Genomic DNA, 144179 nt, shown 5'->3' on the forward strand with positions numbered 1-144179 from the left:
TAACAGTGGGATAGAAGCTATCCTTGAGCCTGGTGGTACGTGCTTTCAGGCTTTTGTATCTTCTGCACGATAGGAGAAGGGTGGATGGGGTCTTTGATTATGCTGGCAGCTTTACTGAGGCAGCGAGAAGTATAGTCCATGGAGGTAAGGCTGGTTTCTGTGACGTGCTGAGTTGTGTTCACAACTCCCTGCAGTTTCTTGCAGTCATGGGGAGAGCAGTTGCCATACCAAGCTGTGATACATCCAGATAGGATGCTTTCTATGGTGCATTGATTAAAAATTGGTGAGTGTCAAAGGGGACATGCCAAATTTCTTTAGCATTCTGAGGAAGTAGAGGTGCTGGTGAGCTTTCTTGGCTGTGGCGTCTACGTGGTTGGACCAGGACAGGCTATTGGTGATGTTCACTCCTAGGAACTTGAAGCTCTCAACCTCAGCACTGTTTGTAGATAGGAGCATGTGCACTGCCCCTCTTCCTGAAGTCAATGACCAGCTCTTTTGTTTTGCTTGCACATGTACATAATTTTCACCTAAAGTTAGCTTCTATTGTTTTGTCCGTCTCCTTTTTATAATCTCTACCCCACCTTTCTTTCCCAGTTCTTACCTTAAAAATATGTGAAGAGTCTCAGAATTTAAATTTGAAAGGACAGGGCATTCTGATTGTTTGATCAGTACCTAGATTAAATACTCAAACCAAGGAAAGTGTAAAGAAAGGTTTGGTTTTGTTCATCTAGAAAATAAAGCAACTTGATTCATTTTGGATAATGGTAAATGGAAGAAAGTTTGGTCATCTCCTTCCCCACCTTATCCTTCTTATGCTTCATCAGAAAAATTCTGTTCAATCATTGATGACATAGAATATAACAGCACAGTACAGGCCCTTCGGCCCACAATGTTGTGCTGACATTTTATCCTGCTCTAAGATCTATCTAACCCTTTCCTCCCACATAGACCCTCCCCCAATTCTCTATCATCATGTGTCTATCTAAGGGTCTCTTAAATGTCCCGAATGTATCTGCCCGCACAACCACATATATGTGCAAATATATCTGATATATACTTTACCAGTACTCTATTGACATCGTAAGAAATAGGGGCTGATTATAGAGTGTTATTAAGCACCAATAGTAATGCAAGAATTCTTACAGCGTACTCTATAAGACACACAAGGCAAAACACTTAAAACAGACATGGGCATGTTCTTCTTGATTAGCTGACTGAAATATCTGCAGTCTTTAGAGGCTCATGCTTTGTTGAAATGGGACAAGTTTGAGCGGCGCCTGATATTAGAAGGGAGAAAGTCAAGTTGAATTGAGATGGGGTGGAGGGATTGGTGCTGTGGAGTGGGGTCGGGTTACTTCCTCTTTATTGAAGTGTGTGAGGCATTGATAGTGGCAGAGAGGGGCGGGGCGAGGCGTCACCGTCACTTTATAATGTGGTTTGCAACACAAGGCAGCTACTCGGAATAAGAGTCAGGCAGGGGACATAACGTTAGGAGCATTTTCGGAGGGGTTAGGAGACATTTCTGATATGGCGGCCGCAGAGCAGTGGCTTCTTATGTACCTGTCTTTGTTTTCCCTCAAGGAGTGGACTTTAGCTTTTAATTTGGATACGGAAAATGTCATTAAGAAAACCGGAGAACACTCCAGCCTGTTTGGTTTTTCCCTTGCTATGCACCAGCAGCTAGTACCATCAGATGAAATAATGTAAGTATCCGTACATTTGATTTTGTTTTATTGAGGAGGACGGTACTTTCAGGCTCCAGAGAGAAATGCAAGTGGAAAGTATGCGCGTTGTGGTGTAAGCCAGGGCACTCTCGCACACCTTACATAAAGTTATTCCATTCGAACAGGTCTATCGGATTTTAAGCTTGTGCGCAAGGTTTAACCAAGTGCAGCGAGAAGTTTCCGTCAGCAGCCGCAGTACCTGTTCACGGCCGGCGCTCGGTGCACAGAGGTCATGCCCGCCACTCCAAAGCGTCAGCCCGTTAAACCCGTAGAGTCGCTGCCCCGTTAGCGTCAGGCGCCTGGGTGCCAGCAGAGCGCTATATTGTTCTGTAATTCACATTGATTTATGTTGGGCTTTTAGTATTGACTGCGAAGCTTTTTAATATTTAAAATCTTATTAGAAATGGGAAGACTTTGCTGATTTCTTTGATCGAAGAATGCAACAGATTGCCACGCCTCGTTTGAAGAAAGCAAAGTGGTTTAAGGGTGAAGCGATCATTGGTATGCAGGGCAGCGCGGACTGTTGCCCCCAACACCGCTGAGTCCCTCGGGGGCCGGCCACAGAATCTTCCAAAGTTGCACTGGAGCTGAGATGACCCCAAACAATTGTCTTCAGTGAAAGGGTCAGAAACTTTATCCTTAAAGCCTTATTACCATTCAACTGCTGTCCTTTAATTGAAGAAGCGTCAAAGGTTGCTCTCTGAGCAAAGTGTTCCACTAAAACCTTTAATGTTGCCACCAGCCGGATTTCTGCTGTAAACTTTTTTTTTGTTTCTTAAATAGTTTGCACGCCTGGCCCGCTGCGCTGCAGCGACAGTTTGATGATAGCAGCTTTCGTGAACGTGCATCAGCACAAAACATGCCAACGTTGTTGTAAATGTGATGATTTGAATGGGTTGTGGGGAGGGGGGGGGGTGGGTGGCTGGTGGCTGCGGTGGTGATCGGCGGGTGTGGGGAGGGGGCAGGGAGGAGCTGCATGCCCCGCCTTGCGCGACGCCCGGCGGCGGGATCTGGTTGCTATGGTTCGCCACTCTCCGCTGCGCCGTGACGTCAGCCCCCAGCAATTCCGGAGCTGCCTTCAATCCCGGCCTGGCCCGGCGCGGTGCGGAGGCGGACCCGGCGGGGGGGGGTGGCGCAAACAGCTTCTGAAAGTAAAAGCTGCTGAATGCATTCCTTCTTTCCTTTGGAATTAATGACACCCGTGTCGAGGAAGGACGTCTGATTTGAGAATCCCATCAGCACGTTAAACCTGATGTATTCTGTTTATACCCTTGTATCCGCAATAAAAGTTTTCTGGATTATTTGAAAATTGTTCCACATTTGTCACAAGCAGATTATATTTTGGAAGCTCAGTTTGGATTCTGCCAGAGTCACTTGGCCCCTGATCTCATTTACAGCCTTAGTCCAAACATAGACAAAAGAGCTAAACTCCAGAGGTGAAGTGACAGTAACTGCCCTTGACATCAAAGCAGCATTTGATCGAGTATGTCTTCAAAGAGCCCTTGCTAAACTGGAGTCAGTGGGAATGGGGGGTAGGGGAAAGAATCCAGTGGTGGTTGGGATCATATCTAGCACAAAGGAAGATGGTTGTGGTGGTTGGAAGTCAATCATCTCAGCTGCAGAACATCTCTGCAGGAGTTCATTGGGGTCGTGTCCTAGGCCCAAACATCTTCAGCTGCTCCATCAATGACTTTCCTTCCTTCCGTCCTGAGGTCAGATGTAGGGGTGTTTGCTGATAATTGCACAATGTTCAGCATCATTTGTAATTCCTCCGATAAGGAAGCAGCCCACATCCAGATGCAGCGAGACTATCCAAATCTGGGCTGATGAGTGGCAAGTAGCATTCACACCACAAGTACCAGGCAATGACAAAATCTAATGAGAAATTCCAGCTATCACCCCCTGATGTTCAATGGCATTTCCATCACTGAACCCCACTACTACTATCAATTTCCTGGGGTGGAGGGGGGAGGTGTTACCATTAGCCAGAAGCTGAACTGGAGTAGCCAATATACACATTGTGGCTACACAAGCATGGTGGAGACCTAGGACTCCTGTGGCGAGTAACCTCCCTCCTAACTGCCCAAAGCCTGTCCAAAGCTCAAGTCAGGAGTGTGATGGAATACTCTCTGCTTACCTGGATGAGTACAGTTTCAACAACACTCAAGAAGCTCTACACTATACAGGACATGGCAGCCCACTTGTTAGGCACCCCATTCACAACTATATACTCACTCCACCACCAATGCACAATAGTAGCAGTTTGTACCATCTATGGGATGCACTGTAGCAAAACACCAAGACTCCTTAGACGAGACCATCCAAACCCATGACCTCTGCCAGTTAGAAGGACAAGGGCAGCAAAAGCACGGGAACATCACTACCTGGAAATTGCCTTCCAAACCACACACTGTCCTGACTTAGAAATATATTGTCATTCCTTCACTTTTGCTGGGTCAAAATCCTGAAACTCACTAAAAGCATTGTTGGGGAAAGCAGTATTTGAAGAAGATAGCTCACCAACATCTTATCAAGGGCAAGTAGGGAAGGGCATTTAAATGCTGGCTCAGCCTGTGAAGTCTGCATCCCTTAAATGAATATACAAAATAAAGGTGTAATGCAGATTCGTTGGGTCTGACATGTTTGTGATATAACGAGTTAATTTATTTTCATAAGTTGCAACAATGCAGTGCTGTTTTAATTTGAGAATATAACCCAAGGTGCTGTGTAAATAAAGACAGATGGCAAGAAGTAGTTGAAGAGTTAGACCAGGTTACTGCAGAAAGATCTTGGTGAAAGGCTTTTGTAAGTGCAAGTGAGTAACAAGGGGATTCAAATGCCCAAAGTTCCTGGAAACTAACACAGATTGAATAAGTTGTAGGCCAAAGAATGAAGGATGTAAGTCCAAGGATTTGATATTTCAGAAGTACTTAAATGGGATGAGTATTTTTCAGTTCAGTGTGTTATGAGAACTGGAGCTTGATGGAGGGATGGTGAGAACAGGTGTGATTGGTTACAGGGACTTGGCATAAGCTTCCAAATAGTTAATGTTTATACTGGGTATAATTTAGGAGGCTGCAAGGAGAGTTACAGAGGCGGTGGAAGTGAAGCACAGAAAGCTACTCTTTCAATAGTGAGATTAAGCCATCTTGGTCAATTTCAGTTATGCAGCCATTAACATTCTTGGGTTCTGTCAAAGTGAGCAAAGACTATTTTAATTTGCTTGTAGGAACTGGAATTGGTTTATTATAGTTACTTGTACTGAGGTACAGTGAACAATTTGTCTTGCATGCGGTTCATATAGATCAATTCATTGTACAGTGCATTGAGGCAGTACAAGGTAAAATAATACAATGCAGAGTAAAGTGTCACAGCTACAGAGAAAGTGCAGGTAGATAATAAAGTACAAGGTCATAACGAGGTAGATTGTGAAGTCAAGAGTCCATTTTAATGTACTAGGGAACCATTCAATAGTCTTATAACAGCAGGATAGAAGCTGACCTTGAGCCTGGTGGTATGTGCTTTCAGGCTTTTGTGTCTTCTGCCTGATGGGAGAAGGGAGAACAGGGTGAAGAGGGGAGAATAGAGAATGTCCTGAGTGGGTGGGGTCTTTGATTACTTAGGATGTAACATTCCTAGGGAAGGTAATGAAGGAGACTAGCTAATAGGTACGATTCTGTGAGCATGACTGTCAGATTGTTAGTTGACTAGTCTAAAGTACAGCTCTTCCACATTGGGCTCAAGTTCCAAGATATTTGTGGGGAAGAATACACTTAGTACTTGGGATGTATGTTTCTGGGAACTCCTGACAAATTCTTTGATACAGAGAATTTTTTAACAAGTGAGTACTCAAGAGAAGTAATAGACTGCTGTTGGCCTTAAAATCGATTGAAGTGGTGTTACTTTGAAAGGGAGAAGTTTAATTTGTTTTTATTTAAACCATAGAGGTATATTTTTCCCTCTTTGGTCCAGTTAAGAATGTGAAGCTTTGAACCAGAAATAGGGTGAAAATTGACTTTCATATGCTCCTGTAAAAGTTGTGCATTCCAACATCATTTTATGAGTAATAGAAAGTATGGTTAATTTTAGGATTTTTATTGGTAGTTGATTTTGGATGACATCTAATTCCCAGCCTTTCAGAACCTTGGGTCTCTTACTGAGCCACCCTGTATTCTGCCAGTCTTCTGGGATCTATTAAAACAAATTGAAAGGTCAATATTGCTTGTTCTTTTACATTGATGACCGAGTTATAATGCCAGACTGAAGTTTAATTATGTCATTCTCTTACCTTTTTCAATACTTGTGCTCCTTTTATGTTCATCTGTGGAGAGATCCTGAACTTTAGACAAGACCATCCAAACCCATGACCTCTACCAGTTAGAAGGAGAAGGGCAGCAAAAGCACGGGAACATCACTACCTGGAAATACTGAACTTAATCTTGACATTTATATGAAGTGCACTGGCCCAAAGGCGCAGCTAATTTTGCATCTGCAAAATTGCAGTGTTGAAGTTTGGCGTTCACCTTCAAGATAAAGCCTGGTGTGATGAGGTTGATATCCAATTGTAGAAAGAGAAACCTATCTGTAACATTATGAAACACCAATCACAGCCTTGTGCCATCCTAGAATGCTTTACAGTAAAAGAACTACTTTTAAGACATAGTCACTGATGTAGGAATCATAGAAGCTAATTTCTTGTGGCAAGCTTCTCGCAACAGCAATGTGAAAATGCCCGAGGGACCAGGGCACTTTTAGAGGCAAGAATGCTTCTGCATAACCCACAGTGGAAGAGCCCTGTCGAGCATCAATAGCAAATATGCCCTGAGAATATTTGTAAAATGGTATCTTATTGTTTGCAAGGACAGAAACGGACTAGTTTTGAATTGCTCAGTTAAAACCTGCTTGTGAAGTCCTTGTCAATATCTTTCCTTCAAAGTACCTCATAAGTCCTTGTCAATATCTTTCCTTCAAAGTACCTCATAGATCTCTGTTGTTAGATCATGTGCCATCAATCATTGATGAAAGGCCTATTTGCCAGTGTAGTTAAGGCAGTGAGGATATATTTAAACAGATGCAGCTTTATAAAGGAACCAATCAGTTTATACGTTTTCATTACCCATAACGTTGCTGGTTAACTATTATTGTTCAAATAAATCTGAAATAGTTTGAACTAGTACAATTCAGTAAAACCTATTTTAATTAATGCAATTCTTCATGGCTGGGCAATAGCACATAATCATGTTGTTTTATTTTAAAGTAAACCGTGTGCTCGTCTGTGCTAGTGCATGCATGCACGTGTGTTTATGGCAGGGGATGGAAGTCAGTCATTGCTGCTATGTTAACAGTTGTACAATTTGTCTCTATTTGACAGGCAGAGTTATAATTGACCTTTTAGTTTGTCCAGTGGAAGTATGTTCCCTCTAGTTTTAGCAGGAGATAAATTAACTTGAATTCAAAATTGTGACACCTATTCAACAAAAACTGCGGAAAAGTGAGTGTCTGTAGATCTGAGAAGATCAGAAGGGAGGTAATTTGTCCTGTTGAATTGTTTTGGGTGTCACTGAAATTTATTCAGCTGTGTGTATCCCTGCTGGGTTTGTTAGCCTGTTTGCGCTCAGTATATGGGCTCCATGAAAGACTGCCATTTGAGTTAGATTCTAGAAGAGGGTTGTTCTTGCTGCTGTACTCAGCAAGAGCTGATGCCTTTGGGAACGGAAGAATGAAAACTCCTGTAATTTTAGTTCCAGCACCTAGATTTGAATCTTTGGTTGATGGATTAAATTCCTCTCCTGTGTGGCAAGTTACATATTCCTAAACTAGTTCCTGGCACCTACACACCTTCATCAAAAAAAGACAAATGGTGAAAATATTTGAAATGGTAACAGAAATATCACGTTGCTAGAATTGCAAGACTGTTTTGAGGCAGAGGATGAGGCCTGGATGCATTGCTGTGTCTCTATAAGGAAAGCTTTAGTCTTCATTTGATAACTGAAGAGTGAATGAAACATTGAAGAATGTTCTATTCTCAACAATGGCACTGGCTACATAAATTGCAAAATTTCTCTCCTGTTGTTGTGTGAGTTGAATTTAGAATTTGATGTGATAAAGACCTTCAGCAGAGTTTCTTAATACTTCAACATGTTTAAATAAACATTCAGTTAATATGGAGAAGGGAAAGAGTTGTTAGCCGAGACATAAGCAAAAGAGTACTTTTTGTTTCTTGATGGCAGGATTAAGTTAAGCTGTTTAATTGGAACAGCTACAAAATTGAATAAATACTGAGGTCGGGCAATTGAATGATTATTTCTTCGATATGGACACAAAATATTCTGTAGACTGGGCTGGAAAATAACTGTCATGAGACATAAAGTATATATATTACTTATAACAGTTATATAGCTACTACCTTTGCTATAATGTGTTTCCTATCAATTCGCTTTGATAGAAAACAAATTATAGCAAAGGTAGTAGCACTTTTATTGCAATATTATAAATAATGTATAGATTTGTTTTTTCGAGTGCAGCCCATTATTTATTAATTTTGAATGCTCATGCTAGGCAAGTAATAATAGAAGTTTCTGAACCATGAGTGAAGTAGGTCCTATTATTTGCACAAACAAAATAAAAACCCTCCCCTCTAGTGCAACAATTTGTATGTGTTTAACACCTTTTAATGCAGTAAAACACTGGTGTTTCACAAGAGTGCTACCAAACATCATGTGGCTTACTGTCAAATTAGGGAAAGTGCATTTAAATGTTTTAAAGGTGGAGAGAAAGATGAAGTAATCAAGGGAGCGAATTCCAGAGTTTAAGGCCATGGCATTTGAAGGCATACCTGCCAATGACGAAGCAGTTTAAAATCTGGGATGATCAAGAAACAAGAACTGTAGGAATGCAGAAATCTTAGCGGCTGGGAGAGATTAGAGTGACAGAGAAGGGTAATGCCTTGAATGAATTTGAAAACAAGGATGAGAATTATAAAATGGAATTGATGTTTAACAGGGAGCTATTTACACCAGACAACATGTGGGTGATAGCTGAATGAAATTTTGTCTGTGTTAGAACTTGGGCATCAGGGTTTTAAACCTCTAGTTCACAGTAGAGCATGAGACACCAGCCAGGAGTGTTTATGACTGGTAACTCTGAAGGTAACAAAAGATTGCATGTGGGATAATTATCCAGCCACATTCTTCAGTTTAATATAGATCTGCTCAAAGGTTTGGGTCTTGTGCAGATGAAGTTGTGATGTTAATTATCACCTTAGTCTCTTTATGTCTGTAATCCTAAAGGTTTTTCTACGTATTTTATGATTGTTTTCTTCTTTTCTGATTCCCTAAGGTTTAACTATTACATTAATTATGCAAAGAGATTAGTTGGCTAATCAATTAGCTTTCATAACTAGCCAATTCTACAAATGCTGGTTACGAAAGCCTAATTGTGGACATTGAATGAATTGTTATTCTTGAAAATGCTGAGACTGCACTTTTGAACTATCTTGCATAGTGATCTTCACTATTTTTCAACCAGTGGCCACTTTGACAAAAATCCTTCAATGTAAGAGTCACATTTACTACTAAGTTGACACATTGCTTGGATGTAATCTTACAGAGTGACTTGTTTAACTGAAACGGTTTGCTTGTACAATAAAACAATATCTTTTATTTAAAATGGCAGCAATGCAAGTAAGCTTTTCAAGAATGATGTTACTGTCATTTTGCAATTGACTTATTTACATGTACTTATTGGTGCACACACGCACCCTCCCCTTAACCCTTACACCCACAGAGCTCCATGCTCTTAAACCTCCACTTGAAGTTTCCCCACAGAAAGCTTTATGAGCTCCTCTTGTCCTCCTGCAGGGCTCAGCTATCTTTGGACACATCTGTTGATGTTCATGGCTATGTTCTGGGAAAATAAAATGAAAGTAGAATGCTAGAGTGGGAAGTACAGATGTTCCTACAGATGTGTAGGAGGAAAAGATTAGCAAAGGTTAATATAGACCATTTACCAATTGTGACAGCGGAAATTATATTGGGGAATAAGGATATGTCTGAAAAACCGAAACAGACATTTTGTTTGTCCTCACAGATGAACAAACAGTACCTCCTAGAAATGGTACAGTACAGTAGAATGAGTGAGGGCTTGAAATAAATTAGCATTAGTAACAAAATAATATTGAAGAAATTAATAGGTCTGAAAACCAATTAAACCTCAGGACTTCATGACCTGCATCATGCGATTTTGAAAGAGATTGTGGATGCACTCATTGTCATTTTCCAAAATTCCGCAGACTCTAGATCAGTTCCTGAAGATCAGAAGCTAGCAAACCACACTGCTTAAGAAAGGATGGATAGAGAAAGTGGGTAACTGCAAACCAGTTAACCCAACATCATTAGTGGAGGAAATCCTGGAACATTTTATTAAGGAAGTGGTAAGGAGTACCTAGAAAATATTCAACATGAATTTATCAAAGGGAAAGCATGTTTTACCACTCTGTTAGTCTTACAAGGATTAGAATAGAGAAGTGAGGACCAGTGGATATGGATTATTTAGATTTTCAAATAAGATGTAAAACAATTAGAACACATGGGATTTGAAGATTAGTTAGTGGACAATAAACAGAGAATAGGAATGAATGGGTTGTTTTTGGATTTGAAGACTATGCCTAGTGTTTTGCTGCAGGGATCAGTGATGGGGCCCCGGATGTTCACAATAGCAGAGATTCAGATGAGGAAACGATGTGTAATATATCCAAGCTTGCCGATGATACAAAACTGTGCTGCAGTGAGGAGGCTGAAGAGAGACTTCAAGGGGCTATGGATGGGCTTAGTGAATAGGTGAGGAAATAGCAAATGGAACATAATGGAGAAAAAGATGAGGTTGTTCCAGTTTGGTAGAATGAAAGGTGGAATATGTCTTAAATGGTGAGAGATTGAAACATGATGGTTTTTCGTGGGTCTTGGGTATCCTTGTACATGAGTAACTAGGAGTTAATGTGCAGTTACAGCAAGCAATTAGGAAGACAAATGGTATATTGGCCTTTGTTGCAAGTCGATTGGAGGGCAAAGTAAAGACCTCTTACTGGAAGTATGCAGGGCCCTGGTGAGACCACACCTGCAATGTTATTCCAGGTCGCGTCTTCATCCTAAGGAAGGATGTACTTGCAATAATAGTGCAAGTAAGGTTCACAGATTGATTCTTAGGACGGCAACTTGTCATACAAGGAGAGATTAAGCAGTCTGGGCGCACACTAGGCAGAATGAAGTGATCAAAATTCTAACAGGGCTTGACATGATAGATGAAAAGTTGTCGCTTTTCAGCTGAGGTGCCTTGAACCAATAGTTACAGCCTCAGGAAAAAAAGGGTTGGCCATTCAAGGCAGAAGAAATTTCTTCACCCCGAGGGTAGTGAATCTTTTGAAATTCTCTAACGGAAAGGGTTGTGGAGGCTCAGTTGCTGACTATATTTCAAGACTGAGGTTGATAGACGTTTGGATATTAAAGAAATTTGGGGTGGCATGGTGATGCTGCATCACTGCTCCAATGATCCAGGTTCAGTCCTGACCTTGGTGCATGGATTTCCTCCCACATCCCAAAGACGTGGGTTGTTAGTTTAATTGGCCACTGTAAATTGCCCCATTTGTGTAGGTGTGTGGTAGAATCTGGGCAGGGGTGGGCTGATGAAAATGGTGGGAGAATAAAATGGGATTGGTGTTAATGGATATTTTTGATGAAACTGTTCAGAAAATGTATAATGTGTACCATTTTCTGTTTGTATTTCATTGGATTTAGCATTTGAATGTTGCAAGTTTGAATACGATATTTAGGTTACCTGAGATCACTGGCAAAAGCATAATTCATCATCTGCTTCATAACAGCCTTTTATTTCATAAGATTTTGTAAATACTCCATCTTGGCATTAGTGATGTGCCTACTCGATTTGGCTCATTCTAGCTGAATATAGCAGTGAATTAATGATAATGTAACGAGAATTAATTAATTAATTAATTATGCAGCATTTAAAACATCATTATTTAGTTGCCAAAGAATCTGCTCAGCAAAATATATGGGATGATCTATAAACTGTATATTGAAAATAGTACTAGTATGATTTTTAGGTGTTATGTGTAGCCTTTGTTTTGTTAGAAAAATAACATGCATTCAATTAGTGAAACATTGAAAAAGCAGTTGGTGATCACAATGCAGCATTAATGCATTTTAGATATTAATGTAGTCAAGTTCATTAGTTGCATGTCAATAGGTAAATTCTTCCTGTTGAGCAAAGAGGACACACAAAGCAAAGAATTTTACTTACGATTATGCAACAAATCATCCTTGTTTTAATGATCTGGAAAATAACTTAGATGGATGCAGCCAATGTGCATCTGAGGGTTATGCTATTGCACTTTAGTTTTTTCAATAATGGTAAAGATACTTTTTTTCCCCACATGAATCTTGTAAACTTTTCTGGGTCTCCATTTAATGACAATCAAGACTTGAGGCTTCATTGTCAAGCAATAAATCAACTAGGAATGCAGGACACAAAGATTATGGGATTTTGTTTGAGCCCTTTTGCCCCAGTAACTGTAGCAAATATTAAGGTACTTGAGCCTGCCTCAGTCAAGGGAAGGCGTGATGATTAAATAAACAGCAAGTTATGCTCCTTGGTAGAAAAAAGTGCAAGCACCTAGAGATAAACTTTATGTGTAGCAGAGCCAATTGCTGGCTGTACTGTGATCAGTTTCAAGCTGCTCTTGTGTAATTTGGGCAGGGAAAGCAAATGCGTGAATTAACTAAATTAATTAGATCATATTTAAGGCAATAAGTTGTGCCTTGTTCTGATTTTTATGACTGAAGACAAAAATCTTGTCCTTCATTTATTAAAAGCTGATGAAAATATTATTACATTCTTTCCTTTCTCTCCTCAAATACAGCACTACTGTGAAAACAGCCAATTACTTTCCATATTAGTTATAGTCAACGTTAACTTGCATGGTTTTAACTTTTTTTTTCATTCCTTCAGTTATATAAACTTTCATCTGCTGTATTAATTAATGGACTCAGTTCTTTAAATTTTCTGATTTTTTTTTTTGTTGCTATAAACTAAATTTCTCTTCCCCACCCCAACTGCAAGAAGTTAAGATCATAGGAAGGGTTTGGAAGTGGATCGTGGGAAACAGCAGATTATGAGAGAGATGTTGGAGAGCACTTTCGAATGAGAGGAGTCTGAGAAGCAAGAGACTCTGGATAAGGAGGGTGGTCAGAGAGAGGATAAATGTATGGAGGTTAGAAGAGATTTGAGGTGGAGGAAGTCGAGCTAGTGTTTGGACTGTGGTATGAAGGTATCAGCAGTGAGGGAAAATGGATATGCTGGAGGAGATGACAAAGGAAGAAAAGGTGGAGGGACCCAGAGGAATGTGGACTTGTGATCTTTCGCCAAAGCTGAAGCAATGCTTCAAACTCCAGCTTACACCTTCGGTTTTTGTTGAAACACACCCCATTCATGTGCCTCCTGGTAGAATGTTGCTTGATGTGAAATGGTCATTAAAAGGTATTTGGTGTCACAATGCCAGCCCAGCAGCCTCGACCTACGCGCGCGTGCACACTTGTGTGTGTGCGCGCAGGGAAGTGCTGGTAGTAATTTTAGTTCAGAATTTGTCTTCAATGAAATAGTTGCCACCAAATATATGTTTTGCCACCCATAGTTCATGTCAGAAGATAATTTTTAAGAGCTCTGTCACTTCATCCACTTTTGGGCAGCAAGTGCAAATGGCTTTGTGATTGTATTCAGTTTGAAGTGGTCATTTGTAATTTGGTAAAGTCAGATGCTGACTATGCATAAGGTTTGATCAAAATAATTGCGTTGTTTTTGGCAAGCATGTCTTTTTGCCCGCTGTTTTGCTTTGTCTTCCTTTTAACTTTTTCCTCCCATTCACTGTTCTGATGTGTATGTGTGCACTAGCATAGAACTTGTTAGGTAATTGCAATGATACTTCACAATACAGCCCAATGGGTGTGAATGTGCAGGCTGCTGCAGGCCATGTGAAATTGCACATACAACCCTTGTTGTGGTAAAATGAGGTTGCACGCTGTGGTAAGTAAGTTGAAAACCACTGGCATTGCCTCTCTTCTCAACCAATTCAAATATGCATTTCAAGTACGAATTGCTGGTTGTCAATCATCAGAACTGCTGACTGTTTTACCTCTTCCCTAAGCATGCTTTGTCTAGCCCATATTGGCACCAATTTAGGACACATTCAGTGACAATATCTGGCATGTGTAGTTCACTATCTGAGGTCACAAAATATTAAGAGGAATAGATAGAGTGGACAGCCAGCGCCTCTTTCCCAGGGCACCAATGCTCAATACAAGAGGGCATGGCTTTAAGATAATGGGTGGGAAGTTCAAGGGAGACGTCAGAGGGAGGTTTTTTACCCAGAGAGTGGTTGGTGCATGGAATGCGCTGCTGGGGGTGGTGGTGGAGGCTGATACGTTGGGCAAGTTCAAGAGATTGTTAGATAAGCATATGGAGGAATTTAAGATAGAGGGATATATGGGAGGAAGGGGTTAGATAGTCTTAGGAGTGGCTTGAAGGTCGGCACAACGTGGTGGGCCAAAGGGCCTGTATTGTGCTGTATGTTCTATGGTCATTTGGTAAATCTTGCAAGAGACAACTGCTTGGAATTTTACATGACAGAGCACTGATCTCATGTGTTGGTGTATGCAGTAGGCAGGGAATTCACTCTGTTGTGTTGCCAAGAAGTGCAGCAAGAAAAAAAAGTTTAGGAATTTCTTACGGCCCAGTCTATACTTGTAAAGACATAGAAAACCACTGGATCCATGCAGGCTCCTGGGGAGGAATCCTATTAGTCTTATTTCCCTAGGAGCATACAACTGATACTCTCTCACAAGTCCACCAACTCCCCCTTGATTCTCTTAGCCATTAACCTACATTAAGTGGTGATATTAAGTAGGCAATTAACCTACCAGTATGTGTTTGGGATGTTGGATGGAAGTTTCTATCACAGGAAGAACTTGCAAATTCTACACAGACAGCTACCAAGGTTAGGAGCAAACACAGGTCTCTGGAGCTGTGAGGCAGCAGCACCAATTGCCTGTGCCACAGTGCCACCCATTCTGTGGAACTACTGGATGGTATGCAATTTCTGTCTGTCCCCTGACTGACCTAAGGTCATCTATTTTGGTTGGGGGCATTTAAAACAAAAATGAAGGGGGGAGGACCCTTAACATTTACCTTTCTGGTGGGGCACTCATCTAGGATTTATTTTGTTGTACCATCAACTTTTTGCTCTTAAGTCCACGCATAGTGCTTCATCCTGTTCCTAATTCAGTGGCTGACAACTTTGTTAATGGAGATTCTTGAAAAGAATCATAGAATTTCAGAAAGAAAGTGCAGGAAGGCCATGAGAGGTGACAATCAAGAAATAAAAGCAGTATGTTGGAACCACTCAGCAGGTCAGGTATCATTGGAAGAGGGGAGAAAACAGTTTAAAGTATTGGAGAAGTCTATAGAGACACCCTCATGGGCTCTGAAATCTCCGATATCAGAAGATAAACCTGGACAGCTCAACTCTGTCTTTGCTGAAGCCGTGGGATTGCACTGCATAGAGTCCTAGGAAGATTGTATTTTGGTAATCACACAAGTGTTTTGAAATAGGTGTTTTATGTAAAGTTAGAGTCTTAAGCCTCTATTTTTGAACAAATTAGAAGGTGATTGACACCACTTTTTGGTCTGCAGCAGTATTAGTTTTTGAATGTCATGTGGCCTTTTAATTTGTTTAGAATAAAGAGATTGTATACTGACAACAAACAATGAGGGTTGGCTAGGGCATGTATAGATGACTGTGATTGCTTTATGTTGGTTGAAGGGGTCAAAGCAGATGAGTTTTCCCATTTAGATGCTGGATGGTGGCATTCTTGATGGCTCAATGAACCTTGCAGATTTGAGGGCATTTCATGCAACAAAATACTCTGCTCCTTCATTACTATCTGCATCATCTTTGCTATTTGAGCTCAATCTCACTGCTTCACACCAGAATACCACCATTCTTGAGGGCCTTGACAGTGCATATTGACTAATGCCTCAGAGTGGGCAAGGTCCGTAAACATATTTTCAGCAACCTGTTGGCTGGCTTGTATGCAGCAGGTCGAATGACTCATGGCAACTGCAGGGGTATCTTGTTCACATTTGGAGAAAATTCGTCCTGCGGCTGCAGACCATTTGAACACAATGAAATTGAATCAATTAATGAGAACTCCTGGGTATTCTGGTGGCTACATGAATGCAGCATATTACACTCTGCACTTGTAGCTTGAGTCTCGAGCCTGAGCACCAGCTCATTGCTGTCATCTATTTGAGTGGCCAGCTGTGAGAACCTACACATGTTGCCAGAGAAGTCCTGGAAGGATTTTGAAGTGCAAAAATTGAAGATAATGGTAAGATGTGCCTGTTAGATTTAGGAGGTAGTAAAGATCTACCACCATATGCTATGATAGAACCTTATCAAACACCATACTAACCATATACAAGAAACTGAGCCTCTACCCATGCATCCAATATACACCATGGGACCTCCTGCAACTGCACCCTTATTATGAGCCCCTCTTTGCATGGAGCCTGCTTTTGGTACTGAGCCTCCCATTGTGGTCCATCACACTTCCTTAGGTTCCACTGTTGCTGTAGGAAAATGACCATTATGAACTCGTGAAGATCTTGTAACTGCGATAAGAAAATGTGAGGTTCAAGAACTTCCAAACTCAAGAGCAGAGTTCACAAAATTATCACAAGTTCTCTCAAACTTTCTACCAAGTTTCTGAAGGAAAGAACATCATAATTCCTATGAAAGTACTGCACAATCACTCAAAGTAGCATCTGTGTTATACTAAATTGTCGACTCCTAAGCTTTGTTTGGTTTCACTGACATATATCGGAATGCTCAGGAAATGTGCATTACATTCACAAACTGCTCTTAAACTTGTTCTTGATTACTAATTTGAACATATTTAAATTAACAGCCAGTCTACCAGATGGGATTTTATAATCAAAGCCCAGCATGCCTGTTTTAAATACGGAAATTGGCTGGTTTGGATTAGCCTTCTGCAACAAAAAAAGTGCTAGAAACACTCAGCAGATCCAGCAGCATGTGTGAAAGGAGAAAGATTTTTGGTCAAAGATCTTTTGTTAGAGTTCTTTTGACCCCGTTTACACAGATGCTGCCTGTTGAATGTTTCCAGCATTTTCTGTTTGTTTCAGATTTCCAGCATCTGCAGTTTCTTTGTTTCATTTGGTTTGTGAATTTGACCCCACACCTGCTACAAAATCCACCAGCTCACTCATAGCAGCTAAAATTTTCCTCAAATATCCTGTACAAAAAGAGGCTGTACGTATCCTCAAGATAGACTTTTTTGGAATGATTAAAAGTTGTCCTTTAAAGAGACTTAAGTCTTGAAAAGAAATGCTTTGTTTCCTTGCTGATTTTCTACTGACGAAGTGATATTTCCAAAGGTGAAGTTTTCACAGGCTCCTGCAAACTTGCCACTTGTGCATCTCCATTTTGTGAGTGTAGTGACCGTAGAAGAGAAATTCAGTCATCTCTGGGGAAGGGAAGTACTGTAGAGGACCTTAACCTGTTCTTATCTAACACACATAACACGCAGTTCGGGGACTGTGGGCTTGCAACTTTAATGTTGGTAAATGGAAAGAAATTTTGCAGTGTTAATGATGTTCTGATTTTATATTTATATATCAAGCATATACCTAAAAGATTTAATCTTTGAACTAATGATTCAAGCTGAGGTACAGTTTTAACGCTGGGTCAGCTTCGAGTACCTCATGTAAGTGGCCACCTTTTAGTATATGAATCTCATGAGTGGATTGAGATGAATTGTCCAATGAAGCTTTAAGAGTCACAGGAGTTGCACAATATAAAGGCCAAAAGGCATTGATGATCTTATGAAAAGACCTTGGCTAGAGTATGAGTGTCAGTTGTCTGCTGTATTGAGATCTATAGAGGGCATAACCCAGATTCACTTGGATACGGTCTGGAAATTCAACTATTAAGAAAAACGGGAAAATTTTAAACAGGGTGGATCAGGAAGTCTGAGTGGTTGGGAGGGTGGAGTGAGGTTTGCATGTGGTCAGTGATGGAATCCTTCAGAGAGGGATTAGGCTGAAGTCTGGGGTTGCTGGGAGGACTAAGGACATTTGCGTACTGGAACACGATTGGAGCAATCATTAGAAGAGTCACTTAAGGGACCACTTACTGGAAGGAGGATGCATTGCTTCCCTTAATCTTTAACCCTTTAATACTGATGCAGACTTCAAGCCTTTGGTTAAAGTTCAATTCAGTGGGTGAGGCAGATGCTGTTTGTAGGTCACATATCTGCAGGACGGTGTGTAAGTACGATCAAATTTGTGCTTCACACATCTGTTGGCATCATTGGATGTGTCCAGTGGCTCGATACGTGTGTCAGGCACATGTAGAACCTGAAATAAGAAGTTGTGATGCAGCCAGTATGAGATAGGGTTTTGATAAAATTCCATCTTGTAGAGCAATAAAATGCTCCACCATGCAATGAAACTTCTAGGTCTATGATCCCACGGCCTGGATTATTGGTTAGTAAAGCAGATAATGTGATTTAGAATGGTTAACTTGTGTGCAGAGGAGAGGTCAAATGAAGTGGTTGGACCAAAAGGGTCTTGAGTATATATTGTAGTTTCTTTGTATTTCTGTATATTGAATGTATTCTTTCACAGAGATTGTCGGCTATTGCTCAAGACTGGATATTGCAGGCAATTTTCCCTTCCTTCCCTAACCTAGACACTGAGGCTAACTGTGAAACATCTGCTACTGCATATTAGCTAAAAAGCAATCGAACCAAGGATACTTTTTGGTTACTTAAAAAATTACAAGAACTGCTTGCATTAGTAGTTTCTTAAATTCTGTTAATTCTGCCAAATGCATTTGTCATTGACTTTTGTACAACTGCTAAATATGTAGCCACAAAGTGATGATGCCTTTAATAGTAATATAGTGTGCTGTGGGTTCTGCAAGTGCTCAGAGTGGTTACAGATAAATGTAGTATCCGGAAACTGGAGGTCAGTTATGAGAAAACCACAATACTGACTGAGATTGTTAAAAGGGCCATCTGCGAATGAGCTGATAAGTTTAAAGCTATAAATGCAATGCCTAAATAAAATGCCACAGCAAACCCAATTGTGATAAGCATTACTGGCTTAAAATAAGTTGGATGATTTTTGAGCCTAAATGTGGCTTGGTTTTAATAATGGAATGTAAGTTCTTTCTTTGTCCTAGGAAATAGTGCAAAAGCATGAAATTTTGCACATAGACATTATTGATGGCATTCATTGACCTGAAGAATTTCACAGTCATTATTGAAAAGAGCCACTTGTTGTCTGTGATGGACATAGAGGTCTGAATTAATACAAGGATTTTATTATTGTTGGTTGAAAGTGGAAGTTAACATGGTAATCCATAAATCAGCAAAAAATTTGCAAGTTGCTGTCACTTTTAAAGAGTCACTGCATTGCCTGTGGGAGTGAAAGTAACAAGAACCCCCAAGTTTTTGACCTCCAGAACGATCAATACTATTAATTTATGATGCCATGTTTGCTAAAGATAGTTCATTCATAATATTCCTTCAGACATCTGGAACCAGCTGAAAGGGGCTCTGGGCTTTGCATGTTTCTCAATGATTGCAATAGTCCTAGCCATTAGAGCCTCTGCTGCTGAGGCAGCAGCCAATGTCCTGAAGGTAAAGCAAAAATACTGCAGATGCTGGAAATCTGAAGTAAAATAGAAAATGCTAGAAACATTCAACAGGTCAGGCAGCATCCGTGGAAAGAGAAAGAGTTAATGTTTCAGGTCCGAGATTCTTTGTCAGAGCTTGTTTTTAAACAGATGGATGACTGGCAGAAATGGTCAGTTCTGACACAGACAAAAAGGATCAAGTTACTTAAAGTTGGACAAATCAATATTGAGTCCTGAAGGCTGCAATGTGCCTATTTGAGGTCTTTGTCAAGCTTGCACTAGGCCTCATTGTTTAAGTGCAGGAGGCCACAGACAGGCCTTTGCTCCTTTAATGTTCAGTTGTTGTGTGATCACTAATAGGATAAGGTCCTGTAATCTCTGCTGCTTTTCAGACAGCTGTCATAATGACTTCACGAGTCTGTTCTCTGGACACTTCCAGCACACAACTCGAGTTCCCTTTCACACAGTATAGCAATCAGTGGCTGTATGTCCACAATCATTATCCCCACGATACTTGTTCACTTGGATGTTTCCAGTTACAGAGGGGTTGGCCTACTGGTAAAGGTTAAGTAGATTGGTGTTCAACAGATTTGGGGTTAAGAATGACAGGTAGTCATATTGAAATACATTTAAGATTCTTTAGGGGGCTAGGTAGAAGAAATTCTGAGAGGATGTTTCCTCTGCTGGGAGAATCCAGAACCAGAGTGCATGTCCTTTATTGATGTATCTCTTTTGTATTGCCCTTGATGTGACTGGGATCCTTCCCATCATCCAGCAAGAAGCCTTCATTCTGTGCATAATGCACCTCCCCAGTGCACAGGAAATTGATGAAAACAATCAGTACATGATTACAATTTGAGATAACCATTGCAAAAAAAGTCCCAGAATTAGCCAAGCAGCAAAAGCTATATTGCGGGATTGCAAACACATGCTCAGTTATTAATTTTGAGAATCCATGGTTTTGATTGCCTCATTTCAGCCAGCAGGTATGAATTAAAGCCACCAATTTAAGACTAAGATGACAAAGATATTTTCCTCTCAGAAAGTTGACTTTGGAACTTCAGAGCTGTGGTGGAGAGACCTTGTATATTTAAGGCTGTGATAGATTTCTAATCACTATGGGGATTGAGGGATATGGTTGAAGATTGTCAGATCAGCCATTCTGTTGAATGGCAGAGCAGACTTGAGGGACTGAGTGGTCTTTTCCAGTTCCCACTTATGGTTTTAAGGATGTATCTACTGCCTCTACTAATGCTAAAATCAGTCAATTCCCATACTCTCACTGCACTCCAACAGATGTTACAGGGAGCTTCCATAAGAGATAGAGAGTCATTCAGGATAGAATCAGGCCCTTTGGCTCACAGAATCCACACTGACCATCAAGCATCTATTTTACAATAATTCTATTTTATTCTTCCCATATTCCCAACAGCTTTCCTCCAGATTCTACCATTCACTCACACTAGTGTAATTTACAGTAGCCAATTAACCGACCAACCTGCATGTCTTTGGAATGTGGGTGGAAACTGGAGCATCAAAGGAAACCCACACAGTGACAGGGAGAAAGTACAAACTTCTTACAGGCAGCACCAGAGGTGAGAATTGAACCCAGGTCACTGGTGCTGTGAGGCAGCAGCTCTACTAGCTGCCTGTGATTGCCTGAAATGACTCTGTGGCATGATTGTAGTTCTTCCTTTCCTACTTGCTGACAATGACATGTGGGCAGTGAAGTTTCACATCTTCATCTGACATTACAATGGTAGATTATGCGTTGACTGTATATGCTTGGAGATGCTGGCGGAGAGGGAGACATGGGTTAATTTATGGGCACATTTTCTTTAAGTGCTTCTGCCTCTCATTTGTTTTATAATAGCATTTGAGGGGATGCCCATAGAGACTGCCACACTTCTGAGAAATCATCCTCATTGGGTTTGGCCATAATGATCAAAATCTCCTTTTGGCCCCTCATGTTCACAACAAATATGAGGCTCTGTAGTCAGAATGATTATTTAAAAAAAATACTCGTAGTTGAATTGACTCAAAACTATAGCTTTCAGCCATAAAAAATTTTCACTCGCAGTTGTCTCGGCTGATCTTAGTTTTGAACAAGTAAAGCTGGAAATTTAGGCTTGCTCATTGACACTCGTCGTATGTTATTTGTTGTAGTTGGGGCCTGGGCACTTGACGGCCAGACCATGGGAAGAGCAGAGTAGCCCTTTGAGCAACTCTAAAGTTCTTTGGTAGTGTTGCACTTTGGATTGGAAATCAGCAAAGACTACCTCTACCCAGTTTGCTTCTTGGTTTTATGCATAATAAATTTTTAATTGTTTGGATGTTTACAGCCATTATTTGTATTCACTTGATTCTTCGTTGTGTGGCATCATTTGTGAGGGTACTCATTTGTTTTATGCGAAAAGGTGATAAGTATTTTTGAAAACTTTCAAAAGAACATGCGAGAATCTTGGAAATGGACGAGCCATCTTTGATCAATGTAATTTTTTTTTAGTGTGCATGTGGTCATTTCTTTAATTCTAAAACTTACTTGGGACACTTTTGAACCTACACTATGAGGGAGGGAAAAATGCATTTGAAACAGAAGCTTCAGATGGAGACAGTGAGCTTTTATTTGTTCCACTATTGTAGTGCAGTTCTGCAACCCTTGCATTTTAGCTGCTGAAAGGATCTTTGTACTTTATTTTTCAGAAGTTTTCAAGCTTCTCATAAATCTTTTGTCCTTTGTTCAAGTTCACGGCTGTTGATATCAGATACGTCATACACAGACATCTAATAATGGCCTGTAGCTACTGCTGTTTGACACCATGCTTCATGAAATGAAAGCTGGTATCTGTTCTTATAACAAAAAGAGGGAAGAAAGGCAACTATGGAGTAAGCAGTTCTTTGGCTTTGAGAATGCACGCAGCTCCACTAAAGTAGGAAATTGATTGAAGTTGCGATACTCAACACGTACCTTTCGAATAAATTAGTTTTAAAAAAGGATGAAGATAGGAAAGTTTTGTTTCCACTTTCAACTTTGTTTTCTTCTGACTGTAGTGTTTAATTTTTAAAAAATATAATGCCTTGAAATTTACAGTTATTAATAAAAAATATGAAATACAGGATCCAGTTGCTCGTGTTTGCACTGAGTGCTTAGCAACATTTTTGTGGTTTTGTTTCCATTGAATGTTTTTCTGAGGTTTGGCCTGGATGCTGACATTCACCACAAAAATTTATTTTTTGGAAAGCTATTCAATCCTCTTGCAGGATATTCCAATTTTACATAATTTACAGGTTAAGGTTTTCCAACAAGTTTACTTTTCAAACATCTTATACACTAAATGGTGAGTGGGTTCTTTGCAAAGAACTTGATTGGTGTTGAGACATATGTAGAAACCAGCTTGCACTTAACGTGTGCTGAGAACAAGAAGGTATCTGGATTTATCCTGCAACGTATTGCCATTCTCATGTGCTTGGTGGTGCAGCAGTTAGTGCTGCTACCTCATAGCTCCAATGAGTCAGGTTTAACCCTGACCCTGGGTGTTATCTATGCAGAGTTGGCATATTCTGTCCATGACAGTGTGATTTTCCTCTGGGTGCTCCAGACCTGGTAGGTTAACTAGTTTTAAATGATATCTTTACTAGTCACATGTACATCGAAACACACAGTGAAATGCATCTTTTGCGTAGAGTGTTCTGGGGGCAGCCCACAAGTGTTGCCACGCTTCCGGTGCCAACATAGCATGCCCACAACTTCCTAACCTGTACGTCTTTGGAATGTGGGAGGAAACCAGAGCACCTGGAGGAAACCCATGCAGACATGGGGAGAACGTATAAACTCCTTATAGACAGTGGCCAGATTTGAACCCGGGTCGCTGGCACTATAAAGCATTACGCTAACCGCTACACGACCGTGCCTGCCATTCTCCCTTACCGTAGGTCAATGACAAATAGAATCAAAAGGAGAGTTGATGGGCATATGTGAAGGAGAATAAGTTGCAAAGAAGGAGAGGGGGAATAGGATGAATGGGATTGCTCTCCTGGGGGCTAGTATGGGCAGAATAGCCTCCTGTGCCCTGATATGTATAAGACAGGTAGTGGTCTAGGACACTTATGTGTTTAGGCCAGCTTCTGAATTAGCATCTGTCGGAATCAGTGCCATTGTGCAAATATTCTAGGCCCTGACCCCTGCAGCAAAGATTTCTACCTTAGTCTGCCCTACATGTAAAAGTTTGCTTTGACTGTGCTGTGGTATTGTCTCACATCTAATGTTTTAAAATAAAATTCTGAACAGGTTACTGGTTGGTGCTCCGAAAGCAAAAGGATTTCCAGAGCAAAAAGCTAAAGTAACAGGAGGATTATACAAATGCCCTGTTACAGATCGAGAAAAAGACTGTGAGCGTGCCATTTTTGACAATGATGGTGAGTGCTGTATTACTAAAGGTTAGGGTAGCTAACAAATAAAAGTTTTACTGAAAATGTTTAACAAGAAAATATTGCTGAACTTACTGCTAATGTTTTTTTTAAACTATTAGGAGAGCTGTAAATGCATTTCATAATTTACCCTCTAATTGCAGCAGACATAGTATGTAAATTTATGTTAAAGGCTCCCAAGTTTTGGAAATTTTTAATGATTTGCAAATGATTCAGGCCCATGCTTCAGTGATGGATAAAATTATGGTTGCCAGCAGCTCTGAATTTGCAATCAGATTTTTCATTGGCCATTTGCATGACTTACAGGACTCTTTAAAATAGAACAGTACAACAGACGAACAGGTGCTTTGGCCCATGATATCTGTGGCAGTTGTGGGACAATCATGGACAACCATGATGCCAATTAAACTGCATATCTGCCTGCACGTGGTCCATATCCCTAAATTCCCTGCCTGTTCTTCAGCCTGTCTTAATGTTTCTTAGACATTGATATTGTATCTGCTTCCACCACCTTCCCTGGCAGTGAGTTCAAGGCACCTACCACTCTCTGTGTAAAAGCAAAAATTGCCATTTAAATCTCCTTTAGACATTCTCCCTCTCACATTAAACCTATGACCTCTAGTATTTGAAATTTCCATCCTGGGAAAAAGAGTCTGACTACCTACCCTCTCATAATTTGCAGATGACATTAAAAAGTAGATGGTATAGTGGACAGTGAAGAATGTTATCAAAAATTACAGAGGGACCATTATCAACTGAGTAAGTGGGCCAAGGAATGGTAAATGGAGTTTAATTCAGATAAGTGCAAGGTGTTGTATTCTGGAAAGTCAAATCAAGGTAGGACTTTCACAGTGAATGGCAGGGTTTTGGGGAGTGTTGTAGAACAGAGGGACCTTGGAATTCAAGTACATGGTTCCCCGAAAGTGGAATCACAGGTAGACAGGGTGGTGAAGAAAGCTCTTGGCACGTTGGCCTTCGTAAGTCAGGGCATTGAGTATAAAAGTTGGGAGGTCATGCTGCTGTTGTACAGGACGCAGGTGAGGCAGCACTTGGAGTATTGTTTCCAGTTTTGGTCGCCCTGCTAGAGGAAAAATGTTATTAGACTGGAAAGAATGTGGAAAAGGTTTACAAGGATTTTGCCAGGACTTGAGGGACTGAGTTATGGGGAGAGGTTGGACAGGCTAGGACTTTATTCCTTGGAGTGTAGGAGACTGAGAGGTGATCTTAGAGGTGTATAAAATCAGGAGGAACGTAGATAGGGTGAACGCACTCAGTCTTTTCCCAGGGTTGCAGAATCAAGAACTAGAGGCCGTAGGTTTAAGATGAGTGGGGAAAGATTTAATAGGAACTTGAAGGGCAACTTTTTTACACAAAAGATGGTGTGTATATGGAATGAGCTGCCAGAGGAAGTGGTTGAGGCAGGTACAATAACAACTTTTAAAAGACAGTTGGACAGATACATGGATAGGAAAGATTTAGAAAAACTCCATATGTGGCCTGAGTTTTATACAACATGACTTCCCAACTTTTATACTCAACATCCTGACTGATGAAAGCAAGAATGCTGTCACTTTCAGGGAGCTATGGATGTACTGCAAGATCCCTGTGTACATTAATCTTCCTAAGAGTTCTGCCATTTGCTGTATACTTTCCTCTTACATTTGACCTCCCTTACTAATCATCTACCTACATTTTCAGCCAGATCATTTGTGTATATATTTTTATCCATAGAGAGGTCGCAGCACTGATCCTTGCGGTTCTAACACTGGTCTCAGATCTCCAGCCAAAATAACACCCTTCTGTCTTCTATGGCCAAGCCAATTATGAATCCAATCTACCAAGTCTCCGTGGATCCCATGTGCCTTAATGTGCTTCAGTTTTGGGGGAATTTAACTTTCTCCATTGATCTGTGATTGATTAGCAAAAGCCGACATGGATTTGTTAAAGGCAAATTGTGACTAACACAAATTTTTGTTGGTGAGGTAACAGAGATGGTCGAGCAAAATGTGGTTGACTACGAAAAGGAAATCTTGTCAGCAGAACGGAAAGCCGTGGAATAAAGGGAACTATAGCAGCATTGCTAGAAAATTGGTTAAGCAACAGGAAATGGGGTAGTAGTGAAAGTTATTTCTCGGGGAGAGTAGAGAGCCAGGGCAAGGGGGTGAAGTATGTATAGTGGGATTCACTAGGGGTTAGTGCTAGGGTCACTGCTTTTACTAATATATCAGTGATTTGGATGTGTGTTTGGGGTACAATTTCCAGTCTTGCTGTTGGCTCAAAAGCTGCAAGAACTTTAAGAAGGACAATAATAAACTTGAAGGGATGGAAAATAGATGAAATTTAGTGCTAAGAGATGTGAAATACTGCATTTGGTAGGAGAAATAAGAGGCAAAATTCTTGAAGAGGTACCAAAACATAGAGATCTGCAGATATCTACAGATAGTTTGTTGAAAGTAGCAGAGCTGGTTGGTTATCGAATGAATTGGCAGCATGAAGTGGCATGTTCCTTGCATTCCTCTGAATAGACATGGGTTAGTTGTTTGCAATCACTGCACCCATTTCTGTTTTGTGGAAGATGGCCCTCAAGAGCTTCAATCAGCACAACGTTATCAAGAGACAAGAGACTGCAAATGCTAGAAAGGCCTCTGTTGCTTTTCCATCCTTCCCTCCCCCACCTGCTCCATTTGCCAATCACCCATCCTCACCTGCATCCACCTATCGCTTGCCAGCTCTTGCCCCACTCTTCTCCCTCACATCTTTATATCATCTGTCTCCCCTCAACACTTTCAGTCCAGATAAAGGGCCTTGACCTGAAATGTCGACTGTCCATTTCCCACCACTCATGTTGCCTGACCTGCTGAGTTCCTTCAGCAGTTTGTTTTTTTTAGCTGAATTAAAGGTTCATCTATCAAACTAAATGAAGAGGAAAAAGTCTTCCTCTTATTTCACATGATCCCTTTTGAATTTGGTATTTATGAATGCTTCCATTGTGGCATTCCTTTCAAATCTGATGTGATTATGTGTTAGTATTTTGGTTTTCGATAATTTATTATTGTTATCCGGCTTTGTCCTGAAACAAAAAGCAAGCATTTTTGGCTTACCTTGATAGTCTCTTAGTGAGAGTACAATGCTTAAACAATATAGTACATGTTGTCCCTTTTAAATACTTTTCTGCAGCAACCAAAGGCTGCTGAAGCATTCTATTTCATTAATCGTGCAATAGCCTGCAACTAAAATGCTATTTTTTTTTAATTGGAGAAAAGCAGTCAGCACACCATGAAAAGTTTATTAACGAAGTAAAATAGGAATGATGAAGAATTGAGTGGAAGCAGTACTTTACAAATTGTATTTTGGTAGGCATAGATGCACTCAGTCTTTTTCCTTGGGTTGGGGAATTAAGAACTAAAGGACATAGGTTTAGGGTGAGAGGGGAGAGATTCAGTAGGAATCTGACGGACAGCTTTTTCACCCAGAGGGTGGCCAGAATGAGCTGCTAGGGGAAGTGGTTGAGACAGGTACATTAACAACATTTAAGAGGCGCTTGGACAGGTACATGGATAGGAAAGGTTCAGAGGGATATGGGCCACACGTGGGCAAATGGGACTAGCTTAGATGGGAATCTTGGTTGGCATGGACCAGTTGGGCCAAAAGGCCGATTTTCGTGCTGTATGACTGTGGAGATTAATATATTTTGCATAATAAGCAGATGAAGAATATGAATTTAATTGCCATTTATGATAACAATGGAAGTTCCTGTAGGATGTGCGTGTTTTGGGCAGCAGAGGTTAACTTGCATGAATACTTTAAAGAAAGGTATTCAAGCAATTTAGTAACAGATTTTGGAAGTAATGTTAGCAGTATGGTACAGTAGAGAATTATGGGAAGATTTGGGAGATCGACTTATAACTGAAATTGTGGTAAAAGAGAACTGATGTCAGTTCTTTGGGAATATGGGAGAACAGGAAGATGGCTGATGATCTGAAAAGCGGTTTAATGGGGGAGAGAAGGGTGACGGAGCACAGAAATGAAGAAATTAAAGCAGAGAAAGAAGTAATATAATGAGGGAGGTAAACACAATCTAGGAGGGATATTGTGCCAAAGGAGAGTGTACCAAATAGATTCAAAAGGCATGAGGAAATCTAAATATGACAAAAGACTAAGTAAATTGAGATTATTTTTGTTGGAGAAATTATGGGTTAAAGTTCTGAAGTTGTTCTGTCCATCTGTTGTTCTGAACAAATGGGACAGATCAAAAAGGACGATATCCAGTGGTTGAGAGCTCTAGGATGAAAGGATTTGTAAACATAAGGTTAGAGATTTAGGATGAATGATTCTTCTTGTCTTTTTCTGACATCCCCAGCATCACAGATACCAGATCTCAGCCACTTGGATTCATTCCACATGATAATATGCCTAGTGAATTTTGCTATTTCTTATTGTCATGTGGAATGACTCCAAATTACGGACCTCAACAATATTCTGGCTGCAGTGCTGGAGGCCTGTGTTCCAGAACCAGTTGGGCTTCAAACCAAACTGTTTCCCTCCAGCCACAGTGCTAGCAGCTACCAAACAATGTGGAAATAAGTGTAGGTAATTTTTGTCCACAAAGTGCAGGACATATCTGTTATTAATTTGTTGGATTAAATCAGTCAGCACCAGAAAGGTGATTGACTGTGCTTTCAAATGGCATTTATTCAATTGCATTCACGCTGAGTTTTGTTTCTGCCAAGATCACTTGGCTCTGGAGATTACAATCTTGGTCCAAATGTGGTCCAAAGATCTTAATTCCAGAAATGAGGCGAGAGTGATTGCCCCTGACATTAAAGCAGCACTTGACTGACTGTGGCTTAAAGGATCCAGAGTAGAATTGAAGTGAATGATTGGAGTCACACCAAGCATATAAAAAGATGATTATAGGGTTGAAAGATGTCACTTCTCAGCAGCAGGACATCATTTTCTCAGGGCAGCTTCCTGGGGCCAAATACAGTCTTGTTCTCCTTATTTAAGAAAGGATATACCTGCCTTGAAGGTAGAGTGAGGGGGTTGGTTGATGAGGAAAGATTAACAGAATAGGTCTATGCCAACTTAGAAGAGTGAGATGTTAAAGTGTTTTAAGATTTTGAGGCAGCTTGACAGGGTAGATTCTATGAGGATGCTTCCCTTGTGTGAAGTCCATAATAAGGAGACATGACATCTGGGTAAAGGGTCAGTCATTTAAAGCTGAAGTGAAGGGTAAGAATCATATGAATTCTCTAATGCAGGTGCTGAGTCATTACGTATATTAAATGCTGAGATACTTGGATTACAGGGGAATTGAAGGCTCTGGAGATTAAGCAGAAAGTGGCCAAAGATCAGATCGGGCATCACAGCTGATCAATAAAGCAATAGGGTTATAATGGGTGAAGATGAGATTGGTCATCACAGCTGATCATTAGAACTACACAGCTATAGTAATGGGTGATATAACTTTCTCAATATTGAATGGGATAGCTTTAGTGCAAGGGGCTTACTCAAGGCGGAACTTGTTAAGTGTGTCCAAGAAAGTTTTTGGGGCGATATGTAGAAAGTGTTACTGGAGATGGGCAGTACCTACACTTATTTTAGGAAATTAAACCAAGTAGGTGGTGGAAGTATTGATGGAGGAACACTTAGGGAACAGTGACCATAATTCTGTAAATTTCAAGGTAGTCATGGAAAGGGCTAAGGTTGGGTTTCAAGTTAAGATCTTGAATTGGGGGAGAGAGGAGTAAGAGAGGACCTGGCAAAAATAGATTGGGAGCAGATGTTTGTAGACAAAACAATAGCTGACAAGTGGGAGTCTTTTATAAGAGAGTTAAGAAGAGTTCAGGGCCAGTATGTTCTGGTAATGGTGAAAAGCAAAGATGGTAAGATCAGGGAATCTTGGATAATAAAGAATATTGAAGGTTTGATCAGGGGGAAAAAAAGAAAACACACGGCAGGTATAGGCAACTGGAATCAAGGAAGTCTCTTGAAGAATATTGCGTGTATAGGAGAGAACAAAAAGGGCTATGAAATATCGTTGGCAAGTAACATCAATGAGAATCCCAATACATTCTATAAGTACATCAAGACCAAGAGGGTAACCAGGAAACGAGTGGGTCCCCTTAGGGACCAAATGGGTAATCTATGTGTGGAGCCAGGTAATGAGTGTGAGATCCCAAATGAATACTTCTTGTCTGTATTAACCAAGGAGAAGGATGTGGAAGATGGTGAGTTCAGGGAGGGGTACATGGATAATCTGCAGCAGGTCAGTATTAAGAAAGAGGAGGTGTTAGATGTTATGGCATGCACAGGGTTGATAAATCCCCAGGGCCAGATGAAAGCTATCCCAGTTTGATAAGACAAGGAAGGAAAGAGATAGCTGGGGCCCCTGATGGAGATTTTTGCATCTTTCTTAGCTACAGGTGAGGTGCCAGAAGACTGGAGGATAGCTAATGTTCCTTTACTTAAGAAGGGGTAGCTAGAATAAGCCAGGTAACTGCAGTGGGTGCCTTACATTGGTTGTAGGGAAATTATTGGAGAAAATTCTCAGGGACAAGATTTATGTACATTTGGAAAAGCAGGGGCTAATCAGGTACAGTTAGCATAGCTTTGTGTGGGGGAAATCCTCCCTCACTAATTTGATGGAGTTTTTTTTTTGAAGGGGTAACTGAGAAGATTGAAGAAGGCAAGGGCATAGATGTTGTCTGCATGGATTTTAGCAAAGCATGTGACAAGGTGCTGCATGGCAGGCTGGTCCAGAAGGTTGAGACACATGAGATCCAGGGCAAGCTGGCTAATTGGATCCAAAATTGGCTCAGTGATAGGAGGCAGAGAGTAGTGATGGAAGGATGCTTTTCTGATTGGAGGTCTGTGACCAGTGATCTACCGCAGGGTTTGGTGCTTGTGATATATATTAGTGACTTGGATGTGAACAAAGGAATATGATTAGTAAGCTTGCAGATGACACAAAAGTTGGTTGTGGATAGCAAGGAAGGTTGTCTAAAGCTACAGCAGGATATAGATCAGATGGAAAATTGGGCAGAGTGTTGGCTGATGGAATTTAATCCTGGTGATACATTTTGGGAAGTCATATTAGGGTAGGACATAGGGCTCTGAGTAATGCTGATGTACAGAAAGTACTTGGTGTTCAAGTCCATTGTTCCCTGAAGTGTGCAACACAGGTGTATAGGTGAAGAAGGCATATGACATGCATACCTTAATATGATGGGGCATGGAATATAAAAGTTGGGATATTATATTGCAACTTCATAAAACACTGGTTTTATAGTGGCTTTCTGATCAATCTTTTGATCAGAAAAACCTTTAACATAAATTACTTGAGGGATTCTGGCTGACTCCATGATGTAATACTGTTCCCTCCCAGTTATTGGAAAGGTATCAGTGTTTACAATATACTAGTTGCTAATTTGATGCAGATCCCTGCTGCCAAAATAGAAAAACCTTTTAGGACAAATTTCCTCTCCTGTAAATTGGCCATTAGTTTTCCAGAAGGATGGCAGATTCAGAAAATTAGGAAATGAGTACATGGTCCTTTCTGAATGCCTAATGTAGCACTGGAGAAATTTTTATTCATAATCAGCTGTCTTTAACTGTTGTGTACAATGGAACGGAGATAAAGGAAAGCCTGTGGCTCTTCAGTTGTAATACTTAAGTACTGTACTCTAGCTAAGGATCTGCTGGAGAAGTTGGGAGATGTGCTTGAGGTCAGATGCATTAAGTCCTGGCCTATGTTGGACTTTTGGTTGGCCATCTATTACAAATATAGCCATCAGCATAGGTGGGAGCTCTCCACCTTGGGAAGATCTTAAATACTAGGCATTGTTCTGTGCAACCTGATAACATTGGGGCAATACGCTGAGACAGAGCAGAGAAATTCCCCAGCAGTTGCCAGTTGTGTGGACCATATAGGCATTGTTAATGAATCCCCGGAAGGGAAGGGAAAAGAAATCATGAAAGCAGCTCGCATGAGGTAAGTGGGGGGCATGGAAAGCAGGTTGTGGGAGGACCTTTGTTTTGCAAATACTGAGTGTAAGACCCATTGACAAATAGAGTTTGGCCTCAGAATTTGCGCTTATGCAAGTTTCATCAGCGCTTTTCAGCTCAGTGGCTGAAGTCAGGGTGCCCATGGTCTTGGAATGGAGGTGTCATAGGTTGAACTGGCTCTGATTTGTCCTGCTCCACTCCAATAGGTCACTGTTGGAGATGAGATGCGGCATTGTGGTGAGAAAGGTTGAAGGGTGATGATGCAGCCTTGCTTGACAACAGTATGCACTGAGATTAGCATGTAGGTTAACACCCCAGCTTGCATATCCTTGTGCTGCTGGTGCCAGATGAAGATGAATTTCTGTCAATAGCCATGTTTGATAAGGATACTCCATAATCCTTCTCTGACTAAGTCAAAGGCTTTTGTGAGGTTAAAAAAAAGTACACTGGTTGATGTTGCTCTCTGCATTACCAATGGAGTTGTTACATGGTGAAGATTCTGTCCACCATGCTTGCAGGAGGACAGAATTCTCCCTACAATTTAGGAAGCAGCTTTTTGGCCCCAGTGATGAGGAGGAACCTGGTGATGACTTTACCTGTAGAAACTGGATGGAGATTGCTCTGTAGTTACCACCATTAGACATCACTCCTTTCTTGAAGATGATCACAACTACACAGGCATGTCCTCATCTTCCAAGCCATGCAAGATGAGGTGGTGAATTTGTGACTGAAGGTCCTGTCCATGAAGATTTAGAACTTCAGGGCTACCGACTGCTCCCATGGTCCAACTGTTCTTCATTTGATATGCTACCTTTTTGACTTCCTGTCAGTCAGGGTAGTGGCATGCAGCAGATGGTTGGTTGGGACCAGAAGCAGGAGTAAGGCTGGGTATATGGCAGTGTGTTGTTACTTGCACATATACCTAAGGCTACCACCATTGGCTACCCCACATCCCTGGCCCAGCGCCTGGTTTGGGGCTAGACTGCAGGCTGAGTGGCAGCTGGAAAGTGGGGTGGGGTTGGAAAAGAGAGCAGGGGAACTTGAGGGAATGGAAAGGGGAGAGTATCCTGATATGAAGTAAACTATGAGCCACAATGTTCTACAATTTGTTCATACTTTCAAAGATCTATATTAATATTTCTTAGGCACATTGTCAAATACTGAATGGTTATCATATTGATGGACTTTGATTAGATATATTTGGTAGATAATAAATAACCATGTTATTTTGTTAGATTAACTTATTCCCCTGATGTAGAAACAAAATGTACAGGAATGTTACCTTGAAACTACCTTGCTGAATTTTGATTCCCTTCAAGCCTTGCTGTGGTAAACAAAATAAGTCATCAAAGATCAATGTTTGCTTTGCAGCTTAGTCCAAAATTAGTTGTGATTACTGATTTCACTGGCCAAAAGTAAGGCTTCCATCTAGTCAAAATTTTCCAGTGCCTTGTGCCAGCACTCTTGAATCAAGCAAATGCTTGGTTTTGAAATGAGGGTTAAGGATATGTCCTCAGGCCTATAGAGTAGCTTAGAGTGGGAGCATAAAGATATGATACATATAGGAACAGACTTTGTCAATAGGATACAAGAAGAAGGTCTTCTAAAGGAAGCAGCTAGGGTCCAAATTAAAAAATGGGACTACAAAGTTAATAATCTCTGAATTACCACCTGAGTCACATGCAGATTGACAGTCAGTAAACTAAGAGAGCTGAAAGATTGGTGTGGAAAAAAGTGGGCTCCAATTCATGGAGCACCAGCATAATTACTGGGGAAAGAAGCAGTTCCATTGGGAGTGGTTTAATTGAGCAAAATGAATAACGAGGATTGTAGATAGGGTTTGAAGTAACTAGTGATTGGGGTTTGGGGGTGGGATCGAGTTGGTGGCAAAGTGGAAGAAGGATTTCAGTGGAAATTTAGAGAATTTAAGGTGAAAGATCAAGGCAATAATATAGGATAGCAGAATGGGTAATGATAACAAGAGTCTGTCAGGAAGGAACAGAACAGATAAATATATGAGCATACTTCCAATGAAGAGTCATAGTTAGGAAAAATAGCACAAAGACAAAATGTGAATGTTCTTTATTTGAATGTATGCAGCATTTATAACAAGTAGATGAATTGATAGCACAAAGAAATAATGTCTATTTGATATAACAAATGTTGATAATTAAGTATACCAGGATACTTACATTTAGAATAAATAGGCAAATGGATAAGGGGGAGAGGAAGCCCTGGTGACAAATGATAAGATAAAGCCAGTACAGAGAGGATTTTAGCTTGCAGCCAATAGTTGGTATTAGTTTGAATGGAGTTAGCGAGGAGACTAAAATGTTGAGATGGAAGTTTGTCAGTAGGCTCCCAAACTGTGGTGGCAATGTGCAGCACAGAATAAATCTGGAAATTAGAGGCCATACAACGGAGGTACTACAATCATCATGGGGAGTTTAATCTACATATAAACCGGGCAAACCGAATTAGCAGTAATGCCGAAGAGGACAAATCATGGAGTATGTTACAGATGGTTGTCTAGGCCAGCATGTGTTTTAAGATACTTCAAGGTTATTACAATCACAGTGCAAAATTGACAACCAAACTACTATGGCTGCATTAAAAGTCAGTTCAGACAAAAGTTCACTTACAGAAGGTTTAGTAATTTTAAAGGTTGGAAGTACTTGGGACCATTGTGTGGATCCCATTGGGAAGCAGAACTCCTAGGGACCATACTTCCCTGATCTGTGTGTCCTACAGTTACTGCTCTTTCCACTGCAGACTGGTGCCAATGCCAGAAACTTGTGGTGTGTTCTTTTGCCTGCCCCTTTCCCACTATCCAGAGTCTAAGAACCGTAGAATTTTACTGGGCTGCCAAATGGTACATTCAAAAGGGTTAAGGAAAAATATTTAATTTTATTTGTTATTTTTACCATCTTTACAGTTGACGTATCGCAGGAAAGCAAAGATAATCAATGGATGGGTGTATCTGTGGAAAGCCAGGGTATAGGAGGAAAGGTTATGGTAAGTTTGAACACTTGACAAATGTTATTCGCCTTCTACCTTCCTCAGAATCTGGGGCCCCAGCCATTCCTTTCAGCGACTTACCTGTACTTCTTTCAAAGTAGCTCACCATATTCACTGCCGACAAGATAGCTCATCTACACTGGGGAGACTAAACACAATGAGGTGACTACTTTTTGGAACATCTCCAACTTCCACATGTGTGGACAACAAGCTTCTAATTACTTTTAATTATCCATTCAACCCCCACTTTGACCTTGCTGTCTTTGACCATCCAACTGTTCCAGCAACACTCAAATGGGCTTGAAGAATAGCAGCTTTTGATCAGACACACTATTTCCTTCTGTGTTCAACAATTTCAGATCCTAACCGTTACTCCATTCTTTTTCCAGCCAGCAGCTGTTGGTAATAATTGTTATTGCCATTTACACTTCCATTAGACCTGTCTTTTGTTTCTTGTCCCATTAAAACCCCAATTTATCTCATTTTCTATGAAATACCTATGAAAGGTTTCCTTCTGGTATTGCAACTACAATAAAGCTATATGGGAATCATTTGTTTACTTGTTTATAGCCAATGTTTTTAAATTGGGTGCTGTCCTCCAGCAGCGGAAATGGGTAGGACATGCACAGGTAATAATAAAAACAGATAGGTAGTTTTTATTCATTGTTGTTAATTAGAGTGGAGAAAGTGGGGGGGATGGTTTAGTAGAAAAAACACAATCTCTTTGAAGTGGGGCACAGCAAAAAAGAATTCAGAACTTCTGGCTTACAGGATATGGATTTTCCTGGCCAAGTCCATCCCTAATTGCACTTGTGAAGAAGTCAGTGAAATGCTGCGTGGAACCATTTGCTGAAGAAGCTCCCAATGTGGTGTTTGAGAGAGAGTTCCAATATTTAGACCAAGCAATAATGAAGGAACAATGATACATTTCTAAGTGCAGCATCTGGTGACATCCACATATGCCTCCTGCCTTCAGATAGCAGGTCATGGGTTTGGCAGATACTGCTGCAGAAGCGAGACAAGTTGCTGCAGTGGATTTTGTAAATAGTGTACACATTAACTAGAGTGCACTGGTGGCAGAGGGAATGAGTGTTTCGGGTGGTGGATGGAACATCAGTCAAGCGAACTGCTTCATTCTGGATGGTGCCAAAATTGTGTGTTGATGGAGCTCCACTTATTCGAGAAAATTGAATGAATACAATTGCGCTCCTGTGTTGTACCTTGAAGATGGTGGAAATGATTTGAAGTGTCATAATGCAAGTCTTTTATGATGGCCTACCCAGCCTCTGACTTGCTGTCGTAGTCACAGTATTTATAGGGCTGGTCCAATTAAGTTTCTAATTAATATTAACCTACAGGGCATTGATGATGGGGAGCTTAGCCTTTGTAAAGCCATTGAAGAACAAGGAGCAGTGGTTGGACTGTTGCTGGAGATGGTCATTGGCTGGCAATTGTAGGGTATGAATGTTATTTGCTACATATTAGCACATGCCTGAATGCTGTCTGGGTCTAGCTGCATGCAGGCATGGACCACTTCGTATTCTGAGGAGCATCAAACGGAATTGAACATTGCATAATCGTCAGCAAACCTCTTCATTTCTGAGTCCAAGATGGAAAGACGTTCATTGATGAAGCAGGTGAAGATGGTTGCAATGATTACCACTGTAGAATAGGTTCCTGTTTAATGGTGGGCTGATTTTACCAAGGGACACCAATGATAGACTCTAGGAAAACTTGAACTGACCTGAAAATCCCTAATACTACCTTGGACTATTTTTGTTTATCCCTCTCTCAACTTACACTATGTTTATTTTGTTGTGTAAGTTATGTATAATTTATGTTAATTTAAGTTTATGTTAACTTATGTTTGTAACGCACTGTGCTGCTGCTGCAAAAAGCTAATTTTCACAACATTTATACCCAGTGTATGTATGCCTGTGACAATAAACTTGAACATAATAATGAATTATTATTCTTATTCCTAACCCTTCATTTTAAAATGTAAGATATTTCATCATTTCAGGTTTGCGCACATCGATATGAGCAAAGGCGACTTGTGAATAAGCCGGAGGAGTCTCGTGATGTGACTGGACAGTGCTACATTTTGAGCCAGGATCTAGTATTCCGAGAAGATGAAACTGATATAAATGTGAAACTTTGTGCTGGGCGACCCCAAGGTCATGAAAAGTTTGGTATCTGTCAGCAAGGTGTTGCTAGTGCTTTCACCAAGGGCGCTAATTATTCTGTGTATGGAGCTCCAGGTGCCTACAATTGGAAAGGTAACTTGTACTTTAGAACAAAACATTGTAATAATATTTAGTTTTCATGTAGTATGTAATGATATCCGTAAAAAAAAGCGTAATCAAGTCTGCAGAATAATGTTTCACCTTTTTAAAATTGTAAAGTGCATGAAGAATCGGCTGTTAGCAGTGGTGTACATTATTGTACGTAAAGTTACATGCATTAGTTTAATCTGCTCAATCTCTTTTGAATCAGAATCAGGTTTATTATCACTGACATGTTGTGAGATTTGTTGTTTTGCAGCAGCAGTACAGTGCAAGACATAAAAATTACTATAAGTTACAAAAATAAATAAATAGTGCAAAAGAGGAACAATGAGGTACTGTTCATGGACCATTCAGAAATCTGATGGTGTAGAGGAGGAAGCTGTTCCTGAAACGTTGAGTGTGGGCCTTCCAGTTCCTGTGCCTCCTCCCCGATGGTGGTAATGTGAAGAGGACATGTCCCAGATGGTGATGGTTCTTAATGATGGATGCCGCCTTCTTGAAGGTGTTCTTGCTGGCGGGGAGGGCTGTGCCCTTGACGGAGCTGGCTGAGTCTACAACCCTCTGCAGCCTCTTTCAATTCTCTGCATTGAAACTTCCACACCAGGCAACTAGTCAGAATGCTCTCCACTGTGCATCTGTAGAAATTTGCAAGAGTCGTTGGAAGAGAATTTGCAAGAGAGTTCTTAGCCATACACATTAAACTTTCTCAGGGTAATTTTCAGATTCATCAGACCAAATTTTTCTGTCATAAGAACATGCTGATTCTGTCCAATCACATTACGATCTTTCAAATGCTGTTTTCAGATCCCACATAGTAGATTCTAGCATTTTCCCTTCCATTCTTCTATTTTATTCCCTCTTGGAATTTGAATAGCTGTTCAAGTTACTCAAATTATAAACATATGTTTTGAAATGTAATTTTAAATGTAAGCACAACTTCTCATTTTATGCTCCAAGTACCCTGGGGCATGCCTACTGTGATGCAACTTGCATCTGTTCTTTTGATGGAATTGCCTATGCAGATAATTAACTATTTGTTCCCTCAGGAATTGTGCATGTAGAATCCAGAGATATTGAGGAAATTAATTTTGACGATGGACCCTATGAAGTTGGTGATGAAAATATCAGGGATGAAAAAATGGTACCTGTTCCTGCTAACAGCTATTTAGGTATGCATAATGATATTTAAAAGTAAGGAAATAGATATTTTAAAAATAATTTTTTTTTAGTGGAATTGAGAAGGGCAAAAGTTGTGGCAAATTGATAGCTCATTCAGAGATCTAGCAAAATAACATTGGTTGAATGGCTTCTTTCTGTGCTATTGGATGTTATGCAGCTCTAGTTCATTATTATGTTCAAGTTTATTGTCACAGGCATACGTACACTGGGTATAAATGCCATGAAATTTAGCTTTTTGCAGCAGCAGCACAGTGCGTTACAAACATAAGTTAACATAAACTTAATATAAATTATACATAACAAACAACAAAATAAACATAACGACATTAGTGTAAGCTGAGAGAGGGAAAAAGGAATATAGTCCGAGGAAGTGTTAGGGTTTTTCAGGTCGGTTCTAGTGTTCCTAAAGTCTAACATTGATGTTCCTTGGTAACCACATCATCTGTGTTTCTGAAAATTGCTAATTTTCGAAACTAATTTTGTCTTGGTGCTCTCTGAATGGGTGGAGCAAGTGTGTTGACAGGTTGCAGTTATTAATTATGGGCTCATGGTAGAATCATAGAATAGTGGAGCATTGAAGAAGGCTATTGGACTTATCAAGTCTGTGTCAGCACTTCTGAAGAGCAATCCAATGGAAATGGCCATGTCTGCCTGGTGTGCATACATCTCTGGATGCCATATCTGGCAAGGTGTGACTGGTATGGGCTGCCCTCAGGCTGGCATTTTCTCAGTATCAAGGATGAAGAATAAACTGAGTAGCTGTATGGTCACTCTAGCAAAAAAGCCGTCTCTCCTCTCGCCATGCTTCCAGATGCTGGGTATTTCTGCCTGTTGACTAATGATGTAAATGAGAGCAAATGTACACATTGACACTTATCCTAAGGAAAAAAACATACAACTATAGGACCACTAATACCACAAAATATTCTTATCATTTGGAAAGAAGTGTTATAACTACATATTTTTCCAAGTCCCCTTCATGCAGTTTTATTGGTGGTCTGCCTTGTTTTTTTTAAGGCACAAGGAAGAAATATCCGCTGAAAGAGTGTTTGTTAGAAGTGAAAGACTGGTGGTACTTTTTGTGATGTAACTTCATCCATTCTAATCAAACAATGCAACATTATAAATATGGAAAAGGTTAATTCATGCAATTTGATTAAAGAGAGTAACTCTGTATTCCCCAAACAGGGCTTTTGTCTGTGTGGCCATACTCTGAGTTTGCTGGGGGACCTGCTGAAGTGCAGGGGCATGGAATCCCCAGATCCCGGAGTGAAGATGAATCCCCATCCCTATTCATGGGGGAGGACCTATTTCCGTAACTGGGGAGAGATGTAGGGATACTTCGGCTGCGTCTTTCATATCACACGTTCCAGAAAGGTTCAATGTTGTTCAGTCTAAGGTGTCCCCAGTGAGCATGGACCTAAAGAAATAAAAATGCCAAAAACAGGCTTTGTTCCCTAAAGAGCCTTTGTCCCTGCAGACTAAGATCATTAATCTCCTGATTTGATTGCTTTGTCAATGACAGATTTAAGGCCTTTTTAAAGGTCTAAATGGGACTTATGCCAGGTTTTTAGCTGGCATGTATTCCACTGAGGCTTACCAAAGACATAATGAGCAGAATTTTCCCAGGGAAGGTTTGGAACTGACCCAGTCATACTCCTACGACACTGGGACAAATAAAAAAAAATGCACCACAGTGACGTTCCTCCTCCTCCTCCTCTGCTCCACCTCCTCCATCGTCCCCACCAACAAGCTCCCGTGGAAAAGAGCACTCTGAGTAGAGTTATGATCCAGGGGCAGAATTTCCTTCCATCTTCACTAGCCTTGAGGAATGTTGAAATCAATGTTAGAATCCCTGCATTTAGTCACTATACTTTTGATTATTATTTTATAACGATCCAGGGGCAGAATTTCCTTCCATCTTCGCTAGCCTTGAGGAATGTTGAAATCAATGTTAGAACCCCTGCATTTAGTCACTATACTTTTGATTATTATTTTATAACTTATGTCATGCAAGTAATGTGAGTAAATAACTTCACCTACTCTTACAAAGTATAATTCCTTGCTGTGAGGAATTCCACAGATGCATGTCACCTTCTATGCCCACTTAGACATCGATTCACATGATGGTGTCATCAGACCTTGTGACTGCAGCGCCTTGTCGCCAAATGCAAACAACTCAGTAGGAGCCTTGGTTTATCACTCAAGTTCAACTGATGTGCTTGTAGGCCTCTTAATGTGTACCCAAACCACAACTGGAATCGTATATCAATTTAATCGATTGTACATATTAATGCAATGACATAATTTTTGTGATGCCTTTCCCTGTTAGGTTGTCCACAAATATTTTATTGATTAGAATATGTGCTTTGATTCTGCTGTTCTATGTTAGGCTTCTCTTTGGACTCGGGCAAGGGAATAACATCTCAAGACACATTGACCATTGTATCGGGTGCACCAAGAGCTAACCACACTGGAGCTGTTCTTTTCCTAAAGATGGAGAAATCAACACGAAACTTAATGACTGAATACATCCTGAATGGAGAAGGACTAGCATCATCGTTTGGATATGATATTGCTGTGGTGGATCTTAATAGAGACAGGTTAGTCCATGGAGCTGAAGCAGGACACAAGTGATAACTTAATCATTCTGCAGGACGTGTGCTGACTGGGTTAGATGTTGCAGTACTGTTTTATTTTGTGGATTAAAAAAGCATTTTGGTTATCCTAATGTGATTTGTGGAAGTTGCATAAAGAGCAGATGTGGTTTTCCCTGTTGGAACTTTGCAAGCTTTCACAGCTGTCAGTGTTTAGCCCAGCAGGTGTTAGTTTTGCAGTCAGATCTTAAAAGGACAACCCATAATATGTGGCACAGTGGCACAGCTAGTAGAGCTGCTGCCTCACAGCTCCAGTAATGTGAGTTCAATCCTGACCTCCAGTGTTGTCTATGTAGAATTTGCATGTTCTCCTTTGCGTGAGATTCTTCTGGATGCCCCAGTTTCCTCCCACTTCCCAAAAAACTGTGGGTTGGTGGGTTAATTGGTCACTGTAAATTGCCCCCGGTGTGTAGGTGAGTGATGGTGTCTGAGAGGTATTGATGGGAATGTGGGGAAAACAAAATGGATTAGGGTAGGATGACTGTAGTAAGAATTGGGTTGGTATTTCTGGCCATGGCTTCACCACACAGCAAAGTGATGTTGAACCACTTTTTCAAAGAGTAGAAACTCCTCTGTCCATCAGTGCCATTGGCAGTCTTTTCACTACTGCCAGAAAGTACTGGAGCAGAGCAACAGAGAAATCTGTTTCCCATCATCTCCACCAAGTTGAATTTGTAGCTATTATGTAGGGAACGGAATGCTGTTATGTTCGTTGGTGTGGACTTGGTGGCAGAAGGTTCTGTTTCTGTGCTGTATCTCTATGACTATAATATAATTAACACCCTGTCAGCTACAAAAGAATATTGCTACCAAATGAATGGATGCTGCAATAATGGAATGGAGGAGGGAGAATGCTCCCAAAGGAACGGTCTGGTGCAGAACAGCGTCTGTAGAAGGCATGCTGTTTATGCTTTCTACAAACACTGTTCTGGGGACCAAGGATACCCTTGAGAGCTACAACCATGCACGCCTGGCAGAAAGCTTCTGTGAGGATACGAGTGCTGTCCATGAATACCTGCACTTTCGGGGAGCTTGCATTGTGGGCAAATGCCTGTGGCCACAGTGCCTGTCCCCAGTGGATTTAAGGAAACATAGATGGAGTATTTGCTCCTTGAGAATAGGGCTTGGGTGACCTCCCGAAAGAAGCAGTGAGCAGAAAACAGATGTGGCAGAAGTCAGCAGCTGGGAATGAAGCTGAGAGTAACCATGACTGCGATTTTGATCTCCGTGGGCAAAGCGGTCCCATGCGTGAGGCTGTACTTGAGATTGCAGGAGGTCACAGATCTGAGTGAGGACGAAGAGTGCAGTTGAGGATGCATGGTTTGAAGGAAAACCGTTAATGTTCTGTGAGTAAATAAGAGCTGCTGTTTTTTTTAGACCAGTGAGGTTGAAAATCTCATTGCAGACAAATTTTGTGCGGTGCAGTGGTGTAGATGTGATTTGGGGAATTTTATGACAGAATAAAGGTGATAGGCAAAGACATATCAGCAAATTCCTGACAGTTACATAGGCAAGCAGAAATGTAGATGCAATTGCTCTATTCTGGGTTAAGCCAATTTTCAACAGCAGAACAATCTTATTTGTTTTAGAGTACTATGGTTTAGAAATTTGTTCACTATCTTTTAAAGGTTAGTTCTGCACAATTAATGTCTCCTCCCCTCAAAAATAATAAAAAATCCTTAACCTTTAATACTCAGATTTCTGATAGATCAAATATGATCTTGCGACAATCCGAGGGAAGTTTTGCCACCAGCAGTGGATGGAGTTTCTGGCTATGGCTTCACCACAGAGCAAAACTGTGTTGAACTATTTCAGAGAAGAATAGAAACTCCTCTCTCCAGCAATACCGTAGAAAAGCAGCAGAGAAATCTGTTTCCCATTCTCCCACTATGTTGAAATGATCGTTATGTAGGGAATCAGGAATGCCAAGAACCCTGCAGTAAATTTTAAACATCTTTTTCAGGGATAGGAATCCCACTTAGTTCCATTGCTAATGCAATTTCTGACATGCTAACAGAACAAACTCCTGCCCTTTTTGTTAAATTTGAATTGATCCCAATGACATTGAAATGACTTTTGAACTAAATGTTCAATACAACCTGTTAGTTCCAAAAATTGAAATTATATTTCAAAATAAGGATTTAAGTCCCAAGTATTCTGTAAAGAAAGGGTGATTGTCAAATTTGGTTTGATAATGGTTCTTTGAAATACCTTTAAGATATTTTACAGTGTTGCAAGTGCTATAAAGAAGCAATTTGTTGTCATTGACAGCAATTTATTCAGCTGTGGTTGTTACGACAACAAAGCTAACTTGTGTCCTCATCTGATGATCTCTTGCAAAAGTTGATTTAACAGGATAGTGACCCAAAGTACAGATCTTGGCTGATTTTTGTTTTCCTTTTTCTGGTTTTATTCATAAGAGAGACCGAAATAATTCATACTGATTTCATTGGCTCATATTCATCTGATCAAGATAAAAAGAACAAAGAAATAGTATGAGTATAGGTTGTTAGCTAAAAGGAAATACAGAAGTCTTCTGAAAAGTAATTTCAATTAGTTTAATTTTGGAAGACTGATGGAGCCAATTAGGCACCAAAATGCTGGAGCCAGAAAGAATGAGTTGAGATACTAAATAAGGATCCAAGCTTGTCAAAATGTTATACAAAGTGATTAACTATCCTGTTAGTCTCTTATTTTAAAGAAAAGAATAAAACTGGCCCACTTTTCCTCAGTACTAACTTTCTCCAGCCTTGGCGCCATGTTTATAAATCTCCTCAAGTGCCATCTCTAATGTTATCAGATTCTTCCTGTAATCTGATGACCAGAACCATACACCACATACTCATTACAGGGTATAAAGTCTTATGCAGTTCTCATGTAATCTCCCAGCTCTTATACTCTGAACTTCAACTATTAAAGTTAAGTATCCTGTCTACCTTCTTAAACACTAAATGTGGAAAAATTAATTGTTACAATAAACTAATTGCAGTCAGTGCAATTTATAGATTTTATTTGCTAAACAGACTGTAGTATTGGCACTCATTGCCTTTAAAAACAAAATGCACACTGACAAACAAATTCTAATGAGGGGAATACCGTACAGGGTAAGGAACTAATACAATCACAAGCCTTTTAATATTCAAAACCCTAATCATGGCGCCATCTATTGACACATCAACTAGTGCAGATAAATGTTCATTCTTTAGAATAAATGTTGCTACAGACAGAAAGAAAAAAATACCATTTATATAACACTATTTAGGACATCCCAAAATACTCTTCAGTTAATAAAGTACTGATGAAAGTGTAACCACTTTGGTAATGTAGGAAATGAGACAGCTTATGATGCATTTTGAGATGGACTATTTCAACTCCATCACGGGCAGATGGGACCAGCTTGCTGGGCAACACAGTTGGTATAGACGAGTTGGGCTGAAGAGCCTATTTCCATGTTCTATGGCAATTGTTATTTATAATGTGATATTAGTTGATTACGGATACCTAGCAGAGTCTTTAGGAAATTGCCTGTCATTATTGTTTAGCTATCTGGTAGATGTTTTTATTTAATTGGAAAATTGAATGGTTCACCTGTCCTTTGCAGAATGACAAACAGTGGGGTGGGGCCATGAAAACTTTTAAAAAGGAATTGAATACTGGTTTGATAGAATGAAGAAAGAGCTCAGCATTAAGTTGGATGGCTCATAATGAAGCAACTAGTAAGCCAGATAGTCTGTTTTACAGTATAATTATATAAACATTTCTATCATAAAATAAGCTGTGTTAGTAATTAAGTTCAACTCAGGAATGCAAGGCTAAAATCAAGTCTTTGTAACCTAGTTGATGACATTAAATACTGAATTAAATGTTCTTCCCCCCTGGAGGGGTCATATAATTGCCTCCCAACATATTTTGTTTAAGATCCAACCAATGGAAAGCAAACAAATGCAACAATAGTAGAGAATGTGTAACAGTAGGTCTGTGCAACTGAAAGAGTCAAAGTGCTATAAATGTGTGCATTGTTATTATGGTGGAAGGTATGCTGGAGAAATTGTTAAGAAATGACTTCATTTTGTTTCAGCACTTCAATAAGAATTTTATTTTGCAGGTGGCTGGATCTTGTGGTTGGTGCACCACAGTTCTTTGATAGAGAAGCAGAAATTGGTGGTGCTGCATATGTTTATATCAATGAAAAGGGGGACTGGAATAAGGCAAATCTTATTCGATTAAATGGTACCAAGGACTCCATGTTCGGATTGGCTGTTGAAAATATAGGTGACATTAACCAGGATGGATATCCAGGTAAGATTGCAACTGCAACCCTTAAGTAATAGCTTGTATTTAATTAAATGGCATTTTTGTGTTTTTTACATGAATGTAAACAAATATAGTTACCCCAAAAATGGCTTACATTTGAATGTACTTTTACATCTAACAGTGTTACTTTCTTTAACACAATTTTATATTCACATTTTAATAGAAATTTCCTATGCAAATGTTTTTAATGCATTCAAAATGCAAGCATTTATTTAATTATTGCACGTTGGGAAACAGTATTCAGACACTTTGCCATCAGAAAGATGTTTCTTTAATTAAAACTGCCTTTTTTTCCCACTCAATGACCAAAGTTATGTCTAAGGTTTCAAAAAATATTAATTCAAAAATGCAGTAATATGGGAATTAGTTGGTGTTTTTTAAAAAATATATCCTTTATTAAAACATTTTTGTGACAGTCTCAGCCTCTCCTGAAAGCCTGGCCTTTGATTTGATAGTTTTGTCTTGAATCTGACCTTGTAGTGTACACAGTTCCTAAGATTGTTTAAGGACCCTTTTATTGATTGATGGATTTCGGAGAATGAAAAGGAAATATTTTGATTGTTCCTTTGAAATCATTTTAGGAAAAGCTCGAGAATAGTTGCATGTACAAGTTACAATCAGACTCTAATTATTCTCTGAATACAGTATATGCTTCAGGAAATATATTTGGCTGAGGGATGGATTTTGGTCTTCACTGTCTGAGTGGTATTGAAGTTGTGTGGGGAGCCTAACTGGTTCTCATTGTATTGTATTTTCCAAATGCAAATGAACTGTCAAAGTACTGTGCATTTGTTGAAGATGGCTATCTACCTTAGCACTACTTTAATGCTTTCAAAACAATACTGCTCCAATATAAATAAATCTCACAATCATATCCAGTCCTGCCTAAAAGCAAGAGCTGATGTTCATGGGTTAAATTCCTGCCACATACATCCACTAGAAAAATGTGATCCTGGTCTGTAGTCCACTGGACCTGCCACCACTCTTGGTCCATAGGATGTCAAGGAGAGTTGCATTCGACCTGCTTCATCAGGGAACCAAAAACTATCTAGATATCCTTTAAATCTTTGGAAACTAAATTGCATGCACAGATGCCAAGGATTTCCTTCAGTACATTCCTCAGCTAGGACTAAGGACCCACTCAGCCAGGGAGCCCTTTTCCTCTGTTTGGAGAGAAGATAGATTCCATCCATATAGAGAAACCTGAAAATAGACAGTAAATACATGAAACTATTTTTTGTAGGGGTAAGTGGACACTCTCAGTTGGTGCATGAAAATTGAGGCCAGGTAGTTTGTCTCCATCATTGTTGTGTTGTCTCAACTTTTGTTTAATCCATCATAACTTTTAATTAGATAGATTAAAACCTGCTATTTAATTTTCATATAACATTGAAAAGTCACGGATTTCAGTAAAAATAGAACCTGACATTAAATCAATATAAATCTATCTCATGATATTATCCACTACATGGTATAGACATCTTTTATCTTTGTAAAGTGGTATATTCTTTAATTCTCTGTGATTAGTAGATGCTAATAGTTCTGTCGATCCACCTTCAGATATTGCTGTTGGAGCGCCATATGATAACAAAGGCAAAGTTTTCATATACCATGGATCTGGTTCTGGAATAAATACAAAACCAGCACAGGTGAGAATTTTTACCTAATGTTTACAATTGTAAAGGTTTATGGTTTAAAAATTAATTACCATTATTGCTCAGAAATACAATTATCTCAATTGTACAACAAAATTATCATGCTGGTAGTTTTATTCTGTCGAATTTTTAACTTGATTTTTGACAGACTGCTTCCTGGTCACAGATCACCTCATTCCAAATGATATTGGGGGTCATAAATTAGTCTAGAATGTTAATCTTGATGTTACTGGCCTTAAGGCCACCTCTGCTTTAAAGTTCTTGCCATACCAACATAAATAGTTGTATTAGGTTTCAAACGGTACCCTTATTCTGCATGGTAAGAAGTGATAGTTGTAATTTGAAGGTAGTAGTAGTAAATCGGCAGCATAGTCAAAGTTAACTCCAGTATTGGGCAGAACATGAGTATGGATATATTATTTTGTATTGTATGTTACTTTGTATTTTTACTGTTCATCGGACTTGTTTATTTAAAACATGAGCCTCCATCTGGTAAGAATGTGTTTTGTTTACTTTCAAAGTTAAAGGAATCATATGGTTATATGTTGTGCATTTTAGTGGAGAATGTGAAGAGGAAGCATTTTGTTATAATCCTTGCATCTACCTATTGCTTGCCTAGATAGAGGCTAGCAAAGGCTACATAGGGAAGCAAGATTTATTTCCAGGAATAAGTAGCCTCATTGACTTGAAATAAAAGCCTAGAAATATGACAGGATATATGATGTTACTGCTGAATTACATTCTCATTAGAGTTTGAAAAATTTCTCAAAAATTACTATTTTAGTTTGCTCGCAATTCTGAGCTTAAAAACTGCCTGGCGAAGGCACATGAGGAACATAGAAACATAGAAAAACTACAGCACAATTCAGGCCCTTCGGCCCACAAAGCTGTGCCGAACACGTCCCTACTCTAGAAATTACTAGGCTTACCCATATCCCTTTATTTTATTCAGCTCCATGTACCTATCTAACAGTCTCTTGAAAGACCCTATTGTATCCGCCTCCACCACCGTTTCTGGCAGCCCATTCCACGCGCTCACCACTCTCTGAGCAAAAAAACTTACCCCGACATCTCCTCTATATCTACTCCCCAGCACCTTAAACCTAGGTCCTCTTGTGGCCACCATTTCAGCCCTGGGGAAAAGTCTCTGACTATCTACCCGATCAATTCCTCTCATCATCTTATACACCTCTATCAGGTCCCCCCTCATCCTCTGTCTCTCCAAGGAGAAAAGGCCGTGTTCCCTCAGCCTGCTTTCATAAGGCATGCTCCGCATTCCAGGCAGCATTCTTGTAAATCTCCTCTGTACCCTCTATATGGCTTCCACATCCTTCCTGTAGTGAGGTGACCAGAACTGAGCACAATACTCCAAGTGGGGTCTGACCAGGGACCTGTATAGCTGCAACAATACCTCTCGGCTCCTAAATTCAATTCCCCGATTGATGAAGGACATTACACCATATGCCTTCTTGACCACAGAGTCAACCTGCGCAGCCGCTTTGAGCGTCCTATGGACTCGGACCCCAAGATCCCTCTGATCCTCCACACTGCCAAGAGTCCTACCATTAATACAATATTCTGCCAACATATTTGACCTACCAAAATGAACCGCTTCACACTTATCTGGGTTGAACTGCATCTGCCACTTCTCAGCCCAACTTTGCATCCTATCTATGTCCCTCTGTAACCTCTGACAGCCCTCCAAACTATCCACAACACTCCCAACCTTCGTGTCATCCGCAAACTTACTAACCCACTCTTCCACTTCCTCATCCAGGTCATTTATAAAAATCACAAAGAGTAAGGGTCCCAGTACAGACCCCTGAGGTACACCACTGGTCACTGACCTCCACGGAATACGACCCTTCAACAACCACTCTTTGCCTTCTGTGGGCCAGCCAGTTCTGGATCCACACTGCAATGTCCCCTTGGATCCCATGTCTCCTCACCTTCTCCATAAGCCTTGCATAGGGTACTTTATCAAACGCCTTGCTGAAATCCATATACACTACATCTACTGTTCTCCCTTCATCGATGTGCTTAGTCACATCCTCAAAAAATTCAGTCAGGCTGGTAAGGCAGGACCTGCCCTTGACAAAGCCATGCTGGCTATTCCTAATCATATTATACCTCTCCAAATGTTCATAAATCCTGCCTCTCAGGATCTTCTCCATCAGCTTACCAACCACTGAGGTAAGACTTACCGGTCTATAATTCCCTGGACTACCCCTACTCCTCTTCTTGAATAAGGGAACAACATCCGCAACCCTCCAATCTTCCGGAACCTCTCCTGTCTCCATCGACAACGCAGAGATCATCGTCAGAGGCTCGGCAATCTCCTCCCTCGCCTCCCACGGCAACCTTGGGTACATCTCATCCGGTCCCGGCGACTTATCTAACTTGATGCTTTCCAAAAGTTTCAGCACCACCTCTTTTCTAATATCTACATGCTCAAGCTTTTCAGGCCACTGCATGTCCCCACTACAATCCCCTAGATTCTTTTCTGTAGTGAATACTGACGTAAAGTATTCATTAAGTACCTCCGCTATTTCTTCCGGATCCATACACACTTTCCCACTGCTGCACTTGATAGGCCCTATCCTTTCGCATCTCATCTTCTTACTTTTCACATACTTGTAGAACGCCTTGGGGTTTTCCTTAATCCTGCCCGCCAAGGCCTTCTCATGTCCCCTTCTGGCTCTCCTAATCTTTTTCTTAAGTTCCTTCCTTTTAGCCTTGTACTCTTCCAGATCTCTAACATTACCTAGCTCTCTATACCTTTTGTATGCTTTTCTTTTCCTTTTGACTAGATTTATTATAGCCTTCGTACACCACGGTTTCTGCATCCTCTCGTGACTCCCCTGTCTCATCGGAACATGTGTATGCAGAACTCCACACAAATACCCCCTGAACATATGCCACATTTCTTCCGTACTTTTCCCAGAGAACATCTGTTCCCAATTTAATCTTCCAATTTCCTGCCTGAGAGCCTCATAATTCCCTTTACTCCAAGTAAATGCCTTTCTAGTCTGTCTGTTCCTATCTCTCTTCAGTGCTAACGTAAAGGAGATAGAATTATGATCACTATCACCAAAATGTTCACCCACTGAGAGATCTGACACCTGACCAGGTTTATTTCCCAATATCAAATCAAGCACAGCCTCTTCTCTTGTAGGTCTATCTACATACTGTGTCAAGAACCCTTCCTGAACACACCTAACAAACTCCATCCCATCTAAACCCCTCACTGTCTGGAGATGCCAGTCGATGTTTGGGAAATTAAAATCCCCCACCACAACAACTCTGTTATTATCACACCTTTCTAGGATCTGCTTCCCTATCTGCTCCTCAATAACCCTGTCACTATTGGGCAGCCTATAAAAAACACCCAGTAAAGTTATCGACCCCTTCCTGTTCCTAACCTCCACCCACAGAGACTCCGTAGACAATCCCTCCACAACGTCCACCTTTTCCGCAGCCGTGACACTATCTCTGATCAACAGTGCCACTTTCCCACCTCTTTTGCCTACCTCCCTGTTCTTCCTGAAACATCTAAAACCCGGCACTTGAATCAACCATTCCAGCCCCGGAGCCATCCAAGTCTCCGTAATGGCCACCACATCATAGCTCCAAGTATCAATCCAAGCTCTAAGCTCATCCGCCTTGTTCACAATACTCCTTGCATTAAAATAGACACATCTCAAGCCTGTCTGAACACTTCCCTTCTCTATCATCTGCCTATGGTACTTACTCCTAGCTTCCTCTATTTGAGAGCCAAACAGTTCTTCCCCAGTTTCTCCAGTACAGATCCCTGCTCCCAACCCCCCCCCCCCCCCCCCCCCAACAATTCTGGTTTAAAGTTTCCCCAGTAGCCTTAGCAAACCTCCCCGCCAGTATGTTGGTCCCCCCTGGGATTCAAGTGCAACCTGTCCTCTTTGAACAGGTCATACCTGCCCCAAAAGAGGCCCCAGTGATCCAGAAAACTGAATCCCTGCTCCTTACTCCAATCCCTCAACCACGCATTTAACCTCCTCCTCATTCTGTTCCTATACCCACTGTTGCTTAGCACAGGCAGTAATCCGGAAATTACTACCTTTGAGGTCCTGCTTCCCAACTTCCTTCCTAATTCTCTATAGTCTCTTTTCAGGACCTCATTCCTTTCCCTACCTATGTCATTGGTACCAATATGTACCACGACCTCTGGCTGTTCTCCCTCCCCCTTCAGGATATCTTGGACGCGATCTGAAACATCCCGGACCCTGGCACCTGGGAAGCAACATTGGTTGCTTTTTTCATACATGTGATGACTCTGTAGCCAAAAAAGCAAAATGCTTGTATGAGAAATCCTTTTTAGTGTCATCTTTATTTCTGTGTTTGCACAGCACAGAAATGGGCCCTTTGGCTCACCACATCCATTGCCAACTATTAAGCCACCATCTATACTAATCCTATTTCCAGCACTTGGTCCGTAGCCTTCTATGCCTTGGTGATTCAAATGCTCATCTAGATACCCCTTAAATGTTGTGAGAATACCTGCCTCCAGCACAACTCTCATGCAGTGCCTTCCAGATTCCAGTAACTTGGGTGAGAAAGTTCTTCCTCAGATCTCCTCTAAACTTCTTATCCCTTATTATAAACCTATGCCCTCTAGATTTAGTTATATTTGCCATAGGGAAATATTTCTTGCCATCCACCTTACCCATGCCTCTCATAATTTTGCATACCTCTATCAGGCCTCCTCCCTCAGCCTCTTCCACACCAAGAAAAACAAACGCAACCAATCCAATCTCTCCTCAGAACTGAAGTCCTCCAACCCAGGCAACATCTTGGTGAATCTCCTCTGCAGCCTCCCAAGGCAATCTCGTCCTTCCCGTAGTGTGGCACCCAGAACTGCACACAGTACTTCAGCTGTAGCCTAATCATAGTATCTCTGCTCTTATATTCTATGCCCTGCCTAATGAAGGGAACCATCATCGATGTCATCTTCACTACCTTACCTACCTGTGCTTCAGGGATCCTTGGATTTGTATACTGAGGTCACACTTTTCTTCAGTATTCCCAAGTGCCCCACCATTTATTGTGTACGTTGTACTCTGTAGTCCTCCCAAAGTGCATCGCCTCACACTTATCAGGATTAAATTCCATATGCCATTGCTTTGTCCATTTTAGCAACGGATCAATATCATCCCGTTGCCTACAACTATCCTCCTCACTCCTTATAACATCACCAGGTTTTGAGTCAAGTTATTCATTAAAGAAAGTCTTGCTTTTAAATGGTACCTTTCATGGCCATGGGACATGCCAAAGTGCTTTACGATGAGGTATATTTTGAAGTATAGCCAATGTTGGAATTTAGGTAACTAGAGATCTAGCTCATGGTATTTTTGGAGTTGCCAACTATCGCTGTTCTAGATGTATGCTTCAGTCTTTTAACTGATAAACTAATAGTAAAATGTAATTATTGTAAATAAACCAGATCCTTGAGGCGAAAGATTCTTCTGTCAATCACTTTGGCTACTCTCTTGCGGGCAACATGGATCTAGATGGGAACGGCTATCCTGACGTGGCTGTTGGATCACTTAGTGATGCAGTCTTTATGTACAGGTGAGATATTCCCTTCAACAATATTGATAAGCGTATAGCCCATGGATGCCACAACATATTCAATTTAAAGTACTTGCTTTTGAAAAAGAAAAGCAGAATGTTTCAGAACCACTCAGAAGATCGGGCAACATCTGTGGAAAGAGAAACAGAGTTAATATTTCAGTCAAAGCCCTTTGTCAGAACTGAGAGAAAAAACAACTTAGTTTTGAGATGCAAAAAGTGTAGGGAGGAATGGATGGGATAAAGGGAATATTGCTGATAGGGTGAGGCCAGAGTTGCCATGGGGATAAGTTGTGATGAGATCTGGTTGATAGGTTAATAAGGGCAGTCAAAGTGAGAGAACACAAAGGAGTGTAAAAGCAGTGAAGGAAGGGCAGTTAGAGAGGGAGGGTAAATAAACAAAGAATTTTAAAAGCTGAGAAATGCAGAGCTGTAGGAAATGCCCAGCACATCAGGTCAGGCCATACAGCAGGAAAGAGAAAAATGAACCAATATTATGGATGGATGACCTACAACAGAAATGACCAGTTCTGATATAGGCAGAGAAAGCGAGTTACTTGTTGAATTTGAAACAGAGTCTGGAATATTGCAAGATGAGGTGCTGTTCCTCAAACTTGCAGTGGGCCTTGTTATAACACAGACAGACGGGTCAGAGTGAGATGTAGAATTAAAGTGGCAGGCAAATGGAAGCTTGGGATTGCCCCTGTGGACTGAATGTAAAATGGCCACTCAACATGGCTTTGTAGAAGGGTGCTCCCTAAATGGCTTCCAGTAAGGGGTGGACTCAAGGTCATCGTCTCATTATTAAGAGATGTTGGTGTGAATTTGGTCATCAGTTTCAGCTGGTACACAGGACTGTTGTAATTACTCGTGTTCAATGTTTGCTGAGGAGGAAAACATGGTGCTTTGTATTTTGTAAGTCCACAAACCCTTGCACAAAGTGCATGCATGAAAATCACTCGCTAATTGCACTGGATATACTTGTGTAGTTCCTTGCTCAGTGCCATTTTGTCACGTTTTCATGGACTAATGAGTTTTAAGCCAACTTGTTCTTACTGAGCTATTTTGTTGTTCTTCCTAAGGGCCCGGCCTGTTATAAAAATTGAGAAAAGTGTTACTACTGAACCCAAGGATATTGATATTAATAAAAATAATTGCCCTAATCGCCAAGGAATTTGGTAAGTAGTTAAAAGCAATAGTGAGCATCTACGTTAATGTAAGGTTTCTAGCTTTGTTGATCAGTTGTCTAATGTACTGCTGTGGTGTAGAATCTAACTGAGCAGCAGTTTGTTTGGGTGGGGGATGGGGGTGGATGTTGGTGGGCGAGGGAGGGTCCGTAGAACATGGTACACAGAACATAGTGAGTAGAACAATACAGCACAGGAACAAACTTGTTGGCGCATGACATCTATGCCGACGATGATGCCAAATTAAATGAATCCCATCTGCCTGCACATGATCCATATCCCTTCATTCCCTGCATATTCATGCGCCTATCTAAGAGCCTCTTAAATGCCACTATCATTTCTGCTTCCACCACCACCACCCCTGGCAGTGCATTTCAGGCATCTACCCATTCTCTGTGTAAACACAAAAAAAACTTTCCCCCTCTCACCTTAAAAGCTATGCCCTCTAATGTTCTACATTTCTGCCCAGAAAAAAATACTCTGACTATCTGTCCATTACAGCAGAGTTCACAGAAAGCTTTTTAAGCTGATGGTGATCCCTGGGAGATGCTGGATGTATGAACTGAGAACATAAAACAGTATAGCACAGGGACAGTTCCTTTGGCCCATGATGTTGTACCAAGCTAATTAAACTAGTAATTAAACCCCGTGTCTGTATGGGTTTCCTCCGGGTGCTCCGGTTTCCTCCCACATTCCAAAGACATACAAGTTAGGAAGTTGTGGGCATGCTATGTTGGCGCTGGAAGCGTGGTGACACTTGCGGGCTGCCCCCAGAACCCTCTACGCAAAAGATGCATTTCACAGTGTGTTTCTATGTACATGTGACTAATAAAGATATCTTAAATGCATAACTAAACTAGTCCCTTCTGTCTACACAAGTCTATATCCCTCCATTCCCTGCATATTCATGTGCCTATCTCAGAATATCTTAAACGTTTCTATAGTATTTGTCTCCACCACCACCACCCCTGGCAGTGCATTCCAGGCACCCACCACTCTCTGTGTAAAATAAACTTGTCCTGCACATCTCCTTTGACTTACCCCCTCTCACCTTAAATGCATGCCCTCTAGTATTAGACATTTCAACCCTGGCGAAAAGATACTCTATGCCTCTCATAATCTTATAAGCTTCCATCAGGACTCCCCTCACCCTCTGCCACTCCAGACAAAACAACCCAAGTTTGTCTAACCTCTCCTCATGTCCTCATGCACGTGCCCTCTAAATCCAGGCAGCATCTTGCTAAACCTCTTCTGCACCCTCTCCCAAGCCTCCACATCCTTCCAATAATGGGGCAACCAGAATTGAATGCAATACTCCAGATGTGGCCTAACCAAAGTTTGATAAAGATGCAACATATCTTCCTGACCCTTGAATTCAATGCGTCAACTAATAAGGGCAAGTATGCCATATGCCTTCTTTATCACCCTATCAACTTGTGCAGCCACTTGGACTTGGACCCCGAGATCCCACTACACATCAATGCTGTTAAGGGTCCTGCCATTAACTGTGTACTGTCCCTTTACATTTGATCTCCCAAAGTGCAACACCTCACACTTGGCCGGATTAAACTCCATCTGCCATTTCTCCACCCATATCTGCAACTGATTTATATCCCATTATATCCTTTGACAATCTTCTATACTATCCACAATGCCACCAATTTTTGTATTATCTGAACTTACTAACCCACCCGTCCATGTTTTCATCCAAGTCATTTATATATATCACAAACAGCAGGGGTCCCAGCACGGATCACAGACTGCCAGCCAGAATGTCCCATTGACCACTGTCCTCTATCTTCTATGGGCAAGCCAAATCCGAATCCAAACGTCCAAGTCACTGTGGATCCCAAGCATCCCAATCTTCTGAATGAGCCTACCATGTGGGACCTTGTCAAATGCCTTACTAAAATCCATGTAGACAACATCCACAGCTCTACCCTCATCAATCACCTTCGTCATCTCCTCAAAAAGCTCAAATCAAGTTGGCAAGACATAACTTGCCCCACACAAAGCTATGCTGACTGTCCCTAATTAAGCCATGGTTCTCCAAATGCTCATAAATCTATCCCTAAGAATCCTCTCCAGTAGCTTCCCTACCACTGATGAGAGACTGACTGATCTATGGTTTCCAGGATTATCCCTATTTCTCTTCTTAAACGGAGCAACATCAGCTCTTCGCCAATCGTCTGGGACCTCGACTGTAGCTGGAGAGGACATGAAGATCTTGGTCAAGACCCCAGCATTCTCATCTCTTGCCTTTCTCACTAACCTGGGATATATCACATCAGGCCCTTGGAACTTATCCACCTTTATGTTCTTTAAGAACCCAACACTACCCTTTTCTTAATCTCAAAATGCCCTAGCATATTAGCACACTCCACACTGATCTCCGTATCCTCCACATCCTTGTCCTTGGTAAATACTGACGCAAGTACACATTTAGGACCTTGCCTATGTCCTCTGCCGCTAAGCACATGTTCCTTCCTTTATCCTTGAGTGGTCCTATCCTCTCTCTAGTTATCCTCTTGCTCTTAATGTAGGTGTTTAGTTCTCCCTAGTTCCTACCTAATACTCCTGTAATTTGCCTGCTCCAATTTAATACTCTCCTGCAAGGTCCATACATATCTTTATTTATAGCTATCTTAAAACTTAAGGAATAGTTTCCTGTTTCCTAAATGTTCTCCCACTGAAAAGTCGGTCACCTAGCCAAACTCATTTCCCAGTACCAGGTCCAGTACGGCCCTTCTTCTAGTTGGACTATCTACATACTGATTTACGAAACCCTCTTGGATGCATCTAACAAATTCTGCCTCGTCTAAATCTCTTGCACTAAGGAGGTCCCAGTCTGTATTGGGGAAGTTAAAGTCATCCATGACAACAACCTCGTTGTTTTTCCACCTTTCCTTACTGCCTGCATATCTGTTTCTCAATGGCGTTTATCAATTAAATGTCAATTATCAATTGAAGGTGGCAGAAGTGGCCGGGGCGGTTCTGTAGTATAATCCCATCAGAGTGATTGCGCCTTTCTTATTTTTGAGTTCTACCCATATAGACTCAGTGGGTGAGCCCTCCATTATGTCCCCACTGAGTGCAGCTGTGGTGTTGTGCCTTATTAATAGTGCAACTCCTCCCCACCCCACCCCACCTTTTACTTCCCTCTCTATCTTTTCTAATAATGAAGTCTCCATTTCAAATCAAAAACATTCCGTTACCAATGTGGAGATCTGCTCATTTCCAAGGCAAAATATTCAGATTCATTAAACTCAAATATATGCATGTTGTCAAATACGTTTTAGTTGTTGGTCCCTCATAATTTGAATTTTGATTGCATCTTTGAGTTTAAGGAAGGAACAAAAACAAATCCACATTCTAAATCTCAGCTTCCTTGTACTAAGGATATAAACATGATGTAAGGTAAAAAGAATGAAAGTCTGGCTGGAAACTGCCAGAACGAGTAATCTGGGGAAGTTTGGCAGCAATTTGAGAGGTGGAAATAAATTGATCAAAAGACATGTCTTGGGACTCAGTTTGTTAGGCCAGAGAGAGGGGAATGAAAGTGAAGGCCAAGCTTGATGTGCATCATGCTTCAAAGGTTGAGTCTGGATAAAGTAGAGGGCTTGGGTGGACCAGTGACTAAACCACTGGAGGAAACAGTAAAGCCTGAAGGTGGCAGAAAGTAATAGAAATTCTAGAAAAACTTATGGCTATTTTATATATTTTTGAGGAGTTGAATGTTTCCTGATGTTGTGTACAACGCTACACTGGAGACAAATTACCACACAACTTTTATGGACAGATTCGTATTTGACAAATCAGTAGAAATTCAATATTTGTTCTACCAGTAACCGTGTCAAACTCAAACAATACTGGTCACCTTAATATTTTAAAAAAAGCACCTCTTTCATCATGTATTTTACATTTACAAGATATAGTTAAATATATTCTCTGACCGTAGATCCATTATTTTCTAGTTCACTGTCATTAACACTTCTTTCTAGTAGGGAACTGACTGATGCCTGTTGTATTTCTTGGTGTTTCCTTTGCAGTGTGACTGTACGGGCATGCTTTAAGTACACAGCTTACTTCAAAGATTTCAATCCCAAGATAAGTAAGTCAAAGAAACAAAATCTCCCATGTCTATTTTGCACTTTTTAGCTGTTGAGTTTTAAAAATGATTAATTGCCTCTTTAGATGTGGGCTACCGGCTTGAAGCTGACACTGAAAGAAAGAAACTGGGTCTGCAATCAAGAGTCTTCTTTATTGGTCAAGGGAATGAACAGGAAAATCAGTTCTTGGGCAATATTGAATTAGAAGCCCAAAACAAAGAGAAGTGTATCGTTCAACACTTGAAGTTTCAGGTGAGAGCTTTTCAACAGTAAACGTTTGGTCAGAGTTGTTTTGTTAGTGAATGATACCAGACTCATTAAAATAATCTTAAAATTTATCTAATTTGTTTCAAATGTTTTCACATCTGAGAAATGAGCTGCAGCACATTCAAGGCAAGTTTTTCAGCTGAGTTTAATTGATAAACAAACCATGCAAACTCGAGGCCATGTTATGCACCGACCAAATTAACTACTATTTCATTTATGTTTACTGAATTCAAATAGTAAAGGGTTAATTCTTCTTGGTGTTGACTCATGTATGTATCTCCATCAAATGAAACTGCTTAAATGGAGATTGTAACTGAGGAATGGGTTGGCAAAGGAAATTGAGATATTGACACTAGTTCAACAGAGGGCACTCTTTTTAACTTTAATGCTTTTATTGAGAAATCAGAGGGGGAAATTACTCAACAACAACAACAACAAAACCAATAATGCATCTCTTTTAAGCAAAACATCCCAAAGTGCTTTATAGGAATGCTACTGAGCAACAATGAAAAACAAGCCACCAAGGTATATCACGTCTTGGTACGGCAACTGCTCTGCCCAGGAGTGCAAGAAACTGCAGAGAGTTGTGGACACAGCCCAGCGCATCACGGACACCAGCCTCCCCTCCTTGGACGCTGTCTTTACCTCTCGTTGTCTTGGTGAAGCAGCCAGCATAATCAAAGACCCCACCCACCCGGGACATTCTCTCTTCTCTCCTCTACCATCGGGTAGAAGATACAGGAGCCTGAGGGCACATACCACCAGACTTAAGGACAGCTTCTACCCCACTGTGATAAGACTATTGAACGGTTCCCTTATACAATGAGATGGACTATGACCTCACGATCTACCTTGTTGTGACCTTGCACCATATTGCACTGCACTTTCTCTGTAACTGTGACACTTTACTCTGTACTGTTATTGTTTTAACCTGTACTAACCCAATGTAACTGTACTGTGTAATGAATTGACCGGTACGATCGGTTTGTAAGACAAGCTTTTCACTGTACCTCAGTACAAGTGACAATAATAAACCAATACCAATACCAGATGACCAAAAATATGGCCAATGTAGATTCTCAGGTGAGTTGAATGGCAATGCACTGCAGTTTGGAGATTGCAAAGATATAAATGCATGTACCTTCAGATGTAAAACTGAAGCAGCGTGAGAGGTGTAATATTGTGGAGGTAGAAATAGATAGCTTTAGTGCTGGCAAGAATATGTGTTAAGGGGCTGTAGAGACAGGTTGCAGTACAGCATATTGCTTATTGCATTGGCTGTATGTAGAAGCTCTAAACTGGGAATAATGTAATGACCCTCCAATGGATGATGCCTTGTCTGACAAGAATAAGTGTTTAGCAGCAGCTGTCATTTCTCCGGGGGACCATTGTGGGGCTGTAGCCTTGAAAGGGTGCATCTTTGCAGGCTTTCCATAAAGTCATTCAGTGCTGGGCATGCTAGTCAAATGACCAGCATTAAAAATACTTCTTCTCCTGCCAATTTCACTCACTTACCTCCACTGTGCACCAGTGAACCTTTGGAAAATTCCTTAGATGTATTTACTGGGGCACGAGTATTTTGTGCTGCTGGGGCTTATCTTTAGATTCTACATTTTAGACATTGGTAGGTACTTCACTATACTTTCCAGTAGAAAAAAAATTAAATTGGCCGTCACGTAGTAGTTGATGGTAGCTGCATTATCTTTAAAATATAATGCTTAAGCTATTTTTGTGTAAATTGGCACACAGTATGGTACATCAAAACCAGCTGCTTCCACATGCACAACAGTTATTAATCACAGCATACAAAATTGTGGTTTATTCCGGTATACATATATTGATAGAAAGATTGCAAGAACAGTATTTGTTCAAGTGCAAACTGTTTATGTTTTGCATTTTCAGGACAATATCAAAGATAAACTGCGCCCTGTTCCCATATCAGTTGGAGTGGAGATCAAACAGTCTCGGCGCAAGAAAAGGCAGAATTCTAACTTAATCGACTTGCCTCCTGTCCTCGATCAGAGTGAGCCTTTGGTTACACAGGTTAGTGGACTGATTTATGGGTAATTTTGCCTAAAATAAAAACAGTAGGGTTTGCTGTTTCCTATTTTTCCTGTATTATGATCTCAAACCACAAGACAATTTTATTTTGCTTGAATATTCGACATTCACAATAGAATAAGGGACCAAAGGAAATTGTCCTCTATGTAAATCTCACCAAAAACTAAACTAAAAATTGTATCTAAGATTTGATGGAATTTTCTCAGCTGAACTTCTTCAAAGCATGAGGTAAGAGATCAGCCATGATCTTATTGATTGATGGAGGAGGTATGAGGCAGCTGGGTTACTTACTTCTGGTGCTGCTTCTCATGTTCTTATGTGTGTGGAAGTCAAGTTCACACACATTTATGAGGTAGCTATTCTACACTTAACTTTAGCTAAAATGCATCTACTCCTGTATGTTATTTTGTTCCGACTTCAAAGTATGTGTTTGAACCAGAGCTTTTCAATAGAATGTGGATGAAATTGAGAGCTCTGGTTGCTCGCTAAGTGGCCTCAGTAGGCTTGTTGCATTTAAATATTACTGGATTAAACAGCATGGATTTTCTTGTTTGTAATTTTAATACAGCTCCAGTTTATGAAGGAAGGTTGTGGGGATGACAATATTTGCCAGAGTAATCTTCAATTAAAGTACCGGTTTGGCTCCAGGATTGAAAAACAACAGGATAAATTTGATCCTTTACTTATGTAAGTTTATTCAAAATTTGACTTTGTGGCGACTCACCGTCTAGTCGGGCGAACCGGCTCGGCAGTCGGGTCGCGCGGCGTCGGAGCGACGAGGCCCAAGATGGCGGCGGGCCTCGTCTTTCCGAGCGACAGGGAGAACCCGCGCGCGGGAAAGTCCTGATGACGTAGGACTTACGTCATTGCCGGTTTTTTTTGGGCGGGAGTTTTTCTCCCTTAAAGGGCCCACACAAGGCGGGAAAATAAACCAGTTCTGTTTGGCAATCCTCCGAGTAGAGTCTTGTTTTATTCCGCGGTAGCAACCGCTACATTGGTGACCCCGACGGTCCAAACGGCTTTTGGACCCGCGAAATGGACGACAGCGCAGCAGCCAACGCAGTGGCCCTCAAGCTGCCCACCTTTTGGACACTTCGGCCCAGCGTCTGGTTTGACCAGGCTGAAGCGCAATTCCACCTTCGGCAGATCACCTCCGACTCCACGAAGTACTACCATGTGGTTAGCTCTCTGGACCAGGAGACAGCCGCCCAGGTTGGAGACTTCATCCAGTCGCCTCCGGAGGAAGATAAGTACCCGGCTTTCAAAGATCTTTTGATCCGGACCTTCGGCCTCTCCCGTCGTGAGCGCGCCGCCCGCCTGCTTCATCTGGATGGCCTGGGGGACAGATCCCCATCCGCCCTAATGAATGAGATGCTGGCATTGGCCGAGGGACACAAGCCATGCCTGATGTTCGAACAGGCCTTCCTCGAACAGCTCCCCGATGACATCCACTTGTTGTTAGCTGATGCCGACTTCAGCAACCCCCGTGAGGTGGCCGCCCGGGCAGATGTCCTGTGGAGGGCCAAGCGCGAGAGCGGTTCGTCCGTCAGTCAAATCACCAGGCCGCGAGCCCAACGCCTGCCTCGCCCGGCCCCAGCAATCGAGGTTGCCACGCCACGACGCAGAGGCCGCCCCCCTAAGCGGCAGCTGGCACAGCCCACGGACCTTGGGGACTGTCTCGCCGGTTCTGGGGGGGGTTGTGTGGCGACTCACCGTCTAGTCGGGCGAACCGGCTCGGCAGTCGGGTCGCGCGGTGTCGGAGCGACGAGGCCCAAGATGGCGGCGGGCCTCGTCTTTCCGAGCGACGGGGAGAACCCGCGCGCGGGGAAGTCCTGATGACGTAGGACTTACGTCATTGCCGGTTTTTTTTGGGCGGGAGTTTTTCTCCCTTAAAGGGCCCGCACAAGGCGGGAAAATAAACCAGTTCTGTTTGGCAATCCTCCGAGTAGAGTCTTGTTTTATTCCGCGGTAGCAACCGCTACAACTTCTTATTTTGTTTTTCAGTTAAGCACCACAGTTGTATTTGTTGGATACAGTTGAATTAGAGTAGGACTTCTTTCCCCTTGTGCACTTGCAAGAATTGTTCAAGTATGGTAGATCAATTAATAAAATTGAAACTTTTAAGAAAAAAGTTTATAATAAATGTATAAAGATGAAATGCTTAACGTGGGCAACCCACAGAACATTCACTTATAGAGGAGCATGGAGAAACTTTTTTGCTTTGTTCATTGATGCGAAGTGAACTATCCATAAATTGTGTTTTTGTGTCGTGTTTCTTTAGGGAGGATAATGTACCAGTATTTAAATTAAGTGACCAGAACGATATCGTACTGGAAATAACCGTTTCTAACAAGCCATCAGATCCAAAAAACCAACACAAAGATGGGGATGATGCACATGAAGCTCACTTGATTGCAACCTTTCCAGATACATTGACTTACTCTGCATATCGAGTATCAACACTAAATCAAGTGAGTGCTTTAACTTTCTCCCAATACATTGTTTTACATGCTTTGTCCCAAAGTTGTGTCTTTGGTTGAAATGTGAATGAATTGATACTTGCAATCCCATAAGCATCATCAAGGTTAGCATATTTAGCTGGAAAGTACATAAACTCCTAAAAGATGTAACTTTCGTCCTATGTGCCTACTCTGTCCTTTTCTAATATATACATGGATGCATTTCTGAGCAGGATAAAAATCAGAGTGAGAATCCTGATTTATTTCTGTATCTTATTCCTCCATCTTTCCATTTCCATTAAACAAGTCTGTTTCAAGTAAAATCAACCAGCACATTGCAGAGAAGGAATGAGACCAAGCATGAGACCAGGATCCACTAAAATCTACTGCTTTTGTTATTAGTATCCTTTTGATTGATGGGTTACTTTAACAGACACTTACATTTTTCTTGTTCTGTTATATCTATTTTTAAATTAGGACAAAGTATTATGCACAGCTAATCAGAATGGGTCTCAAGCACAATGTGAATTGGGAAATCCCTTAAAGAGAGGATCAGAGGTATGCTATTTTTCTTTTCTATTTCATTACGTATACTTAAGTTGTTTATGCTTTTCAGTATAAAATCCAAGAATTAGTCTTTACCTGTGTTCTGAATGAACATTTGTAATTTGTACATGGTGTTGATTTGTGCTTAACATAAATCTAATGCAATGGCAATTTTGCTTTCTAGGTTACTTTCCACTTGATCATGAGTACTGCTGGAATTACACTGAACACCAGAAACCTTAGCATCAATTTACAGCTTGAAACGTAATGCTCACTTCACATTTCTACTTTATCTATGCATAGCTTTAAAATTGCAGTTATTGACAATGCAATAAGTGAAGCTTTTATCTCCTAAGATCTATCAAAGTGTAACTGTAAACTTCTGTATCGAGAAGTTTGCATTTTGTCTGTAAAATAATCTCTTTTAACAAATTAGTAAAATATAGTGCCAGTATAACAGATGTGGTTGTTGTTACTTTGAGTACATTTACGTGAACCAACATTTCCTGCCTTGCTTATCATTGATGTCCATATATATGCAGTTCATTACTGGTTCGTGATCTAGACAGGGAAATACAACTTTTCCCAACAGTAGTCAAATGCCATGTCCAATTTAATCAGGTTTGCGTCAACTAATTTAAAACTGAACTTTTGAACATTCTGCTTTGTTAGGCTTTGCCTCTTTTATTTCTTTGATCGGTTGAACAGTCGTTAATCATTAATTTTTTCATCAATTTGATCATTTGTGATTGAGCTTTTAATTTCCATTTACAGGACCAGTGAACAGGTTAATCGGTTATCTGTCGCTACCGCTCGAGTAGTGATTGAACTGCTTTTGTCTGTAGTTGGGTAAGTAGGAGTTCTTTCTTTCAGTCCTTTTTTTTGATGTAAGTATATACTCAGTATTGCATTTGTGTGTGCTGGATAGAGGAATCTATTATAAAAATAAAAACAAACAATTGCATTTCTATTTGAACAGTGCTGCAAAACCATCTCAGGTGTACTTTGGAGGTTCAGAAGTGGGTGAGAGTGCTATGAAGACTGAGGAGGATATTGGAAGTTTGATTCAGTACGAGTTCAGGGTAAGTGTGGTAACATCTTCTGTAAAGAAAATACATTTGGATTTAGTTAACAAGTTATTTGGATTACTTTAAACAGTAAATATTATTGTAAAATCTTGGCTAGATTAACAGAACACTGTTCACAATGCTGACATTCATAGCAGCTGCTTAAGTTAACAATGGAGGCCATTATCATGATATCTGCTCTGGAAACTTTTTCTCCTCACAGATTATTAATTTAGGAAGATCACTTAAAACTTTGGATGATGCTTGGCTACAAATCATGTGGCCAAAGGAGATCTACAATGGAAAATGGCTACTCTATTTGATGAAAATGAACTCAAAGGGCATAAATTATGCATCCTGTCAGCCTCAAGATGAAATTAACAAACTAAATTTAAAGGTAGTTAGTCATTGACTATTTGCTCAAAGCTGATATTGATGTAACTGATTTCTGGGTCTTGTGCAGTAATGAATGATTTGCTTTCATGCTGAGCTGTGCTGTTGCTGAGATTTATTTGAGTGTTTGTTGCACATACAGTCTCAAATATATCACTTGTTATTTTTAATAAGTATCATTAGGTAATGTATACTTAGAATAATCAGTATTTAATTTTTCTTCATTTAATAATGATTTTGTTAATAAATATTAAGTAACATGATGTTTGTCCTTTTAAACTAAAGCTGCATTTTAACAGCAGTGGGGATGGGGGAATGAAAGTTAAATTTTATCCTACTGGCAGGAAATGTATTTCACTGTCAGAAGATGCTGGCGATGTTAAACAGTCTCATACTTCCAAGGCCCAAAGTCCAGTAGTGATCACCAGCAAGAGTCAGAAGCCCAGGATGTATTTTTTTCCCCCCTCTTCTCCAACAGTGTGGTCACTTGTAGCAACCCTGGTTTGAGATTAGTTAACTTGGCATGTTGGAAATCGAATCTCTACCTTCTAGGTCTCTTGAACTCAAAAGATTTTTTTATAGGCATTCTTTAACCTAAATACAGACTTAATTTGTGGAACATTTTGTGACCTGCACAATATACTCATAGCTATTTTGTTTTAGGAACTTCCAATTCAAACAAGAAAGAGAAGAGAACTTGAGGGCAATGAAAACAATCCAGGATTGATTTCTTCCTTCCTCTCTGATAAAAGAAAGTATATAACTCTGGTGAGTGCAAGTGTTATTTTAAGAACTGAATTGGAATAATTTTTTCTGCTTCAAAACTGACCATTCACCTTGCTATTTCCACAGGAATGTGGTCAGAGTGCTAAATGTGTTAATATAAAGTGTCCCCTCAGTGGTCTTGATAGCAATGCATTCCTGGTCTTGCATTCACGACTATGGAACACTACTTTCCTGGAGGTAAATATATCTCTGAGCAGTGTGCACTAACCTTTTATAAAAACAAGGCTTTACAATTATTTTTAACATCATGTTTATTAAGTGTGTCTGTTTTGCAGGAATTTTCCAAACTGAACTATCTTGACATCATTGTTAAAGCCATGATAAGTGTTGAATCTAAGGCCAAAAACATTGTGGTTAAGAATTCAGAAACTAAGGTAATTTACTCATTGTAGTAATTAAGAAGAAATGACATGAAATTAAGACAAGCCATTAATGAATAACTTTTGAAAAGAATATTTTCTCCAGTTAATTTGAATGCATATTATAATCATTGGATAAAATTACTATTTACATATAATTACTGAATAATTCCTAAGAAGAGTTCAGGAGTGAAGATTTAGGGGGTTAACTGACCAGATATTTAAGGATTGGGGAGCAGGTAGAAAAGGCTTGAGACAGGATTTGTGAATAACTTTTCACTTACATGTTGGCTGCAAGGGGAAAACATGCAGCCTCTACATTGGAAAAATTGTGGACATCGAGCCTGCCGTTAAGCAATATAAGCCTGCAACATGTACAACATTGTGGGTTTCGGCACAACATTGTGGGCCAAACGGCCTGTTCCTGTGCTGTACTGTTCTATGTAATAGTAACATGATTTAAAGTGGATTGCATAAATAACCAAAATAAAAGAATACCTACTTTATTAGGGATAAACTGAGCTTTATGAACAATGAACACCAATTTTTTAAAAAGACACATATGAGACTTGGGTGAATGTCTCTGTTTGAACAGCTGGATTTGGAATAGGCAAATGGTCTTCCATCCTGCGATTTTCATATGACAATGGAGAATTAAATGCAGACTTAAATCTAAGCATTTTTGACAGGATCCCAGCACTACAATTTTTTTTATACGTTATCAATGACTATGTAATGATTACATTAAATGTTAAAATCTGGTGATGGTTCTCCTTTATTACAACTATTATTTTGAAAAAATTTGGAAATTAAATGTGTCTTCTTGAAAAGTATTCACAATTTCTTAATGACTGGATTTTTACGGATGTTGTTGAGGGGAATCTTCCGCATCTGTAATGTTTTTAATCTAGATACAAGGAATGAATTTTAACAAATATTCTTTAAACTTGGTCTAAACAAATAACCTCTATTAATGAATACTACAGAATTGAAAATGAAAGCCTCAGGAAGTAATTCCCTCTGAGGCTTCCAATTGACCCAAGATTTTAACAATCTTAAGCAAGTATTGTTTACTCATAGACACCAAAAATATCTTATATAATTTGCATATATATTTAATTTTAAATTGAAGACTGAAATGTTCAAGTTGTTATTTCTTTGCAGTTACACTTGTTGCTGGAAGATTGTTTCAGTAGACATACCTCATGAAACAATTTACCAGTTCCTTATGTGCATTAATGATTGATCCTCACTGACCACAATGCAATATTGTTTTGCCAATGTGCTTGATCAGTGGCATTTCAGCTGGCTAACCCCGCATGAAACAGGAGAATTTTTAATGGTGTTTAACTTTATTAAATGTTCTTTCAGGTACGGGTTACAGTATTTCCTGAAAAAACAGTGAGCCATTATTTTGGAATTCCTTGGTGGATCATTTTTGTTGCTATCCTGGTTGGAATTTTGTTATTGGCACTTTTAATATTTTTATTATGGAAGGTGAGTTCATCTAGCTTTTTATTTCAACAGACCCAATCAATCTGGAATCTTTGTGGTGTAGTTTGGTATTTATCTTGGTTGGACATGGTTTGCTTTTAAATAGCTAGTGCTAGATGTCGCTTATTTAACACATACATGAGAATTAATTTTGGCCTAGAATATGCCCGTGCGAGCCCTCACCATTAACCCAAGAAGAAGATGGCACTTGCCTCTCTTCTATGTCCCAAGGATAATTTGCTAGGAAGTGCTGCTCCAAATTCAATTCATAAATCCTGCCATGCAGAGAAGGGGGTAGGAGGATGAGGTGCAAACACCACCAACAAAATGGCTGAAAGAAACATTGGCAGCAGCTCGGCCATGTCCTCTGACCTTGTGGCTGTCAAAATCAGAATGTTTTTGATATTTAGAAATATTCTAAAATTGGAAATTAGGCAGACTTCGAGAGTTTTGACAATTAATTTTAAAAATCAAATGACCTAAAATAATTACATTCAAATCAAGTTTAAATAACTAAGAGAGTCTGAAAATACTAGTACTAGCCTTGATACCTCAATCGCGAGGAGTCCTACATTCAGCTACCTTCTGAGGTTTCCACCATCACAGAAGATGGTCTTCAGCCAAATCCATTCACTTCATATCACCATGAGAAAAATGAATACAGTAGAACTATAGCACAGCAACAACATTTAAGGTGCAATGTTGAAGATGTGCTCTGGAACTTGCCATGTCTACAATCAAGTTGTTCCACTGCAGCATTGTAATAGCACCTAATAATTGACCAAGAACGTCCCGCCTGTTAAAAGCAAAAGAACTGAATTAGGAATGTTCGCTGATAATTCCACAATGGTCAACTCCATTTACAACTCCTCAGTGTTCCTCAAACTAACTGCCATCTGGTTCTTCTCCAAATCACACAACGCACTGATTAGGAAGTGCACTGGTGCTCCTTCATTGCAAATGAATCCAAATCCTGGAGCTTTCCATCCAACAGCATTGTTGGAATACCTTCATCATCCATGTTTTTGAGAGTAGATATGCATGTGTTATAAATGCTGGCCTTCCCAGTGATGCCTGCATCTAAAATAAAGTGGCAAACAATACCTATTTTTCACACATTTGACGATGATTATCTCCAACAGGAAGGTCTGTTGTAGTTGAATTCCCTAATGTTCGCATACTTGGTCTGTACTGTGGGGAGAAGGGGAGGTCACCATTGACTAGGAATTTAACTGTATGAGCCATATAAATATACAATAGTTTCTAGAACATGTCAGGAATTGAGCTGACTTCCTAAAATCTTTCCCTATTCTTCAAGGCACATCAGGAGTTTGATGGAATGCTTTGCATTTGCCTAGATAATTGGAACTCCAACAATACTCAAAGTTCTACAACACCTCAGAGAAAACAGCCCACTTGATTGGTACTAACAACGTCACAAACAGTCACTTCCTCCACCACCAGCACAATATAGCTGCAGGACGTAGTATCTTTAAGAAGCACATTAATAACGTGCCAAGAATTTTTCACTAGCACCTTCTAAACCAGGGTCCTCTACCATACAGAGAAACGAGGGCACCATACAGATTGCTGTGTATCAATGTACAAGTTCTGCTTTGATCACACACTATCTAGTCTTGGAAATATTAGCGTTACTTTGTCGTCATGGAGTCAAAATTACAAAACTCTCTACCTTCACAATGGGTTTCTAAGGTTCAAGAAAAGGCCTTGCCATTATCTTTTCAAGGAAATGTTTGACAGGCCAGCAGTGTGAATGACTCCTACTTACTCAACACATGCATTGGTTCAACATCATGCCCTTTCATTAAAATCCTTCCATGGGCTCAGCCTGCCTTATTTAAATTGTGCAAGTGGGCATTTGACTTCATTGATTTCAGAGATGCGAATGTTGTACTTACTTCTAATCTATGAAAGGAGTACTTATATCATTGTATCTTGACTGAATTCTACACTGCATCAAAGTACAATTAATTACATTTCAGCTAACATATGGGTTTAAAGAATGATCTGAATAAATCTAGACTGATGAGTCTGCCTATAATGAACTTGTGATTATAGAACTGTCAGTGCAAACTTTATTTCTTCTGTTCTTGAATTTTAAAATAATGCATTTTAAAAACACCCGAGGATTCTGTTTTGAATTGACGTGTTCTGTGAAATTGCACAAATTTACAGTACATGTGCAACTTTTAGCAACAGTGTGTACTGGTAAGTGGCTTTAAAACAAAATCTTGATTATTAAACAATTGTATCTTGTAGTTTGGTTTCTTCGGCAAAAGCAAAGATTCCCAATATGATGCCAGGTATCACAAGGCTGAGATCAGTGTTCAGCCATCTGACAAAGAAAGACTGACTACTGATGCGTAATGTTGACTCACTTCAGTCACTACTTTGGTAAATAGTCCATTGGTCTCTGATTCTTGGCTTGGAGCGGCATGGTGTATGGAGCTTGGCATCATTTTAATCTTTCTGTTCTTCAAAAGGGACATAGTCTCACAGATTGACAGCATTAACACCAAAATAAAACCTATGGCTTCTTGATGTTGGATACTATACAAATGCATTGTTCTGATGTTAAAAAGAACATGGGGGAAACAATTTTGAATAGCTTATTCTAAATTGTACAATTATACACTTAATTTCAATGAAATTATTAATAATACCTGAATTTTCACAAAGATGAATGATCAAAAAATAGTCTCTAACTGTTTTGTTAGCTATTTAACACAAAAATGCTGTCATTTTTTTTTGGCAACTTTTCAGTGCTCATCCAACTTCACTGCAGCGTACTTTGCATGAAACTTCTTGTTTGGGATATGGTGCTTGCTCTTCAGGTACTGGACATGGCAATGTTCACACGTCTGTTCTTTCGCAGGTTCCAGCTATAAGAATTGATTTTAAAAAAGATTATTTTTTCTGAAATAGAGTGCATAGAGTTGATTTGTTCCTTCCAAATTGTACATGTAATGGTCTTTTCTGAACAACTGCTCAAGCTTTTGAATGATCACGTATCTATTAAATGACATTATTAGTAAGACATTTATAGTTTACATCTTTCCTTACAAAAGTAATATTTTTAAGATGAATCCAGTTTACTGCAGTCAATACTGGAGGAAAAACATTTCTATTTGGGAAAAAGTAACTTCTGTTATGGTCTGTTACAAATATTTAATGGAGTTCATCCCTTAAATTTCTTGTAATTATTCTGCTGCATGAAATTGAGTTTGGAATGAATTGAAGATATTTTTTTCCCATCTGTGTACATGAGAAATTTTGACTGTAACCCTAATCTGTTAAGCGGTTCCTGACCAATTAACTGACTGAACTACAGGTAGAATTATTTCACTTTTTCTAAAGGAGATTAATATTTTTGTTATTCTTTAGAAAATTATCAAGCTTAAGGTTTCTCTTGCTTTGAGTGTTGCAGGGCTGTGGCTTAATGGCAGTTTGGCTTTATTACCACAACATTAATTTCTGGTATTAATAACTATCCCAGTATTCTTCAGCAAGATTGCATGTACTGGCATGTTTCCAAAGGATTCAACATTATAAACAACTGATTCTTTTAATTCCTATTTTTCACATTTACAGTGTGGATTTTTTAAACGTTCCCGTTATGAAGATAGTGTTCCACGGTACCATGCAGTTCGAATCCGAAAGAAGAGCGACAACCCTTTCAGGATGAAAAATTAAGCAAGAAACAAAACAAGAAACAATGGATGACAACCTGGCAGGAAAATGAGAGTTACTCCTAAGAATTTTTTCCCCCCAAGAATGCTTGAAACTAATTGAATTTAGAACTCCAAAGCAACTCCATCCATTTTTGGTACTGCATGATTGTGCATTGGGTTCTCTTCAATTGAGGATGCTTGTTGGTAATGCAGAGTCTTCTGCTCTGCATATGTATCTCAGTGTGTTTTATCCTTTACATCCAGAATACCACTTTGTGTATATGGCTTTTTAGGACTGTGTTTCAAGGTTTGGTGCTGAAGATGTGCCTTACAGACCAAGTGTGCAGCAGTCTTGGATTGGATTAGTGTCTGCTTCAGAACATGGGTGTGAAAACCACTTCCAATTATTTCAATAACATTTTGGCTTTGGCCTTTTTTAATTGGTCAAATGTAGCAGACTATTAATTTTTTAAATGGCCAGGACCCAGGTTAAATGAGCAGAAATATAGTCCAGAGCATGAAAAATGAATTGTACAGTTTTATAAATAGTTATATATTTTAGAATGTCCTGGTATTTATTTTGTCATAAAATGTTGTCCTTTTTTTTAATTAGTAGGGCATGGATTTCCCTTCAAGGAGGGAAAAAAGTATTTTGAATGTAGAAATGGACTACATAAGCCTCTATTCAATATTTTAGTCAAGATATAGACTTGAATTAATTGGGTGTAAATATCTTGAAGAAAAGCTATTTGTTTATATTTAGCTTTATTCAGAATAATTTTATTCGCCACATGCTACTGAAAAAGGGAGGCAAAGATTTAATGTACTCTTGCAGCTTGTTAAACTGGATACTGTATTGCATTTTGTCCAAAAAAAGCAATTGCTACTTTTCATTACCAGAGGTCAAATGTTCCTGTACTATAAAAGTTAAGAATGCTGTAATAATAAATTTATGTACATATTTACTTTGCAAAGGAAAGTATGTAGATGGAGTTAGCCATCTGTAACACAACAGATTTCAGTTAGTATAAAAGTATTTTGTGCCTGAGAGCATGAAGGTGGTGACTAATGGTGTCTATTATATTGGAGGAGGGAAAGGGAGTGCCAGCCAGTTACAGGTACTAACCGAGATATTATAGAAGAATAGTACTTAGCAAAACTTACTGGGAAGGAGGTATCTATGCCTATATCACAGGGACTTTGCAATACCCACTGATGAGGGTGGAGAGGTTTGTCTTTCAGTCAATAGCCAACTTTTTTTTCCTTGGACAAGTGCTGTACTCTGGGTGTGGCTTCTAGACTGCTTGTTTTATTTTGCGAATAATACATCATCCTAGAACATCATCTATGCTGTCCATTCAGTATTATGTTATCTTAATATTCCAGCATTATGCACAAGTTATAATTGATGCATGAGTATTTACACACTATCTGAATGATAAAATGTAAATTATCTTTGTCCTGACCTATAGATTCCATATTTGAATCCTTTTCCAAAACCAGTAGTGTACTTCAATAGATAAATCTGATAAGGAAGACTTTGATGTTTGAACTAGTTTTTCTTCACCAATAATATTCTGTGAAGAAGTTCCTCTACTTAAATTACATTTCTTCTTTTAATGACAAGTTTTACCATTAATAACAAAGAGACTGAGGTAATCATTTGGCACACTATTTTCTAAAATGCAGTTTGGATTTTCCAGTATCCTTATAACATCATTCTGTAATGATAATACTTTTTTCTGCAATTTCATTTTAAGTTAAGTTTATAAATTCAAGTGATACTGGATTCATTTTTTTAATTGTCCTTTGTCTCATTTTGCACAGTTGTAGGTATTTCTTCATACCAGATATTTACATTCATTTTTATATTAGTGGATTCAAGGGAAGTATTAATTTTAAAAAAATTTAAAAATTGTACACTCCAGAACTAAATATCTTCAATATTTGCTGGTTGATTGATTCAGCCCCACACCCTAACCCACTGACAAATGGTTTCTTGAAAATTGTGTTTCTATTTTCATCAAACAATTTCATTTGGTGATTATTTTTAAAAATGTGGTTATTTGATTTGTAGCAGAACAAATAAGGCTCTATCTTGCTATTTATCAAGTAAGCATAAGAGAGCATACAAGTATTTCAAAACTTTGAAAAATTATTTTTTTTAAAGTTGATTTTCAATTATTATCTTGATTACTGCAGGAAGAAGATACACATTTGAACCTTAAGTTTTCATAAATCTGCTTTTACAATTTAAATCATGGATGCAAGTAATTTTAGCTTTCTCCACCTGGGATTTTATTTGGGATTTTAAAATTGTCAGTCAAATTATTTTTCATTTTCCTCTGGTTCACTTCTCTTTGCTGAGGTATAGTTTCATTATAGCTAGTCAACTTCCATGAAGTATTTGGGCATTTCTTATGTGCTCTAACATGACAGCCTCTCTGATGGAGTGTGGGAAGGAACTGCTGGGAGGGGAAGGTGGAATAGGATGACAATAGTTAAACCTGTTCCCACCTGTGGCTGACATGTATGTTTTCCACCATGGGTCAAGGCAAATGAATGTGAACTGGTATCATTTTCCCTTTCCTGATCCTGGGAAACCGAAGTCAATTAAGCATGATGAGCACTGACCAAAATTGGACAAACAGCTGCAGGCCTCAACTTAGTACGAAACTTACCAAAAAATAATTTTAATAAGTTTCTTAAAAATTTTTAATATAAAAAATAAAACTCCTGCAATTTCCAAAAGACACTGATGTGGCTAATCATTGCAGAAATATAAATAATTTGCTAATTATTTCCATCCTTGCTCAAAAAATTTTTTTCTCTCTCTATATACACACACACCACCAGTAAGCTCAACTTTTGAATGGTTCAGTTCTTCGGCTGCAAAGGGTGCTAGCCTGCAACTTCAAGTTCAAAATTTGCTCTGTATGTTGCATTGTTTCAGGGCAATGTGATTGTTAAACTTCCCAAACTGAGCTTTTTAAAATTACCACAGCCTTACTGCTTGCAACAGACTAATATGGCATTGCATCTGTGAATATTAGTTTATAATGTTATCTGTTTGATCATGGATGAGCACAAAATTCAACTTTGCCAATTTCAGCAAACTTACAAAAAGGCCATTTGTCCTTTTTTAAAAAACAAACTGAAATAAAGTTTGGTGAATGCATTTTCTGTACATTGATTTCTTAAAATCACATGTTAGATAATTCAGCAAGGAAGAAAATACAGCTTCGCTTTAACACAGCACCTTTCACCATCTCAGGATGTTCTGCAGCACTCTACAATCAAATAATTAGAAGTGCAGCCTCTTGTAAGTAAATGCAGCATTCAATAGTGCACTGGCATAAGCAGCAATGAGATACACAGCAATTGCTGAGGGATGACAGACTGAAGATAGAGCCCTGAAGTGGACAGTCGATCACATTTCCATCAACTTTAGCATTTAAAAAGTACTTGGATATGAACTTACAGTGCCACAGTATTAATGCTACAGACCACATTCTGGAAAGTGGGATTAGGCTGGCATCTAAGAGAGCCAAGTGGTGTTCACCTGGTCCGTAAATTTCTGTAATTCTACAACACAAGAACATAGGAGTAAAAGTAGGCCACATGGCCCCTTAGGCCTGCCCCACCATTCAATATGATCACGATTGATCTATGCTGGCCTCAATTCCTCTTCTATGCCAGTTCTCCATAACCTCAATTCCTTGATCTTTCAAATATTTATTCATGTCCAACTTAAATATATCTAATGATCCAGCCTCCACCACCCTCAGGGGCAGAGAATTCCGGAGATTCACTGCTCCTAAGAAATTTCTACCCACCTTAGTTTTAAACGACCAGCCCCTTATTTTGTAACTAACCCATTGTCTGCAACTCTCCCACTAGAGGAAATTTAACATGGCTTCATTCCATAAACTAAACGATCAATTATACTGTAAAATGTCACAATGAAGCTTCTGGATAAAAAGTTATTGACAAAAAAGTTGAAGGTTATTTGCAATGTGCAGCTCTTGCATGATAGAAGTAAGGTCCTACATTAGTCATGTAGAATTTATCTGGCTTCAATTGAGATTTTTTTTAAAAAACATTCCACTTTTCCATTATTGTTATTAATATGCAATTCTTAACATAAAACCTTAACATACTAGCATTACCTTTCACCTTTAACCTCTGGTCTGTAACGTGGCAAAATGCAATGCATGATATTTGTTCCATTCAGTTCAAATAGGTATTCTCTGTGTTTTAAAAGTACTCTTTAAGAACTTTATCTGAGAAAATTTTTCAAAAGTTTCCACCAGATTTTCAAATAATTTTGCTAAAAGTCTCAAAATATATTCACCTACTAAAACTGATTGGATGACACTGACGCACCTGGCACATTAGCTGTACTGAACAGGTGGACCACAATTAAAGTTAATACACACCATCTCAACTCTGTTCCATGCCCTACTGAAGTGAAATTTGGAGCTTCAAGATTTCTATGAGAACAGTAAGTTAGTTGGATAACTTTAATTATGAATATTTATTTGACTTTCAAGTCCTTATTTATAAATACAGATGAAACAAATGAAACATTGGTCTTCATTGCTGGAGGAATTGAATTTAAGAGCAGAGAGGTAATGCTGCAACTGTGCAGGGTACTGGTGAGGCCGCACCGAGAGTGTGCAGTTCTGGTCTTACTTGACTACTGGCTTGGAGGCGGTGCAGAAAGAGTTTTACCAAGTTGATTCCGGAGATGAGGGGCTTAGCCTATGAGGAGAGATTGAGTCATTTGGGACTATACTCACTGGAATTCAGAAGAATGAGAGGCGATCTTATAGAAACATATAAAATTATGAAAGGGATAGATAAGATAGAGGCAGGAAGGTTGTTTCCACTGGTAGGCGAGACTAGAAGTAGGGGACATAGCCTCAAGATTCGGGGGGGGGGGGGGGGGGGGAAATAGAGTTAGGACAGAGATGAGGAGAAACTGCTTTTCTCAGGAGAGTAGTGAAATCTGTGGAATTCGCTGCCCAGAGCAGCAGTAGAAGGCTACCTCATTACTATCTTTAAGACACATTTGGATAGATTTTTGCATAGTAGGGGAATTAAAGGGTATGGGGAAAGGCAGGTAGGCGGATTCTGAGTCCATGGCCAGATCAGCCATGATTGTATTGAATGGCGGAGCAGGCTCGATGGGCCAAGAGGCCTACTCCTCCTATTTCTTATGATACATTTTGAATGACTTGTGGTAAGGATAATATTGATTAAATATGTAGCTTCTGGTTAACTTAAAATTACTTGGAAGCAGTTGGGACAACCATATTCACTATAATATCTGTAGATCAATACATTGCAATATGGTGGCACTTTTGAATAATGAACATCTATTTGTCCCCTCTGCAATGAAGTTTCTCCCCACCTGAGTGCTACAATGTGATAATTTAAGGGAAAGTGATCATATCTACTGTATTATGGCTGTACTAGATGCTGTTGCAAGGCTGGCAAATTAAATCAAAGAAAAGCTTTTGCTAGATAAGAACCCCTTCTGTTCAACTTATGGAAACCTATCAAAGATCTATTCTCACCTTCAGAAACCAAAACCTTCTCTAGTGAAATTAATTTTATGAAAATAAGTGACAGTCTGTCTCGGTTCACTTTTCAATTGCTGCTATGTGTTGACTAAAATTGATCTAATAAAGTTAAACTAGATAATTAAATTCAAGATAAATTTCAAAATTAAATTTCAATTAAAAATGTTGGAAGTACCAACTTAAATAACATCGTAAAATGCCAGAGATGCCAGAAATCTGAAAGAAAAAACCAGATTGCAAAAAAGACTCATAAGATTAGAAAACATTTGTGGGGAGAGAAACAAAGTTGACATCACAGACATTCATGAAACCATTAACTTTAGTATTCATAAATAATATTTATGAATATTTATTTGCCTGGTTGGTGCAGGCTAGTACTTAATATTTCCCGTATTGCCAAACAACAAAAACCTGTGGTGAGAGGCACTAAAAATGCACCCTATAATGCACATCAATATCTTTGCACTTGGGCTGTTGCCAGCTTCTTACCTGGCTGGTTAAGTCCAAATGTGCTGCTTGGCAAAGTCTTGTTAAGTTTGGCCATCTCTCCCTCTGGCAAATTCCATGCAATGCTGTCCTATTGGCAAGTGTAGCAGGTCATGCATCCTCTCTTGTGAGAGTACCAATGTTGCCACTGTTAAAGGCACACCTTACAAAAACTTGTTTTTTGGCTGGAGAGGTTATACTTGACACCTAAACTTCCTTTATAGTTGAAGAATGTGGGAATAAAAATGTCCATACTGCAAGTTCTACCACTGCACATTTTATGAACGCAACAAAATATTTACAATCTATATTGTGAATGTTAGTACATGGACTTCAAAAACCCAATAGATTACATTGATCACATGCTGATGCTTCAAATGAAATTAAATCTTTTTAATAAAATTTGAATGCTGTTTTGGTACAACAAACTTTTCACTAGTCCATTTTGTTAATAATAATAATCTGTTCATTTTTACATGGGATTGGCAGTCTGTTTTTTTGGCTAGAATTCAGAATGCGCCAAATACATCTTCATAAACCACCACTACTCCTGCAGATTTAAAATCCCTAAAGGCATTACAGCACAATTAATACTGCAAGTAAAAACAAGGTGAAATGAGTGCCAATGTGGGATGAAGAGCAAACATTCATTTGGCAACATTTTATATCCTCAGCTTTGGTTTTAAGCTGTGAGGCAGACTTTGGGATGCAAATACATCTGTACTTTGTGTCAGAGGTAAGTGCTAATGCCCTGTGGATGGAGAGGCCTGGGGAAAAGACTGGTATGCATTAGATAGTGTGATTACTGAGCCAAGATGCACAAAGTTCTTGTAGCTCCTGAAGATCAAGAAACAGCAGATGCCGGAAATATGAAACAAGAACAGAAAATGCTGGAAACACTCAGCAGGTCAGGCAGCGTTTATGGAAAGAAAATCAGGGTTAATGTATTAGATCAAAGACCCTTCATCAGAATGGAAAATAGGAAAACCAATTAGTTTTAAGTTGTAGAGCAGGTGGGTGAGAGGTGCATGGGACAGATATAGAATATCTGTCATAGGATAAGGCCAGGGTTGCCACAGAGATAATCTGTTGATGGTTATCTGAATTTAGAGAGAAAGAACACAAAAGGAAAGTAGAAGTTGTGAAATACAGAGCTTTCATGGTTGAAGTTGGCAGAAATTGTGCCACTTTCAATGAAATTCCATCACTAGGCATCTATTTCCTCTCTTTCTGACATTCCAAAGGGACTATTCCCTTTACTGTTCCATCTCAACCAACCACTTTCTTTCTCATGACATTTTCCCATGAAAATGCAGAGGATACAATACCTGATGTTCTGCTCTTCTCTTCCTAACAGACCATAGCGAGGATCTAAACAGGTCTTCCAGGCAAAGCAGCGAGTCACTTACATTTCTTCTGGTTATGTGTAATGTTCTGCTGTAAATGTCTGTAATATTGGGTCAAATTTTCTCCCTCCCCCAGCACAGCTTGACATGCTGGAAATTTTCCAGTGCTCTTCATTCTGCAGATTTTTTACTTTGTTTTGTTTGTATTCTCTCTAACTGACCTCACTATCCTATGAGCCAGATAACTTCATGAACTGCCTATCCCCATGGCAACTCTGGCTTCACCATATCAGAGATATTCTCCTTGACCTATCCATCTTTTCCCCACCCCTTTCTGTAAATTATAACTTGTGTGCTCACTGTCCCAATTCTGACAAAGGGTCTTTGACCTGAAATGTTAACTATTTCACTTTCAGTAGATGCAGCTTGGCATCCATGATTTAGTGTCTTTGTAACCCCTTAAATTTGAATAAGCAACAAGACTGATTCTTGCTTTCAAGCTCATCTGATAATATATTCATGAAAGCTGGACAGCAGCATAAGCACTTCCCTTAAGTGAAATGAAGCCTTGCCTCTGACCTACATGTTTCTGATCTGTATTAAGTTGTCTGTTTATCATTTAAGTGGAATGACCCCAGGTACAAACAGTCCAGACATCACATTACTGTGCACAGGCTTGAGAGCTGTCAGAGCCTCAGGTTTACCATCCCAGTGGCCAGGTTAATGGAGTGGTTTTCCACCCACCACGCCAACAGCAGGAGGAGCAGTTCATGTGCAACACAGTGGCACAACTGGTGGAGCAATTGTCTCACAGCATCAGTGACCTGCGTTCAATTCTGAGCTCCAGTGCTGTGTGGAGTTTGTGCTTTCTCCCTGTGACTGCTTGGGCTTCTCCCAGATGCTCTGGTTACCTCCCATGTCTCAAAAACATGCTAGCAGGTTAATTAAACACAGTAAATTGGCCCTAGAACATAGAAGAGTAGTAGAATCTGCAGAGACTCAATGAGAATGTGAGAAAATAGGACTTGTGTAAGTGGGGCATAAAACAAACTGCTGGAGGAATTCAGTGGATCAAGCTGTGTGTGTGTGGGGTGGAGGGGGGGGAGGGGAAAGAGTGGGGTGAAGGACATTGACATTTCAGGTCAACACCCTGCATCAGAACAGAGTGGAGAGCGGGAGGGATCAGAGAGGGGCCAGTAGGTGATTGTTGAACTGTGGTGGGGTGAGGGATGACGGGCAGATGAAGCAAAGTGGGGGAGGGGAGGAGGAGTGGAGGAGAGAGAGCGAGCGAGAGCGAGGTGATAGGTTGAATTATAAATGGGCGCTTCACGATCTGTGTGAAATCAATGGGCCGAAGGACCAGTTTCCTTGCTCCATCATTATTTTACAAATAAATAACAAGTTCCTCAAACTGCAGCTGCTCCTGTGCACCTGTCTATCCTCCCTCCCCATCCCAAGTCCCTACCAAACCATTCATTTCCAGGGTCTCACTCAGCTAAAGAACTCCTGACATTGCCCATCCATCATGTGGCCAAGCCCTACATCTCTGCTTGATCATCTGGCCACCTAGTTCTCCTGATTCATCCCCCACCCCGAACACTGTCCCCTCCACAAACCACTCTCTACCCCACAGTAAATATAACTTTTCACCTCCAGTAAGGTATGTAGCCACCAGAATAATGCTGATGCAGAGATTATGCAAGAGACCTTGGATGTCCTGATCATCCCATCCAATTTTAAGTAATGAAAATTTCAAGAAATACTCAGATCAGACAGCACCTGTGGAGAGAGAAACAGTTAACACCAAGTCTGAAACCATTAATTCTGTATACTCTCTATACATGCCACTTGAATTGATGAGTATTTCCAAATACCTGCAGTTTCTTTTTCAATTACAATAGAACTTTATCTTAGACAGAAAGTAGACAAACTATCTTAATAACATAAGATGCAGGCTGATTATCTGAGTTATGTTTGAGGTTGTGAAAATTGCATTGTGTGGGTATTCAGCAAAGTTGCATCAGCAGAACGGACACACATCTGGATGGGAAACGTTAGATTGATTGTTTCTCCTTTGGACAGTCCCCACCCCAATATGGACAATTGTACAGACAAGTGAAAGTTCAGAAATTGCAAAGTAATATTCCATTTAAAATAATGTTTCTAAACAAATCAAACTTAGCATCAGAATTTTGTGATTTTGTGCAAAAATTCATAAGAAAATAGAAGTAGAAGAGATGGGCAGCTTTGTCCATCAAGCCTGCCCCACCATTCAATATATTCATGGCTAATCTGCCCCAGGCCTGCTCTTCTGTGCCAGTTCCCCAGAGCCCTTAATTTCCTGATCTTTCAAAAAAAATTATCCACCTTCTCTTCAAATATCCCCATGATCTAGCCTCCACAACCCTTGACAATAGAGAATTCCTGAGATTGACCACCTCTGTGAGATTTTCCAACATACGCAACATCACCACTCATTCTTCTAAACTCTAAATAATATAGATCTAATTCTTTAACTGCTCGTGAAAGCACAACTCTCTCCTCTGAGGAACTAGCCTCATGAGTCTCTTTTGAACTGCCTCCAATCATTTACAAAGTAACTGCAGCAAAACAAACACTGGGTGGCATATATAACACCACAGCAATTTTTATACATCAATGGTAGCATTTGCATTGCAAGATACTTTGTTGTCAGGATGCTAATGTTGTTTGAAAAAAGTCATGATTATAGAACAGTGCAATAATAGGGAATATTGGTACAATGAGAGAAGTGAAATTGATGGTCATTGTCTCAGCTTCCACTGGGGAACAAACAAAAGCCATGAAAAGTCTTAATGCTACAGTGGAAGCAAACTTAGTTTGTTCCCATACAAGCCCAGGCTTCTGCATCACCACGATGCAGTTGTTGAAAACAGTCGAATAATACGTTTCGCTACATTTCTAGAATGCTGAACTGCAGGCTGTATTCATTGGCAGTGTCTCAGCCGAGACACTATGAATCCTTACACTTATCCTTCCATGTACTGTAGGACTTATCTAGAGATTCCAGGCAGTGGTCTTCCCCATGGCTGCAACCCATACATGGATCTAAAGGGGACCTAAGAAGCAAGTTTTTCCACACAAGAGGGTGGAGGAGGAAATGGTAGAGCTGGGTGCAATTACATCATTTAAAAGACACTTCAACAGTTACATGGATGGGAAAGGTTTAGAGGGCTATGGGCCAAATGCAGGCAAATGGGACTAGCTCAGGAAGGCATCTTGTTTAGCATGGATGAGATGGGCTGAAGGGCCTGTTTCTGTACTGTATAATTCTATGAATCTCTACAAGAAGAAAAATTAAATCAAAACAGCAATTCGTTCAGAAAAAGCTGAATGAAATTTATGTTTTTTTTATTCTCAATTTTTATTTTATTTCAAATTGTTTTAGAACTACACCATGTAAATCTATTAACCACTCTTGTACAAATACTTATCTATTCCTCTTCCTGGCTATGGTCTGCGACTGAACCAGATTATTAATTACTTCGGTGTACTTGATCCCAGGCAGCCAACCCCATATTCTCTAGGTCATGACTTAGACCACCTACTTCTACCTCTGTAACTTCAATCACTATCCATATTTTTCCAGTTTGTTCTCTCTCGATTCAATTATCCCAATGCCTTCCAAGCCCACTTTCAACTTCCACCTTCCATAAAGTCTTTTGCCTGCAACCTAATTTTCTCTCAAGCTTGCCTAGACCATCAATGTCTCCATTTTAAAATTCTCACCCTCCTGTCACCATAACTTCCTTTAACTGTAAAACTCTCCCAACCATACTCATCCATTTCTGGCCTCATGTGCATCCTTCATTTTCTTCACTGTTGCTGGTGGGCAAATAAAAACACTGATACTATTAAATTTCAACATAACAAGATAGGAGTAAAACCACACATATTCCAAGAAATGAAAACAAAATCCCAACAAAAGCCACTTAGAGTAAGAGTGGAGACACATGAGACTGCAGATGCTAGAATCTGGAGCAAAAAAAAACAACTGCTGGAGAAGTTCAGTGGGCAGAGGAACATCTGATGGGGGAGGGGGTGGTGAAGAATTGTTGATGTTTTGGGTTGAGACTCTGCATCAGGACTGAGAGTAGAGAGAAGATAGCCAGTATAAAAAGGAGGCAGGGTGGGGTGAGACAAGGGCCAGTAGGTGATTGGTGGACTGAGGAGAGGTGAAGGATGACAGGCAGATGGAGCATAGTGGGGGAGGGGGAGGGGTAGAGTTGGGAGACAAAGGCAGATGGGTGATAGATGGAAGCAGACAAAAAAAATAGGGGAGCCAGGCAAGGGTGGGGAGGATGAAGGTGAAAACAGGTGCTGGAAGATGAATAACAGGAACACAAAGCTAAGACAGCTGGAAACTGATAAGGTGATGATGGGAACCAGTGGGGAGAGGGGAAGGTCCAAGAGAACTGGGGGGGGGGGGGGGGGCGGCTGTGGGGAAAGAAAATAGGTGATGGGGGTGGTATGGGAAAGGGGACAAAAATAGGAAGACCTGAGGTGAATCAGGTTGGAGAGAGAGGGGAACACAAGAGATAAGGTTACCTGAAATTGGACCTGGAATAGAGTAAAGAGCTACTGATAAATAACAAATTGAACTTTTTCCAGTTTTTAATCAGTAGAATTAATCTCATAGCATGAGAAAAACACATAGGCATTAAAGAGGTTGAGAAATAGAAGGCAACTATCAGATGACTATCAAGGAAGACACGATCCTCAAGGAAATACATCCTACTGATCTTATTTGGATAATTATTTATCTTTATTCCATGGCTAAATAAATGAAAAATAACCAATTTTCCCTTTCCCTTTATCACTACATTTTTCCTTTAGCAATGATGGGAACAAATATTAACTTTGAAGAGTACAAACACAGGTTCCAGAATAGAAAACTATTAAATTCTGCTGTAATTGTGTCATCAGACAACTGAAAGTTGCTTTCTGGTTGCAGATGTTGACAGTAAGACCCACTGACAAAAAGTGCACATCACTTAACAACAAGTCAGACTTGATTTTTAATGAATAGTATATAATGGCTCTTTGTTTTCAGTTTTTACTTCAGAAAATTACATTCAAGTGAAAATCAACAGAAAATATTTTACAGAAGGAGTTTCAATGACCCTCAAAGTACTGTGTGTCTACTTGCATAGTTTCTTCATAAGGTAATGCTTTAAAATATGTTTCTAATTTTATTAAAAATATAAAATCGGAAAAAAATGTAAATTACATAACACATTTTCTGCTTTAATCATTTAAAGGAATTCCTAATGAAAGGTAAGGGAATCCAAGGTATTGGCTCTGAATATTAAATTATTACTTTGTGCTAAATGGATATGACAGAAAGGAGAATACGGATGAGATGTGAGGATCAGGACAAGATGGACATCATAGAGCAACCAGAAATCCATGTGAAAGCCTACTACTAAACTGGCAGCAGATGGGTGCAAGCAGATAATATTGTTATGCTTTACTTTTACATCTGCTGTGATTTGTCTTTCAATGGATAGAGGAGGGGAAATTAAGGCAATGTATTCCATTCTATATTTGCTAAATCCTGATGTCCAGTCCAAAAAAGTGCAAAACAAAAACTCTAGTTGCATTGGCAAATATAAAATTTCTGGGAACAGCACAAGTTGGAAAGATTTTCATCTTTTGGATAAAAGATCAGTAAAGTGTAAAAACTGAAATCAGAGAACCATAAAAGTAACACAGCTACACACATAATTAAAAACTTACAAGTGGGAAAGATAATAATTAACCTCCCAAAGATTCAAAGAACAGCAACAGTGTCAAAGTTTGGTCTACAGGAATTACTATATTAGAACACTCAGTGGAATATTCTTGTAATCATTCCCAATCATCATTTATACTTTGGATAAAAATTGATCACTAATGACCTCAATAGAGAAGATTAAAAGACGTAAGACAAAACAGTGGCACCCCTTTTGTGCAATGGATTTATAAAGTACAGAATTATAAAATTGTAACATTGTACAGTTTGCACTGTAAATACAAAAAGCTATTGCAATTTTACCCCTTTGTGAAATGCACAATAAACAATGGATCAATTAATGCCACAGGCATAACATTTAAGTGTTCCATCTTTGTACCTTATTCTCTACAACTCTGTAGATAATTGACTGGGTAGTGTAACTTTCCTTGCAATGTAGTTTGGATCACATTAGGAAATTCAAGATACTTTTCAACACCCTTTAGCAAGTATTTGATTAAATTTTAATAGTGTGCTTAAGTTTTAATAAAATATTAATTTCATTTATTACTATTAAGGCCAAAGCTAATTAAGACCGCATAGAATTATAAACCTACAAAAACGTATGAACATTATATACAGAAAATTACCTACTCCATTAAACAAACCAGAAAATGTACCATAAATTTCTCTAATATAAAATGTCAAACTAACGTACATTTGAGTTACTCTGCATGTGTGAATCAACTAATTTGTGAAATATTCAACATACTGCAACACTGAAATAGGACAACTATCTAAAATATTTGTTCTCAATTGCACTTAAGAGTCCTATTTAACATATTGTTTCTACAGATGTGGCCTGTGTACCAGTTTTTCTCTGTTGATCTTTCTCTTTCTTTTGAATCTTCTCTCTTTGCTTCTCTATTTTTTCATGTGCTTTCTTAACTTCCTTAAGTTTTTTCTTAATGGTGGCACGATCATTTTGACTGGTAACACCTAAAGCCTGCAAAATTGAAGTAGAACAAAATGTAGTAAACTGTAACCTGATTTTAACCCTTTTCTACTGCACAATCAAAAACTGAATGCCCTAAATTTACGTTAACAACCAGAAGTACGAAAACAAGTTTGACACTCAGAGTGGAAAAACACAAGACTGATGTACAATGAATTTAGTAAATGGAAAGTCTTTCGAGGGGATGAATCAATTGCTGAATCAATTTATGCAACATTTTCAGGTAAGGTAAAAGGCCATATTACTGGAAATGCAAAATACAATACGGATTATTTGAATCTATAACGTTCAAAGATGAAGTGCATTTTGTTGAACTTTGACAAAATAGTCTGTTAGGTTGAGGACATGGAGATCAGAATGGGAGTGAGAAGAATTAAAATGATAGATGGCTGGAAGCTTAGAGTCAAACTTGTAGACTGAATAGAGGTGGTCCATGAAGCAGTGACCCAGCTTGTGTTTGGTATCACCAATGTGGAGACCACCATATCATAAGCAGCAAATATATTAAATTAAAATTATTATAAATAAATCACTGCCTCAATGTGGAAAGAGTGATTGTTCTCCTGGTCATTGTGCAAGATAATAGTTATAGGACATCTCCTGCTATCAGTCGTACAGCACGGAAACAGGACATTCAGCCCACCACACCCATGCCAACCAGCAGGCATCCATCCACATTAATTCCATCTTCCAGCACTTGATCTGTAGCCTTCAATGCCGAGGCGATTCAAGTGCTCATCTAGACATCTCTTAAATGCTGTCAGCAATCCAGCTATTGCACCAGAAAGTGCTGTGGAAAAGGAAGCAGGTATTGTAGTTTCCATGCCTTCTCTTCTAATGTCAGTGAGGTACGTTCTGCCCCAATTCCACACCATTTTCCAGAATTTTTCTCAAGATGGCACTCAATATGTAACCCTCTACAACTTGTGCTAATACTGGAACATTTTACTGTGAATATTTTCAGTGAAGAGCTGACAATTTTGCTTCCTGCTGTGAGAATGGAAGCATTGAATTTCATAACCCACTGCTCCATACAATCCCACTTCATGCTTCCTCAAGTTAATATTTAAAATGGAGATGTATAGATTCAACACCATAACATGTGGAAGAACAAGTCATACATACCTTAAGTCTACTGCTATCTAGTTGCACTAATTGTTCTCCATCAATGTTTTTGGAAAAAAATTCTGCAGTGTATTGCTCTAAATTAATTTCCATCAGCCAGTGACAGACTTGTTGTGTTGTCCATTGAGGAACAGTTCGAATTTGACATTGACTTTTCTCTGTTGTATCAAGTAACTGTTTGGACAAGGCAAAAAAAATCATTGGTGATGCATATACTTTTTACGTGCTGTTCATATCAGGCAATGCCTTGTCATTTACTAAGTCTTGGATGTTCAACAATTGGGTGGGGAATGGAAAACTTTACTTTATGAGCAGCCAGGTTCAGATTCACAGCAATTCCCTTCTCACATCTTCATGGAAACACCGGTACCAACAATAAAAATTATTTTAAAACACATGCAGCTGCAAATTACTACATTTCCGTAAGCGTGTTTCTTTAATTATTTATATTATTGTTTATGTGCCAAGCAACTTTAAAAGACTGTGCATTATGCCATATTGCTATAAATTATGGCATTATTTCCAATAAAAAATAGTAAAATGTTGCTGGAGGGCAGTAATATGTCACTTGTATGTAATTCTCTCATTGAGGGAATCTCTCAAAGAAGTGGGAGCATATCATCGTATTGCTAACATTGGAAGTGGAAATCCGAAGATATACACATTCAGTTCAGAAGCAGAAAATGCTTAGGCAACAGACACACAGCCAGAAAATAGTGTAGTGCTTTGTCATGTGCCAACCAATTAAAAATTACTTTCATCTACTTAATTAAATTGTTAATTATAAACTTGCAAAGGCAAATATGGAAGCATTTTTGCACACACAAAGATGCCACTAAAAAAAATGGGAAGCTGATCAGTTTTTAGTTGAAGGAAGAATGTTTACCAGAGACCACCAGAGAGACAAGGAATTTCTAGATCTTTTTCAGTCAAATTGAGTTATTTATATCCACCTTAATCATCCAAATAGTTTGCACTTCATCCAATATACAAGATAACCATCTTAATGAGCAAAAAACCTGCTGGAAGAACTCAGAGGGTCGAGCAGCAACCATGGAGGCAAGGGATGGTCAATATTTCAGGTTGAGATCCTGCATCAGGACTGAGTGTATAGAGGGAGGATTGTCAGTAAGTGGAAATGAGAGGAAGGGGTAAGACATAAACTGGCTCCACCTGCCCATCTTCATCACCTTATTTGGTTCCACCTATTACCTCCCCATTGCTGCATGCTACTGTGCCAGGAAGCTGGGTGCAAGGAAGTTGGCACCAAACCCTGCCTTTCCTGTTGTAGTACGATGCTGTGCCAGTAACACGGTGTGAATCTGGCAATGAATCTCATGTGCAGAAGCCGGCTGTGAGGGCTGGTGTTGAACAGGCTGGGGCAAACGGTATGGCTGCTCAGCACTGAGATACGGAGCTCATGTTTTAGAACACAGCTGGCAAAATAATTATGGGCCACTATTGGAGACCGGCAATAGCTACTCAGGTGTTGATAGGTCTCCCTCATCACTATCTGTTGGATGTAACAAAAGCTGCTCTCTCCTTCCCTTTGTTTGGCTGCACAGTTCTCCCCAGCCCAGAGATTTCTATTTGGTAATAAGCTCACCCGAGAATGAGACATAGTAGCTTCCATCACATCAAACAAAAGATGAGAGAGGCCATAGGATCCCGTGGACTATCAACTAATGCAGCAGGTGCTACCAACCCCTCAGTAATGCCTACACTCTCAATGCTGGCCAAGATATAGGCTTGAACCCCTCATCTTAGCACTAGGTGGCCACATAGCTTGCCCTAACCCACCCAAATTATGCTGATTAAAGAAATAGCAACTCAAGAAAATTCCATAGTATCATATCTGTTGGATGATGTGCTATCACATAATGGCCCAGATTTTGCAGTTGTCAGTTTCCACGTTGCCCCACAATAAAATAGCTCAAGTCTTTAAGGGCAAAATTATGGACCAAGGGCATCCCAGATCTGATCTGTGAGGCTGTGTGATGCCCAGTTAATGTTCAGTGTAATCAGAAACAGGTGCAGGCAAGAACCTGCTGAGAAAACATTTGATAGATGGCAAAGTCATGCCTCCATCTTTATCATGTCAAACCTGTCAAGCTTTGGGAATAATTCCCAATGTCCTGACATTTGGAAGCATTCAAAAACAAAAATAAATATTAGAAATTTAGCAACTATTAAAAATCCTTACAAGTAACGTACTTATTCCTGTTTAAAAAAAACTGATGCTGGAGAGATCCAGTTCTTCTCAATGGTAACCCTTGGAGACAGGGTGGGAGGAGCTGCTCTCCAATTCACTTGGACTATCTCTGACACCTCTCTCTCCTTCCTCGATCTTTCCATCTCCATCTCAGGAAATTCCTTATCCACCGACACTTTCTACAAACCTGCTGACGCCCACAGCTACCTCAATTACAGCTCCTCCCACCCTGTCAATTGCAAGGACACTATCACTTTTTCTCAATTTCTCCACCTCATCTGCTCCCATGATGAGGCTTTCCACTCCAGGACATCCGAGATGTACAACTTCTTCACTGACCGTGGCTTCCCCCCTACTGTGATTGAGAGAGCTAACACCCATATCTCTGCCATTTCCCGCACTTCTGCTCGCACCCCCACCCCTCACAGACCCAACAGGGATAGGGTCCCTCTTGTCCTCACATTTCATCCTACCAGCCTACGTATCCAACACATCATTCTCTGCCACTTCCACCATCTCCAATGGGACCCCACCACCAAGCACTCTTCCCCTCCCCACCCCTTTCTGCCTTTCACAGAGACTGCACTCCCTGCGACTCCCTAGTTCACTCCTCTCATCCCACTCCCATCCCAGGAACTTTCCACTGCCTCTGCCATAGGTGCAACACCTGCCCCTACACCAGCTCCATCCAGGGACCCAAGCAGTCCTTTCAGGTGAGACAGAGATTCACCTGCACCTTCCTCAATATCATCTACTGCATTCGGTGCTCCAAGTGTGGCCTCCTCTACATTGGCGAGACCAAACGCAGACTGGGTGACCACTTCCCAGAACACCTGCACTCCATCCGTAACCGCAATCTGCATCTCCCCATTGCCAGTCCCCCTCCCACACTATCACTGACATATCAGTCCTCGGCCTCCTCCACTGCCAGGAGAATTCCCAGCGCAAACTGGAGGAACAGCACATTATTTTCCATCTTGGAACCTTGCAGCCTAACAGCAGGAACATTGAATTCTCCCACTTTACGTAATCCCCACATCCACCCCAACCATGCCTCTTCTTTTCTTCCTTTTCCTAGCCTAACTCTTTCTCCTAACACCCCCCCCCCCCCCCCCGCCACCTTTGATCCATCCCCCAGTGGATCTGCTCTCCCCTCCTCCCCCACACCTGCCCATCACTATCTCTTACCTGCATCTACCTATCACCACCTTGTTTCCACCCCGCCTCCCCTCTTTTGTCCACCTATCATTGCTCTGCTTTTCCCTCCTATATATTGGGCTTCCCCTTTTCCTGTCTTCAGTCCTAAAGAAGGGTCCTGACCTGAAACATTGACCGGCTGCTTTTCTCCATAGATGCTGCCTGGCCTGCTGAGTTCCTCCAGCATCATAGTGTTTTTCATCCAGATTCCAGCATCTGCAGTCCTTTGTTTCTCTAGTATTACTTATTCCTGTATTTCTTTCTACCAGTTATAAAGTCTCTACTGATAGGAACTGTCTTGTGGATCCTGTGCCAGGTCTAAACTGTTTCAGAACTCATGAACAGATTCCTCAGTGCACGTGTTGGCATATTTTAGGAAGTTCATGACCTGTAAATGGGATGCATGCAGAACCCTATGGTGGAGCATGCTCACAAATTTGCTCTGCATTTGAATAAGCATATACTTGTGTGCCAAATGTACTTAATTTTAGCTGAAAACAGAAAATGCTGGAAATAGTTTCCAGCAGCTCCAACAAGACTCCACCACTGGACATATGTTCCCATCCTTCCACACTAACCACTCCCCTTCTTAGAGAACTTTCAGTGCAACCACAGGAGATGCAACACCCATTCTTCACTTCTTTCCCTCCCACCACCAAGGGACCCAGTTTTTCCAGGTGAAGGAGCAATTCATTTGCACTTCTTCCAATCTTGTCCATTGCAATCAGTGTTCACAATATGGTCTCCTCTACACCGGAGAAACTAAACACAGATTAGGCAACTACTTTGCAATCACTTCCTGAAATATGCTATCTATGAAATACTCCACAGTACATCAGCTTGATCTACTGTTTGATTAAGAATACATGCAAAAGCTAAACAGAGAGAACTTGACTTTGGAACTGTTAAATGTGGACCCTCGTGGACAAAAGAAGAAATGCATTCCATCATTTTCAACAACTTCATTTCAAAAATTCAAAAAGAATCAACTTGACAAAATTTTAATATTGCTTCATTTTCAGTACGATTCAGTCCTGTAGGTAGGTTAACTAATTCAGTATCATTGGAGGTTAAATTTAGCTGTTTCTCATAGAGCAGAAATTGCACACTTGTTACTAGCTTGTGACCACTGAATCATTTTAGAATAATCAGCAAATTATTCCAAAGCTCACACCAAACAAACTTTTATCGATGAATGGACTACTTAAGCACAACAGGATGCAAACATTTTGTACTCGTGAGCTGTTCAAGTGCAAGAGCTTCAGAAAGGAAGGTGTATACCATTAGCAAACGCTATCCACAGATATTTGTTATTTTTTCCCCCAAATTTTTAAGCCTCCAGACTCTGGCTCTCTTTCTTTCATCTCTCCAGTCATGGTGCCACACTTCCCCAGTTCATACTGCCACTGATTTACTTCCTGCAAAACTCACCTTAATTCAAGAGAACCATATTGTTTTGCATGCCACTGCCATCACTTGGCATTCTTCTCCTTTCAGTTTTCTGCTGGCACTTGACCTCTAGCCAGCTCTGCAATTTCATTCTGTACTCCTAATTTCATCATTATTCTTGGGTTTTGGCCTCTCATTTTAGACAATTTGATATTGTCATTCCTCTGTTCCCTCGGTGCTCCAAGTCTATCCTACTCCGTGCCAATGCTAACTTCAATTTGTAGTTACTCTAAGGATTGAACACCACTGTACAATATGGGAGAAAATGTGTGTCTTGGCCATAATTCTAGCCCACAGCAGGCAAACATCTAGATCAGCAGGAGGCAGGAAACAACAAAGCCGCAAATGAAGTTGGACTGAAAACAGAGTGAGGCACTGTACATAATGGGATTGTCCAGGATAGTGGGAAGGTTCCATACGTGGGTGATAGTTCAGTCATCACTAATTGAAGAGAAGTGTTAGCATAGTAAAGTATGTTGGTTTAGGAATTGAAACAAACAACAGTCTATTTGAATAAGTTATCTTCAATTCTCCCCTCTCGCCTTTAAGGGAATCTTGCCAAAAGTATTAGAAACTGAGAAACAAAGCTGGGACTTCATTATGTTCCATTTTAGAGATTGAGAAAGAAGCCTTAGATTTGATATCCCTGCTGGACATTAAACAGAGATAGTTTGCCTATACAAGCAGAACTCAAAAGAAACTGTAATCATTTGTTTTAAACTTTTGAGCCTTCTTGCTGGATTCAATACTTGGGTTTAACCTTAATGATCATACCAACAGGGAGAGTATGCATCTAATATGGTCCAAGGTTTGTCTTTACTTGAAGTTAATGTTGTGAGATTCATGTGTCAAACAGTCAGCCACAGCCACATCCACAGCCACTGCATTCTGGCTTCCTGGAATGGATTATTGCTTAACTTACTTGCCTTCAATAAATTAATATGCATTCTAGTTGACAAATTCCCACTAAATAAAGCAACAATTAAGTATATTTAGCAAACCGTAAATGAATATTTAGGACAGCTTATTTATAGTTTATTTATTATTCCCCTTCAAATGTCGAAATCATAAAATAAACTTCCCCCTGTGCTTTTTTTTTTAAAAACATGAACTTAATCTTTGAAAACCATTGCTCACTTCTTATGTTGAGATTCATTACCACAGAACCCATGACCTTGTTTAATTTGGTGAAGCATCCAAACACAAGCCAACAATTGGATGTTCTCTGTCACCACAGAAAACTATAACACTTTTCAGAGCCTTAAATATTCCTTTCATTGCTGGAGTACAGCGATAAAACTAACTGTAAAGACATCAGGACCAACATTTTTTAAATTATTCAACTGCCAACCTGTATTACAAGACTCTCTGATAATGACTTCGTCTTCACTGCAAGAAAGGGACAAGTACCAATTTATTTTTCCAACTTACTATATTTCTAGGCTTTTCTTTATCCTGTTCACAAGATATGTCATGTGAACTTGAAGGTGATGGAAGGGTGTTGTCGGAAGTGGCAGCTTCTTTACGACTATCCCCAAACCAAGAAAAAGGCATGCAAGTTGGTATAGATGAAACTGAATCTGCAGCTGAAAGGTTACCACCTGACCTTTCAAGCAATTCTTTTGATCCCCTGACAAACACAAAAACAATGTTTAGAAATCATCATATTCAAGGTCTGAATAACAGGATGAGAATAACATGCAGCTTCCATCAAAGCTGTTAAACCTTTAAGAATGCAAAGTGCAAGCAAATTATACGGTTACAATTTTTACATGAGTTTAAAAATCAACTGCGTCATGGACCAGATATGAAAAGATTAGCGAGCATAATTTGTAGCAAAATACCTGCTATCAAGTGAAGTTCTACAATCTTCTTTATCTAATTTCTTGCCTTTTCCACCAGATTTTCTTAATCCACTTTTTATTAAAGTGAAAAAGAGATGGGGAAACAAAGAAGGAAAAATATAATTACATGAACAGAAAAAATTGTACATATTCCTAACTGTAGCTAATCAACAGATATCACCTAATTTCAATGAAAATTAAGTTTTGAAATATTGTTTACTTTTTAAATATTACCCGACTTTCTTTACTTTCCAGTACCTGAAATTATATCATATTGAAAATATGCTTTCACATTACCATTTGTTTAGTTTGAATTACAGGAAAAAACAAGGAAAACTGTTAATGCCATTAATGAAGAAAAAAAGTCAGACTTAGTTTTGTGACACAGATGGGCAGAACATGGTAGATCCCAATTCTAATTAACCAAGCGACAACACCCTGCTCAATCACTGTTGAGCAAGTTCTTATTAAGCTTCAACTCTCCAAGGATTTTCCTCTTCTTAGGCAGTTTTTCAGGACTGAGGTTAATTTATTTCATATTACCATTTGTCATGTACAACTTTAAGAGTATGTTACCAAAATACTACCAGCATGTCTCCTGTCCCACCAGGGGCCCTAACACCCTTGACCATTGCCATCAAAGACGGCTACCAGGCCACCTCCCACCCACACTTTGGTAAATCAGACCACCAGGCTGTGTTCCTTCTCCCTGCATGCAAACAGAAGCTGAAACGTGAAGATCCAGTACAGAAAGTTGTACAGTGCTGGTCTGAGGAAACAAATGAGCTTCTATGCAACTGCTCTGAGACAGTAGACTGGTCCATGTTCAAAGACTCAGCACTCAGCCTAGATGAGTATGTCACCACCGTCACAGACTTTGATGTCAAGTGTGTAGAGGACTGTGTACCAAAGAGGACAAGCAGGTGTTGGGCGAGTGAGAACAAAGGCCACGGTGCATTCAAAGGGAGCCCAGGAAAAAGAACCAGATGAGTCAGATGCTGATCCATTGGGATTTCCAAACCATGGGATAGTGGATTATCCAAGTATTACTGTTGTATTATGTGAATCCTACATTCAATAACCAGAATGAAAAACATACAAAATATTTTCTTCAAGGCAATGGCGAACATACCCAAAATCAGCAAATCTTCTTTTGGATTTTCCTGATATATTTTCACTTCCATTGGCTGGTTCATCTTCACTTTTCTTGCCTTCTGCCAACATGAAATAATTATTATTTTCCTGATTTACAACTTTGTTTTAAGTTATCAATAAATTGAGTGTATATTATACAAAAGAAAACCTAAGCACAATTTGAAAAGATGCCTCAAACTAGCTTCTGATTTAAATACCAAAACTAATATGCAGTAATACAACTAATGAACACTGAACTAAACACCACAGATTAAATAGGTTTTCGTGTATTGATTAGGGATGACCCCCTCCTCCCAAGATTTTCATCTTGCACTGAATCTTTAGGAGGAATTGAGAACCAATTGGTTTCCACTGTAGAGATTAACACAATGTACAACTGAATAATTATTTCCCTTGAATCTGATAACATATACTGGCTAATAATTCACCTGTGCCAATTGCACAACAAAATCTTAACTAAGTACCTGTTCTTTTGTGTGGGTGAATCTCGATGATTGCCAACTGGCAAATGAGCATTGTGGGACATCACAGCCAAAACCACTTCCATTACTATGTGCACTTTCTAACAACATTGAATGGATAGGAATCAGAAAGGTGGCTCTTATTCTCCTTGTGATAACCCAGAAACAGTGAGGTCATCTCTGATATCTGATATTTTCAAGAATGAACGAGTGAGAAAGAATGAACTGCACTTATTTGGCACCCTTCATAACTTAAGTATAAACCAAATGTTTTAAAGCCAGTGAAGTCCTGTTTGAAGTACACTCAATGTTATATAAAAAGAAACAGCCAATGCATGGAGGTGTTTACATACAAAAGCAACGAGAAGAGAACATGTTTTATTGCTATTGGTTGAGCAATAGATATTAGCCAAAGTATCTGGAGAACAGACTTGTTCTTCTTTAAAAGGGGTATTTGGTTTGACATCTCATCTGAAAGACACCACTCTCTCATTAGAATACACTGATACCTTTGCTTAGTAGTCAGGATGCTTGCCTAGAAACAAGAGTGCAAGTGGAATCAACACTAAAAGGGGTCTTTCCAGCAGATTGTTCATGACAGTGCTCTGTACTAGGAACCTGGAATAAATCTCCACCCTTGCTGGTGCTTTCCTCAGCCCACAGCTTGGTGTGGAAAGACTCCCTGTGAGGACTGCGTTAAGATGGGCCATGGTGAAAAGTGTGGCCATTCAGCTCTGAAATGCAGGGCTCAGTGTTGCAGTCTGGCCAGCATGTGAGTGTGGATCATTGCTGGGGACTGGTAGCACCCGCTTCACATGTTGTCTGACCACTCAACCCACAATCTCTCTCATTGCCCTCTTCTTGGTTGTGTTGCAAGCTCCATCTCTACAGATTTCCAACCAGATTTCTCCATTGGAACAAGCTCAATTTAAGGATTACAAATCAAGAAACTCTAGAAGTTGGAAATCTGAAATAAAAACCAAAATGCTGGAAAAAGTAGGATGTTAGGCAATACATGGAGAGAGAAAAACATGGTTAAAGTTTCATGCCAATGACCTTTCATCAGAACTTTGTTTAGAGGTCACCAACCTGAAACATTAAGTCTGCTTCTCTCTCCACCGAATGTTCTTTCGAGCATCTTCTGTTTTTACTATTAACCCAGAATTACTGAAGATATTCATAAAGCAGTTAATGAAGTTTTGATATGAACATTTCAGATATATAATAATTAAACTAATTTTACCATTAGTCTCTTTTCTTTTGCCTTTTGATTCTCGTTTCCTTATCTTTGTAAGAAATGACGAAGGAGAACTTGATGGTGCTGATACTTTGGTAAGAGACTGTTTTGAGCTTGTACTACTCTCAGCTATCTTATGAACTGGCGAGGAACAAGGTGATGGAGAAGGGCTTCGATCATGCAAGCTGATTGTGCTTGCCACATCAGACTTTTCTTCTATCCCCTCATCTTTCGCAGATGTCTCGGGTAAAGGGACAGATGCATTTTCAATAGCTTGTACTGAACCCAAGCTACTTAGAATACACGATGCTTCTGCTTGCTGAACTTCATCATTATTATTCTCCTCCTCTTCATTATTCTGAAAATTGAGGAGAAACAATGTCAACTAGTTAGCATGGGCAAAGTATATATAGTTATGTGTGTAAAATTAGGTAAAACTCTCACACTTTGAAGAAAGCTATGCCCCTCTCTACATAAAATAAACTGGCACATCCAAATATAACAAAAACAGGCATATTATTTTGACAAGTTTCATTTTTTTGACCATAAGAAAAATTTCAAAAGATTCATAATTTCAAATTCAGTTTCTCTGCATAACTGCTGCAAAAAGAATGATCAAACTACTTAAAAAATTAACAGTTGCTTCTCTCCAAGACTATAAATGAACTCTGGTTGAGGTGTACAGGAGCTGAATAGGAAATATTAATATAATTTTTGCAACTTTTAACTCTGAAAGTTTCAATGTAATAAATGGATCATTTGGTAACATTGAAGATCTCAAGCAAAATCTCCTTAATATTGGGGACACGACAGAATTCCCAGTGATATGATGTTGACCTACAACAATCAAATTGTAAAACATTATCTGCTTTCACTGCGTTCACTAACAAGCCCAATGATACCAAAATCTTTACTCAGATGAGAATATACCAACATTCAAAATATACTTGAAAAAACAAATTGTTTGTGAAATAGCATTGAGAGAAATAAATTATTAGTACTAATTTACTTGCCCACATCCAACAATTAGATAAAGATGAAAGAAAACATTTCAGTAAATATTTATATTCCTTTAATATATTGTAAAGCTTATTTTAGAGTTTTAGAACAATTTTGTATGTTGGATAGTATTGCAAATGATGTACAAGTGATCCAAAATATGATTCATCAGATTTTCCCAAGTTTCTTATCAAGAAGAGATGATGGACAGCTGAAGACAAAAAGGAAACCCTTGGTTTTTTTCAAAAGAACACATTAAATTCACATATTAAAAGTTTCAAGGCAGTAGGAGCACTGGTGTAATAAGATCAACATTAAAGTTTTGTGTTGGTAGTGTATTAATGTTTTATTGAAAATGTCAAACAAGACTTCTAACAGTTCTGTACATTGATTTTCCAGCACAAAGTTTCAAATGATAGAGATGTCCTTGAGGTTCCTCATAACCCTCAAAATGCAGCTTTTCAAAAGTGCTCAAGAAGGTTTTACAAAATGCCCCAATGGTTCTGATTTTCCCATGCTTTGTTACTCAAGCATGCTTGTTCACAGTTATGTTCTCTTGCCTAGAAAGCTGCTTTCGGAACCATGGTGATCAAAAGGAGAAACTGTAACACCTTAACCACAGAAAAGGTGGTTAAATTACCATTGGAAATAAAATGAGAGAAACAAGGATTGGACTTAGAGAGAGTGAAAGAGACCAAGAAAAAAAAACCTGCTATTTTTCAAGTCTCCTAACAATTTGTAATCTCAATTGTTTATTCAGGACAAAGATTCTTTGTCAGATATTAACAATTGTCAAGTAGTTACAGGGGTGCTCAATATTAGGGAGTATGGTGAGCTTCATGGGTAAAAGAAGCAACTTCAAGTAAATTGTGGGAAGCTTAAGCAATTTTTACAATGTTAACTAAAGAGCACAACAAATCAGTTAACAATTTTTGAGTTTCAAAGCTTAGGGGCTCAATACAATGTGCACATTAATTAATTCCCATAGCATAATAAAGGTGTACAAAATAATGACAAGTTTTCAACAATTCATCTACTAGAAATTTTCAGCTTTTAAAGACTTTTATTCTTAATAGCTAAATAGGTTTTCAGATATAGAAATATTTTGGATAATAGGTTCCTAATATTTTTCAGAAAGTACAGTATACAGTAGCTTTCTCATGCTTTTTCTCCAAGGCAATATTTAAGCAATCATTATCTTAATTAATAGACATAAATTTCCAAACAAACAGCATATTACCAGAAAATATATTTTTAACCAGTTGCTAGTTGTACTTAATTACTTTTTCATGTAGTTTAAGAACTTTGAAAAAAAAGTTTTATTAAATTTCTACTGGCTGAGAGTTACGTAAAATGCAGCAACACTTGAACTGTCTCTTCGTTTACTTGCTCCAAAACTAGCATAAGCAAACTCAGCCCATCATACACACAAACAATGGCCTGCTCCTTTTGACACAAAACTATTAACTGCAGTTTTTATAAGATTTTCACAAAGCCTTGATTAAATATTCTGTTCTTATAAAAGAGGATATCCAACAACATAGAATGTTCTGAAGAAATGTTGTTGGACAGAAATGGTAATTCTCTTTCCACTTCCAAAGACATTTCCCAACTTGCTCACTATTCCCAGCATTTTCCATTATTTTTTATAGTTAGAAACTTAAGTAAATGTCTGAAAATACAATTAGGGCAAAGGAAGTTGTTCACAATAGAGAAATGCTGAAAGCTGTATACCACAGCAAGAATGTTGATTTGGGATTTTCTTTTGCTCTTGGTGTTAATAAATGATTCAGATTTGAATGCAAAAATCTCAAAAACTAATAGCATAAAAATACACTGCTTGGCTTGGCCAACAATGACATGCTGGAAGATGCCTTGTTTGTGATGTAGTGTTGTTAAATTGTTAAAGAATAAATGAATATAGGCAGGCAGTAGGAGAGTTATTGCAGAATTGAAATTTACGATGAACAGGATGAAAAAAAATTATGCATTCAACTGAGTTTTTATGTGTGGTAATGGATTTTGGGAAGAAAATATGCAAAAAAATACAGAGGCTGGTGCTAAGCAGTCAGCTTTGGATACTCCTTTACAAAGTGGACATTAAAATCGATGTCATGGTTCATCAGGATGATACTATGTAGGGGAAAGCAGAGCTCTGCAGCTATACTTGAGATCATGACTATTTCCACAGTAGGAGAGAACACTGATGAATTTCAATTAAGTGAAAAGTAGTGAGAAACTTCTTTACACAGAGACATGTTAGGCCATGATGTACTTTACCACATGTTTTGTAAGATTAGACGCCATCACATTTTCTAAAGCAAAACTGGATAATTCCTTGAAGTAGAGGAAGACACAATACTATGAGAAAATAAAAGAATTCTGGGCATTGTTCTAAACCTCTGCATCAACAAGTGAAACACTTCCTTCTCAGTGGCAAAGTTTTATGGTTCTTTGTTACCCTAAATTGGAAATTTAGAGCTGTAAAACTTTCATATCAAATTACAGAAGTCCCCAGGTTACAACAGGGTTCCATTACCGAAAACTGTTTGTAAAATGGAAATGAACAAAAACAGCTGTGATGGGAAAGCGAGCAGGCATCAGAAGAGTGGTTGTCAGGCAGCCTCTGTGAGTGAGTGAGTGACTGAGTGCATGAGCAAGCCTACTCAGCACTCCCAGCCCTGCTTGACCCACCTCCCGATTGATGCAGCTTGGGGGATTGGGGAAAGAAAGCACATGAAAATGCCCCATTCCTATCCAGCAACAGATGCCTGCAGTCCGCAACAGCCGGTGATTCCATCTGCTGGTCTCTTAACACTCATTCATGTGTACGGGTTATCCATAAGTTGGACGTTCATAATCTGGAGAGGACCTGTACTGATTCTTTAAGTGCTGGTAAACTTTTAGCATTAGAAAAGATCCATTATAAAAAATTAATCAAATGATATTGCCTTTACCTGTATGCTTTCATTCTCATCACCAGCTCCAAGATATTCCTTTAGTTTTAATCTAGAAGGAGGCTGCCTTTTAACTTTCAAGGCAAGCTGTGCTCTTGCTTTGTGTGAACTTGTATCTAATCGCTTGGTTTCTGGAACAGCCTCATCAAAATCTGAAATGTTAAAATAGCGAAAATTACACATTTAGAATCCAGTCAAATACCTAATTTTTTGATAGGATATAGCAGGTTACTTTCGTGATCAGACATAAATATGATTAACTTCAATGGTCCTTCATAAATGTCGTCATTATTATAATTTGTGATAATCCCGTCAAATTAGTTTACAATTTCTCAGTGCATCAACTTACCACAGATGTTTGAGGTGCTGCTATATTCACATTCTTCAGCAGGTTTTGGAACTATAAAAGAAAAGAGGAAATATATTTTAATGAAGACATTTTTAAAAATTAGAAATTCTTTTGATCAGATATGAATAGTGGAAGATCTTGTTGTTGAAGATGACTTTCTGTTTTGTCCTAAGTGCTAGATCTGCAAAGACGTTGAACCAAATTTGAAGTTTAAAAAAAATGCACTCTCTTCCTTTTACTGAAAAAAAAAATCAACATTTTGAAAAGAGTAAATTTATTAACCTTTCCACTGACTGTATCCTTTACTGTTGGAGATGGTCCGAAAACAAAAATCTGTAAGAACTTTAGGCATCTACACATATCATACAAGGAATTTTTTTTACAACTTGGGTTCTCCATTTCCTTTTCCCGCTACCAGATTAGATTGGTCTCAAATTTGAGCTGAAATGCAATAGTTCAACCAGTTGAATACCAGGGAACACTGAACAAAAAAATCATGCATTTATACAGCATCTTTCATGACCTTTCAAAGTGCTTCAAAACTAATGAAGTACACTTGAAATATAGTTATACTTGCAATGCAGAAAATGCAGTGAGGTCCTACAAACAGCAATATGAAGGTGGCCAGGTAACTCACTTTTAATGAAGATGAATGAGAGATAAATATTACTCAAGAGAACAGTGACAATTTCAACACTTTTCTTTGAAATAAATCTGTCAAATCTTTTATGTTCATCTGAGAAGAAAGGCATTAATTTAATGCTACACTTGAAAGGCACTGCTGTCAGTCTAGACTTTTGTGCTCCAGTCTCTGGAGAGGGATTTGAACCCAAAACCTTCCCACTCAGACCCAAGAGTGTTAACAACCATGCCATGACATGACAAGGATGTTGATGTTTTGCACAAGAAACTGTGAAAACTTGCATAGGATGTGTCAGCGGATACCCCCGCTGAAGCAGCAGCAATGATCTTTGTTTTGTGATAGAGAATATTTAGTCAGAATACAGCACCTACTTAGTCACATTCACCATACAGCGGTGCTTAGATTTTGCCTCCTAAAAATTTCACTCTGTAAATTAGCCAAATCATTGCAGATTTAGCCATGAGTGCAAAATATTTTTATTTACATTCTACCACAGGTTCTTGACTTTGCTGTACAGGCTAACATTTAATGTTAAGTCTTATTTGGGCAATTATATTTGCCGATATGGTTATTGAACATAAAACAGTACAGCAGGAACAGGCCCTTTGGCCCACGATGTCTGTGCCAACCATGATGCCAAATTAAAGCAATCCCATCTGCCTGAACATGGTCCATATCCCTTCATTCCCTGCCTGCTCATGTGCCCAACTAAATGCCTCTTAAACGCTACTATCGTATCTGCTTCCATCACCTCCTGTGGCAGCAGGTTCCAGGCACCTATCACTGTTTAAAACAAAAATTTAAACTTTCCCCCTCTCACCTTAAAGCTATGCCCTTTGGTATTTGACATTTCCACCCTGGGATAAAGACTCTGACTACCTACCCAGTCTATACCTCTCATAATGTTATAAAAAAACAATCCAAGTGTGTCCAAGTTCTCCTTATAGCTAATGCTCTCTAATCCAGGCAACATCCTGGTCAACTTCTTCTATGTCCTTTTCAAAGCCTCCACATCCTTCCTGCAATGTGGCAACTAGAACTGCACACAATGCTCCAAGTGTTTTATGCATATGCAGTATGATTTCCCTACCTTTATACTCAACACCCCGATCAATAAAGACAAGCTTGCCGTATGCCTTCTTTACCACCCTATCCACTTGTGTTTCCACTTTCAGGGAGCTATGGACTTGCACCTCAAGATCCCCCCCGTACATCAATGTTCCTAAGGATCCTGCCATTTACTGTATACTTTCCCCTTACATATGACCTCCCAAAGTGCAACACTTCACACTCGTCTGGATTAAACTCCATCTGCCATTTCTCGACCCATATTTCCAACTGATCTGCATCCTGCTTTCTCAGTATCCACAACGCCACTAATATTCATATCATCTACAAACTTACCTACATTTTTCAGCCAAATCGTTTATACACATCACAAACAACAGAGGTCCAAGCACTGATCCCTGAAGAACACCACTGATCACAGATCCCATGGGATGCAATAAGAGACTGGATCCCATGTGCCTTAATCTTCTGGATCAGCCTACCATGAGAGACCCTTGTCAAATATTTTACATGTAGACAACATCCACTGCCCTACCTTCATCAATCATCTTCGACACCTCCTCAAAATACTCAATCAGGTTCGTAAGACATGACCTCCCCTGCTCAAAGCCACGTTGACTATTCTTACAAGTCCATGTTTTTCCAGATGTGGGTAAATCCTATCCAACAGTTGCCCAGCCACTGATATAAGGCTCACCAGCCTATAATTTGCTGGATTATCCCCATTACCATTTTGAAACAAATGAACAATATTGGCTATTCTCCAGTCCTCTGAGACCTCGCCTGTGGTTAAAGAGATACAAAGATCACTGTCAAGGTCCCAACCACCTCCTCTCTTGCTTCCCTCAATAACCTAAGATAGATTTCATCAGGCCCAGCAAGCTGATCCACCATAATGTTCTTCAAGAGACCCAACACCTCTTTTTTGATATCAACAGCCCTAGAATATTAACATACCCCTCCCTCACATCACTATCATCCACATCCTTCTCCTTGGTGAATACTGATGTGGTACTCATGAAGTACCTTGCCCAATTCCCTCCTTTGTTCTTGTGTGGTCCTACCCTTTCCCCAACTACCCTCTTATTTTTCCCTGGGGATTTGTCACCATCTCAAAATGTGACAAATTCCACCATACTGAGAGGAAAAGAATAAGATAATTTGAGTTGGGACATAATAGACAATCCATGCATCAGCAAGAACATCAGTATTACATTTTACATTAATCAAAGAACAGGCAAGTGGGACAGTTTGAAAGATCTACCAAAGAACTGATATCAGCTTGTTGGATTGGTCTCTTTTGGTGCTGTTTTATTCTATAATTCTTTAATTCTCCAGCAAGGTGCAAGTCCTCCAAGAAAAGGTTTAAGATATTGAGGCCAGGAGGGGGAGAGAGCAAACTATAACAGTGTCCATCCAAGCATATTTTTGTCATTACCAATACCTTGCTTTAACAGGGAGATAAACACAAGAACTCTTGGCAAGATTACCAATCCAGGCACAAGCATCTGAGGAAGAGATCATAAGTACATCTGGATCAGCCATGCCATGACAAGTACCAATGACCATTGCACTGACCACCACATAATTCAGTTTTATCTCCATCATCCGGCTCCAGAACAACAGCTGCAAGTAAATCAACAATGTAGTTCTCAAAGACCCACTAAAGTTTGTTCTTCTTTGACACTGCTGCACTAACAATCTATCAACTCCTAAACAACAGAAGGCACAAAGTTTCCACACCATCAGAAGTGTCATAAGCCAACCATAATCTTCATCCCACTGTAAAGAGACTCTTGGCTTCTCCACCAGTAAGAACAAGGATAGATTTTTACCAGAATGATCAGGAATTAATCAACTGCAAAATCAACGCATTCTTGAATTGGAACCTCCACCATGCTTACAGGAAAAAGAAATGACTCTATAGTCAACTCAAAGCTTATATCCAACAAAAAACCTGTGACCTAGAGAGTTCCAAACCTTGACAGATGAGCAGTCAGAATACTCATGTGCTAACTAAAAAAAAAACGAAGCCTTTGGTACAGAATCTCTGAAGTCTAAAGGGAAGGATATACCAAGGTATCAGAGATGCCACAATAATAGCTCTCTCAATAAAATCTGTATGCAGCAACTACAGTTGTGTCTCACTGTTTGCCTCCCACAGAGAAAGTCATCACCAGACTACTCCTCAACAGCTTCCTTAGTGGTAGAAGAGCTGCTCCTCAAGTCTCAGTGTGAATAAGAAATAGGACAAGTAGGGCATATGGCCTTCAAGCCTGCTTCATATTCATCGAAATCATGGCTGATCTTCCACCTTAGCACCATTTTCCTAAATATCTGTTACATCCCTCAAACTACCGCCTTCACACGCAGCCCCCTCCCCCCACCCTTTCCTGGTCATAGACCCCTCATTCAAATGAAAATCATCCCTGCATTGAACCTGTCAAGTCCTCATAACAAAGTCTAACATACCATTTCTAAAGGGGATGCCAGGAGCACCACCAGGCAAACCTAGAAATTATAAGGGGGCAGCACTGAAGCTGCAACACAGGACTACATGCATGCTAAACAGCATGCAATAGGCAGAACAAAGAAATATCACAATCAATGGATCATCTTAAAGATCTATAGTCCTACCATATCTAATCACATTTGCTATTGGGCAACTAAATAGCGAATGGGAGGAGGTGGCTCCAAGAATATCTCCATACCAGAGGAAGGCAAATAACTGCTGAGATACTTATAAACCATTAAACGTTAACCTGAATTTCGCTTAATTTGGCTCACTGCCCAAATTTATTCCTTTGCTCCTACACTTATGCTCTCCCCATGTACTAACCTAGCATTGTTGATTGGGTCTCATCACCCTGGGCTTCCAATCCCAGAGTTGGGCAGCAAGGTGTAGCAAAGATTCTGTGGCAACTCTGCCCTAGCTGGCAAGCTGCTGGGACCCTGCCTTTGGAGTGCTCTGATGACCCTTGGCAGGACACAGATTAGGGTGGAGCCTCATCTCCTGGCAAAGTTATCAAGATTTTATATTAAAAAATTATTAAATGTGCCTGATATTTAGATATTTGAAAGCAATTAAAGTTACTTTAAATAAACAAAAACTCAATTAAAATACAATTTATTTAAAACAATGAGTAATAAAAAACAATATAGGGAGGGAGAAACTTAACTATATGATGAGGAAAAAAAAGTAATAGGCAAACCAGTGGAGCTAAAGGCCAACAAGTCCCCTGGATCTGATGGCCTACATCATACTGTCTTAAAAGAAGTGGCTGCAGAGATGGCCACTCCAGGCCATTGAAGGAGTGGCTCAGTGTAAAAGTGGGACCTTGAGGCTTTGGTTCAAGAGGCTTCAGCGTGAAGAGGCGGAGGAAGTGAGTGGAGGCTAAGACGGGGTTCTGATAAGTTCTCTTTCTTTTTCTTATTGGACAGTTAGAGCACTGGGAATGGCAGTCAGGGCAGTGGTATGTTCCTCTTGCAGAATGTGGGAAGTCAATGTTCCAGAAGTGCATCCGGCTGCAGCTCCTTACAGACTCCGTTAGGGAGCTGGATGAACTCCAGATCATTCGGGAGGCTGAGGGGTATGTAGACACAAGTTACAGGAAGAAAGTCACACATAGGTTGCAGGATGCAGGTAGCTAGGTGACCATTAGGAGAGGGAAAGGTGATAGGCAGTCAGTGCAGAGTATCCCTGCGGCCATTCCCCTCAGCTTGGTGCTGGATACTATTGGGAGGGGACAACCGACCAGGGGAAAGCCACAGTGGCCAGGTCTCTGGCACTGAGTCTGGCTCTGTGGCTCAAAAGGGAAGGGAGGAAAAGAGAAGTGCAGTAGTGATAGGGGATTCGTTGGTTAGGGGAACAGATAAGAGATTCTGTGGACGAGAACAAGACTCCTGGATGCTATGTTGCCTCTCAGGTGCCAGGGTCAGAGGTGTCTCGGATCGAGTCCACAGCATTCTTAAGAGGAAGGGTGAGCAGCCAGAAGTCATGGTCCACATTGTTACCAATGACTTAGGCAGAAAGGATGACAAGGTCCTGCAAAGTAAGTTCAGGGAGTTAGATGCTAAGTTAAAAGACAGGACCTCCAGGGCCGTGATCTCAGGATTGCTACTCGTGCCATGTGCTAGTGAGGCAAGAAGTAGGAAGATAGTGCAGTGGCTAAGGAGGTGGTGCAGGGGGGAGGGTTTCAGACTCTTGGATCATTGGGCTCTCTTCCAGGACAGGTGGGACCTGTACAAACAGAATGGTTTGCACCTAATCTGGAGAGGGACCAATATCCTTGCAGGAAGGCTTGCTAGTGCTGCTTGGGGGGGGGGGGGGGGGGGGGGTTTAAAATTGACTGGTTGATGAGCATGGTGGGACTAATGTTCTGAGTTGTGTCATTTGAATGCAAGTATTGTAGGAAAGGCAGATGAACTTAGAGCATGGATCAGCACATGGAATTATGATGTTGTAGCCATTAGTGAGACTTGGTTGCAGGAGGGGCAAGACTGGCAGCTCAATGTTCTGGGGTTTGACGTTTCAGACATGATAGAAAGGGAGGTATTAAAGGGAGAGAGGTGGCATTACTCATCAGGGAAAATGTCAAGGCAGTGCTCAGAGAGGACATACTGGAGGACTCGTCAACTGAGGCAATATGGGTGGAACTGAGGAATAAAAGAGGGATGACCACATTAATGTGACTAATATTATAGACCTCCTAATAGTCAGCGGGATTTAGAGGAACAAATTTGTGGAGAGATAGGAGACAGTCGCAAGAAATACAAGGTTGTGATAGTAGGTGATTTTAACTTTTCACATATTGACTGGGACTCCCAGACTGTAAAGGGATTGGATGGGATAGATTTTGTCAAATATGTTCAGGAAAGTTTCCTTAATCAATGTGTAGCTGTCCCAACTAGACAGAGCACGATACTGGATCTTCTCTTAGGGAATAAGACAGGGCAGGTGACAGAAGTGTGAGAGGGGGAACACTTTGGATCCAGTGATCATAATTCCATTAGTCTCAAGATAATCATGGAGAAGGATAAGACTGGTCTTTGGGTTGAGATCCTAAATTATCCTATAAAGCAAGGCCAATTTTGATGGCATCAAAAAGGATCTGGCAGTATTGAATTGGGATAGGCTGTTTCCCAGCAAAGAGATGCTTGGTAAGTGGGAGACTTTCAAAAGTGAAATATTGAGTGTACAGAATCTGTATGTTTCTGTTAGACTTAAAGGCAAGGCTAACAGGTTTAGGGAACCTTGGGTTATCGAGGGATATTGAGGCCCTGGTGAAAAAAAGTGGCACATATCAGGAATAGGCAGTTAGGATCAAATGAGGCGTTTGAGTACAAGAAATGCAAGAGGGCAAAAAGAGGACATGAGGTTGTTCTGGCAGACAAGGTGAAAGAGAATCCCAAGGGTTTCTATAGCTATATTAAGAGCAAACTGTTAGCAAGGGACAAAATTGGTCCTCCTGAAGATCAGTGTGGTCATCTAAACATGGAGCCGAAAGAGATGGGGGAGATCTTAAATGAATTTTTTGCATCCGTATTTACTCTGGAGACAGACACAGATACTATAACAACTGAGGTCATGGACCGTATCCAGATTACAGGACAGGAGGTGCTGGTTGTCTTGAGGCAAATTAAGGTGGATAAATCCCCAGAGCCTGACAAGGTGTCCCCTCGGACCTTGTGGGAGGCTTGTGCAGAAATTGCAGGGGCTTTGGTAGAGATATTTAAAATGTCCTTAGCCATGGGTGAGGTGCCAGAGGACTGGAAGATAGCTAATGTTGTTCTGTTGTTCAAGAAAGGCTTTAACAATAGGCCAGGGAATTATAGGCCAGTGAGCCTGACATCAGCCACGGGTAAATTATTGGAAGGTATTCTAAGGGACAGGATATATAAGTATTTGGATAGACAGGGCCTGATTGTCAACATTGCTTTGTTTGTGGTCAGTCACATCTAACCAATCTTAGAATCTTTCAAGGAGGTTACCAAGAAGGTTGATGAAGGAAAGGTAGTGGACATTGTCAACGGGGACTTCAGCAAGGCCTTTGACAAAGTCCCGCATGGGAGGCTGCTCCAGAAGGTTAAGTCGCTTGTCATTCAGGATGAAATAGCCAACTGGATTCAATAATGGCTTAGCAGGAGAAGCCAGAGAGTGGCAGTAGATGGTTGTCTCTGACTGGAGGCCTGTGACTAGTGGTGTGCCGAAGGGATCAGTGCTGGGTCCGTTGTTGTTTATCATCTTTATTAATGATCTCGATGATAATGGGGTAAACTGGATCTGCAAATTTGCAGAGGACATCCAGATTGGGGCATAGTGGATAGCGAGGAAGGTTATCAAAGCTTGCAGCGTCATCTTGACCAGCTATGAAAATGGGCTGAAAAATGGCAGATAGAACTAGAGGTCATAGGTTTAGGGCAAAAGGCGAAATATTTAAGGGGAATCTGAGGGGAAATTTCTTCACTCAGAGGGTGGTACAAGTGTGGAATGAGCTGCCAGTGGAAGTGGTAGATGTGGGCTCAACAGTAACAATTAAGAGAAGTTTGGATAGATACATGGATGGGAGGGGTTTGGAGGGATATTGTCCAGGTGCAGGTAGATAGGACTAGGCATAAGATCAGGCTGGCATGGACTGGATGGGCTGAAGGGCCTATTTCTGTGCTGTAGTACTTTATGACTGTATTGTGGATGCATTGATTGCAATCAACCAAAACTCCCTGGATTCTGAGAGATCTCAAACAATTAGAAAACAGCAAATATAACACCACTATTCAAGAAAGGAGAGAAAGAAAGAAGGAAATTACAGACAAGTGAGCCTAACGTCACTCACTGGGAAAATGCTGAAATCCATTAAAGATGTAATAGCAGCACTTTTCAAAAATGAGACAATAAATCTTGTGATTTTAGGCTGGGGAAATTGACAAATTTTCTCGAGTTCTTTGAGAATGTAACATACAGGATGGAAAAAGAGGAACCAATGGCTTTGGATTTTCAGAAGGTATTAGATATGGTAGGGCATCAAAGTGCAAGAGGTTGGGGGTAATATGTTGGCATGGTTAAGGGATAGGCTAACTAACAGGAGAGCAAGAATCGGGAAAAATGAGTCTTTTTCAGACAGGCAGTCAGCAACTTGAGAGGTGCCGCAGGGATCACTGATGGGGTCTCAATTATTTATGATCTATATTAATGACTTACATGAAGGGATTGAGTGTATTCCAGTCAAATCTGATGATACAAAAATAGGTGGGTTAGCTAGTTGCAAGGAGGACACAAAGAGCATGCAAAGGAATATAGATAGGTTACGTGACTGGGCAAGAAGATGGTAGATGAAATATGCTGTATTAAGGTGAGGTCATCTATTTTGGAAGGAAAATGAAAAATCAAATTATTAGTTAAATGGAATGATACTACTGTAGAATATCATAGCCAACATAACCCATTGTTTAGACATAGAAGGTCCATAAAACACCAAACCAAGCAAATCTTTCTCTTTGTTAGAGATCTTTAGGATCACCCTTATCCTCATTTTTTTTTAATCAAAGTTTGGAGATAGTTGTATGTACAAAATAAAGGTCTATGCATACACCGAGGCACCTTTCAATCCAAGTTCACACACTATATCAACAATGAACTACACTTTTAAACTTTGCAGTTGGTAGAGTGCAGCTAGTTTAAGCCTTCAAACCGAAACTGCACTGCAGGAGGTGAGGCAGCATAAAAAAACCAAGGGGGATTTCTCTAATATAGCATAAAATCTGTCACATATGAAGTTATCTCTTATGCAATTTAAATACAACAAAATGTGCTGCAATCAAGAAATATGTGCAATGTGCTTCGCAGAAATGAGAGCAACATCAAAAAGGTACATTTTCTCCTTTCATGTTTCTGACTTACTTAGGTTTATGTCATCATTTTCTTCAGTGCAAATTTCTTCAAATTGTTCTAGATTTTCAAACACCGGTTTTGCTTTGTCCAGTTCATTGTAGCTGAGCAAGGGAGGTTTATGTCCAGTAGAATGCAGTTCATTTTTCAGTTCTTGTATCTGAAGAATACACAAGCACGTTTAGCTTTACTCTCCATAAATTAACGTGCTCTGTTCACAAAGAGTAACTATTTTAATTGTACTTTAACCTTGTCATGCAAAGCCTTCAGCTGTTTTGCATGTTCTTTTTCCTGATCTTCCAGATTTTTCCTGTGATCCTCTTCCTTTCTAATAAATTCAATCTCTCTAAAAGAGAAAGAAAATTGAGATCTTGTATAAAATTGATGTAACTATTGCAAAAAAAACCCATAAGTTTTTATTACTCCAAGCACAGAACAACGGTTAATTTGCTCCTTCCCCTTCGCAAAGGAAATTTAATTGAAAACCCAGAATATCTAACTTACATTCCACATTATTAATCAATAGCCAATTACTTTTCATGGCTCAATGATCATGTTCCTCAGAGCATTTTAATTATGATCCTTGAGTATGAGCCCAATCAAGTAGTTACTTTGTCCATACCTTTAAAAAAGAATGTTAATCGATGTTTTTCACTGACTCTGCGATTTGCATTAGTAAACTGTCAGAAAGTCTTTTCAGTCTCCAATGAAAAAGTGCCTTTAAACATTGAAAACACTTGAAAACCGATCAATATTAACAATGATGAAATTTAAAGACCAAATTAACAACACTAAAATTTAAAAAAAATGAAACAACCCATCTAATCTTAGCTTTTGAATGGGGTTATCAATCTTCTGGAAAATTAATGGGGTTGTGCTAGGAGCATTAGTATGATGGATGTAAGGCTGTGGAAGCCAGAAATGAAGTGTAGCCAGACTCTTAGTTCAGCAAAATATGGGAAGGCACTGAATTCAATATGTCCAGGAGCGGAGCAAGAGGTCATATGCTTGTGTATCTGACCTGCAGCACATTCCCATCTTCTGTGCTTCACTGCATATATGCAGAGGTCTGGAATGTACTGATGTGCATATTGCAGTAGCCAGCAGTTCAACATGGAACTGGTGTTTAGCGATCAGCACATTCCTACTGATTGGCACAACCAGAACTTATATCAAACTAGAGATGAGAATTACCAGAGGTGAAAGTGGTGTCTGTGGGGAGTTGGGGGGTGGGGGGAAAGGAGTTGAAAATCGAAATACAATGCAATAAACCTGGCATAATAGTTCCACAATTAGTTTATTATAACAGTTCACAAGCTTTCACTGTTTAGGTGAATGAAAAGCTTACTTTTGTTGATATTCCTTTATCAGCTTCTTAGCCTTGTTATATTTCTTTTCCAACGCATCATACTGAGCCTGGGTTTCTTTCAATTGTTCATTTAGTGATTTGCAAAGGTTTTGTGCTTCTAACCAATATTTTTCCACCTTTTCAATTTTTTCTTTGTTCTCTTCAACACTTTGCTGAAGCTTTATCTTTGCATTTTCCCATTCAATCTTCTCTGCTTCAGCAATTCTCAGCTAGTGGAAGTAAATAACAAGTTGGCACTAGAACAATCCATATAAGCACATAATTTTTCATTCTTAAACTAATTGATTGAAAAATCCACACATCTTTTCTATCAAATTAGATTTCTGTTATATGGTGCGTGTAAATTGAAGTTCGGAGTAGATATACAAATTAGTATCATTTTGAATCCTGACTTCGCCACCTGTTGCTCTGTGAAGAACTTGAACCATAGTTGGTGGTAGCGTTTTCTTCCATAGGTATCTGCCCACTCCAGATAATTTTGATTTTATTTTAAGATGAAGCTGAGTATTTCCACATGCAACCATGACATTGCTGGTATTCTTTCAATACCAGACACAAACAATAGCCTTTCATCAAGTTGTATCGCTACTTCACATACATGCAGGCTACTAACAACCAATGTTTTTCACATTGTTTGTGCTTTATCTGGGCTTCACTTTCTTTCATTGTTTAAATGCAATACTACTTGTTTTGTAGAGAAGGTAGAAATATGTAGGCTACAAATTTCTTTACAAGCGATTTGCTCTGCATTGGCTGGAGGGTTGCGTTTTGACACATAGGATGAAATGTCATTTGTTCTTATCACCTTGTCCCAACTGATGTCCTGCAAACATCTTGAGAAAATTCATACATCATTCAGACTAAAAGCCCTAGGTAGCACTCTTGTCAAACTGAGTGTTACTATTTAAAAACAAGAATTCTAGTGTGCATAACTTTAAAAAAAAACACAGAACTACATTTAGGACAAAATTCTGGTCTGACCATGGCTTCATTTTAAAATTCTCAAGTTCCCAGTTATGTTTTCAAATCCTTCAAATGATCTTGCCCCTCCCTCTCTCTGTAACGCTTCCAAACCTGAAAATCTCGATCTTTGTACTCCATCTGCCTTACATCATTCATATCTATATTTTTAATTGCTGCAGCAGAGGTGTATGTAATTTTAGCAGCTTTGGTTCTCAGCTCAGAAATTTCTCTTCCGAAACCTCTCACCCTCCTCCTTTGAGCAGGACTGGGTCACCTGACTTGTGACGTAGTTTTGTTCTGCTAGGGACAGTCAGCAAATTTTCGCGCACAGAAATCTCGTCTCATGAACTTGATTGAATTTTTTGAAGAGGATTGGCAAGGGCAGGGGATTAGACATTGTCCACATGGACTTTAGCAACACCTTTGACAAGATCCCACATGGTAGGCTGCCTGGAAGGTTAGAATGCATGGAATCCAAGGTGAGCTCACAATTTGGATACAAAATTTACTTGGTGGTAGGAGGCAGAGGGTGGTAGTGGAGAGTTTATTTTCAGACTGGAGGCCTGTTGATTAGGATAAGAATTTAGGTGGCACGATTAGCAAGTTTGCAGATGACACCAAAACTGGTGATATGGTGAACTGTGAAGGTTATTTAAGGTTCCAACCAGATGTAGATCAACTGCAAAAATAGGTAAGGGAAGGGCAGATGGAATTTAACTCAGACAAGTGTGAAGTGATGAATTTGTGAAGTTGAACCAGGGCAGGGCATAGAAAGTGAATAGTAACACAGGAGGACAAAGTGAAGAAGGCTAATAGCATGCTTGCCTTCATCAGCCGAGGCAGTGAGTAGAAGAGTTGTTACAATTGTCCAAAACATTGGTTAGGCCACACGAGAGTATTGTGTGCATTTCTGGTCGCCACATTTTAGAAAGGATGTGATTAAGCTTGAGAGGGTTCAGAAAAATTCACAAGGATGGTGTCTGGATTGGAGGACTTGAGTTATAAGGAGGTATTTTCAGCCTTACAGCACATTAAGGTGGATAAATTCCCAGGGCCTGACCAAGTGCATCCTCAGACTTTGTGAAAGGCTAGAGAAGAAACTGCGGAGGCCCTTGCAGAGATATTTGATTCATTGTTAGCTACTGAAGTTCTGGAAGACTGGAAGGTGGCTAATGTCGTTCTATTGTTTAAGAAGGGTAGCAAGGACAAGCCAGGGAACTACAGGCCAGTGAGCCTAACATCAGTGGTGGGGTCGTTACTGTAGGGATTTTTGAGGGACAGGATCTACCAGCATTTTGATAGACAGTTTGATTAGGAGGAGTCAGCATAGCTTTGTGCGTGAAAAGTTGTGTTTGACAAACCTTTCAGAGTTTTTTTGAAGAGGTAACCAAATAAGTAAACGAGGGTGGGGCAGTGGACGTTGTCCATTTGGACTTCAGCAAGGCCTTCAACAAGGTCCCGCATGGTATGCTGGTCTGGAATGTTAGGTCCCATGGAATCCAGGGAGAGCTAGTTAGGTGGATTCAAAGTTGGCTCAGAGGTAGGAAGCAGAGGGTGGTGGTGGAAGATGATTTCTCAGAATGGAGGCCAGTGACTAGTGGTGTGTTGCAGGGATTGTGTTGGGACCCTTGTTATTCATTATTTATATAAATGATTTGGGTGTAAATGCACAAGGCCTGATCAGTAAGTTTGCGGAAGACACAAAATTAGGTGTTGTTGTTGATAGTGAAGAAGGTCATCATAGATTACAGGGGATCTTGATCAGTTAGAGAAGTGGGCTGAGGAGTGGCAACTGGATTTCAATATAGACAAGTGTGAGGTGATGCATTTTGGAAAGTCTAACCAGTGTAGGACAGTCAAAACAGCGAGGGATCTAGGAGTACAAGTGCATAGTTTATTGGAAGCGGCGTCAAAAGTAAACAGGGTGGTGAAAAAGGCATTTAGCACACTGGCCTTCAGTCAGGGCATTGACTATGAGTTTGCACATTATTTTGCAGATCAAAAAGTCGTTGGTGAGGCTGCACTTGGAGTAGTGTACAGTTTGAGTCACCCTGTCATAGGAAAGACATGGTTAAACTGGAAAGAGTGCAGAAAAGATTTATAAGGATGTTGCCAGGACTAGAGTTATAGGGAGAGGTTGGCCAGGCTAGGTCTTTATTCCTTGGAACATAGGAGAATGAGGGGCAACTTTATAGAAATGTTTAAAATTATGAGAGGCATAGATAAGGTGGATGGCAACAGTCTTTTCCCCAGGGTAGCAGAATCCAAAACGAGCGGGCATAGATTTTTTTAAGAAATGCAGAGGGTGGTGCGTATATGGAATGAGCTGCCAGAGGAAGTGGTTGTAGCAGGTACAACAGTATCATTTAAGAAGTACTTGGATAGATACATCCAGGCCAGAACTTAGAGGGATATGGGCCAAACACAGGAAATTGGGACTATATGGATGGGCACTGTGTTTCTCACAGACTTGTTGGGGGGTGGGGGGGGGGGTGGGAGGGAAGGGCCTGTATCCATGCTGTTTTGCTCTAAGACTCTAACACACAAACTCCACATAGACAGCACCTTAAGTAAGCGTTGAACCCAGGTCCCTCGAAATGCAACGCTGCACCAATAACTGCTATGCCACCGTGCGCAACAAGACTTATCTTGACAATTTCATTATAAATGTAGTGAAAGCAAATCATAATGGAAAATATTTACGTAAAAAGGTGACTAAGCTTATGGAAGATTTTAATATACCCTCTGATTATAAGAAACTTAATTTCACATATTCTCAAATATAAAAAAGTCAATCTCTTACAGCAATGCACAGATTGAATCAGAAAAAAATAGTCATTCCCATACCTGAATTTGTTCTACAATTGCTTTCTCATTTCTCCACTGCTACTTTTGTGCATTCTCAGACTTTAATTTGACTTTCTTGGGAGATGGGTGATATAATGATAGGAAAAGGAGCGATCAACAGCTACAAATTGCATTTGGAGTGGAAATTACCAGGAAAATGCAACCCATAGAGGCATTTTTGGCATCATCTTTCCCAGTCATTCCACAATCCTCTGCAGCCTCTTACGATCCCATGCGTTGTAGCCTCTTCAACCCAGGAACCAAATCTAGTGAGTTGTCTCTTAACTGTCTCCATTATAAGTTGTTGAAGCAAAGGGAATCTTTGTTACCTTTTAGGATGATCCCCAACTGTTGGACAATCTTTTCACCCACTACTCATTGGAAGTGTTCAAAGTAAAACAGTCATGCATGAGGGAAACTGGACCCTTGGCACCACAGAAAAAAGAATTGCAAAAAGACTTCATTATGATAAATGGTCCATTGATTTTGTTTTTCTCACTCGTCACTAATTACAGGGTTCTTGCAGATTCATCTTTAATCCCTGGAGACGTCAGATCAATCTTGGATTGTGGCCAATTTTACTGGGCCCTGTTTAGCTGTACATCTTTTTATTCCATGATAGGTCTTGGTAATTGACTGGAGCTTTTCTTTTTCATTTTATATTCCAGTTACTTAATGAAGGAAAATAATCATGAATATAGAGCTCATGCAAGATGTATGAAGAAACAGTAAACTTGGAAAGGTGAGACATTTGCAAAACTCAGCCATTAAGAGGAATAGATAGAGTGGACAGCCAGCGCCTCTTTCCCAGGGCACCAATGCTCTTACAAGAGGGCATGGCTTTAAAGTAATGGGTAGGAAGTTCAAGGGAGATATCAGAGGAAGGTTTATTTACCCAGAGAGTGGTTGGGGCATGGAATGCGCTGCCTGGGGCAGTGGTGGAGGCAGGTACATTGGTCAAATTCAAGAGGTTACTAGATAGGCATATGGAGAAATTTATAATGGAGGGATATGTGGGAGTTAGATAGTCTTAGGTGAGGTTTAAGCGTCGGCACAGCATTGTGGGCTGAAGGGCCTGTATTGTGCTGTACTGTTCTAAGTCTAAGTCTAATTCCCCTCAGCACTCACTCCCATTGTGGCTTTTCAATTTCTTATCTCACATTACCACACCATCGCCTCCTCAGAACCACCATTTCTCCAACTAACCTTTCACAACTGCCCTGCTGTAATTTTCCTCAATTCAACACATTACCATTGCTTCCCCTCAAAAGCAGGTGGTCAGACCCTACAGTCTTAATAATCCTCAGTCATCTGGTTGCTCTTGATCTGTTTCTTCAGAGGCTTTTTTTTTCTTTAAAATTCAATATTTTTTCTTTAACATTCAATTAAAATAAGAAAAAGTTGTCCCTTTGTTTCTGCTTTCAGACTCATTCAGATGCACATGGTCAAAGTAACTGTCATGTCTTTATCTAAATGAACAAGCTGGCTTACACTTATGTTTCCAACTAATGTTGAAGTCAAGTTAAAAGAAAGGTAATGCTTCCTTTCCTTTCCCCAGTCCTTACTCTCATTTTCTAAAATTTAAGCATACTTACCAAAAGCTACAAAGTGCATAGTATTGCCACCATTACTTTTCTCTCACCCACACACAGAGATATATCAGCTTTGAATGTTTATCCAAATTACTGAGAAAAAAATTTATCCACTCTGTTAAGTTGCTGAAATTTGCCCTCTGGTCTAGCTTCAGGTCATTTTGAAATATTTAATCACAGCCACTAGCAGTTAAGACAAAGGCATTTTCCACTCATTGACTGGTACAAATACATCTTAAGAAATTAAATATGGTGTCTATGTTCAGATCAGAAAATTCAAATTCGACTCTCAACTGTGGGGAAACAAAATCCAATCATAGAGCTTTTCCAGGAAGGCAGAAGCCTCAAGGTAAACACTTTAGTCAGGCCACTAAAAACGCAAAGATAATGCACAAATCTAATCACACATTTGTGAAAAACACATTAAACATGTACAGTGCCACTGACGAGATGGTATACCATCTTGTCAGAACAAAACACAAAATGCCTGCTGTATTTCACTATTTGTGCATTCACTATGATTTATGAATTTGATGTTATGTCTGAATCTTATCTGATGCTATGTGCCTGTGATGCTGCTGCAAGTAAGTTTTTCATTGCACCTGTGCATACAGTGGCATGCAAAAGTTTGGACACCCCGGTCAAAATTTCTGTTACTGTGAATAGCTAAGTGAGTAAAAGCTGACCTGATTTCCAAAAGGCATAAAGTTAAAGATGACACATTTCTTTAATATTTTAAGCAAGATTACTTTTTTATTTCCATCTTTTACAGTTTCAAAATAACAAGAAAGGAAAAGGGCCTGAAGCAAAGGTTTGGGCACCCTGCATGGTCAGTACTTAGTAACACCTCCTTTGGCAAGTATCACAGCTTGTAAACGCTTTCTGCAGCTAGCTAAGAGTCTTTCAATTCTTGTTTGGGGGATTTTTGCCCATTCTTCCTTGCAAAAGACTTCTCGTTCTGTGAGATTCTTGGGCCGTCTTGCATGCACTGCTCTTTTGAGGTCTATCCACTAATTTTCCATAACGTTTAGGTCGGGGGACTGTGAGAGCAATGGCAAAACCTTCAGCTTGTGCCTCTTGAGGTAGTCCATTGTGGATTTTGAGGTGTGTTTCGGATAGTTATCCTGTTGTAGAAGCCATCCTCTTTTCATCTTCAGCTTTTTGTTTTACAGAGAGTGTGATGTTTGCTTCCAGAATTTGCTGGTATTTAATTGAATTCATTCTTCCCTCTACCAGTGAAATGTTCCCCGTGCCACTGGCTGCAACACAAGCCCAAAGCATGATCGATCCACCCCCGTGCTTAACAGTTGGAGAGGTGTTCTTTTCATGGAATTCTGCACCCTTTTTTTCTCCAAACTTTCCTGCATCCTCACCACAAAATTCAGCATCAGAAGTTTGCAAAGGAACATCTAAACAAGCCAGATGCATTTTGGAAACAAGTCCTGTAGACTGATGAAGTTAAAATAGAACTTTTCGGCTACAATGAGCAAAGGTATATCTGGAGAAAAAAGGGTGCAGAATTTCATGAAAAGAACACCTCTCCAACTGTTAAGCACAGTGGTGGATCGATCCTGCTTTGGGCTTGTGTTGCAGCCAGTGGCACGGGGAACATTTCACTGGTAGAGGGAAGAATGAATTCAATTAAATACCAGCAAATTATGGAAGCAAACATCACACTGTCTGTAAAAAAAAAAGCTGAAGCTGAAAAGATGATGGCTTCTACAACAGGGTAACAATCCTAAACACACCTCAAAATCCACAATGGACTACCTCAAGAGGCACAAGCTGAAGGTATTGCCATGGCCCTCACAGTCCCCTGACCTAAACGTCATCGAAAATCTGTGGATAGACCTCAAAAGAGCAGTGCATGCAAACAGCCCAAGAATCTCACAGAACTAGAAGCCTTTTGCAAGGAAGAATGGGTGAAAATCCCCCAAACAAGAATTGAAAGACTCTTAGCTAGCTGCAGAAAGCATTTACAAGCTGTGATACTTGCCAAAGGGGGTATTATTAGGTACTGACCAAGCAGGGTGCCCAAACTTTTGCTTCAGACCCTTTTTCTTTTTTGTTATTTTGAAACTGTAAAAGATGGAAAAAGTAATCTTGCTTAAAATATTAAAGAAATGTGTCATCTTTAACTTTATGCCTTTTGGAAATCAGGTCATCTTTTACTTGCTTAGCTATTCACGGTAACAGAAATTTTGACCAGGAGTGCCCAAACTTTTGCATGCCATTGTACATGTACTTGTGCATATGACAATAAACTCAACTTTGAATCACCTGCTACAGGCAGCATAGTGGTGGAAAACACCCGAACACTGATGTATTAGTTTAACTGTGAAAATATGAAATCTATCAGACACAAAATACAATAGAATTACCTCTTTTAGCTTAAGAGCAAGTTGGGAATCCAACTCACTTGGTACACATAGATCATCATTTGCAAGTAGATTAGGAACTTCAGCTATCCCCATAGCTACAACTTCATCTTCAGGAAATTCTTCAGACTTGAAAAAACAATTAAACAGATGTGATGCACAGCAGGTTCAGATATCTTTTCATTAGTTATTCATAATTAGTCCATATTCCACAATCAGTATTCTTGTCCATAGTCCCAACATATCTTAAATATCACACAGTAAGCAAATATATACTTTTTATTATTACTTTTGTTGATGATATTCTAATTGCCTGAACATGCTAAAAATCTAAGCACTGGGATATCATTTGGGTGCATTGACATTGCCGCTTTAACTTCATATTGATAATTCATATCCTTAAGACCCCAGGATGAAGACCATCAGGACTGAAGACTTGTCAACCCACAGCTCTAGCAATTTGCCCCATCCCTGGTGATTGCAATTTTCCCAGAGCTTCTTCCTCCCTTCCAATTCCCAATTGCTGTATATTTGTCTGCATCCTCTTACAGTGAAGACCGAAGCAATATACTTGTTTAATTTATCTGCCATTGCCTTATTTTCCATTATTAATTTTCCAGACTCACTTTCTCTACGACCAACACATACCATTAAATTTTCTTTAATAAAATATCTAATGAAATTCTAATTATCTGTAATTAGGTTAGCTTTTGGGCTAGCTGTATTCTGTACTCTAATTCTTTCCTTTCTTATTAATCTTTTAGTTATTCACTGCTATTATTTACATTCTGTCCAATCTTTGGACCTGCCACTTGTCATTATGTAATTATATGTCTTTCTTAAAAATAATTTGATCCTACCTTAATTTTTTTTAAAAAAATTAACCACAAATGGTCCTCCCTTAGGAAATCTCTTTCTTGTTGGAATGTATCTATGTGTATTCTGAAAGATCCTCTTAAATGCCTTCCACTACATTTCAATTGACTGATACCTTAACCTAATTTAACAGTTAACTAGTTCTGCATTTATGCCCTCATAATTGCCCTTATTTAAATTTAAAATACAAGCCTTAGACGCTTTTCCTCTCTTTCAAAATATCGAGGGACACCTTCACAATTAGGTCATTAATGAATCTTATCTTGTTGCACAATTCCAGAATATCCTGCTCTCAGGTTGACTCCAGAACATGCCGTTCTAAGAAACTACCCTGAAAACACTATGAACTCCTCACCAAGGCTTCCTTGGCCTATGTGACTTCCAGTCTCTATGCAGATTAAAATCTGCGTTCCATACACCTTTCTGTCGAGCTCCATTTACATTCTCTCCGACCACGAGGCTATGGTTAGGAGGCCTATACATTACTCACACAAATGTCTTCTTGCCTTCATTATCTCTTAACTAAATTCATTATCACATGCTTAGAACTTACCTGCTCAATATCACTTCCACTATACCGACTACAATGCTGCTCAAGAAATGCCTCCTGGCATCTTTCTTGTTCTAATGTTTCACTGATAAGCCGAGCAACCTCACTCTGCTGTCCAGGTTTTTCCCGACCAATAAGAAATCTATGAAAACATTTTCACACATCTTTGTTTTTATTTTTGATTTACACATTTCATGTTTTTCTTTTTCAAGTCATATCCATAAATACACTATTCAACAAAAAGAAAAATGCATCAGATGCTGAAAATCAGAACTAAAACAGAAAATTCTGGAAATACTTATCAGATCAGGCAGCATCTGTGGTACCACAAAGAGTTAACTTCTTAAGTTGATATCCTTTCATTAAAGCCGAAACGTTAACCCAGTTTCTCTCTCCAGATGCTGCTTGTTCTGCTGAGCAGTTCTAGTATTTTCTACTTACATTTTTTAATATACTACAACTTTGTTGCACAACACAATGATATGCATTACTGCACTGCAATGCTTTCAATCTGCCCATTTAAAAAAACTTCAATCATGAAATGTGGGTGACTGGCAAGACCAGCATTTATTGCCATTCCCTAACTGGAAGCATTCTAGTTCACAGTGTGAAGGTACTCCTACAGAGCTATGAAGGATGGAGTTTCAGGACAATGAGATATAACAATGATGGGGAAAAGACCTTATGTTTCCAAGTATCTAAGAGAACAAATTGCAGATGGTATTTATGCCTTGTGCCAACTGTCCTCGTCCTTCCAGGTGATAGAGATTGTAAGTTTAGCAGATACACTTTAGCATTTCTTTTTGCACTACTTCAGATTGCACTATTATCCTTGCACCATTCTGTTGTTTTGCACTCGTTGCTGTATTTGGTAAGTTGGTTTATTATCGTCACATGTACCGAGGTACAGTGAAAAACTGTTTTGTATGCCATCACACAGATCATTTCACTGCAACAGTGCATTGAGGTAGTACAAGGGAAAACAATAAGAGAATGCAGAATAAGTGTTACAGCTACAGAGAAAGTGCAGTGCAAGTTGACAATAAGGTACAAGGCCATAACAAGGTAGATCGTGAGGTCAAGAGTCCATCTTATCGTACTAGGGGACCATTCACTAGTCATATAACTGTGGAATAGAAGTTATATCCTTCTGTATCTTCTGCCTGATGGGAGGGGGAGAAGAGAGAATGTCCAGGGTGGGTGGGGTCTTTGATTACGTTGGCTGCTTTATCGAGGCAGCGAGAAGTACGGAGTCCATGGAGGGTAGGCTGGTTTCCGTAATGTGCTGAGCTGTGTTCTTGTAGTCCTGGGCAGAGCAGTTGCCATACCAAACCACGATGCATCCGGATAGAATGCTTTCTATGCTGAATTGATAAAAATTGGTGAGACTCAAAGAGGACATGCCAAATTTCTTTATCCTCCTGAGGAAATGGAGGCACTGGTACACTTTCTTGGCTGTGGCATCTACATGTTTGGACCAGGATAGGCTATTAGTGATGTTCACTCCTGGAAACTTGAAGCTCTCAACACTCTCGACCTCAGCAGCGCTGATATAAACAGGAGTGTGTACACTGCCCCTCTTCCTGAAGTCAGTGATCAGCTCTTTTGTTTTTCTTACATTGAGGGAAAGGTTGTTGTCATGACACCATGCCATTAGGCTCTCTATCTCATTCTTTTACTCTGACTCATCAATATTTGAGATTCAGCCTACTATGGTGATGTCATCTACAAACTTGTAGATGGAATTAGAGCAGAATCTGACCACGCAGTTGTAAATGAATAGGGAGTGAAGTAGGGGGCTGAGGATGCAGCCTTGTGGGGCACCAGTGTTGAGGATAATCATGGTGGAGGTGTTGCCGCCTATCCTTACTGATTGCAGTATTTATTCCCATGTATACTATTTACTCTATGAGCTTCAAGCAAGAAATGAATTTTAATGCACCCTGGTGTAGATGACAATAAACTAATCTGAATCTGCACTGGAAGCCCAGCCAATTGCTGTAGTACATCTTTTGGATGGTACACACTTCAGACATACTGTACAAATGCTGATTGGAGTAAAGGCTGAAAGCTGTGGAATGAGTGCCAATTAAGTACACTCAATTTTTTGACTGTAGTTGGTTCGATCAAGTGGAGAATATTCTATCACTCTATTCTGGCAAACCACGTCCATAAATATTAAGGCAAATCTAATCTGGCAAACAACCTCTCCATAAGCTTTCCTTTCATTATAATAACTGCAGAGGGCAACATAAATAGATCTACTAAAAGATCATGAACTTGAAACATTAAATCTGGGAGTCTGTTGGTGGCGCTCGATGGACTAGGTCATAACTTGGCTTTGGTCCAAGCACTGTTCAATCTACTATTTACCACTCTTTAATAGGTCTTCTACAATACTGGCACAAGTTTAATTTTGATTTTTAACTGTCAAAATGAACACCAAATCTAAAGCCTCAGCTAATGGTAAAGGTAATGGAGACCAACCTACTTTGGAAGCTATTTCTAATCTGGACAGAAAGTTTGACCGGTGCTTTGCCGAATTGAAGTCCATTTTAAAGGACTTTGAAGACAAACAAAATACCCTTATCCAGGAAAATGCCAAACAAATGCAACTAATTGCTGAACTCGACCATGCTGGTAAAGAGAGAGATGCCAAACTCCATTCACTTGAAAAAGTCTTAATTACGACCAAGCAAAACCTGGAAAAGCAACAACAGAGGATCATCGACCTGGAAGGACGCAGCAGGAGGAAAAATTTAAGAATCATCAATTTTCCAGAAAACACCAAGACTGTAACCCTACAGAATTCTTTTCTAAACTTCTGGTCGATGTGTTTGGTTCCGAAGTGTTCCCTGTTCAGCCCATTCTGGATAGAGCTCACAGAGCAGTACGATCCAAACCTGCTCCAGATCAAAAACCTCGGCCAGTAATATTGAGATTTCATTACGTCAACGTCAAGGAACTCTTGGTTCGTACCGCTCGTGGATGTGGAATGATTCAATTTAAACAATGGAAGTTTCAAATAGTTTAAGATTACACCCCAGAAGTTATGAAAGAAAGGCTAACCTACAAACCAATTATAGCTCGTCTCTGTCAAAGCAATTACCATCCTGCATTATTATTCCCAGCAAGGTTGAGAATTACACTACCTGATAAATCTCGCATATGGTTTAAATCCGTCCAAGAGGCCGAGGAATTTCTTCTGAACTAGCTTTTAATTTTAGAAGCTAAGAAATGCAGAAGAGACAGTGTTTTTCCTTTGATTTACCACCTACTTGCTTTATTATCCAATTAATTTTTAGATTTAAACCCTTTTTCCTTCTTTTAATATTTTTAATGTTTTGTTTTAATAATAATTAAGAATCTAACAAAATGACTGATCGTTTGCTTTCTTTTCGAAATAATTATTAAACTGTATTTTTTAGATGTCGACTGTTAACACCCTTTGGCTCTGTTTCAATCCCACAACTATGTTGTTAGTTCGATATCTTTGTTTGGATTATGTTGTTCACCTCTAGACCAAACATGGGTGGTTTATATATTTTTCAATTTGGACTACTGCCACCAATAGAACTGGGGTTAGTTCAATTAGAGGGTAGCTTTCTGGCTGTCTATTGGCCAGCTTTCAGGCTGTTGGAGGAGGGGGGTGGGGCTGTTTTTAGGTTTTTTTTCTTCTGGGCTAAACTACAAATTTTTCTAAATTGTCGTCATATCTGCTTCCTCTGAACTTTTTTTTACTTCTTCCTGCTGGTAAGACTCGAATATACCAAGATTAACCCTTTACATACCATATGTTTTTTAATTTGTTAAAATGGAAAGACTATTAATTTTATTTCATGGAATGTTAACGGCTTAAACAATCCGGTTTAGCGCAAGAAGATCTTTAAAATTTTTTTATAGATTAAACGCTCAGATCATTTTCGTTCAGGAGACTCATATCAGGAAGAAAGATAATCAACTTTTTTTTTAGATTTTGGAGGGGTCAACAGTTCCATTCAAATTCACAAGCAAAGGTGAAAGGAGTTTCAATTTTTATAGCCTCCTCAATTTCCTTTGTCCATCATGAGACAATATCAGACCCAAATGGTAGATTTTTATTAATTACTGGTCTACTTCATAACAAAAAAGTTGTTATGGTTAATGTTTATGCACTCAATGTAGATCACCCTGAATTTTTTAAACATCTGTTTGCATTTTTTCCTAATTTAAATGAATACACTGTGATTATGGGTGGAGATTTTAACTGCTGTCTAAATTCTTCAATGGATAGATCTGTGTCAAAATCTGTACTTCCAAACAAATCCGCTGTCTTTATTAATTCCTTTTTAGTTGAATCTGGAATCTTAGATGTTTGGAGATTTCTACACCCATATGACAAAGAATTTTCACTCTTTTCTCATGTCTACCATAATTACTCGAGGATTGATTTTTTTTAATTGATGCTAGACAAGCTCCACTTACTATGGACTGTAAATACGATGCAATTGCCATTTCTGATCATGCACCATTGAGATTATCAATTAAATTACCAGATGTATCCTTTGATGTCAGACAATGGCGATTTAACCCTTCTCTATTACAAGGCTTAGATTTCGTCCAATTTATTAAAGAACAGATTTCATTTTTCTTATTAACTAATTTTACTGAAGAAATCTCCAGTGGGATAATATGGGATACTTTTAAAGCATATATCTGTGGTCAAATTATTTCATATTCCACTGGATTGAAAAAACAAACTAATAATGAAATACGTATATTGACTGACAAGATTAAAGAAATCGATAAAAAAAATTCTGATACTCCTAATCTGGAGCTTTTTAAAAAGAGAACAGAACTTCAATTACAACATAGTTTATTATTAACATCTTCAATTGAAAATCTACTACTTAAAAACAAAAGTCAATTTTATATACATGGTGACAAATCTGGTAAATTATTGGCCAACCAATTGAAAGCTACTTTATCTAAACGTCAGATTAATAAAATTCGTAAACCAGATGGTACCTACACAATAGATCAGGTTCAAATTAACAAATCCTTTCAAGAATTTTATTCTTCTTTATACCAATCAGAATCCCCTGAGGATCCTACATTAATGCATGAATTTTTAAGAGATCTGAAGATTCCCCAATTATCTTTAAATGAATGTTCTAGATTAGATGCTCCCATTCCGGAGGAAGAAATAAAGATAGTAATATTTTCAATGAACTCGGGTAAAGCACCCGGCCCTGACGGATATACAGCTGAATTTTTTTAACTTAAATTTGAAGATATTTGGAGTCCATTTATTCAATATTTTCACATGATATAGATCCCCTTTCAATAACTTTCCAACTTAGAGGAACGGAGTTGACGACATAATATTGCTCTGTTTCTACTGAGAAATTTTAGTCCAGTCTTTTTTTTTTTGTTTGTTTCTTTTTGAAATTTTTCTGTTTAGCTTAGTTTGGTTTGATATATTGTTTATAATTTTTCTTACTGATTTGGGGATTTTTTTCTCTTTTTTTATTTATATAATAAATCTTTTTCTTTCCTTTCTTTTATATTATATTCATTTATCAAGAGATCGTTGGATCTATAGAATTTTTTATATTTTATTGTTCTTTATGATGATCTAGGCCATGATTGTTCTCCTGATCTCTTTGTATTACATTACAAACATTGATGTTATAAATTAATCTGTATTAATTTGAAAACTAATAAAAAGAATGAAAAAGAAGAAACGTTAAATCTGTTTCTCTCTGCCAGATGCTGCCTGACCCGTGAGTATTTCTGGCACTTTGTTTTTCAGATTACCAGCTTTTGCAGTTTTTTTTATTTGGTCAGCTACCAATACTCTGCTCATCAATGCCCATTTGGATTTCACCAAGTTCATTTGGTTTCAGATTTTATTACGACATTGACCCACACATAAATGAATGAGCCAAATTCCAAAGGTAAGGTGAGAATCTATGCCCTTGACAACATTTGACTGAGTGTGATATTAAGGAGCACTGGTAAAAACTGAAAGCCATCGCAATTAGGGACTACCAGTCCACTGCTTGGAGTCACTGCTGGGATAAAGAAGAATGGTTGTGGTTGCTGGATGCCAATTATCTCAGTACCAGGATAGCAATTAACTTGTTCCTTACAGCAATATTGATTTGTAATTTTACTGATGTTGAATTCAGGCTTGGACGTATAGGTACACGTACCATGCAGGTCGCACAAGTCCTCAGTAATGACCATTTCTAACTATCTCTCCTGAACAGTCAATGACATTATCATTATCAAATTCCCCAACATAATATCCCGAAGGTCACCAGGAAGGTTTATCTGGATCAGCCACATAAATACTGTAGATATAATTGCCATCTGTCTTGCTGGACAATTTAAGAAAGCAGTTAAGTACTTGCTTCAGTCTGAGGTTATGTGAGCCAAACCAGCTTGGGAAAGGAAATCTGGCTCCCTTCAGGACATTAATAAACTCGAAAATCCAGTTATATTTTGGTTATCAATGCTGATACTAGCTTATTGTTCCAGACTAAGGTAATTAATTGCATTTAAATTTACAAGGTACTGCATATGAACTCATTTGAAAACAGCAATAGTCCAGGGCCTTAGATCACAACGGCAAGAACATAATCATTGTGCTGTTGCACCGTCTCTTACAGTGTAAGAAACAAAATTAGTCAAGTTAATATTAAAGCAGGAAGAATGTTCATGCTATGAAAATACTAATGGCATTCATACTCCAATTTTAACAAACTGAAGCAAGTTAAATATATAAATGAAAATACTGATGCAAGACCATCACCTCATCTGTATAATTTGATTTATTATAACTACTTACCTGACCATGCCTTTGGTGTTCTTCAATACAGTGGCCGCAAACATTTGTGTAACCCCAACCAAACTGACACCATCCACTTCAACTATCTGATCATTTACCTGGATTCTGCAATAAAACAAAGAATACAAATTCTACACCCTGTGATACAGTATATTTTATCTTGTGAATTTCAAGCAGTTTCAATGAGCAAACTATAGTAACAAGGCAATTATTATTTGATTCATTAAAATGAAACAGATTTCTCATTTTTCTCAGTTTAAGTTAAGCAAATAATAAAAAGGCTATTTTTTTCACTCTACAGTTTTAGATACGCAAAGAACAATGCTGCTTTGAAATAGATCATGCTTATATCTGAGTTACAAGAAAATCAATAACATATCCATCATTAAAATGCCTGTTAATGACAGAATACAGGAAATGACAATAATAACTTTGAATTAATGTGCAACCACAAAGAGCTCTGAAGCTTTAAATGATAATTATACTATTACAGTACAATGTAACCATTATAAATTAAGAATCCCTTTGAAGGAATTATTATTGAAATCCTAAAAACCCTTCTTTAACTGAATTTGTTGGAATTATACAAGTTTCTAAAAATTGAAGACACTGGTTTGAATTCAATAATAAACAGAATGACCCAAAATTTCAGACAAGATTCTGACAGTTCCAATAGGAAATCTGCCTACTGATTTAACAAACAATGCAGGTTAGACCAGGTGCAGATGCAATGACTCCATACGTTTTGATGGAGGGGGATACTGCATAGAAGATAGACAAGTTACAGGTAATTTCTTGATTTAATAGAGTTAATTTAAATGTGTTTGTTTTAGTTGTCTTCTAACACTTTAAAGGGTTATGATTTTTTTAATAAACTTCATCATTCTGAAAATATTTTGTAAGTCAATCACTCATTTTTAATAGTTATTGAACATTTTTAATTTCACAACTGTTATCAAACCACTTGTGTGGGATTATGAGTACTCAGGGCCTTACTGATCAGGTTATTGTTGGCTTCTTTATGGACATTTATACCAGTGGACCTGCTCAAGGTAAAAACAGATTTAGCAAGTGGGTGAGCAGTGAGCAATAAACAGTTTTGTAGATACTTTGGATTGATGATCTTTGTTTCTCTAGGTATTAGAGTAGTACAAGAAATACAAAATATGCTAGGCTGTACAAGTTACCTAGTCTGATTTCAGAAAATGATTTGCAATTTTAAGATTAAAATGGTTTATGAACTCATCCTTCACTTGCAAACACAGCATATTTCACTCTTAATTCCATATCATTCAAAAATGCTAGAACACAAAAGTCTGTGGCTAAATCAATCCAAGTGTAGATGCACCAAATTGTAAAGATGATAAATTAACTGGTTAATGTCTTACCGTTTGTCTTTATATGCAGCTCCACCCTCAGTGATAGTCTTCACAAAAATTCCCAATTTTTCAAGTCCTTGATCTGCACCAACACCCATTCCAATAATGCTAATTCCAAGTCCACCTTCACCTAAATTTTAGATACATTTTTACACAAAGTTCATTCGTTGTAAAGCAATGACTATGTTCACTTATTTTCTGCTGTAGTGAAATATCCTCATGTCCTTTAAAATAGTGTATGATGATGTGGTTAAAGCCAAATATCAAGCAGTAGCTTGGGCACAAGGAGTCAGACAATGCAAGTTATGACAACATCAAAGAAATAGGTATGAGGAGAAATGTAAGAAGGCTGATGAGTTAGAAAATCAATTCTAGATTTGAAGCAGTTTGATAGCTGACAGCTATGCCACTAGAATCTAAAGATATGAGTGCAACTGTCACAAATTTTGGTCTAGGTAATGAACTAGCTGTAATTGTAAAGGCTTCAATTTAGGTTTTAAAAATATTCAGTGGTAGTGCTGAACTTCAGAAATATTTTGATTAAGAATTTGCATCATTTTCGAATAGCTGCATAAATGTTATCTTGGGGTACAGTCATGTAGCAGTTAAGTTGCTGAACAGCCAGAGTTTTGGGCCATTGAGCTACAGACACGAGTCTGAATTCACCATGGTAGCTCCAGAATTTAAATTAAAGTAATTAAATAGATGTGAAATTTTAAAAGCTCATCTCAATAACAGTAACCATTAAAACTATCAGATAGTTATAAAAAAATCTATCCAGTTCACTCAGATCTTTCAGGGAAGGAAGTATGCCATCCTTACCTAGTCTAAACTATACATCACTCCAGAACCTCAAAAGGGAGTCATTCTTAATTGCAATTAGGGATGCACAATTAATGTTATATCATCAGCGATGTCCATATCCCATGAATGAACAAATAAATAATCGGAACCCATTGTTCCACTGATAGTGTGCAACACACATCTCTTTCCTCATTGGGAATCAACAAAAAGTAAATGACGGATGCATCAGAAATGTAACACATTTTCTTTTGACTTATGCATTCAAACAACTCCTCACATCACCCTGAAAAAACACCACTGCAACTTTCTGTGGCGGATATCCTTCTGCACATTAGATTATGATATTTTTTGTAAGAGGAGGCTGAAAAAAGGTTCACTTTTACAGTTAACAATTAAAGTTGTTGGAATTAAATGTCTTTCCAAATGCATGTCATATTTTCATTATCTGATGCTCTCTAAATAGATCTGATATTTTTGAAACAACAAATTGATAGTTGATGAAGATGGAAAAGAGAGCCAACAACAATCACTACTTTAAAAACTCACCCTTCTCAATTTCAACTGGAAAAACATCCATTTTTTCCACCCTCTTCTCCAATTCATATTCTGCTGATGCTGCCACAGGGTCAACTTCCTCATTTCGCCTATCATAATCATCATTTGAATAGGTACTGTAAACCTGCAAAAAAAGATGGTGAAATTACAAGCATTTTCCAACAGTCATTTAATTTCAAATCAACTAATTTCATTCAGAAAGTATAAATTCAATCTCTGTACAAAAAGTTTATTACCAATGCAATCTATTAAACTAAAACCCATCTGTATAATAAATCACGCCATGATATTTCATGTTCCTAGTCAACATTCCACTGTCAAAAAGACTCTATTCATTCCTTTCATTTGCTGTGCCTTCTGTTTGATGCATTTCCCTATGCAAAGGTGACTGCACTCCAAAAGCAATTAAATGTTAACAGTCCTCTCCCAGATTTCCATTTCAGGATACTCATTCAACCTAACCAGTGACCGCCATTGAGCTTGTTACCATAGAGAAATCTCTAGGCTGGGGAGAGCCGTGCAGCTGAGGAAAGAAATAATAGCTTCCATCACATCTAACAGGAGGTGATGAGAGAGACCACAAGATATGGTTTGTCTGTCAACTCATGAAGCAGCTGCTGCCAGTCCCCGGCAATGGGTGAATCATAGAAAGATAACTAAACAATCCAAGGTAAAATATAAAGATAAAATGACACAAAGATTATACATCCACAACAGTATGCTTTTAAAAAAGTTTAGTAAATCTTTAGAATAAAATGCTTAGTATATTTTATTCTGTTCTGGTTCCGATTTATTTGGATAAAGGACTGGGGAGTGATGACAGAATCTGCACATAATCCAGAAATAAGAGGAAAAGTAGTTAGTTGTGATGACTATTTAACTGTGCTTCCCATATCGGCTCCATGTCCAAGAAATTGCAAATCAATGCCAATAAAATGGTAAAATAGGGAAAAGATGGCACACCGAATTAAAATTAACACATACAAAGTACCACATTTTGGTTTTATTCATACACACACATATTTTTCATATAAGAGAGAGCGAGAGATACACACACGTGTGTGTGTGTGTGTGTGTGTGTGTGTGTGTATCTATATATACATACATATACACATACATATATACACACACACACACACACATATATATACACACACACATATACACACACACTTCATGGGTAAAGGCCAGGCATTGTGGAAGAGCAGAAGGATTTGGTAGTTCAGGTATCACAAGTTTAGATGGTTATTAATGTTCTGCAGTAATGTATGGATCTGGAAAATGAATATTGAAAACCCATACCAAAACTCACATCACATGAAATGAATCTACCACTCCTGGGAAGAATATAATTGGTATGCCAAAAAGATGCCAAGTGTTTGTAATCTCTGTTGTGTAAACTTAACCACAAAACGTATGTTATTTGACAAAATAGTAATTTGTATGAATGTATGAATATTGTGATCATTTAGATATGAGATAAAAATAAAAATGAAATGTCATTTTTCAAGTTCAAAAATGCATAATTCTCACAAAATTATTTCTCGAGGTGTTTCAATACAAATTAAATAAATTTGGCAACACATGTAGACAAAGTGGTGAAGATGATGTTTGGCACATTTGCCATCAATCAGAGCATTGGGTATAGGAGGTAGGATGTTACGTTGCAACTGTACAAGACATTGGTGAGACCATACTTGGGAGTATTCTGTGCAGTTCTGGTCATCCAACCATAGGAAGGACAACATTAAACTGGAAAGGGTGCAGAAAAGGTTCACGAGGATGTTAACAGAAGTGCAGGCTTGAGTTATAAGAGGCTTGACAGGCTGGGACTTTTTCCCCTGGATCACAGCAGTTGAAATGGTGACCCTAAAGAGGTATATAAAATCATGAGGGGAGTAGATAAGGTGAACCGTCACAGTCTTTTTCTCAGGGTTGGAGCATTTAAAGCTAGCAGGCATAGATTTAAGATGAGAAGGGAAAAATTTAAAAGGGACCAGAGGGGCATCTTTTTCACACAGAGGGTGGTGGGTATACAGAACGAGATGCCAGAGGAAGCTGTAGGGGCAGGTACAATTACAATCATTAAAAAAACATTTCGACAGGTACATGGATAGAAAGGACCTAGAGGGATATGGGCCAAATGCCAGCAAATGGAACTGGTTCAGATACACATCTTGGTCAGCATAGGCAAGTTGGGCCAAAGACCCTGTTTCAATGCTGTACTACTCTATGACTCTAATTGAGCTTTTGAACTTTCAGCAGAGTTGTGCAAAATTCTTCTCTGGAAATATAATTTCAGACCTATTTTCTTTTTAATTCATTTATTTTTTTGAATGTGGGTATTACTGCACACTCCTAACGGTCCTTTAAAGTGGTGGCGGGCCAACTTCTTGAACTACTGCAGTCCTGACAAAGGTATTACCACAGAGCTACTGAATAGAGAGCTCCAGGATTTAGAGTCAGTGATGATGAAGTGATACATATCCAAGTCAGGTTGATGCGCTACTTGCAGGACAACATGCATTCCTGTGTGCACAGTGGTAGAGGCTGCAGGACTGGCAGGGGCTGTCGGAGTAACCCAAGCAAATAACTGAAGCTGGAACACACTTCGGCTACTATGTGACGGTAGCAAAGGGAATAAATGTTTAGGGCGACTTATGAAATACACCAAATAAGCTGTTCTTTCCTGCTTGCAGTAATTTATTGCCACGCTGACCTCCTGTGCAATTGCCTTCCTCTATATTATACAAGACTGGAAAGTTTCTCATATAATGTCCAAGGTAACCTGAATGATCTTTTTCATAAATGAGATTTAATACATCTTATACCCATGAGTTTCAATTTTCTTCTCGGATACTTATTGTGTTCAATATCCAGCCTTAAAATTGCAAAATTTTCTAACCTCACAGGTCAGTAGTACATTAACTGTAAGACAGCTAACTACAAGGATGAGAGTGAAGGTCATGAAAGCGAAGGAATTAAGAGAAATGGATAGTGACGTCTTGAAATATATCCACATCACAAAAGAGGAGGTGCTGGTGGTCTCAAAGATGGATAAATATGGAGTCCACTTATTCAATATTTTCATATGATATAGATCCCTTTTCAATAATCTTTGAATTTAGAGGAGCGGAGTTGACGACATAATAATGCTCTTTGTTCATCGAGGATTATCAGTCCAGTTTTTTTCTTTTGAAATTTTTGATTTAGTTTGTTTTGTTTTATTACTTACAATTTTTGTTTTTGACTTAGGGTTTATTTTTATATATAATAAATCTTTTTCTTTCTCCTTTTGACTTTCTTTTTGTAATATATTCGTTTACCAAGAAACCGTAGGCCTAGAATTTTTTTTTATTTTTTATGATTATATATGTCATGATTGTCCTCCCGATCTCTTTGTATTACGTGTATAATTACCGATGTTATATGTATTAATCTGAAAATTAATAAAAAGATTGAAAAAGAAAAGATGGATAAATCCCCAGGACATGGCAAAGTGTATCATAGGATGTTATGGGAAGCTAGAGCAGAAATTGCAGGGTCCCTGGCAGAAATATTTCCATCATCTTTAGTCACAGACTAAGGTACCAGAAGACTGGAGGGCGGTGAATATTTAAAAAGGGTTGCAAGGACAAGCCAGGGAACCACAGGCCAGTGAGCCTAACATCATTGGTGGGAAAGTAACTGGAGGGGATTTTGAGGGACAGGATCTACCAGCATTTGGAAAGGCAAGGACTGATTAGGGATAGTTAGCATGGCTTTGTACATGGAAAATTGTGTCTCACAAATTTGAGTTTTTTTTAAAAAAGAGGTTACGAAGAGAATTGATGAGGGTAGGGTGGTGGACATTATCTACATGGACTTTAGCAAGGCCTTTGACAAGGTCCTGCGTGGTAGGCTGGTCCAGAACATTAGATCACGTGGGATCCAGGGTGAGCTAGCTAACTTTAATTGGCTTGGTGGAAGAGGGTGGTAGTGGAGGGTTGATTTTCAGACTGGAGGCCTGTGACCAGAGGTGTCACAAGGACTGGTGCTGAGTCCACTGTTGTTTGCATTCAAACGAGATATTAGCAATTTGGATGAGAATGCAGCTGACATGGTTAGTAAGTTTGCAGATGACACCAACCAAAACTGGTTGTAGAGTGGACAGTGTAAAGGGTTATCTAAGATTACAATGAGATCTCGATCAACTGAGGAAGTGGGCTAAAGAATAGCAAATGGAATTTAACTCAGATAAGTGCAAGGTGCTGCACTTTGGCAAATTAAACCAGGGCAGGACTTGCACAGTAAATGGTAGGGCCCTGGAGAGTGCTGCAGAACAGAGACACCTAGGGGTACAGGTACCCCTTAAAATGCAGAAACAGGTAGACAGGGTGGTGAAAATGACGTTTGGCATGTGTTACGGACTCAGTGAAAGTCCCTTTAAGATAGAGAGTGTGTGTGTGTATGTGTGTGTGGGGCGTGCTTACGTCAATAGAAGATAAAGGACGTAATGACGTTGTTGGAGAAGTCAGAAGAAGGAGAGAGAGAGAAGGGAGAGAGACACCAGCCTGCTTGTTTTCTCTATCGATGGATGAGAAACAATAACTGTGTTTGCCACTGAAATCCATGTATGGAAGTTGGAAGTAATCCGGTGGAGTTCACTTTGTTGCTGACCTGTAGAAGGAAACAGGTATTTGTGTGTGGACGACCACAATTCGGATGCTTTTCGGGGTGAGGGAGTCACTACTGAGTAAACACTGAAGTGTCGTTTGGGTTCCATCGTGGAACATTTGGATTTCGTATTTATTCTCTCTATGTTTCTCTACATCTACGTCTTATCTTCAGACAACGGTGGTTGTTGAAGAAGCCCTTGCTCATGTTTCACCTTATGACTTGCGGAACTGAACTTTAAGAACCATTCCGGAACTTGGAGTTTGGGACTTTGTCACACACACACACGAAGAGTTTAGTTTTGGGGTTAACGTTCGAGGTTTAACATTTTTGAATTCTAACATACTAACATTTTTACTTTTATTTTACGTATTATCATAAGTAGTAATTAATAAAATAGTTTTTAACACTGAATCATGCTCAGTGTGTTTCTTTTGTTGCTGGTTCGTGACACATGCTTGCCTTCATCAGTCAGGGCACTGAGTACAGGAACTGGGACGTCATGTTACAACTGTAAAAATCATTGCTGAAACCACACTTGGAGTGCAGTTCACATTGCCCAACTTTAGGAAGGATGCCATTAAGCGGGAAGGGATGCAGAAAATATTCATGAGGATATTGCTGGGACTAGAGGGCTTGAGTTATAAGGAGATGCTGGATAGGTTGGGCCTTTTTTTCCCTTTAAGCATAGGAGGCTGAGGTGTGACCTTATAGAAGTTCATAAAATCGCGAGGGGGATGAATGGTCACAGCCTTTTTCACAGGGTTGGGGGATCTAAAACTAGAGGGCATAAGTTTGTGAAAAGGAAAAGATTTAAAAGGGACCTGAGGGGCAATTTTTTCCACTCAGTGGGTGGTGGATCTAGGGAACGAGATGCCAGAAGCTATAGAGGTAGGTACAATTACATATAAAAGACATTTAGATGTTGGATAGAAAATATTTAGAGAGACGTGGGCCAAATGCAGGCAAATGGGTCGAGCTCAGATAGACAACTTGGTTGTCATGGATGAGTTGGGCCAAAGGGCCTGTTTTCGTCCTGCGCCATAATTTAGTAAAATGTATCAACGATATATTAATAATAAATTAATTAGGTTCATTGTTTTAAAATGATTGGACAGAAGTACCAGGATACCCCACTGAACTTCACCATTCAGCAACATTGATGACCACATGGTCAGAAAGACCTGTGGTACACAGGGCTTCGATCACCTGGAGTCTACCCCACATCGAAACTATGTGCCTAGGGACATGCTGGAACAAGCAGCATGCTCCAAAGGGCTTGCCACCAGTAAATATCTGTCTCCGGCAAAATACTTTTAAAAATCTTTACCCAGCACATACATAAAGGTCTGGCCAAGTTTAAATAGATCCCATCCTAATAAGGAACCAGTTATTCTCATTTCACTGCAGGTTAATAACTTGTACTGCTATAAATGAGTTCAAAGTCCAATTTGTACAAACAAAAAATTATCTTTGCTGCTATATCTATTTTTTCTGATGTTTAGATCTGCTCAGGTTTTTAATTTTGCGAGATCAGTTAGGATCGTTTACTTCATATTTTCCTCCATGGTTTTCTGGAAGATCCTTAAGATTTTAAATTTAAAAAATGCAAATTCCTACCTTTTCTGAAAATAATCTTGATTAAATAATTATTTCTGTGCATACAGTCATTTAAAATAATGGGAAACTTTTAGTCATCAAGCCAAAGCAAAGAAAAAGATAACCTGTCCAACAACATCTCCATGAAAAAACAACAAGATGCTGGAGGAACTCAATAGGTCAAGCAGCATCCATGGAGAAAAGCAGACAGTCAATGTTTCAGGTCAGGACTCTTCTTCAGGACTGAAGACAGGAAGGACAGAAGCCCAATATATAGGGAGAAACAGAGCAGTGATTGGTGGACAAAAGAGGGGAGGCGGAGATGGGCATAAGGTGGTGTTAGGTAGATGTAGGTAAGAGACAGTGATAGGCAGATGCGGGAGAGGAGGGGAGAGCAGATCCATCAGAGGATGGGTCAAAGGTATGGAGGCAGGTGGCATGGGGGGAGGGGAGTAATGGAAAAGGAGAGAGAGAAAAATGGCGAAGAGAAAAAAGAGAGATATGCTAGAAAAAGGAAGAAAAGGAGGGGTGGGGGGGGGATTGGTTTACTTAAAGTGGGAGAATTCAATGTTCATGCCAAACCATCCCCTGGTGGATCTGCTCTCCCATCCTCCCACATCTGCCTATCACTATCTCTTACCTGCATCTACCTATCAGCACCTTGTGCCCACCCTGCCTCCCCTCTTTTGTCCACCTATCACTGCTGTTCCCCCCTATATATTGGGCTTCCCCTTTTCCTATCTTCAGTCCTGAAGAAGGGTCCTGACCCTAAAAGTTGACCATCTGCTTTTCTCCACAAATGCTGCCTGACCTGCTGAGTTCCTCCAGCATCTTGTTGTCTTTTCATCTAGATTCCAGCATCTGCAGTCCTTTGTTTCTCTAATAGCTCCATATTCAATAAATGTCAAAATACAAAAATAGGATATTTAAAGACAAACATTTAATGGGCTAATGGCATTGATCACATGAATTTCATAATGACTAACCAACAATAAAAGTGAATGGTTAGTTTGACCATAGTAGAGGGCATAAGAGCAAAAATCTGCAGATGCTGAAAACAGAAAATGCTGGAGACTCATTTTTCTCTCCACAGACCTTACCTGATCTGCACGCCGCGGCCTGGGTTCGGTTCCCGATCAGGGAACCATGGCCAAACGATCCATTTTGCTTAAATGGAAGGATCCAATACCCCCTACTACTTTTCAATGGTTCTCTCAAACTATATCATGTTTAAACTTGGAAAAAATTAGGAGTGGTACTGGTGATCCTTCGCTTAAATTTGAAGATATTTGGAGTCCATTTATTCAATATTTTCACATGATGTAGATCCCCTTTCAATAACTTTCCAACTTGGAGGAACGGACTTGACAACATAATATTGAGAAAGTTTAGCCCAGTTTTTTCCCCCCTTTTTGTTTGTTGTTTGTTTTTCTTTTGAAAAGTTTTTTTTTGTTTAGTTTATATTGTTTATAATTTTTTTATTGATTTGTTTTTTAAAAAAAATTATATAATAAATCTTTCTCTTTCCTTTCTTTTATATTATATTTATTTACTAAGAGATCGTTGGATCTACAGATTTTTTTTATATTTTGTTTTTTATGATTATATATGATTGTTATCCTGATCTCTTTGTATTACATGTATAAATATTGATGCTATATATCAATCTGTATTAATTTGAAAACTAATAAAAAGATTGAAAAAGAAAGATGTTACCTGATCTGCTAAGTTATTCCTGTGCTTATTAAAAGGAACCATTAATTGTAAGTGTAAACAAAGTGAAAATGCTGCTTGTGCTCTTTACTCATACTTTTGCAATGGACACCAAAAGATTAAAAAGAAATGCAATATAATGTTCCAAATTTCACAGAAAAAATAACAGAGACCATCAATGCTCACCATTAAAAGTTATTTAAATGGGAACTTCTAGTGCCCATGCAACTAAATTCAGAGATCAGGAGTTGCCCTGCTTTCCCCAAAACTGCACTACACCAGTAGCTTGTAAAGAGAAAAAAAGACTCAGGATTAGACATTCTATTGCATAGTGCAATGCCTTAATGCAGTACATGGTGGTTTTAAAGGAAAACCAATCATCCATTCTGGGCACATGTAGCATACTTTAAGACAACTGGAGTGTGGTCCACAACCTAAATGATGCAATTCCTCACCAAGGCCACAGGGTATGCAGCACATGCATAAATTAATGTGTAACTTTGAGTGTATACACTAGGGAAGCTAGATTATTCTCATTAGAACAAAGCAGGTTGTGAGGGGATAAAAAGCATTTAAATTCATGAAGGATAGAAAGAGATAACTGGAGGGTTATCTAGAGGGCATAGAATGAAGGTGATCAGCAAAAAAAAAAGAAAATATGATTTTTTTTGCACAATGAGAAGTTAGGATCTGTAATTTACTATCAGGTAGCAATATTCAAAGGGGACCTGAATAAGTATTGGAAAGAAATAAGCTGTTGTGGTAGAATTATGGAGAGAAGGCAGGAGAGTGGAACCAGCTAGAAAGCTCTTGCATTGATAAGAATATGAACTCCATATGTCAAATTGCCTCCTTCTACACCGTCACCATTCTGCAATTTTGTGACATTCCTCTTTACTGGCAATTGTTGATGATGATGATCCCTGTTTGGATTGCTCACCTCATTCAACTTAGTCCATCAGTGATGCTGAAACCCCTTTAGTCACCCACCATTTGATAAAAAAGAAATAATTACAGGCAAATTTTCAGAAATAGCCCGATTTGTAAATTATGCTAATTTGTCAATCTCAAAATTTCAGTTTTTCAGTTTCAGTATGCCAGATACATTTCTCAAAGTTTTCTAGTCACGAGATGAAACAACCTGTTCTCTGCAAATAGAGTGCCTACATGCAGGAGCACAGAATAATTGTTGCTTTGTTGGTAGGTGGTTCAAGGAAGGAGAGAATAGACTTAGATGAGGAAAGGAGGCTCAAATGAAATATCAACACCACATGATCTGGTTAGGTCAAATGAAGTAAAAAAATTGATAGGAAGAAAACTGAATACGAGCTTATGCTAAAAAATAACGGATTACATAATCAGCTACAAGTACATGTGAATATTAACCTCTTAGAATCTGAGTCAAGTATTAATACTGAGAAATATTGAAATGGCAGAGACATTGAACAGATATTTTGTACTCATCTTCATAGTAGAAGACACTCAAAATTAGTGTGTAACCAAGAAGCAAACAGTCATGAACTTAAAATAATTAATACCATCAGACATCAAGTACCAGGCAAACTAATGAGGACAAGGGATCACAAATCCTCTGGACACCACCAGGGATACAAGAGAGGTCACTACAAAAATAACAGACGTCTTTCCTGGGTTGGCAAGTTCTCTGAAATTTGGAAAAGTTCCAAAAGATCAGAAAACAGTAATGTAACACTGCTGTTCAAGAAAAGAAAGAAAACAAAACTACAGAGTGCACCAGCTGTCAGGAAAAAGGTGGAATCCATTATGAAAGTAATGCAGAGCACTTAGAAAAGCACTACATGATGAGAGTCAAGATGGTTTTATGAAAGGGTAATTGTGTTAAACAAATGTATTTTATACTTCTTTGAGTGTACATAAAGAGGATCTGGTCAATGTAGCTCATTTCCAAAAGGCATTCCACAAGGTGCCACATAAAAGATTACTGCACAAGATAAGGGCTCATATTAACATATTACAATGATAAGGATTGCTTCATATACACTTGAGCAAAGGGCAGAAATAAACAAGTCATTTTTAAGATGACAAACTGTGATTAGTGGGGTGCTTCAAGGATCAACGCTGGGACGTCAGCTACACAATTCAAATTCATCACATGTATTTGTTTACTGATGACACAAAAAATAGGTGGAAATTTAAGATGTGAGGATACACAAATATCTGCAAAGGAATCTAGATAGGCTGAGTGAGTGGGTAAAAAGAGACCAAATAGAGTATAAAATGGAGAAATGCAAGGTTAATTCAGAGGAAGAACAGGAAGCTAAATTATTTAAACATAATGTTTTTTTTAAATGCTGATATTCAGAAGAATCTGAGTGTCCTCATAAAAGAAGGATAGTTGAAGGAACATCAAATAATTAAGGCAAATGCAATGTTGAATATTCACAGCAAATAAGAGTTTACAGAAAATGTAATCCAGGAATCTGCAATTGTCAGTCTTGAAGTGGATACTGGTGGGCATCCTATCTACAGAAATAGATAGAGGAGTCAAGGTGAGGAGTATGAGATAGACTATATGAACGTAGAAGTTGGGTAGAAACAGTATTTTTCTCTATGCAACAAGACCAGGAAGCAGCTTTAGGGCTTGCTCCTAATTCTGTGTGCACATGTGCACCTGTGTATGTTTTTTTTCAAATTAAGATTCACAGGTATTGGAGATGATGTCTTGTTCTCATTGGAACTTATAAGTCTCCAAGGGGATACAATAAGAGAGATTTTAAAATCATTAAGGGTATAGACAGTGAAGACAAAATGCTCTAATTGGTGCAAGCATCAAGAACAGGGAACATAGAACTATGGTGACAACCAAAAGAATCAAAAGTAACACGCAAAAAAACTTTTAAAAAAAATGCAGTGAGTGGAGGATCTGGAATGCACTGCCACAGGTATTATCAGAGGCAGGTTTAAATGTAGCTTTCAAAGGAAACTGTATCAGTATCTGAAGGGAAAGAATTTGAAGGGCTCTGAGTAGAGGTGGAGGGAGTGAGATTAGTCAAATTGCTTTTACACAGTCTGTACAGATCCAATAGGCCAAATAACCTCATTCTATACACTAACCATTCAGTGCAAAGAGAATCCAGAATAAGAGTAAAGAAGTCTTGTTACAACTTTACAGAGCTTCGGTGAGAATGCACCTGAAGTGCCAAGCGCAGTTTTGGCCTCCTCAAAGGAAGAAAGGATGAGCTTGCCCTAGAGGAAATTCAATGATTCACTAGACTGACTGCTAGGATGAGGTGCTCGACTCTTGAAGATAGAATGGAGTATAGAGCAATAAGCAGTCATCTCATTGAAACATACAAGATTCCAAAGGGGCCTTATTGGGGAGATGGTGTCAGGATGTTTCTTCAGGTAAAAAAAGAGAATGCACACAGCCTGTTTACTATAACTGGAGACAACTTAGTTCTGGTCTGGAAAAACACAGATTGGTTGCATACTTTCCCACTGATCCTGGAGATTAGTTCCACCATGGTGGAAAGCTTGTTGGAGGTTAGGTGCAGCATTACAGTAAGAAAGATTGAGAAATGTTGAGACAATGATGCAGCCTTGCTTGATAACTCTGCATTGAGATTAGATCAGTTGTAGGGCCATTGATTAGGGTCATCGCTTGCATGCCATTAGGAAGTAAATATATGATGGAGGTGCATTTTGTTGGGCAGCCAAATATGAAGAGTATGGTCACAGTCCCTCCAGAATAACAAAGTCAAACATGTTAGTCAGGCCATGTAGTGCATCATGCCATGTTCAGTAAGCTTTACTTATCAACACGTAGTAAATAATACTTGAACTCCATCCAGGAGTTACAGTACACCGGATGGATTTATTGCTTACATTATACTTAAAATTATTTTAATAGTCTATACCATACAAAGACAGGCTTGGGGTATTAGGAGGTGGTGTGACCTAGATACAGAGTCCTTTCAACATTCTTAAAAGGTTACCATGGAAACTTAATTTGAACAATGCTCTTTTATATCCAAAATGCAGTAGGTGTAACTACCATTCACAATGGAGAACGAAGTCTCATTCAAGCTGAAGTGGAAGGATTTCTTAAAATTGTACACCAAAAGAAGAAATTAAATAAACAATTACAGCACAAAATAATGTTCTATAAAAGAGGTCGTAAAATGGCAAACTGCTAGATACTTAAATTGGTTTAGTTTAGACCAAATACTTAGTAAACTTATGCCATAGTTTAAAAAAAAGCTTTTAATTGACAAATGATGATCTTTAAGTAATCAGTTTTACATTTACTATTTTCTATGCACTCTATATCACTGATTTTGCTGACAGATTATGCCTAGAATATGCAACAGAACTAAACACCATTAGTAAATTCAGTCCTTGTCTCCATCAAATGCAAACACTTTGTTTTGTAGCATGTTACCCTCAAAAAAACTTCCACCCAAAAAGTTGCCATTATTTCAAGACTTCTGACCAGCACTGTTGGATTCTTGCCTTCTCCAACTAAACATTTGCAAAATACACCATTCTTCAAGAATCATCACAACATAACTCTCCAGAGTGCACAAGTTAAATTCACATGACAAAATTACTGTTAAGCAAGACATCACAAGAAAGTATTTTAAGAACTAAATAGAATCCACTAAGAAATCAGAATTTATTCTGCATTCTGTTATTGATTTTCCCATGTACTACCTCAATGCGATGAAATGATCTGTATGGATGGCATGCAAAACAAAGTTTTTCACTGTATCTTGGCACTTGACAATAATAAACCAATTTACCAATTAAAAAAAAATCATAAAAGCCTTTTCTCTTAAAAAAATTGACAACTAGGTAAAGGACCAAGTTCAAAATTGGAAACACCACATATTCACAAACAAACCACACAAGGTAAAACAAAATAAATAGCTAACTTTTTAGCCCATGTTGAAAACTTTAAACACTTCTGAAGGAAAGTAAGATCAAGAAAGGTGAGTATTCACATTTTTTTTCAGGTATGAAGAAACAATGAGTCACAATTTCAACAAAACAATATAGCAAAATTTGGATTTTTCAGTATTCCAACAATATGAGATGGAAATTGGTCACACCAGTAATGAGAGATTTGAATGAGATACAACAAACACAAACACACACACACACACCAAAAAACTCAGAGAATCACCAGCAAGACTTTTGTTTTCATTTTTTTCCCCCTCAGGATAATTTTTTTAAAAAGTCACTTAGAATCATGGAACAGTACAGCACAATACAGGCCTTTCAGCCTACAATGTTGTGCCGAGCTTTAAACCTCGCCTAAGACTATCTAACCCCTTCCTCCCACATATCCCTCTATTTTAAATTCCTCCATACGCTTATCTAGCAATCTCTTTAATTTGACCAATGTACCTGCCTCCATATTTTAAAATCCACAATACTAATTAAATCTGAAGAAATGAGACCATTTTCAATGCCAGATTAATTGGTAGTAATGAAGTAAAACCTACATACATCAGATTGAACAAGCCCTAACTTTTCCTGGTGAGCTTAATGGGCATCTAGAGAACAATTACAGCAATTTCACACATTTTTCAGTGCAGCATCATTGTGAGATATGCCTGCAGTAAAGCTTCTGGAAAAGCATGGGTCAGTGGATCTTAAACAATAGAAATATGGAAAACTCAAAAAACTGAATTCTTCACCTCTTGATGAAGAATTTTTAGAATATAGCTCATTTCAAATCAGAGCAAAATACAAGGTGGCAACTCTTTCAACCTACCAGAAAGACCAAAAATATTAGTCTATATAATGTTTAAAAACATCCCAATATATTCAATATGTTTCAAAGAGATACAAGGACGAGAAATAGTAAATTGAAGCTCAGACAAAGAAGGGTTTTAAAAGGAAGTGGAAAAGGAGTAAACTTCAGTGTGGGACAAAAGTGGCTGAAGGCATGGCCACAACAATGCTCTTTATTAAATGTGGTAATATATCTACGACAAGTGAGAAACAGAGCGTGGAAGTTAGGTTTGTATCATTAATGAGGATGACAGTGATGAAGGGATGATGTAGAGATTAAGAACAAGTAAAATTTTGAATTTTATACTTTGTGAAACTGAGAACTAAAGAAGATCAGCAAAGGTAGTGGAGATAAATTAATGAGACCCAGTGCGCGATAGGATTTGGGCAAGTTAATTTTCAATGGTTGAAAGAGAATGATCAGAAGAGCAA

The 144179-nt window shown here is 39.3% G+C and overlaps 2 protein-coding genes across 5 annotated transcripts in view; one reads left to right on the top strand and one right to left on the bottom strand.

The window, feature by feature from the left end:
• Positions 1–1445: 1445 nt before the first annotated feature.
• Positions 1446–74263, top strand: LOC127578384 (integrin alpha-6-like). Its single transcript, XM_052030353.1, is given in 26 exon segments — positions 1446–1703; positions 23804–23931; positions 34886–34965; positions 36992–37247; positions 38303–38425; positions 40828–41038; positions 45198–45391; positions 46967–47055; positions 52538–52665; positions 53748–53843; positions 57902–57963; positions 58047–58213; positions 60131–60271; positions 60858–60976; positions 62571–62760; positions 63226–63306; positions 63479–63558; positions 64069–64143; positions 64274–64376; positions 64585–64758; positions 65418–65522; positions 65607–65717; positions 65816–65914; positions 67271–67396; positions 71006–71074; positions 71077–74263. Coding segments are annotated over 26 exon segments (3276 nt in total). The 5' UTR covers positions 1446–1527; the 3' UTR covers positions 71170–74263.
• An 8882-nt stretch (positions 74264–83145) lies between these two features.
• Positions 83146–144179, bottom strand: part of ppp1r9ala (protein phosphatase 1 regulatory subunit 9A-like A) — a 76485-nt gene continuing 15451 nt past the window's right edge. For 3 of the 4 annotated variants that reach the window (XM_052030320.1, XM_052030329.1, XM_052030312.1), the window contains 16 exons: positions 129993–130125; positions 128652–128772; positions 127264–127368; positions 120432–120570; positions 119006–119131; positions 111202–111431; positions 110103–110199; positions 109866–110013; positions 100258–100308; positions 99909–100060; positions 95959–96310; positions 94232–94313; positions 93100–93171; positions 92687–92885; positions 86398–86571; positions 83146–85263 (listed from right to left, as the gene is read on the bottom strand). In XM_052030320.1, the coding sequence (XP_051886280.1) occupies positions 85093–85263; positions 86398–86571; positions 92687–92885; positions 93100–93171; positions 94232–94313; positions 95959–96310; positions 99909–100060; positions 100258–100308; positions 109866–110013; positions 110103–110199; positions 111202–111431; positions 119006–119131; positions 120432–120570; positions 127264–127368; positions 128652–128772; positions 129993–130125 (2352 nt within the window). In that variant the 3' untranslated portion in view covers positions 83146–85092. The remainder of the gene's footprint in view (positions 85264–86397; positions 86572–92686; positions 92886–93099; positions 93172–94231; positions 94314–95958; positions 96311–99908; positions 100061–100257; positions 100309–109865; positions 110014–110102; positions 110200–111201; positions 111432–119005; positions 119132–120431; positions 120571–127263; positions 127369–128651; positions 128773–129992; positions 130126–144179) is intronic. The other variant, XM_052030338.1, reaches the window with a different exon arrangement.

The sequence above is a fragment of the Pristis pectinata genome, chromosome 1, assembly GCF_009764475.1.
Source record: "Pristis pectinata isolate sPriPec2 chromosome 1, sPriPec2.1.pri, whole genome shotgun sequence".
NCBI lineage: Eukaryota > Metazoa > Chordata > Chondrichthyes > Rhinopristiformes > Pristidae > Pristis > Pristis pectinata.